The sequence below is a fragment of the Hyperoodon ampullatus genome, assembly GCF_949752795.1.
Source record: "Hyperoodon ampullatus genome assembly, chromosome: 11".
NCBI classification, from domain to species: Eukaryota; Metazoa; Chordata; class Mammalia; order Artiodactyla; family Ziphiidae; genus Hyperoodon; species Hyperoodon ampullatus.
Window position 1 is genome coordinate 60,422,440 of NC_136924.1, and position 114,741 is coordinate 60,537,180.

The 114,741-nt window shown below is 42.9% G+C and overlaps 3 protein-coding genes and 1 pseudogene across 7 annotated transcripts; 1 reads left to right on the plus strand and 3 right to left on the minus strand.

Moving 5' to 3' along the window:
- Positions 1 to 8,818: 8,818 nt before the first annotated feature.
- LOC307060223 (small ribosomal subunit protein eS27-like) lies at positions 8,819 to 8,977 on the minus strand (the record flags this gene model as incomplete). Its single annotated transcript, XM_079714658.1, has 1 exon — positions 8,819 to 8,977. One exon carries the CDS (start codon positions 8,975 to 8,977, stop codon positions 8,819 to 8,821), a length of 159 nt encoding a protein of 52 aa, XP_079570784.1.
- Positions 8,978 to 14,934: 5,957 nt separating this feature from the next.
- RBMS2 (RNA binding motif single stranded interacting protein 2) lies at positions 14,935 to 74,282 on the plus strand. Of its 2 annotated transcripts, XM_079714723.1 has the most exons (14): positions 14,935 to 15,053; positions 55,342 to 55,508; positions 59,865 to 59,923; positions 60,991 to 61,082; positions 62,135 to 62,292; positions 66,758 to 66,837; positions 66,971 to 67,080; positions 67,539 to 67,585; positions 68,131 to 68,224; positions 72,105 to 72,182; positions 72,524 to 72,634; positions 73,262 to 73,342; positions 73,772 to 73,857; positions 73,962 to 74,232. In XM_079714723.1, exons 1-13 carry the CDS (start codon positions 14,988 to 14,990, stop codon positions 73,850 to 73,852), a joined length of 1,224 nt encoding a protein of 407 aa, XP_079570849.1. In that variant the 5' UTR covers positions 14,935 to 14,987; the 3' UTR covers positions 73,853 to 73,857; positions 73,962 to 74,232. The 2 variants fall into 2 exon arrangements, with proteins under 2 accessions (XP_079570849.1, XP_079570848.1); XM_079714722.1 differs by lacking the exon at positions 73,772 to 73,857 and having other exon boundaries at positions 74,099 to 74,282.
- On the minus strand, positions 28,689 to 29,799 carry LOC307060016 (RNA-binding protein 7-like; annotated as a pseudogene). The gene is made up of 2 exons: positions 29,476 to 29,799; positions 28,689 to 28,936 (listed from the first exon to the last, which is right to left on the minus strand). The product of its transcript is annotated as an RNA-binding protein 7-like (transcript).
- Positions 74,283 to 81,484: 7,202 nt separating the features above from the next.
- Positions 81,485 to 98,673, minus strand: BAZ2A (bromodomain adjacent to zinc finger domain 2A; the record flags this gene model as incomplete). Of its 3 annotated transcripts, XM_079715066.1 has the most annotated exons (29): positions 81,485 to 82,340; positions 82,428 to 82,571; positions 82,684 to 82,910; positions 83,318 to 83,464; positions 83,579 to 83,711; positions 83,804 to 84,093; positions 84,281 to 84,432; positions 84,546 to 84,701; positions 84,820 to 85,042; positions 85,202 to 85,866; positions 86,389 to 86,533; positions 86,731 to 86,790; positions 86,895 to 87,075; positions 87,272 to 87,346; positions 87,636 to 87,850; positions 89,097 to 89,351; positions 89,489 to 89,722; positions 89,904 to 89,969; positions 90,245 to 90,345; positions 91,628 to 91,838; positions 92,008 to 92,109; positions 92,279 to 92,387; positions 93,436 to 93,496; positions 93,625 to 94,125; positions 94,580 to 94,798; positions 95,297 to 95,482; positions 96,354 to 96,468; positions 96,559 to 96,947; positions 98,538 to 98,673. In XM_079715066.1, the coding sequence occupies 29 exons, from the start codon at positions 98,671 to 98,673 to the stop codon at positions 82,175 to 82,177; spliced, it is 5,664 nt and encodes a 1,887-aa protein (XP_079571192.1). In that variant the 3' UTR covers positions 81,485 to 82,174. The 3 variants fall into 3 exon arrangements, with proteins under 3 accessions (XP_079571192.1, XP_079571191.1, XP_079571190.1); XM_079715065.1 differs by having other exon boundaries at positions 96,354 to 96,947; XM_079715064.1 differs by having other exon boundaries at positions 93,625 to 94,149; positions 96,354 to 96,947.
- Between the last annotated feature and the right edge of the window lie 16,068 nt (positions 98,674 to 114,741).

Below are 114,741 nucleotides of genomic sequence, written 5' to 3' on the forward strand. Positions count from 1 at the left end.
CACTAACTGCAGTTGGTCATGGTGTTTACACCTCTTTTATATGTTCCTGAATTCAGTTTGCTAATACTTTTAAATTTTTATTTATTTAATTTATTTATTTTTGGCTCTATTGGGTCTTTGTTGCTGCGCGTGGGCTTTCTCTTGTTGCGGCGAGTGGGCTTCTCATTGCTGTGGCTTCTCTAGTTGCGGAGCATGGGCTCTAGGCATGCGGGCTTCATTAGTTGTAGCGTGTGGGCTCGGTAGTTGTGGCTTGCGGGCTCTAGAGCACAGTCTCAGTAGTTGAGGCACAAGGGCTTAGTTGTTCTGCGGCATGTGGGATCTTCCTGGACTAGGGCTTGAACCCGTGTCCCCTGCATTGGCAGGCGGATTCTTAACCACTGCGCCACCAGGGAAGTCCCTCGGTTTGCTAATAATTTTGTTGAGGTTTTTTACATCGATGTTCATAACGGATATTTGTATATAGTTTTTTTTCCTTATGATACCCAATCAGTTTTTAACCTAATGATTTTTAATAACATTTGATAATCATTACCCAAATGAACGTTTCACTAGGGGTTACAAAGTGGTGCTATTCTATCATTCCTTAGTTATTATTTTAAATTCTTCTATAAATAAGGACTTTGCTTCATCAACTATTTGGTCATGCAGGGATACAGTTCATATAGAAAAAGTAGGCTGTATATTTGATTTGTTTCTCTTTACTTGCTAAGTTATAGAATAATAAGTTGGTTCTGTAATATCCTCCAAAGGTGATCAGAGTTTTAAAAATTATTATGATTTTGAACAGCTATGATATGTTTACATTCTTTGCAGTTGTTATTCTTTTTGATGCTCAAATGTCCCATCACTGGACAGTGGGAGTCCCCTCAAGTTGACTCTTGAATTCTTTCACACAACCCCAAGTAGTTTTGTTTTGTTTTTTTTTTGATGGTTGACAGATCTTTTATTAACAGTCAAAAGACTTCACACTTGTTACAATAGGAGAATAAGTGTTTCTTTAATGAATAATTAAATGAAAACTACCTAGGACCTTATAGGATTTTTAACGTGTACTAGATTTCATACATATCTTAGAAGATAGGACTAGCTTGCTGGAATCATGAGGGTATGACCGAAAATTAGAAACAGTAATTTATAAAACATTCACCTAGATCCACCAGAGGGCAGACAGCAGAAGCAAGAAGAACTACAGTCCTGCAGCCTGTGGATCAAAAACCACATTCACAGAAAGATAGACAAGATGAAAAGTCAGAGGGCTATGTACCAGATGAAGGAACAAGATAAAACCCCAGAAAAACAACTAAATGAAGTGGAGATAGGCAACCTTCCAGAAAAAGAATTCAGAATAATGATAGTGAAGATGATCCCGGACCTCGGGAAAAGGATGGAGGCAAAGATCGAGAAGATGCAATAAATGTTTAACAAAGACTTAGAAGAATTAAAGAACAAACAGGGATGAACAATACAATAACTGACATGAAAACTACACTAGAAGGGATCAATAGCAGAATAACTGAGGCAGAAGAACACTTAAGTGACCTGGAAGACAGAACGGTGGAATCCACCGCTGCAGAACAGAATAAAGAAAAAAGAATGAAAAGAAATGAAGACAGCCTAAGAGACCTCTGGGACAATATTAAACGCAACAACATTCGCATTATAGGGGTCCCAGAAGGGGGAGATAGAGAGAAAGGACCTGAGAAAATGTTTGAAGGGATTATAGTCGAAAACTTCCCTAACATGGGAAAGGAAATAGCCGCCCAAGTCCAGGAAGCACAGCGAATCCCATACAGGATAAACCCAAGGAGAAACACGCCGAGACACATAGTAATCAAACTGGCAGAAATTAAAGACAAAGAAAAATTATTGAAAGCAGCAAGGGAAAAACAACAAATAACATACAAGGGAACTCCCATAAGGTTAACAGCTGATTTCTCAGCAGAAACTCTACAAGCCAGAAGGGAGTGGCATGATAGACTTAAAGTGATGAAAGGGAAGAACCGACAGCCAAGATTACTCTACCTGGCAAGGATCTCATTCAGATTCGATGGAGAAATCAAAAGCTTTACAGACAAGCAAAAGCTAAGAGAATTCAGCACCACCAAACCAGCTCTACAACAAAGCTAAAGGAACTTCTGTAACCGGGAAACACAAGAGAAGAAAAGGACCTACAAAAACAAATCCAAAACAATTCAGAAAATGGTCATAGGAACATACATATCTATAATTACCTTAAACATGAATGGATTAAATGCTCCAACCAAAAGACACAGGCTTGCTGAATGGATACAAAAACAAGACCCATATTTATGCTGTCTACAGGATACCCACTTCAGACTTAGGGACACATACAGACTGAAAGTGAGAAGATGGAGAAAGATATTCCATGCAAATGGAAATCAAAAGAAAGCTGGAGTAGCAATACTCATTTCCAATATAATAGACTTTAAAATAAAGAATGTTACAAGAGGGCTTCCCTGGTGGCGCAGTGGTTGAGAGTCCGCCTGCCGATGCAGGGGACCCGGGTTCGTGCCCCAGTCCGGGAAGATCCCACATGCTGTGGAGCGGCTGGGCCCGTGAGCCATGGCCGCTGAGCCTGCGCATCCGGAGTCTGTGCCCCGCAACGGGAGAGGCCACAGCAGTGAGAGGCCCGCGTACCACCAAAAAAAAAAAAAAAAAAGAATGTTACAAGAGACAAGGAAGGACACTACATAATGATCAAGGGATCAATCCAAGAAGAAGATATAACAATTATAAATATACATGCACCCAACATAGGAGCACCTCGATACATAAAGCAACTACTAACAGCTATAAAAGAGGAAATCGACAGTAACACAGTAATAGTGGGGGACTTTAACACCTCACTTACACCAATGGACAGATCATCCAAAATGAAAATAAATAAGGAAACAGAAACTTTAAATGACACAATAGACCAGACAGATTTAATTGATATTTATAGGACATTCCATCCAAAAACAGCAGATTACACTTTCTTCTTAAGTGTGCATGGAACATTCTCCAGGATAGATCACATCTTGGTTCACAAATCAAGCCTCAATAAATTTAAGAAAATTGAAATCATATCAAGCGTCTTTTCTGACCACAATGCTATGAGATTAGAAATCAATTACAGGGAAAAAAAACTTAAAAAACACAAACATCTGGAGGCTAAACAATACGTTACTAAATAACCAAGAGATCACTGAAGAAATCAAAGGGGAAATCAAAAAATACCTAGAGACAAATGACAATGAAAACACGATGATCCAAAACCTATGGGATGCAGCAAAAACAGTTCTAAGAGGGAAGTTTATAGCTATACAAGCCTACCTCAAGAAACAAGAAGAATGTCAAATAAATAATCTAACCTTACACCTAAAGGAACTAGAGAAAGAAGAACAAACAAAACCCAAAGTTAGCAGAAAGAAAGAAAGAAATAAAGATCAGAGCAGAAATAAATGAAATAGAAACAAAGAAAACAGTAGCAAAGATCAGTAAAACTGAAAGCTGGTTCTTTGAGAAGATAAACAAGATTGATAAACCATTAGCCAGACTCATCAAGAAAAAGAGGGAGAGGACTCAAATCAATAAAATTAGAAATGAAAAAGGAGAAGTTACAACAGACACTGCAGAAATACAAAGCATCCTAAGAGACTACTACAAGCAGCTCTATGCCAATAAAATGGACAACCTGGAAGAAATGGACAAATTCTTAGAAAGGTATAACCTTCCAAGACTGAACCAGGAAGAAATAGAAAATATGAACAGACCAATCACAAGTAATGAAATTGAAACTGTGATTAAAAACCATCCAACAAACAAAAGTCCAGGACCAGATGGCTTCACAGGTGAATTCTATCAAACATTTAGAGAAGAGCTAACACCCATCCTTCTCAAACTCTTGCAAAAAATTGCAGAGGAAGGAACACTCCCAAACTCATTCTATGAGGCCACCATCACCCTGATACCAAAACCAGACAAAGATACTACAAAAAAGAAAATTACAGACCAATATCACTGATGAATATAGATGCAAAAATCCTCAGCAAAATACTAGCAAACAGAATCCAACAACACATTAAAAGGGTCATACACCATGATCAAGTGGGAGTTATCCCAGGGATGCAAGGATTCTTCAATATACGCAAATCATCGATGTGATACACCATATTAACAAATTGAAGAATAAAAACCATATGATCATCTCAATAGATGCAGAAAAAGCTTTTGACAAAATTCAACACCCATTTAATGATAAAAGCTCTCCAGAAAGTGGGCATAGAGGGAACCTACCTCAAGATAATAAAGGCCATATATGACAAACTCACAGTAAACATCATTCTCAATGGTGAAAAACTGAAAGCATTTCCTCTAAGATCAGGAACAAGACAAGGATGTCCACTCTCACCACTATTATTCAACTTAGTTTTGGAAGTTCTAGCCACAGCAATCAGAGAAGAAAAAGAAATAAAAAGAATACAAATTGGAAAAGAAGAAGTAAAATTGTCACTGTTTGCAGATGACGTGATACTATACATAGAGAATCCTAAAAATGCCACCAGAAAACTACTAGAGCTAATCAATGAATTTGGTAAAGTTGCAGGATACAAAGTTAATGCACAGAAATCTCTTGCATTCCTATACACTAATGATGAAAAATCTGAAAGAGAAATTAAGGAAACACTCCCATTTACCATTGCAACAAAAAGAATAAAATACCTAGGAATAAACCTACCTAGGGAGACAAAAGACCTGTATGCAGAAAACTAGAAGACACTGATGAAAGAAATTAAAGATGATACCAACAGATGGAGAGATATACCATGTTCTTGCATTGGAGGAATCAATATTGTGAAAATGACTATACTACCCATAACAATCTACAGATTCAATGCAATCCCTATTGAATTACCAATGGCATTTTTTATGGAACTGGAACAAAAAATCTTAAAATTTGTATGGAGACACAAAAGACCCCGAATAGCCAAAGCAGTCTTGAGGGGAAAAAATGGAGCTGGAGGAATCAGACTCCCTGACTTCAGACTATACTACAAAGCTACAGTAATCAAGACAATATGGTACTGGCACAAAAACAGAGACATAGATCAATGAAACAAGATAGAAAGCCCGGAGATAAACCCACGCACCTATGGTCAACTAATCTATGACAAAGGAGGCAAGGATATACAATGGAGAAAAGACAGTCTCTTCAATAAGTGGTGCTGGGGGGCTTCTCTGGTGGCGCAGTGGTTGAGAGTCCACCTGCTGATGCAGGGGACACGGGTTCGTGCCCCGGTCCGGGAAGATCCCACATGCCGCGGAGCGGCTGGGCCCGTGAGCCATGGCCACTGATCCTATGCGTCCAGAGCCTGTGCTCCGCAACGGGAGAGGCCACAACACTGGGAGGCCCGTGTACCGCAAAAGAAAAAAAAAAAAAGGAAAAAAAATGATGCTGGGAAAACTGGACAACTACATGTAAAAGAATGAAATTAGAACACTCCCTAACGCCATACACAAAAATAAACTCAAAATGGATTAGAGACCTAAATGTAAGAGCTGACACTATAAAACTCTTAGAGGAAAACATAGGAAGAACACTCTTTGACATAAATCACAGCAAGATCTTTTTTGATCCACCTCCTAGAATAATGGAAATAACAAAAATAAACAGATGGGACCTAATGAAACTTAAAAGCTTTTACACAGCAAATGAAACCATAAATGATGAAAAGACAACCCTCAGAATGGGAGAAAATATTTGCAAACGAATCAACGGACAAAGGATTAATCTCCAAAATATATAAACAACTCATGCAGCTCAATATTAAAGAAACAAACAACCCAATCCAAAAATGGGCAGAAGACCTAAATAGGCATTTCTCCAAAGAAGACATACAGATGGCCAAGAAGCATTTGAAAAGCTGCTCAACATCACTAATTATTAGAGAAATGCATGTCAAAACTACAATGAGGTATCACCTCACACCAGTTAGAATGGGCATCATCAGAAAATCTACAGACAACAAATGCTGGAGAGGGTGTGGAGAAAAGGGAACCCTCTTGCACTGTTGGTGGGAATGTAAATTGATACAGCCACTATGGAGAACAGTATGGAGGTTCCTTAAAAAACTAAAAATAGAATTACCATATGTTCCAGCAATCCCACTACTGGGCATATACCCAGAGAAAACCATAAATCAAAAAGACACATGCACCCCAATGTTCACTGCAGCACTATTTACAATAGCCAGGTCATGGAAGCAACCTAAATGCTCATCGACAGATGAATGGATAAAGAAAATGTGGTACATATATACAATGGAATATTACTCAGCCATAAAAAGGAACGAAATTGGGTCATTTGTTGAGACGTGGATGGATCAAATATCGTATATTAACGCATGTATGTGGAACCTAGAAAAATGGTACAGATGAACTGGTTTGCAGGGCAGAAGTTGAGACACAGATGTAGAGAACAAATGTATGGACACCAAGGGGTGAAAGCCGTGGGGGGGTGGGGATGGTGGTGTGATGAATTGGGCGATTGGAATTGACATGTATACACTGATGTGTATAAAATGGATGACTAATAAGAACCTGCTGTATAAAATAAATAAATAAATAAATAAACATTCACCTAATAGCTTTCCTAAACATTAGTTCCCCTGAAATTAAATCAGGAAATAAAATTTCTGTTATACCCAGTTTTAGATGTGATTCATAACAGATGTTAATTTTATAATTTTGATGCTATCCTTTTAAAGGTACTCAATAAAAATTCAAATCTCATTTTAAGATTACAAATTTAAAGTGTGCAGTAAAACAATGCCAGTATTCTTTTTTTTTTACGGTACGCCGACCTCTCACTGTTGTGGCCTCTCCCGTTGTGGAGCACAGGCTCCAGACGCACAGGCTCAGTGGCCATGGCTCACGGGCCTAGCCGCTCTGCGGCATGTGGGATCTTCCCGGACCGGGGCACAAACCCGTGTCCCCTGCATCAGCAGGTGGACTCTCAACCACTGCACCACCAGGGAAGCCCAACCCCAGTATTCTTTGATAGCTTCCTTGCTTCCTGGTCTGAATATGCCTTGTACATATTGTTTTTTCTTATTTTTGCCATTGTATCTTTGGAATATATTCCTAGAAGTAGAACTGTTAGGTTGAAGGGTAAAAAGATATGTAATTTTGCTAAATAGTGCAAAAGGAGTTGTGCTATTTTCTATTTCCACAAACAATATATGACAGGCTTTTTACCACAGTCTCTCCAACTTATTTGACAACTCAGTTTGTTGTCAAGCTTTTGGATTTTTGCCAGTCTGGTGGGTGAGAAATGGTATCTCCACGTAGTTTTAATTTTAACATATTTTTATGTTCAACAACACATTTCAATAAGTTAATGATAGTGAGTCCACATTAACATGTAAAGAAAGAAATTTGCCATTAGGCCTCTAAAATTTTATGAGTTGGCTCTGATTCTCAAGCTGAAGGTACTTAGATTTGCGGTAAGGAATAAGATGGATTTGTTTATACAACTATTATGTTAATAAAATATTCAATAAAAAAAGATGGATTTGTTATACTCAACATGGTATAGTAAATATCAACTGTGGTCTCACACTTGGAAAATGCTTTGTAATCAATAAAGTACTTTTACAGTCATTATCTAATTTGACTGTCATAATTATCCCTGAGAAATAGAACAGATACTATGCCCATTTTGTAGAAGGGGAAACTGATGTTTTAAAAGATTGAGATTTTCCAATTTAACACAGCAAATGATAGAGCTGGGTTTAAATTTCAAACTTCTGATCTACCTATACACAAATTCTGTGCTTTCTCTTCCTGGTATTTGCTAAAGGGTGCATGACCTATATTATCCAGGTGGTGGCAGTGTTCTCTTAATGTTCATTGAGATTCACTTTCCCATTGGAGATACTTAAAAGAAATTGGGGCTTCCCTGGTGGTGCAGTGGTTGAGAGTCCGCCTCCTGATTCAGGGGACACGGGTTCATGCCCCGGTCCGGGAAGATCACACATGCCGCGGAGCAGCTAGGCCCGTGATCCATGGCCGCTGAGCCTGCGCGTCCAGAGCCTGTGCTCCGCAACGGGAGAGGCCACAACAGTGAGAGGCCCGCGTACCGCAAAAAACAAAACAAAAAAAAAGAAATTGAAAAATGTATTCTTACAGCTAACATTCTTGAGCATAAATTATGTTTAGGTGTTAAAGATAAAAAGATGAATAAAGTTGGTGCCTGCTTCCTAGGAACTCACCATCTGGGTACAAGAGGGAGGGCAGTAAGTAGAGTTAAAAGCCTGCAAAAATTTTGTACAAGATGCTATGGGAATACAAATTTATAATGGGCCTTTTGAGGTGGTATCTTTTTATGTGATGATGGGGGTACAGTTTTATCTAGTACACAGATGAGAGACACAAGTAAATTCAAGCTTTCTGACTACCTAATGACAAAAAAATAAGCCATAGAAGGAAAATAGTATGTATTGTAAATATAAAGGAAAAAGCTCCTAGATGTCCTAATGTGCCATTCCATCACTGTCAACACTATTTTCAGTGTTTTTTTTTTTTAACATCTTTATTGGAGTATAATCGCTTTACAATGATGTGTTAGTTTCTGCTTTATATCAGTGTTTTTTAATGAGTAATATCTTTTCAGATGTAAATTTAGTGTTCAAGATTATTCCACTCATTCATTGACCAAATATTAAAAAAAAGATGTGTGTGTGTGTGTGTGTGTGTGTGTATCCAAAATGTGTTTGTTGGAATGGTTTCCCATTCATCCTGATTCAGGGTGCTTTTAGTGCTGCTTCTGTCTGAAGGAGCATCTTTCTGTAAGCTTTGCTTTTTCTCCTGTAGGCTGCCAGAGGACAGTAGAGCAGCCAACACATAAACCTAGTATTCGTGCATGACTAAAGAGAGTGATGATTTTATAGCATCCTGGGCATTTCACATCCATGAAGTAGGAATTGGGTCTCTGCACTAGGCAGTTTCCTCTCTCCTCTTCTCTTCTTCTAGATAGGGATGAAGGAGATCCTTTTCAAGAAGCAAGTTCTCATGGGAGGTTGTCACTGCTGACAAATATTTTTAAATTTTAAATTAGCCAGGTACTGTTAAATGCTAGGGATATAATGGGGTACACAAAATAGTCACAGCCCCCATCCTCATCAAGCTTATGCTTCTGGTAAACCCTGCCAGTGACTAGTGATCTTATAAATAATGTACATTGATGTTTTAGAAACCACTTCTTATATTCAAATCTTATGTTTCATCTGAGAGTTTCAGAGTATGGTACAAATTATCCCCGGAAGGAAAGCAGAATTCAAGCAAATTACCTTCTAAATACATAATGAATTAAACCTCAGGTAGAATCTTGAATACTTAATTAGCAGCACTTCCCAACAACTATAGGTTTCTACAAATCTTCTTGTTTGCATTATAAGTTTATCCCTAGAAATATCATCCATTGTGTAATTTAAGAATAGAATTTAAAGAATAGGCCAAAATATTAGGTATCACTGCTTTATCACTTGAGATAAAAAGCTGATTTGAGGAAAACAGTTGAACTTTCACCTCTGAAATCCTAGGATTATTCTTTATTATTTCTGACCCCAAAAGATATATATATCAGAATTCTAAATTTTACAGTCAAATCAGATTGGTATGGGAACAATGTTGAATTGAGACAAAGTCTGGATTCTGGTGTCAGATATTTGACCCCTATGACCTTATACAAGTGAGTTTACCTTCCTGGGGTTTTTGTTTTTTCAGTCTGAAAATGAGAGAGGACAAAGGAAAGGAACTATCCAATTGATCAGTATTCTGACTCATTATCATCTCCCCAGTCTCACCCTTCTTGCAGTGTTAGATTTAACCATATGAAATTACCAGTATTTGACTATTTGAAAAAATTTATATTTAACCTACATAAGCAGCCATTTCATTTGGTTCTAATTATTCAATTCAGTTGTGGACCCTTATGGGGATCATCTGAGCTACTTATTTTAGGGATAGCTGAAGCCAAACAAAATTAATGTCTCAAGTGTAAAGGAAACATATATTTGGAGACTATAATATTACCCATCAATGCAGTCCATTCTGGGTTTGCATAGAATCCAGTCTAGTCTTTTCTTTCTACATTATGCTAATTTTCTGGTCCAGTGATTCTAGAAGATTTGATTTCTGTATTTCTTTAGTGTCTGGCAAAGGAAAAGTCTACTTGAAAATTTTGTTAGGATATTCTCTGTAGTAAGTTTTGGCCAGAAATATCTGTTGTTATAGAAGAGGAGAATATACTATTAGCACTGATATCCAGGGTATGAGATAAATAATTCTTCAGAGTTGCCTGTCTTTTCCCCTGTTTTCCAATGAGTTAAGTCAAGGAGTTGAGAGGCCAAACTTTCCCAATATCTAGTTTTAGACCAATTTTGTCATTCCATCCTACATTCGAAGGGGACAGGGCTAAGCTTTTCTAGTTGTTTGATTCAGATCCTTAAATTTTCCTGCTTAAGGAATCTGATGTGTTAAACTTTTTTTTTTTTTCCACTTCTTCTTAAGGCATTACCTCATCTCTTTACCATTAAATAAATTGAACTTTTTGGTCTTTTTTCATGACCTAGACTTTTGGACACAAAAGTTAATCAGTGGGAGGAAAGATAATCCACAGAGAATACATACATATATATATATATATATAATACCATATATTTATATAAATATAAATTTATATTATATATTTATTTGAAATATATATATATATATATATATTTTTTTTTTTTTTTGGCTGCGATCTTAGTTCCCTGACCAGGGATCAAACCCGCACGCCCTGCAGTGGAAGCATGGAGTCTCAACCACTGGACTGCCAGGGAAGTCCCCACAGAGAATATGAATAGCTGGGGAAAAAAAAAACCTTGGCCCTAATATACTTATTCAGGCCTCTGAACCATATTCAGAGCTCCACTAACAAACTTGGCCCTGTCTCACTGCTGGCAGACACATGTGCTACATCAGCCTGGCTCTAGTCCTACAGCTAGGGTCTGGCATATCTGCAGGTAACACATTCCTTGAGTTCTCCATTCTGATGTGGAGGGCCCAATAGTTGCATGCAGTCATCTTTCAACATACAAGTCAGGGTTGATCTGACCCCAACTGCTCTCTACCTGAGACACATACTTAAAAGTGTTGTTTTGTTACCGAGTCCAAGCTTGTGCTGCTTGCCGAAGGACAGGCCAGTAAACTGAGAGACAAGTTGTTGGGGCAAGGAATAGTGACTTTATTCAGAAAGCCAGCAGACCGAGAAGTGGTGGACTAGTGTCCTAAAGATCCATCTTACCCAAGTTAGAATTTAGGCTTCTTTTTTACTAAAAGGGGAGGGGGTGTAGTTGGTTGCTGCAAACTTCTTCATGTCAGAATCCTTTGTTCTTGCATCTGTCCACGTAGGTCAGGTCATATTGTTCCTGTAAACCTCCAACATGACAAATGTTATTCTCTGTTCTGCAACTTTTTATCTCTGTAGGAATGGAAAAGTTTTATACCTTTAAATGTCAGAGCCTTGAGAATGGGCTATCCTGTATATTTCAGGCTATAGGCAACATTCTTGTAGCAAAAGCAATAGAATACAAAGGTTAAAGTAAAAGAAACAGGTCCAATATGGAGTCAGATTTGTTCTTCCCTGTTACAGTTTTTCTGGAGAAATCACAAACCAGTCTATATTGAATCTGAGGTATAAATGTCTCCATCCAAGAGATGTTCCAAATAACTTATTTTACTTTGTCCCCTCAAAACAACTTTTGGGTGCTGGGCTCAAGAGAACCAAGAATTTGAGAGGCATTGACTAAATCTGGAAAAATGTAAGCAATATAATGGGCAAAGCAGATGGGGGGTGGTGATCAAAGTAAACACACTGGAAGAAATAGGATTCTTCCTCTTCTCATATACTTCCTGAAATAACCACAGAACTCCATTACCTTCTCTGTCACTTCCACAAGATTCCATAGCCTCCTTTAAAAATATACTTACCAGAGTAAAGGATGTAGTTTCCAGTCCTGTTGGTGCTCTTTGACATAATTGACCTTTGGCATCAGTTCACCAATCTGGGTCATTTTACTTTTATGACCCTAAACTTATAATCAGAGTATAAACATACAGGTTTTTGTATTAGTAAATACATATGGAATTTATTTATGTAGAATTTATAAAATAGAATTTATTTAATTGGATCCTTCTTTATCTCCCTTCTGATACTTCCTACTTTTAGAATGGCAAAATGGTGTTAAATTTCAGGATACATGAAGATCCTCCTTTTTTCTAGATCTATTTCAGTTTCTTAGAGTAGTAGGACTCTAGAGAAATGGGAACTGGGATGTCTTGTCTAGTGTACTTTGATTCTGTACTATTTTGTTTCCTTTTATTCCTAGAGATAAGAGACGATCCACCAATTTCCAAGAGATTGGGAGTTATGAAAAGAATTTCCAAATAATCGGATTGTTTGCTTGTAGAAGGCAGAGAAGTGAAATTGGATTGGGTGATTCCTGAAATTTCTTATTCAGTATTTCCACTTACATAGTTTAGCCTGCCTAGTCCTAGTATGATCTTTTGAATGTAACTAAGATACTGGTTTTGGGAAATGTTCACTTCAGATCATAAAATCTGGGTTATACAATACCCAGAGGGATACACTGGGAGACAGTAGGGTAATTAATCAAAATGGAGCTAACATCTGTTGAGTGTGTACCAAGTGCCAGATACCTGCCTAAGGGCTTTATATATATTGCCTTATTTCAGTTCACTACAATTTAGGAAGCAGAGACTATTTATTTACTATATTTTACAGATGAGAGAAGTAAGGTTCAGACGTGAGGTAATTCTCCCAGTGTCACTCAGCTTGTGAGTGACAGGACTGAACCAGAACTTAGATTTGATTCCAAAGGCAAATGAAGTAGGTATTATCTCCATTTTGGAAATGAGTAAATTAGAGATGTTAAGTAACTTGGCCTAAAATTACATAAACAGTAACTAACAGTGGTGTCAGGATTTGAACTCATGTCTGCTTCTCTCTAAAACTTACAGTTTTAACTATCTTAAATTCTAAGATATCATTGAGCATTAAGGAATGCAGTAAGAGAACACAACACGTTGAGAATATTAGAAGTTTAAAAAAATTAAATTAGGTTGACTGCTATTATAAATCCCATTATAAATCAGGCCTTAAAAATGAAGGGTTTTTACCACATTGTTAGGCTAAGGGAGAAGACATCAACCAAGGACCTAAATGGCAATGATAACTTGGCATATCATGAATGAGCATCTCTGAGGGCAGAAAAGGGACTTTAAAAAATATGGTATCACTGAGAGATGCCTTTATTGATTTATTGACTGCATTTGGCTGCTGTGCTTCCAATCTCAGTTGCAGTTCCCACATTGAGGCTGTTCCCACCCTTCCTGTGTCCCTTGAGCTGAGCAGGAACTTCCTGTCCTATTGGAAATGAAAGTTAGAGATTGGGGGTATGGTATGTGTGTATTTACTTTGCAGACTGTTGGTACTGTCTGTCCCATTATTATAGCAAAAAGGTGACAGGAAAACTAGAATAGAGACTGGGACTTCATTTAAGGGATGGTTTGGGCTTAATGTTTTTTGTGGCAAAGCAGACAGGGTTAATTTATTACTTAGCATATCCACTATGGCTGTGAGGGGGCCTTAAGTGATTTGAAGGCTTTCATTCTATATCCCTGTTCTACTTGGACTAGATTGGTAAATTACTGGGTATCATTCTTAAATTTTTCAACAAGTTTCCAACTTGTTTCTTTTATTGTTAAGGTACCTTCTACAGGACATTCCGTTGAAAGTATTAGAGGTGAGTGTTGCAACTGTGTTCAATTCTTGACTCTAAATTAATGTTCTTCTTTCTTAAGAACTTTGTATTTTTCTTCTCTGTGAAGCATATGTTTTTAAAATAGTTATTTATTTATTTTTTTCTACAGTTCACAGACAGCTTGAAGCAGACATCCCAACTCTGTGAACTTCAGCTTGGGCATAAATTTCAGGTTGGGTGAGTAACTAATTGTTCAGCTTCATAGACCTTGAAGACTAGGAAATAGTGGGATAAAGATTCAAATAAGAGAGCTTACAATTGAAGAAATCACTAGGCAATTATATCTCAATAAAGCTGGGGGAAAGAAAAAAGAAAGCACTAGGCACCGAGTTTCATGACATAGTCCAGTTTGAAAATTCCTTCTCAAGTATTAAGTCATACCTGGGAGAATCTGAAAAGGATTAAGAGGCATTAGCCCATCAGCATAACCCAAGAGGAGTAAAACTATCCAAAGGTCTGAAACTAGTTATTTCCCATCCTCTGTTTTGCTTGTCTCTGCTCTTTGGTGAGCTCTTCTGTTTGTTCTTTCTTTGTGTGTTAAGGTCGCTATAAATATAAAGTGGGGGGTAAGTCCTGAGCTCACCTCACATATTCTTTTTCAGTACTGTGATTTTCTTCACATGTTCTCCAAAGCAGTGTCCCAGTGGCCCCTTTAAAATCAAGATTGGAATCTTCTTATACCTGAGATCTAAGGAGAAAATATCCTCATTTTTTCATGGGAATCTGAACTTGTTCATATAGGAAAGGTGATGGAGTTGAAAGGGGTAGACCTAAGAACTTTTCTTTTGCTTTAACTGCTAAGCCTGTGGGGGAAAACAAAAAAACAAAAAACCAAAAAAATATCTTGGGCATTAGGACCCAGTGGAAGAGCCTCACTCAGACTCGGGGTTAAGTTCTATCAGTGACGTAAACAAGCAGCCCTAGCTCATTCTTTACTCCCCCCCTCCTTCTCTCCCCCTTTCTCCTCCCCCTCCTTTCTCCCTCTCCCTTCTCTTCCTCCCTCCCTCCTTCCCTCCCTCACCCTCTCTCTCTTTCCTCTCCCTTTCCCTCTCCTTCTTCCCCTCTTCTGTCTCTTAGCTTCCTAACATTAAAGAGAAAATGCTGCTATCAGTGACTTCCAGGCCTGGGATTTCGACTTTTGGCTATAACAAGAACAACAAGAAGGTAGGGAAAAGTGCTTTTTTGGAATCCAGCTACTTCCTTTTCTGGGGATCGGGAGTGCCCTTGGCTTTAACATTCTCCTTAAGAGGGGAACGGTATTCCTCTCCTCTCAGCGCCTCTCTTTTTCCATCACTTTTTTTGGCATCTTTTCTCACCTGGTTCTGAAGTTTCAGGAATTTATAGTCCCTTATGTGAGGCCTGAAGGCAGTGGAATTAAAAACAAATTAAGCTTTGCAAGTTTGTATCTTTGTGAAAAGAAGTTAGTTTGACTTCCTGCTGATGTATCCAATTTTCACAGGGAAAATATGTCACCTCAAACCCTGGCCCCCAGCCTACCACCTCCAAGGTTATTTTGTCATTTTGATTAACTGTTTGCATTCTCCCCCCAGCCCACCTTCCTTCCTACCATTCCTCCAGCATTATCAGGTAGCTGAATACAGTCAGTGAAATCATAACAGCTTCATCTGAGGACTGAGTCTACTCTTCTAGCTTAGATAGAGACCCTACCCCACCCAGCCTGTAGGGAAGGAGTTTTAAGAGAAGACGTACCTTGGGAATTAAGGCAGAAAGTTCTGTGATTCTTTGGGGTCTGCTGCTGAGCTGGGCCTTCCTGCTCTGCAGATAGCCAGGCTCAGCAGAGATCTCTGGACTCTATGCTTGGGCACAGGGGCAGTCTGGGGAGAGGTGTACAGTCATCCCCACAATTGCCAGGGAATATCTTGGGCAGTTTCTTGGCATTTCAGTGCACACCGTGCTGATTAGGAGGAACTGTATGCTGTAGCAGAAAGACCATTTACCCCGTCTCTTGATTTTATAGCTGTTCTTTGAAGAAAAAAGGTGCCTTAGACATTTAAGGATCTTTTGCTCATTTGATGGATTGTTGGGCAGTGGGTAAGAATTCCTGATGCTTTCTTATACACCTAAGGAGACTGTTATAGGTGAACAAAGTATCTGATCAAGGCACTGGTAAATGTTTAGACCCCAAACACCTAGTGTTAGTTTATGGGTGTTAGTTTATGGGTGTTAGTTTATGTGGTATTCATTCTGTTACATCCTTAAGAAATATGGGTTCATATTTGTTATCAATTTTATATGTATATACACACACACACATAAATCAATATGATTTTGATATCTAATCTGCCTTTATTCTTTTCATATCTTGTATAGTACTGTGTGAAATCTCCTTCCTATTTTTTCCCTCCAAGTCTCTCAGGTTACCCATTAAAATACAGCAAAATGAATTCCAGAAATTGTTTTTTTCCCTATTAGCGGCTTCATGTATTTGATGCTATCTAAAATATTCTCTTTTCTTAGCTCTCCACTCCCTTTCCCGCTTGTTGTATAGGAAACATTTAACCAGCTTCTAAATCTAGGATAGTGTAGGGGACAAGAGGTATGATTGCGGACTGGGATTCAAATCTCATATCTCTTTCTGATAACTTGTAAGATTTGAGAAACACATTAGGAAACCTGGGGTAAGGGTAGATACATACTTACTAGTGTATTTGTCAAGTATTCTTTGGGTTCTTACAGGTCACTGTTATGATGACATCACTTTGTGACTATATCGATGACTCTTTGTGTGTATATATAGGTTTGTGGGTGTTGGGTATATTTAAACTAATTGATTACTACACTGCTCTTTGTCTTTTCGTTTATATGTATGGCCTAATGTGTTCATTTTTGGGGAAGAATGTTTTGAATGAATCTGCTCATGTAATTTGTCCATTTTTATACTGAAAGTTAAATTTTTAAAATAACTTATTAGTTTTTAGTAATAAATGTAAGACATGTCTATTTTTAAAATTTAAGCATAAAGAGGCATATAAAATAAAAAGTCAAGTCTTCCCTTCATGTCCTGAAGTTCCTTACCTAAATCCCACTCCTTAAAGGAAATAACTAGTAGCAGTTTGCTCTATCTATTCTACCAGACTTTTTTCTATGACAAAGTAAAGTTTTAATTTTGACATTGGCTTATTTGCTCAGTTTCTCAAGTAGGACAAGTCTATGTAAAAAAGTTCTTAGACCTGTCTGGAACATTTAAAAAACTGAAATAAAAAACAAAATTCTAAACTTCTGAAAAAGTACGCATAAATATGTGCTTTTATTGTCCATCATTTTGTTATACCAAAATCTGGAAATAATAGATTTGCAGAGATCTGCCTTCTTTAAGGAACATTTCTACATCATAATTTACTGTAGTCATCACTTCTGGTTGGTGGAATAAAAATAATTTCCAGTGAGCTCAGTTTGAAAAGACATTTGTACATTACTGTTGTGACTTCATTAGTTTTATTTACTTGTCTTTATTATTTATTTATTTGTTTATTTATTTATTTTTGTCTGCACTGGTTCTTCATTGCCCGTGGGCTTTCTCTAGTTGAGGCGAACGGGGGCTACTCTTCCTTGCAGTGCGTGGGCTTCTCATTGCGGTGGCTTCTCTTGTTGTGGAGCACGGGCTCTAGGCCCGCGGGCTTAAATAGTTGTGGCACGTGGGCTCAGTAGTTGTGGCACACGGGTTTAGTTGCTCCGCGGCATGTGGGATCTTCCAGGACCAAGGCTTGAACCCGTGTCCCCTGCATTGACAGGCAGATTCTTAACCATTGCGCCACCAGAGAAGTCCTACTTGTCTTTAAAAAGTAGGATTGTCTGGGGACTTCCCTGGCAGTCCAGTGGTTAGGACTTGGCGCTTTCACTGCCATGGCCAGGGATTCAATTCCTGGTCAGGGAACTAAGATCCTGCAGACCCTGCGATGTGGCAAGAAAGAAAAGTAGGATTGTTTTATTTTGAAACATATTTGTATACTTTATCAGGAAAGTTGTTAACTGAAGAGCCCAGGACAATTATAGTTTTCTTATTCTTTTTTGGCTGTTGTAAATATAGGCATACAATCAGCAAATATATAATGCCTGATAAAGGCACATTCTTTCTCAGGATGTAGTGTTGAATATCCTTTCCTTTCTTTGGAATTAAAATAGTCACAGAAGGGGGAAAATGTGGATTTCAAAGAGAGATTCTGCAAAATTATGGTACATGAAAAAAAACATCTATTTTAATGGCCTTCGATTATTCTTTGTTCTTAAAAAAAAACAGGATCAGAGTTCTAGGGTCTCAACACTTCCTTCAACTTTTGAAAGAGTTGCCTCAGTAGAGAGATTTGAGTATAGGTGAGATTGAAAGAGGAAGTGTTTGGGACTAAAGGAATTTCAGACTTGTAAAGAACCTAACCACGCCTTCCCTGACATCATCTTCCTGGCATGTGTTATTATAAGTTAACTCCTCAGAGCATCAGCAACCATTCCCTTTGGAAAAAAAGAAAAGGGACTATGTTTAACTTGGGATAATTTGCCTTCCCCAACTTATTTTGCATAAATTTCTATTTCTTCTTGATTTTAACATATTGAAGACCATATTGGGGCTGGGAGTTGTGGGGAGTGGAGGCAATGATGAGAGTAGAACTGACTGGTAGGCACTGCCAGACTTGGACTCTTTAAGAAGTTTGAGTTACCTGAAATTTTTGGAAGAGTTTACTCAGGAGAGAAGAAAGTAGGAAGCAATAGTAGAATTGTTTATACTTCTAACAGGGAGAGAATTTTTTGTGTTTACTACATTTTCATCTCGTTTCCATTAAATCAAATTTAGTAGAACTTTTAAAGTCTAACATCTCTTGACTGGGGGCAGCTAATAGTTCTGTTATCAGTAATAAAGTTAACTTAGTTGGTTAAAGTTTAGTAGTAATGTCTTTCCATTGATTCCTCCTTTTTTTTTTTTAGCTCTACTACACTAATTTATGCCCTCATTACCACAGCAATAAACATTCCGCATGATCTCCTTGTCTCCTATTTCTCCACTCCCTACCCCTTGACCCCAAGTAATTTTATACCTGCTACCAGAATAATCTTCCAACATTCCAGCAGTTTAGTGCTGAGCATTTCTTATATACAAACCTTTAATGGCTATGTATTACCTGCTAAACAAAGTCCAAATCCTTAGCCCAATACCCACTGTTTATCCAGCCTTTCCTTATCTTCCCCACCTCCCCTGCATGATTTCATCACATTGACTCTGCTGTAGCCAGTTGTGTTACCTGCAGTTCTCTGGACATAACCTTTGGTTGTTGGTTTACATTTCTCATCCCATAAGAAAACATGCTGTATAATAAAACAGAAAAATATAGAAAAGAACAGGAGAAAATAAAATATAGATTAGAATAGGAAGTCAGGGACTTCCCTGGTGGTCCAGCAGTTAAGACTCTGTGCTTCCAATGCAGGGGACGTGGGTTCTATCCCTGATCGGGGAACTAAGATCCCACGTTCCACGCGGTGCGGCCAAAAAGAAAAAAAAAGTCAGCTGGAATTAAAATGCAGATGTGCAAACCATAGAGTTAATCCTGGAAGATGAAGGCTGATGAATAGTCATTGATTTTGTCAGTGTAGAGGTGGTTGGTGACTTTGACATGCAATTTCAGAGCGGGGGAGCAAAAGCAGTGTTGGAGTGGGTTGTTGAGTGAAAGAAGGTAAGGAAGTATAGATGGTATATATAGACTAATCTTTTAAGAACTTTGATTAAGATGAAGAGCAGAACCCAATTTAAAAAATGGTCAAAAAGTCTGAATAGATATTTCTCCAGAGAAGATCTACAAATAGCCATGAAAAGATGTTCAGCATCATTAGCCATCAAGGAATCAAAACCACAGTGAGATACCACTTCACACCCACAAGGATGGCTGTAATCAAAAACACAGATAATAATGTGTGGTGTAATTGGACCCTTATACACTGCTGATGGGAATATAAAACGGTGCAGCTGCTTTGAAAAACAGTTTGACAGTTCCTTAAAAGGTTAAACACACCCCTAGGTATATACCCAAGAGAAATTAAAACACATCCACAGAAAAACCTGTACATCATTGTTCATAGCAGCATTATTCATAATAACCCAAAGGTGGAAACAACCCAAATATCCATCAACTGATGAAAGGATAAATAAAATATTATATATACCCATACAATGGAATTTTGGAATTTTATTCAGTGATAAAAAGTAATAGAGGGACTTCCCTGGTGGCACAGTGGCTAAGAATCCACCTGCCAATGCAGGGGACACGGGTTCGAGAAGATCCCACATGCTGCGGAGCAACTAAGCCTGTGCACTACAACTACTGAGCCTGCGCTCTAGAGCCCGCGAGCCACAACTACTGAGCCCGCGTGCCACAACTACTGAAGCCTGTGTGCCTAGAGCCTGTGCTCTGCAACAGGAGAAGCCACTGCAATGAGAAGCCTGTGCACAGCAACGAAGAGTAGCCCTTGCTTGCCGCAACTAGAGAAAGCTCGCTCAGCAACAAAGACACAACACAGCCAAAAAAAAAATAATAATAATAGAGTACTGATACATGCTACAAAATGGATGAACCTTGAAAACATTATGTTAGTGAAAGAAACCACTCACAAAAGAACACATACATTTGACCCTTGAACAGTGCAGGGCTTGGGAAAATCTATGTGTAAGCTATAGTCGATCATCCATATATACGTGACTCCTCTATATCCATGGTTCTGCATCCTAGGATTCAACCAACAGCAGGTCGTGCTGTACTGTAGTATTTACTATTGAAGAAAGTGCACATATAAGTGGACCTGTGCAGTTCAAACCTGTGTTGGTCAAGGGTCAACTGTATTTGATGCTTCCATTTATATGAAATATCCAGAATAGGCAAATCCAGAGAGACAGAAAGCAGATTAGTAGTTGCCTAGGGATGGAGTAGGAGATGGTTAGGGGGGAAAAGAGGAGTGACTGGTAATGGGTATTGGGTTTCTTTCTGGGGTCATGAAAATGTTCTAAAATTGACTATGGTGATAGTTGCACAACTTTGTGATCCAAATACCATTGAAATTATACTTTAAATGGGTTAATTACATGGTATATAAATTATATCTCATAAAGTTGTTATTTTAAAAAGATGGGGAGCAGAGAAATGAGATAAAGCCTGGAAGAGGATGGTGGTAGTGTTGAGAGAATTTTCTTAAAGATGGGAGATATGGGGACCAAAATGTAAAAAGAATCATGATGAGTAACTTGATACTTACTTTCCAAATATATATGTTCATATTCATATCCCTCCTACTCTCTGATTCTTTTGTCATTGTGCCTCATGTAGTATTCAGCCTCTGATCCTTTTGTTGTTGTTGTTGCTTCCATTTGGAATGGCCTTTCTGTTCATTTGTTCACTCTACCCACATTCGTTAAATAGCTCCAGAATGCTAGGACCTGGGACTAAGGCATGATGGTGGCCATTCAAGAGCTCACAGTCAAAACTGTCTTTCAAAACCCTAACTACGTTTTAGAAGTTCAGCTGAAATGTTACCTCTTCTATAAAGCTTCTCCTAATCCCTCTACCTCCTAACCCCAAAGGGGACTTTTTTTCTTAGCCTCCATAATATTTTGTACTTCATATGTGGTATTTATATAATTTTGCATTGTATTGGAATCATTTAGGTGATTGTCTTATCTTCATTGCTGTAGTGTAAACTCTGTAAAGGTAAAGACAGTGTTGTTCAGTTTATTATCCTCTGAAACACCTGATACAGCATCTTAAGCCTATCTAGTAGATACTTAAAATATATATCCTAATAAATGTAATTAAACTAATGTTAGGCATTAAATTAAGATTAAGAAAAGGAAAGCAGCATTTTGTTCTATACAAATTGTGAAATTTCGAAGGGGGTGGGAGGGAGGGATAAACTGGAAGATTGGGATTGACATATACACACCACTGTATCTAAAATAGATTACTAATAAGGACCTACTGAATAGCACAGGGAACTCTACTCGATGCTGTGTAATGACCTGTATGGGAAAACAATCTAAAAAAGAGTGGATATATGTATATGTATAACTGATTCACTTTGCTGTACACCTGAAACTAACACAACATTGTAAATCAACTAGACTCTAATAAAAATTTTAAAATAAAATAAAGTTGTGAAATTTGGAGTTAGATCTGAATTTAAATATGGCTTTTGTCACTTATTAGATGTGTGACCTAGTTCCAAGTTTCTTAGGCTCTCTGACCTTGAGTTCTTCATCTTAAAGTACTGATATAATTTATTGGGTTATTTTTGAGGATTGGTAATATTTGTTAATATTTATAATCATATATCAGTATGTAAATAGACTGTTATTTCTTTTATCAAAAAAACCCCTTTTTCTTGATGCCATTTCTTCCTCCACCTGCTGCCCCATTTCTCTTCTTCCCTTTATATAAACTATCTGAAAGTGTTTTTTTTTGTGTTTTTTTTTTTTAAACCCCACATTTGTTTATTTATTTATTTTTGGCTGTGTTGGGTCTTCATTTCTGTGCGAGGCTTTCTCTAGTTGTGGCAAGCGGGGGCCACTCTTCATCGCGGTGCACAGGCCTCTCACTGTCGTGGCCTCTCTTATTGTGGAGCACAGGCTCCAGACGCACAGGCTCAGTAGTTGTGGCTCATGGGCCTAGTTGCTCCACGGCATGTGGGATCTTCCCAGACCAGGGCTCGAACCCGTGTCCCCTGCATGAGCAGGCAGATTCTCAACCACTGCGCTACCAGGGAAGCCCCCTGAAAGTGTTTTTTATTCAAGAGTTATATACTTGCTGTCTCCAACTTATTTCCTTCCATTACTTTTTCTTTTATTATCTTTAATATATTATTTGATAATACAAAAGGTTACATGTAACTCTAAAGCATAAGAGAAACACCTGTAAACCCGTCTTCCAACTCAAGAACTAGAATCATTGCCTGTAAATTGCATATATTTAGGAGTTTCTCCCCATCCCATCCCCTCCCTCCCTCCCTTCTAGAGGTAACCACTCTTTTAAATTTTATATTTATTATTCTATTGTTTTTTAAAACATAGTTTAAAGTCATGTTTAATTTGCTTGTTTACATTGTTCTAAGTACTTTATGTATAATTATATATATTATATCATTTAATCCTTATGACAATTTCATTATTATTTTCCCTGTTTCACAGATGAGAAGAAAATGAACTACAGAGAGTTTAATAATCACGTTGCTAGTGAATGGCCCAGCTGGGATTTGAACCCAGATAGTTTGGCTCCTAGTCTATGCTCTCAGCCACTACTATATTGTCTTATTGCAATACAGTCTTCTGTTTGTTTCCATTCAGTATTACATCTTCATGATTAATTCATGTTGTATATAGCTGTTTTATTCATTTTTTTCATGTTGTATAATATTTCATTTTGTGAATATACCATAATTTATCCATTCTCCTGCCACCGAGCTTTTGGATTAATCCAGGCTTGTTTGTTTTTGCTATTCCTAACATTGATGCTCAGAATATTATCATTTATGTGGTACATTTGTATAAGAATTTCTTTTGGGTTTATACCTAGGAGTGGTATTGTGCAGTATAGGTATGTGAATATTCACCTTTAAGAGATAATGCTAGGGAATTCCCTGGCAGACCGGTGGTTAGGACTCTGCCCTTCCACTTTAGGGGGCACGGGTTGGATCCCTGGTTGGGAACTGAGATCCTACATGCTGCACAGCATGGCCAAAAAAATTAATTAATTTAAAAAGAGATAATACTAAATTGCTTTCTTTGTTTCCATCAACAGTGTAAAATTTACTGTAGACTCACATCCTCTCTACTTGTTGATAGTGTCATACCTCTCATTTTTTCCTAAACCTAATCCAGTTAGGCTTTTACTCCCACCACTCCACCAAAACTGCTCTTATGAAGGTCTGCAGTGACTTTCATGTTCTTCAGTGGTCAGTTCGTAGCCCTCATCTTACTTTTAATCTATTGTCAACAATTGACACGTTTGATCACACAATTCCTTGGAACACTTTCTTCATTTGGTTTGCAGACCACCATACCCTCCTGTTCCTCTAGTATCTGTGGCCTTTCCTCTTCAGGCTCCTTTGCTGGTTCCTCCCAATTTTCCTGATCTCTAAACCTTGGAGATCCCCAGGACTCAGTCCTTGTTTCTTTTCTATCTACACCTCTTCCTTCATAATTTTATCTAGTCTCGTAGCTTGAAATACCACCCGTATCTAATGGAAAATCGAAGCCCTGCTTGATCCCATGTCTCCTGCCAGTTACTGTCCCATTTTTCTGATCCCTTTTATAATCCACCTTCTTGAAAAAGTAGTTCCTACCTATAGAATCTCTACTTCATTACATCCTACTCTCCTTTTCTTAGTATTTGGGTTTTTTTAAAAAATAAATTTATTTATTTTATTTATTTATTTTTGGCTGCTTTGGGTCTTTGTTGCAGTGCATGGGCTTCTCATTGCGATGGCTTCTCTTGTTGCAGAGCACAGGCTCTAGGCACGCGGGCTTCAGTAGTTGCAGCATGCAGGCTCAGTAGTTGTGGCTCCTGGGCTCTAGAGCGCAGGCTCCGTAGTTGTGGCGCATGGGCTTAGTTGCTCCATGTCATGTGAGATCTTCCCAGACCGGGGAACGAACCCGTGTCCCCTGCATTGGCAGGCAGATTCTCAACCACTGCGCCACCAGGGAAGCTCATTAGTATTTGATTTTTAATTGTAAAATATACATAACATAAAATTTACCATCTTATCCACTTTTAAGTATACAGTATAATAGTGTTAAGTACGTTTACATTGTACAGCCAATCTCTAGTAGAACTCTTTTCATCTTGTGAAACTGAAAATCTACACCATTAAACAACTTCCCATTCTCCCCTCCCCGCAGCTTTTGGCAACCACTATTCTATGTTCTGTTTTTATGAATTCTCTAAGTACCTCATATAAGTGTAATCATACAGTATTTGTCTTTTTGTGATTGGCTTATATCACTTAGCATAATGTCCTCAAGGTTCATCCATGTTGTAACATATGTCAGAATTTCCTTGCTTTTTTTCCCTTTAATTATTATTTTATTTATTTATTTTTGGCTGCATTGGATCTTCGTTGCTGTGCATGGACTTTCTCTAGTTGCGGTGAGCGGAGGCTACTCTTTCTTGTGGTGCAGGGGCTTCTCATTGCAGTGGCTTCTCTTGTTGTGGAGCGCAGGCTCTAGGCTTGTGGACTTCAGTAGTTGTGGCACATGGGCTCACTAGTTGTGGCTTATGGGCTCTAGAGCACAGGCTCAGTTGTTGTGGCACACAGGCTTAGTTGCTCCGCAGCATGTGGGATCTTCCCAGACCAGGGCTCGAACCCGTGTCCCCTACATTGGCAGGCGGATTCTTTTTTTTTTAACATTTTTTTTTTTTTTTTAGCGTTACGCGGGCCTCTCACTGTTGTGGCCTCTTCCGTTGCGGAGCACAGGCTCCGGACACGCAGGCTCAGCGGCCATGGCTCACGGGCCCGGCCGCTCCGTGGCATGTGTGATCCTCCCAGACTGGGGCACGAACCCGCGTCCCCTGCATCGGCAGGCGGACTGTCAACCACTGCGCCACCAGGGAAGCCCTGGCAGGCGGATTCTTAACCACTGCACCACCAGGGAAGCCCCAGAATTTCCTTGCTTTTTAAGGCTGAATAATATTACATTGAATGTATTTACTTTTTTTTTTTTTTTTGGCCGCACCACATGTCTTATGGGATCTTAGTTCCCCAACGAGGGATTGAACCCGGGTCCACGGCAGTGAAAGCCCGAGTCTTAACCACTGGACTGCCAGGGAATTCCCACATTGAATGTATATACCACATTTTGTTTATCCATTCATTTGTGAGAGATACTTGAGTTGCTTCCATCTTTTGGCTGTTGTGAATAATGTTGCTATGAACATGGGTGTATAAATATCTCTTCAGACTCTGCTTTCAATTCTTTTGGGTATATTCCCAGAAGTGGAATTGCTGGATCATATGGTAATTCTATTTTTAATGTTTTGAGGAATTACCACATTGTTTTCCTTAGCGGCTGTACCATTTTACATTCCCACCAGCAGTGCACAAGTTCTGATTTCTCCAAATCCTTGCCAACACTTATTTTCTGTTTTTTTTTTGATGGTAGCCATCCTAATGGGTGTGACTGGGTATTTCATTATGGTTTTGATTTGCATTTGTCTAATGATTAGTGATGTTGGGCATCTTTTCATGTGCTTATTGGCCATTTGTATATTTTCTTTGGAAAAAATTTAAGTCCTTTGCCCATTTTTTAAAATGGGATTGTTTGTTTTTAGTTACTGAGTTGTAGAGTTCTTTATATATTTTGGCTATTAACTCCTTATCAGCTATACGATTTGCAAGTATTTTCTTTTTTTTTTCAAGGAATAAATTTTTTTTTTAATCTTTTTAAAAATTATTTATTTATTTATTTTTGGCTGCTTTGGGTCTTTGTTGCTGCGTGCGGGCATTCTCTAGTTGTGGCGAGCAGGGGCTACTCTTGGTTGCGGTGTGTGGGCTTCTCATTGAGGTGGCTTGTCTTATTGCAGAGCACAGGCTCTAGGCACACAGGCTTCAGTAGTTGTGGCACGTAAGCTCAGTAGTTGTGGCTCGTGGGCTCTAGAGTGCAGGCTCAGTTGTTGTGGTGCACGGGCTTAGTTGCTCTGCGGCATGTGGGATCTTCCTGGACCAGGGCTTGAACCCGTGTCCACTGCATTGGCAGGTGGATTCTTAACTACTGTGCCACCAGGGAAGTCCCTAGGAATTAATTTTTGTTTTCTTTTTTCTTTGGTTTTTTCTAGGAATGAATTTTTATAAACAAGTTCTACAATGAAAAGGAAACAGCATCTGTTTTTTAAAATTAACTAATTAATTAATTTTTATTTCTGTCCGCGTTGGGTCTTTGTTGTTGCACGCGGGCTTTCTCTAGTTGCGGTGCGCAGGCTTCTCATTGCAGTGGCTTCTCTTGTTGTGGAGCATGGGCTCTAGGCGTGTGGGCTTCAGTAGTTGTGGCACACGGGCTTAGTAGTTGCGGCTCGTGGGCTGTAGAGCACAGGCTCAGTAGTTGTGGCAGATGGGCTTAGTTGCTCTGGGGCATGTGGGATCTTCCTGCACCAGGGCTCAAACCCGTGTCCCCTGCATTGGCAGGTAGATTCTTAATCACTGTGCCACCAGGGAAGTCCTGGAAACAGTATCTTGATACATAAAAGTTTTGTTAAACAAGGTTTTAAAATTTTTAAATCAGAAAGTGTTTAAGACTAAATTCTCAAATGTTCAAATAAAAACAAAAAGCAACCTATACAATTTCAACAATAAAATGTGTCCTTGTGCACTTGTCTTGGGCACTTTGAAAATGTTAAAATTTTAGAAGTTTGAGTGATAGAGGCAGCACTTAAAGGTTTTGTGAACCTTTTTTTTTCCCAAAAAAGTATACTTTCAGTAAAACATTTTACCATTTTATCTGACGATGCATTTACATTTTTATTCTTCCAGAATAAGGGGATTTACATTAACACTGTATTTTTACTGTAAAAAAATACATTTAGAGGGCCTCCCTGGTGGCGCAGTGGTTGAGAGTCCGCCTGCCGATGCAGGGGATACGGGTTCGTGCCCCGGTCTGGGAGGATCCCATATGCCGCGGAGCGGCTGGGCCCGTGAGCCATGGCTGCTGAGCCTGTGCATCCGGAGCCTGTGCTCCGCAAACGGGAGAGGCCACAACAGTGAGAGGCCCGCGTACCACAAAAAAAAAAAAAAAAAAATACATTTAGAGATATTTAACTTCCTGAGTGGCTTCAGTCATACATCAAACATAATTTAATGAGCAAATTCTAAAATTTTATAATGAAATAGCACATGTAGCTGTATACTTGTATGCTCAGTTACAGTAAAATTCAAGATTATATCACAGAACTTACACTTAAGTTCTCTAAGAAGTTAAATAATATGATTTATCCCGAAACTTTACCAAAAAGCTTTCTGAAATGTTAGGAAAATGAATCACTGAAGTTACATTTTCTCATTTATTAACAAAATACTGAGTCATTTCAGACTATCAACTTGAATGTTTTCTATTATATACACCAAAAATCTGATTCACTAACAAGAAACTTCTTGCAGTACAAAAAGATAACAGATAATTAAAATATTTGCTCCATAATACAACTAATCCATATAATACATCCCTTCCTCAATTGTCTAAAGTGATTAGGAATTGTGGCACCTTCGTTTGCATAAAACCCTTTCCTCCTCTTAAAACCCTGAGGTGAAAGGTTATTAATGTAATAAAACTAGAACCACGTAAAACGGGAATAAAGACACAGACCTACTTGAGAATGGACTTGAGGATATGGGGAGGGGGAAGGGTAAGCTGTGACAAAGCGAAAGAGAGGCATGGACATATATACACTACCAAACGTAAGGTAGATAGATAGTGGGAAGCAGCCGCAGAGCACAGGGAGATCAGCTCGGTGCTTTGTGACCGCCTGGAGGGGTGGGATGGGGAGGGTGGGAGGGAGGGAGATGCATGAGGGAAGGGATGTGGGAACAGATGTATATGTATGACTGATTCACTTTGTTATAAAGCAGAAACTAATAAAAAAAAAAAAAAACTAGAACCACAATTCTTTTCGTTTCTGTATTGGACTGCTGTTAGGCTTTAAAATTTTTATAAAGAAATGTGGTGACTTGTAAAGCTGTTCTATACAGTTTTTTAAGAAAACAGTCCCAGACAAATTAACAAAAAGGGCCTAGAATGACCCTATGAAAACATCCTTTTATCACTTGTTAGTGTCGAGATGAGCACCATTTTCCTTCTCTACCACTGTCTCTTCTGTTATCATAGTCATGGCTCCAGCCATCGTGATTCCTATCTTCATAGAATAAATCATCTGTTTCCTCTGTAATGATGGTCAGACCCATGATCGTGGTGTAACACTGTTTACGGCTATAATGTCTATCCGCTATGTAGGAATGAGAATTCTGACTTTTCTCTGTGATAATGGTGTATCTTGGCGCCACTGGGAGCTTGAAGACTGGTTAGAAGTACGATTATGTGGGGGACTTCCCTGGTGGTGCAGTGGTTAAGAATACACCTGCCGGGCTTCCCTGGTGGCGCAGTGGTTGAGAGTCCACCTGCCAATGCAGGGGACACGGGTTTGTGCCCTGGTCTGGGAAGATCTCACATGCCGCGGAGCGGCTGGGCCCGTGAGCCATGGCCGCTGAGCCTGCGCGTCTGGAGCCTGTGCTCCGCAACGGGAGAGGCCACAACAGTGAGAGGCCCGCGTACCGCAAAAAAAAAAAAAAAAAAAAAAAAGAATACACCTGCCAATACAGGGGACACAGGTTCAATCCCTGGTCCGGGAAGATCCCACATGCCACAGAGCAACTAAGCCCGTCTGCCACAACTGCTGAGCCCTCGTGCCACAACTACTAAAAACCGTGCGCCTAGAGCCTGTGCTCTGCAACAAGAGAAGCCACTGCAATGAGAAGCACGTACACCACAAGGAAGAGTAGCCCCCAGTCGCCACAACTAGAGAAAGCCCGTGCATAGCAATGAAGACCCAATGCAGACAAAAATAAATTTAAAAAAATTTTTTAAAGTATGATTATATGACTGAACTGATGGGGAAAATCCTGATTGATCCAGATATGGAGAACCAAATTTCCCTCCATGTGACATCTGTCTCAAAACACTGTTCATCACTGCTTGTCTCTGAAAATTTTCTGAAGAAGAGAAAGATCTTTGAATTATCTGTGCTGATCGAGTCATTTTAGCTCTCTTCATACCTATTAGGAGATGTGGAAGTAGGGTTTGAATTTCCAACACGATGCTGGGGATATGACAAACTGACTTCCTGTGAGGCATGGTTGCTTCCTGATCTAATCTGAATTTTGATGGGCCTTCCAAAAAGCTTGATTCCATAAAGTAGATTCATGGCATAAGGAACAGATACTTTATGTTCGAAATTCACAAACGCAAACTGCTTTGCTTTACCATCCTTATCTTTTGGAATTTTCACTTTTATTACTGGCCCAGCCTGGTGAAAAAGCTCAAAAAGGAGCTCCTCTGTGACTTTTGTTTCAAGGTTGCCCACAAAGAGACTGTGATTTGCTTTGGCTCGCAAATATTTTCTTACATTCTGTAGGCTGCCTTTTTACTCTGTTGATTGTGTCCTTTGAAGTATGGAAGTTTTAAATATGGATATAGTCCAATTTATCCATTTTTTTCTTTTGTTACCTGTGCTCTTGGTGTCATATCCAAGAAATTGCCAAATCCAATCTCATGAAGCTTTTCCCCTATGTTTTCTTCCAAGATGTTTAGGTCTTTGATCCATTTTGAGTTAATTTTTGTATAAGGGTAATTTTTTACCCTTACAGTGTAAGGTAAGGGTTCAATTTCATTCTTTTGCAGGTAGATATCCAGTTTTTCCAATATCATTTGTTGGAAAGACTGTTCTTTTCTCATTGAGTGGTCTTGGCACCCTTGTCAAATCATTTGACCATATGTGCAAGGGTTTATTTCTGGCTCTCTACTGTGTCCCATTGGTTAGTATGTCTGTCTTTATGCCAGTACCACACTGTTTTGATTACTATAGCTTTGTAATAATTTTTGAAATGAGAAAGTTTGAGACTTCCAGCTTTGTTCTTCTTGTTCAAGTTTTGGCTATTCAGGGTACATTGAGATTCCAAATGAGTTTTAGGATGGAACTTTTTATTTCTGTAAAAAAACCCACAACATTGTTTTTCATTTACTTGTGTCTCCTTCCATTTCTTTCAGCGATGTTTTGTGGTTTTCAGTGTACAGATCTATCACCTCCTTGTTTACTTTATTCCTAAGTTTTTACTTTTGATGCTATTGTAAATAGATTTTCTTTATTTCTCTTTCAGATAGTTTGTGTGTAGAAATAAAACTGATTTCATTGTTGGTGTATAGAAACGGAACTGATTTTTGTATGTTCAATTTTTTTTTTTTTTTTTTTTTTTTTTTGTGGTATGCGGGCCTCTCACTGTTGTGGCCTCTCCCGTTGTGGAGCACAGGCTCCGGACACGCAGGCTCAGCGGCCATGGCTCACGGGCCTAGCCGCTCTGTGGCATGTGGGATCTTCCTGTACCGGGGCACAAACCCGTGTCCCCTGCACTGTCAGGGGGACTCACAACCACTGCGCCACCAGGGAAGCCCCGTATGTTCGATTTTGTATCCTGAAACCGTCTTTATTTATTTATTTATTTGTTTGTTTGTTTTTGGCTGCATTGGGTGTTTGTTGCTGCATGTGCGCTTTCTCTAGTGTGGCGAGCAGGGGCTCCTCTTCGTTGAGGTGCACAGGCTTCTCATTGCAGTGGCTTCTCTTGTTGCAGAGCACGGGTCCTAGGTGCACGGGCTTCAGTAGCTGTGACTCATGGGCTCTAGAGCACAGGCTCAGTAGTTGTGGCACACGGGCTTAGTTGCTCTGCAGCATGTGCGATCTTCCTGGACCAGGACTTGAACCCGTGTTCCCTGCATTGGCAGGCAGATTCTTAACCACTGTGCCACCAGGGAAGTCCCTGTATCCTGAAACTTTGTGGAACTTGTTTATTAGGCCTCACACTTTTTTGATGGAGTCTTTAGAATTTTCTGTATACAAAATCATGTCATCAGCAAACAGACAATTTTACTTCTTCCTTTCTGATTTGGATGCCTTTATTTCTTTTTCTTGCCTAATTGCTCTGGCTAGGACTTCTAGTATTATGTTGAATAAGAGTGGTCAGAATGTTCACCCTTTTCTTGTTCTTGATCTTAAAGGAAAAGCTTTCAGACTTTCACTGTTGAATATGATATAAGCTGTGGACGTGTCATATATGGCCTTTATTATGTTGAGGTATGTTCCTTCTGTACCCAATTTATTGAATGTTTTTATCATGAAACGATGTTGAATTTTGTCAATTGCTTTTTCTGAATCTATTGGGATTATCATGATTTTTGTTGTTTTGTTAATGTGCTATATCACATTTATTGATTTGTGTATATTGAACCATCCTTGCATCTCAGGGGTAAGTCTCACTTGATCATGGTGTATGATGCTTTTTTTTTTTTTTTTTTTTTCATTCTTTTTTATTGAGGTATATTTGATGAATAATATAAAAGTTACAGGTGTACAACATAATGATCCACAATTTTTAAAGATTATATTCCATTTATAGTTATTATAAATGATATAATATTTTGGCTATATTCCCTATGTTGTACAATATATCCTTGTAGCTTATTTATTTTATACAGCATAGTTTGTACCTCTAATCCCCTACCCCTATCTTGCTCCTCCACACTTCCCTCTCCCTACTGGTAACCACTAGGTTGTTCTTTTTTTCTTTTTTCTTTTATTTATTTTGCTTTATAACAAATTTAATCAGTTATACATATGTTCCCATATCCCCTCCCTTTTGCGTCTCCCTCCCACCCTCCCTATCCCACCCCTCCAGGCGGTCACAAAGCACCGAGCTGATCTCCCTGTGCTATGCGGCTGCTTCCCACTAGCTATCTACCTTATGTTTGGTAGTGTATATATGTCCATGCCGCTCTTTCACTTTGTCACAGCTTACCCTTCCCCCTCCCCATATCCTCAAGTCCATTCCCTAGTAGGTCTGTGTCTTTATTCCTGTCTTACCCCTATGTTCTTCATGACATTTTTTTTTCTTAAATTCCATATATATGTGTCAGCATACAGCATTTGTCTTTCTCTTTCTGACTTACTTCACTCTGTATGACAGACTCTAGGTCCATCCACCTCATTACAAATAGCTCAATTTCATTTCTTTTTATGGCTGAGTAATATTCCATTGTATATATGTGCCACATCTTCTTTACCCATTCATCCGATGATGGACACTTAGGTTGTTTCCATCTCTGGGCTATTGTAAATAGGGCTGCTATGAACATTTTGGTACATGTCTCTTTTTGAATTATGGTTTTCTCAGGGTATATGCCCAGTAGTGGGATTGCTGGGTCATATGGTAGTTCTATTTGTAGTTTTTAAGGAACCTCCATACCGTTCTCCATAGTGGCTGTACCAATTCACATTCCCACCAGCAGTGCAAGAGTGTTCCCTTTTTTCCACACCCTCTCCAGCATTTATTGTTTCTAGAATTTTTTGATGATGGCCATTCTGACTGGTGTGAGATGATATCTCATTGTAGTTTTGATTTGCATTTCTCTAATGAGTAAAGATGTTGAGCATCCTTTCATGTGTTTGTTGGCAGTCTGTATATCTTCTGTGGAGAAATGTCTATTTAGGTCTTCTGCCCATTTTTGGATTGGGCTGTTTGGTTTTTTGTTATTGAGCTGCATGAGCTGCTTATAAATTTTGGAGATTAATCCTTTGTCAGTTGCTTCATTTGCAAGTATTTTCTCCCATTCTGAGGGTTGTCTTTTTGTCTTGTTTATGGTTTCCTTTGCTGTGCAAAAGCTTTTAAGTTTCATTAGGTCCCATGTGTTTATTTTTGTCTTTATTTCCATTTCTCTAGGAGGTGGGTCAAAAAGGATCTTGCTGTGATTTATGTCATAGAGTGTTCTGCCTATGTTTTCCTCTAAGAGTTTGATAGTGTCGTGTATGATGCTTTTAATGTGCTGTTGAATTTGTTTTGCTAGTATTTTTTTGAGAATTTTTGCACTTATATTCGTCATGGATGTTGGTCTGTTATTTTATTTTAATGTCATCATCTGGCTTTGGTATCAGGGTAATGCTGGTCTCGTTAAATGAGTTTGGAAGTGTTCCCTCCTCTTCATTTTTTTGGAAGAGTTTGAGAAGAACTGGTGTTCTTCTTTAAATGTTTGATAGAATTCACTTGTGAAGCCATCTAGTCCTGGAGATTATCAATCTCCTTACTTATTAGTCTGTTCAGATTTTCTGTATTTTTATTATTAAGACTTGGTAGATTGTATGTTTCTAGGAATTTATTCATTTCTTCTAGGTTGTCCAATTTGATGGCATATGACTGTCCATAGCAGTGTCGTATGATCCTTTGTGTTTCTGTGCTATCAGTTGTAATGTCTCCTCTTTCATTTTTAGTTTTATTTCTTTGAGTTCTCTTTCTTTTTTTCTTGGTAAATCTAGCTAAAGCTTTGTCAATTTAATCTTTTTAAAAAAACTAACAGTTTTCCATTGTTTTTCTATTCCTGATTTCATTTATTTCTGCTCTGATCTTTGTTATCTCCTTCTTTCTGCTAACTTTGGGCTTAATTTGTCCTTTTTCCAGTTCCTTCAGGTTATTTGAGATCTTTTTTTTTTCTTCTTCTTAATGTAGGCAGTTATCACTCTAAACTTCCCTCTGTGCTCTATTTTTGCTGCATGCCATAAGTTTTGGTATGTTGTGTGTCCATTTTTGTTTGTTTCAAGATATTTTTTGATTTTATCTTTGACCCATTGGTTGTTCAGGAATGTGTTGTTTAATTTCCACATATTCGTGAATTTTCCAGTTTTCCTTCTGTTATTGATTTCTAGTTTATATCATTTTGGTCAGAAAAGATACTTGGTATGATTACAGTATTTTAAAATTTACTGAGACTTGTTTTGTGACCTAATGTGCTCTATCCTGGAGAATGTTCCAGGTGCACTTGAGAAGAAGGTGTGTTATGTTGTTTTTAGATGGAAGGTTCTGTATATGTCTCTTAGGTCCATTTGATGTAAAATATAGTTCAATTCCATTGTTTCTGTATTGATTTTCTGTCTGGGTGATCCATTCATCATTGAAAGTGGGGTATCGAAATCCTCTGCTATTACTGTATTGTCTGTTTCTGCCATCAGATCTGTTAGTATTTGCTCAATATTTTAGGTGCTCTGATGTTGGGTATATACACATTTACAACTGTTACATCCCCTTGATGAATTGACCCTTTCTTATCATTATATAATGACTTTCTTTGTCTCTTGTTACAGTTTTTGACTTAAAGTTCTTTTTTCTGATATAAGTATAGTTATCCTTGCTTTCTTTTGGTTTCCATTTGTGTGGGATATCTTTTTCCAACCCTTCACTTTGTTCTTATATGTGTCTTTGTAGTAAATGAGTCTTCTGCAAACAGCATAAACGTTAGACCTTGTTTTTTATCCATTCAGGCACTCTGTGCCTTTTGATTGGAGAATTTAATCCATTTACATTTAAAGTAATTATAACTAGGTAAGGACTTATTATTGCCATCTTGTTAATTGTTTTCTGGCTGTCTTGTAGTTCCTTTCTTCCTTTCTTCCTCTCTTACTGTCTTGCTTTATGAATTGATGATTTCTGATAGTGGTATACTTTGATTCCCTTCTCTTTATCTTCTGTGTATCTGTTATAGGTTTTTGTTTTGTGGTTACCCTCAGGCTTACTTGAAACATCTTATAGATGTAACAGTCTATTTTAAGCTGATAACAACTTAGCTTTGATTGCATACAAAATCTACCCTTTTACCCCCACCCCCATTTTATGTTTTTCATGTCACAATTTACATCTTTTTATATTGTGTATCCATTAACAAATTATTGTAGCTATAGCTATTTTAATACTTTTGTCCTTTAACCTTTATACTAGAGTTAAGTGGTTAACATCACCACATTACAGTACTAGAGTATTCTGAATCTGACTATATGTTTACCTTTACCAGTATGTTGTATATTTTCATATATTTTTGTGTTACTAGTTAACATCCTTTCTTGTCAGATTGAAGAACTCTTCAGCATTTCTTGTTAAGGCAGGTCAAGTGGTGGTGAACTCTCTCAGCTTTTGTTAGGGAAAATCTTTATCTTACCTTCACTTCTGAAGGACAGCTTTGCTGGGTAAAGTATTCTTGTTTTGCATTCTTTTTCTTTCAGCATTTTGAATATATCATCCTATTCTCTCCTGGCCTGCAGGATTTCTGCTGAGAAATCTGCTCATAGCCTTATGGAGGCTCTGTTGTATGAGAGACATTTTTTTTTTCTAACTGACTTTTAAATTCTCTCTTTGTATTTGATTTTAGATGATTTTACTATAATGCATCTTGGAGAAGGTCATTTTGTTATTTTTATTTTTTATTTTTTTGCTTTATAACAAATTTAATCAGTTATACATATACATATGTTCCCATATCCCCTCCCTTTTGCGTCTCCCTCCCGCCCTCCCTATCCCACCCCTCCAGGTGGTCACAAAGCACCGAGCTGATCTCCCTGTGCTATGCGGCTGCTTCCCACTAGCTATCTACCTTACGTTTGGTAGTGTGTATATGTCCATGCCGCTCTTTCACTTTGTCACAGCTTACCCTTCCCCCTCCCCATATCCTCAAGTCCATTCTCTAGTAGGTCTGTGTCTTTATTCCTGTCTTACCCCTATGTTCTTCATGACATTTTTTTTTCTTAAATTCCATATATATGTGTCAGCATACAGTATTTGTCTTTCTCTTTCTGACTTACTTCACTCTGTATGACAGACTCTAGGTCCATCCACCTCATTACAAATAGCTCAATTTCATTTCTTTTTATGGCTGAGTAATATTCCATTGTATATATGTGCCACATCTTCTTTACCCATTCATCCGATGATGGACACTTAGGTTGTTTCCATCTCCGGGCTATTGTAAATAGGGCTGCTATGAACATTTTGGTACATGTCTCTTTTTGAATTATGGTTTTGGAGAAGGTCATTTTGGATTGAAACTTTGGAGTGAGCTTTTAGCTTAATGAACTTGGATGTCCACATCTCTCCCCACATTTGGGAAGTTTTCAGCTGTTATTTCTTTGAATAAACTTTCTACCCCTTTCTCTCTCTCTTCTTCTGCAGCTCCAGTAGTACATAGATTGTTTCTGTTATTATGCCCTGTAAGTCCCATAGGCTTTCTTCATTCCCTTTCATTCTGGTTTTTGTTTGTTTGCTTGTTTTTTTGTTTTCCTTCTGGCTGGATAAATTCAAATGATCTCTCTTCAGGCTCACTGATTCTTTCTTCTGCTTGCTCTAGTCCAAAGTACTTTTAAGTTGCCCAATCCAACTAGTGTTTTGTTTGTTTTTTAGTTTTTATCTTACATAACCTCTTAGTGGCATTGCTGGAGTTGACTATTCCCCATTTCTTGAAACTCTGTCTTTTGTTGCCTCCGGTAACACAACCTTCTTGGGTCTTGCCCTTTTGCCCTCCTCTTTTGACTTCCTTGTCAGTTACTCTACTCAATTTCTGAGCGTTTATATTTCTTCAGGTTTTCTTGCCTTCTTTCTAAATATACTTTATTCCTAGGTTTCACTTATTACTATGCTAACAGATTTACAGATAATTGCTAGACCAGACTTCTCCTCTGTGTATCCAACTGCTTAATTGATATTTTTTCCTAGAAATCTCACAGGTTATTAAAATTAACATGTTCAAAATGTAATGATTGCTTTGCAGTCCTCAAATTGGCTCTCCCCTCCATCTCTACAGCATTAGTGAATGATACCATCATCCATCCAGTTACTCAAGCTAGACACTATACTTTCCTGCATCTAATTTATAAGCAAGTCCTTTGGTCCTACCTATAAACTACACCTCAGATCGTTCCATTTCTCTCCATCTTTACAGCCATCTCTCCAATTATAGACTGTATTGTCTCTTGTTTGGACTATTACAGTGGCCTCCTAATTGAGCTTGCCATTTCACCCCCTGCCTCGCTTTTATTTATTCTTTCTATAGTAGCCAGAGTAATATTTTCAAAACATAGATCAGATCTTATAACTTCTCTCTTGCATAAAATTATTCACTGACTGTCTATTGTGTTGAATGAAAGCCAAGTACTTTAACACAGCCTGGAAGGTTCTGCCTACCCCTCCGTCCTTCATTACACTCCAGCTTCACTGGCCTTCTGTTTCTTTCAGATTCAGTTGAAAATCTCACTTTGTGTCTTTTGCCCATTTCTCTTTCTGGAATGATCTTTTATTTCATTCTCTGAATGGCTAGTTTCTGCTCCTCCATGAAGTATCACTTAAATGTCACCTTTCTGACTATACTAACTAAAGTAGGTCACAGCCTTCTGTTCTTTTTTTTTCCCTAGCCCATTTATCACACTGGGTAATTATACAATTACTTTGTGATTATTTGATTAATGGCTATATCTCTACTAAATGCTGAATTCTGTTAGGACCAAGACCATCTCTAGTCTTTGTCTTAGACCATCTTTAGCTTGGCATTTTGTCCTTGCTATCAGACATAGTGCCTGGTACTCTAAATCGGGCATTAAGTATTTACTGAATGAATGGATGTGAGCTCCTTTTATATTTCAGGCACTGTAAGAGCTTTATATGTATTTATTTTAATCCCCACACTAATCCTATTACATAGGTGCTGTTACTGTCTGCATTCTGCGGGTAAGGTTAAGCAACTTACCCAAAGTCACAGACTAGTACATGGCAACACTAGAATTAAACTATAGTCTTTGATTTTTGAGCCCTTGTGTTTTAACCCCTTTCTGCTAGTTAATGGGCTCTGTAGTCAAGAAATATACTTTTGAAAAAACATTTAGTAAACATTGATTCATTGCCTACTCAATTGCTAAATGAATAGTGAATAACTGAGTGCTTGTATCAAAACTGAATCTGATTTTTCCTCATTTGTGAAATAAAGGTCTTACATTATAAATGAAAATGATTTTCTTTGTTGTCCCAAATTGAATTATTACTAAATCATTATTTTACAATTATAGGATTTGTAAACTGGTAGGGCCAGGCACACTAACATTTTACCCTGGGCTCCATTTCAACTACCAAAGGAAATACTTGCCTAGCCCTTAAAGACTGCTGGGGTTTGCGGGTTTCAGTTTGAAGCATCCTTCTTCCTCCACTCCAGTTGAGAAATAAGAAGAAAGTTTGACAAATGGAAATAAAAACAACAACTTTATTACTGATAACACTCATATTCAAGAAGGTAGCTTGTATCTGTGGGCCAGTGGATTTTCTAATACTGCCAGAATTAGACAGATTTCTCCATCTAGGTGCAAGCAGTGATCAAAACCAAACCAAACAGAAGCTACAGACTTCCCCTGTGGGGCAACCCCTGTGAAACCTCACCAGTATGTAAGGTAGCAAAGCTGAGTGTGTGCTCCCTTCAGGCAGCTGAACCCCCAGAGTGAAAGAGGACAGAGCTGTGCTGCTGCTTCTAGAGCTTCCTGCACAGCAGGAGCGATATGCTGATGTCTGTCCCTCTACACTGAAGGGAGCAGTGGAGTGGGCAGTAAGTGTTTTCTCCAGGGAAGATGATGATCAGATTCCTCAGTTTAGTTCCATTTTCACATATCAGACCAGTACTTAAATCTAGTAGATTCTTTGATTATTGAGGAAAAATGATAAGCTAAGTTTCTTTACCTGTTTTTTTGTTTTTTTTCTTTTTGACCACACTGAGTGTCCTGTGGGATCTTAGTTCCCTGACCAGGGATGGAACTCACGCCCCCTGCCATGGAAGGGCAGAGTCTTAACCACTGGACCACCACGGAAGTCCCTCTTTTTTAGACTGTTGATTTGAACACATTTTAGAAGTTGATCTCTTAAAAAAATAATTGGAACTAATTGTTGACCTTGCCTATAATTCGTGAAAGCCATTGCTGTTCCTGTGTTAGAGAAACAGCAATGGAAAGGGTGCGGACTTGGGAACCAGATGATCCTCAGTCAAAAATAAGATTCTACTACTTATTAATTATGTAAACTTGGGAAAGAAAGAACTCCTCTGAACCTTAGTTTCCATATCAATAAAAATGAAAATGGAAGGAATTCCCTGGCGGTCAGTCCAGTGGTTAGGACTCAGTGGCACTTTCACTGCCATTGGCCTGAGTTTGATCCCTGGTCGGGGAACTAAGATCCCACAGGCTGTGCAGCGTGGACAAAAAAAAAAAAGAGAAAAGAAAAGAAAATAGAAATTATACCTATCTCATCTCATTATCATTTTTTTTAAACAAACCTCCACCTTCCTACTTTCTAAATTTCTCTTCTACTGTCTCTTTTATTTATTTATTTTAATTTTAAAATTTTTGGCTGCATTGGGTCTTCGTTGCTGCGTGCAGGCTTTCTCTAGTTGCGGCAAGTGGGGGCTACTCTTCGTTGTGGTGCGTGGGATTCTCATTGCAGTGGCTGCTCTTGTTGTGGAGCACGGGCTCTAGGCGCGTGAGCTCAGTAGTTGTGACTTGCCGGCTCTAGAGTGCAGGCTCAGTAGTTGTGGCACACGGGCTCAGTTGCTCTGCGGCATGTGGGATCTTCCTGGACCAGGGCTTGAACCCGTGTCCCCTGCATTGGCAGGTGGATTCTTAACCACTGTGCCACCAGGGAAGCCCTCATTATCTTCTTTCTAAAGATTATATTAGATAACAAAATCCTATGGGACCTGGAATATGGTAAATAGCCAACATTTGTTATTTTCCCTTCCCTTTGCCTGAGAAAAAGATAATAAAATAAAAGGTCAGTTGACTATTGAGATTAACATCAGTAGTCACTAGAGAAGCTATGTTGTTACTAGGAAGTTTTGTTTTGATTTTATGTTTTTATGTCATTGTTCTGTTTTTGCATTCCATCTTGTGCCTTTTGAAGGCCAACCTTTTCTCTCATTTTGCATTTCTTCATAGCATCTCCACATGCTACATATTAGATACAATAAATAATTGTTCAGTTATAGATTCTTTTTTCTATTCTCCAAATAGTACCTACTTAATACATTTTTTTCAAAACAAACAACTTTTTATTGACATGTAGTTGACTTGTAATGTGTTAGTTTCAGGTGTACAGCACAGTGATTCAGTTATACATATATATGTATTCTTTTTCAGATTCTTTTCCATTATAGGTCATTACATGATACTGAATATAGTTCCCTGTGCTATACAGTAGGTCCTTGTTGTTTTATTTTATATATAGTAGTGTGATTTATTTTATATATAGTAGCATGTATCTGTTAATCACAGACTCCTAATTTATCCCTCCCCCACCCTCTTTCCCCTTTGATAACCGTAAGTTTGTTTTCTATGTCTCTGAGTCCATTTCTGTTTTGTAAATAAGTTCATTTGTATCATTTTTTTAGATTCCACATATCAGTGATATCATATGATATTTGTCTTTCTCTGTCTGGCTTACGTCACTTAGTATGATAATCTCCAGGTCCATCCAGATGGTTGCAAATGGCATTGTTTCATTCTGTTTTATGGCTGAATAATATTCCATTGTGCATATATATACTGAATCTTCTTTATCCATTCATGTGTTGATGGACATTTAGGTTGCTTCCATGTCTTGGCTATTGTAAATAGTGCTGCTGTGAACATTGGGGTGCTTTTTTTTTTTTTTGGCCATGCTGCGTGGCATGCAGAATCTTAGTTCCCCAACAAGTGATCGAACATGTGCCTCCTGCATTGGGAGCGTGGAGTCTTAACCACTGGACTGCCAGTGAAGTCCCCTATATCTTTTTTTTTTAAATAAAATTTGCCATCTAAACCATTGTTTAAAATTTTTATTTATTTATTTTTGGCTGTGTTGGGTCTTCGTTGCTGTGCGCGGGCTTTCTCTAGTTGCAGTGAGTGGGGGCTACTCTTCATTGCGGTGCGTGGGCTTCTCATTGTGGTGGCTTCTTTTGTTGCGGAGCACAGGCTCTAGGAGTGCGGGCTTCAGTAGTTGTGTCACGTGGGCTCAGTAGTTGTGGTTTGCAGGCTCTAGAGTGCAGGCTCAGTAGTTGTGGTGCACGGGCTTAGTTGCTCTGCAGCATGTGGGATCTTCCTGGACCAGGGTTCGAACCCGTGTCCCCTGCATTGGCAGGCAGATTCTTAACCAGTGTGTCACCAGGGAAGCCCCCCCATATCGTTTTGAATTAGTTTTCTCTGGATATATGCCCAGGAGTGGGATTGCTGGATCATATGGTAACTCTAATTAAATGGTTTTTGAATGGGTTAATTTTTATGCTGGTACAAACATAAGAATTTCCTTGACAAATAAATTACAAGAAATAGGGGACTTCCCTTGTGGTTCAGTGGTTAAGACTCCACGCTCCCAATGCAGGGGGTCTGGGTTCAATCCCTGGTCGGGGAACTGAGATCCCACATACCACAACTAAGCCCGCGCGCTGCAGCTACTGAGCCCATGAACTCTAGAGCCCGCGCGCCGTAACTAGAGAGCCTGTGCACCGCAAGGAAGATCCAGCACAGCCTAAATAAATAAATAAATAAATAAATTTTAAAAATTTTTAAAGAAAACTGCAAGAAATAGGAATGGATAGGGAACTTGTCGATTAAAAGATGTGTCAGACATAACAACCAGTGACAGTATATGGACCTTACTTGGATCCTATTTCAAACAAATAAACTGGTGAATTCCCTGGAGGTCCAGTGGTCAGCACTCCATGCTTTCACTGCCAAGGGCCTGGATTCAATCCCTGGTCAGGGAACTAAGATCCCACAAGCTGCACAGTGTGGCCAAAAAAAAATAAAAAATAAAAAATCAAACTGTAAAACAAAACAAAACAATTCTGACATATATAAGACAATTGGAAATGTTAACTCTATTTTATAAAATTAAGGAATTATTAATTTTTAGATGATATAGAGTTGTTTGGGTTTATATATATATATATATATATTTTTTTTTTTTTTTTTTGCGGTACGCGGGCCTCTCACTGTTGTGGCCTCTCCCGTTGAGGAGCACAGGCTCCGGACACGCAGGCTCAGCGGCCATGGCTCACGGGCCCAGCCGCTCCGTGGCATGTGGGATCCTCCCAGACCGGGGCACGAACCAGTGTCCCCTGCATCGGCAGGCGGACTCTCAAACACTGCGCCACCAGGGAAGCCTCTGGGTTTATATTTTTTTTAAAGAGATTTTTCAGAGCTACATGCTGAAATATTTCGTAATGAAATTATATATTTGGTATTTGCTTTGAAATAATGTGGGAGGTAAGGAAATAGGTGGAGTTACAAATGAAGCAAGTTTGTCCGTGAATAATTGTTAAAGCTAAGTGATAAATGTGTAGGGATTCATTATACTCTTCTTTTGCCTTTGTATGTTTTCCATAATTAAAAGTAGAAAAAGTTATTCTTATGAAACTTTGCTTCCCATCCTCTGAACCAGGACTGTCTTTTTTTTTTTTTTAATAGGTTAAGATATGAGCAGCTTTAATACCACAGCCAGGCTAATTATTACTTAAGGATATCACTGAATGCAACTGTCAGGAGTAAGCCTAAGCAAAGATAGAGAAGAAGGAAAAAAATGGAGGAAGAATGGAAAAGAGTAAGAGAGAGGATGGAGACTAGAGAAAGGGAAAGAAGTAAAGGGGTAGTAGAGGGTTGCCTCTAAGCTATAAGTCTCTTATTCTCATTCTAAATTTTCTTCCAATTTCACCTCCAAAGGATACTAGAGGTAAGTAGGAACCTGAGGTTCTGCTCTGTAAGTTCTGTCAAAGCTGTTTTGTAATAAGGAGAAAGAAAACTCGCTGTTTTGTTTTAATATATCAGCCTAAAAGAACAGGGATTTCCCTCTTTTCTATATTCTTTATGGATTAAGTATACTGTAGCTATTATGTAAATAGTATATCTTTATATGGCTATGGGTACTGGACCTTGCAAAAATTCTTACATAACCTTCCACATTACTATCCAGGAATTAGATAGAACTTATAGAACTTTCTCTTCCTCTTTTGGAGACCTTATCACTTCGTTTATAGTTGGCTTTTGATATTCAGTTCTTACTTTGGCAATCAGTCCTCACCTCCACCCCTTACCTCCAACTTCTGCCCCATTCCCAATTGTAGTTTAAGACCATGAGCTTGATAAACTAGGTTAACACTTTGCCAAGGACTAGTTCTGTTCAGATCACTGTCTTTTTTGAGATTCAGAGTACGTTAGGAACTATGAGAGCGTGGGTCCAGGAGTCAGGCTGTATGGACTCAAGTGTTTTAACCTTCTATCCTAGTTTTAAAAAATTAGTATGTCAGACCTTGAAACTTTTTCTTTAGTTTTTAAATAGATAATAGATATATGGACTTGGTATAAAATATAAAAGGTTCAAAAAGTCTGTTTTCACCCCGTCTTTCATATACCTAGTTCGTCTTTTTAGCAGCCAACATTATTAACCGTTTCTTGTGAATCTTTCTGGACGTATTTCTATGTATATTATATCAGACCTTGAAAAATTATATCCGCAGTTCTTTGTGAGTTGTAAAAAGCAGACTAGAGGGACTTCCCTGGCGGTCCAGTGGTTAAGACTCCACGCTTCCAATGGAGGGGATGCGGGTTTGATCCCTGGTTGGGGAACTAAGATCCCACGTGCCCTGTGGCGTGGCCAAAAAAAGGCAGGCTAGAATAAGGATTAAACTTTATATACCTAACGTAATGCTAGGTGGTTGCATGTATACATTTTATTTTGATCTGAAAATAGACTAGGCATGTATACCTTCCATATTCTTTGGTTAGGTTACTTTCTTCAGGTGTGTAGTATTGCCAGCGTTTATTGTTTGGTGAATCAAAAATATTTCTATAATGATCACAGGAGCAGAATCTTTTCATGACTTTGAGATTTTAGGCCTTGATAAAACCAGATCCCTAATCTACCAATCTGGGAATTCTTTGTATAGGTGGTATAGGGGTGAAGAAGAGGAGTGCTGGTGTTTTCTGACTTCCTATGGGTTTGTGATATCTGTATTTCTGACCACAATAAAATTGTGTCAGATGATGAAAATAGGGTAAGTGACAAGGTAGGGCAAAATAAACTATAGGCAGGCATTATCTTTTCCTATATATTTTCTCTATCTGTGGCAACTTTATTGTGGAAGAGAGGCACATATACTTCTCTGCAAGCTCTGAAGCTCCAATGATGCCGTTATTCTTTTTCACTTTGCAACTCCTCCTCAGGCCATACGATGATCCACCAGCTAGGCTGAATAGTGGAGGAGTTGTGTAATGCAGAGTAGCACTCCATGGGGGCTCAGTTGTATCCTACCCATGTTCTCCCCAAGCAGTTGGTGGTCATGTTCAGACTTAAGCTACTTAACCTTCAAAGATCCTTTTTCTGTCCTGAGAATTAATTAAACTTTTTGCTTTATGGTTCCTGGTACATATGAGATATTGCCACACTGACATGTACCCACAAACTGGCGGCATAGTCGGTTATTCCTTGGGATAGGGGCATGGGTTTGTGCTGCCTAAAAACACTGTGCCTAAAAGGGCTATGCCCCCCAGTAGAATTGCCCATATATTTCGATTGAGGGCTCTTGCTCTAGCAAGTCTATGTAAGCACCAGTCTTATGTATATTTTCCTCTAATTTATTTGGTTCACAATTCAAATGCCTTTGTTCCTTAAATGTTCTACTTTGACTAGACATTACCTATTGCCAGGGAACTTAGAACTGTTTTCTTTCCAGAAGGGAGAGAAAGGATGTAGGGTCATGTAAAGGACTGCTTTACATGTTTACTCAGCTGTTTGCCTTGGTTTGGATACTGTCAGTATTAAGGTTTCCATTACTAGGTTCTGCTTAACAAAAAGTGAAGCGACATAACAGAGGGAATGTTGAAATAAAACTGAACCTCAGTTTCTAAGTTTTAGAAGGGAAATAACACATCATCTGCCCTACTTCACAAAGTTGTCTGGAAGATGAGATGAAATCATAAAGTTAAATCAACAGTTTAACTTAAGATACTGTTAAATTGTTAGATGAAAAGAATTCTGCATCAAACTGTGCCTTGAGGATTTTTGCCCAGTGAGGAGGTTCTTTATCCTATCTTAAAGAAAGCACAGTTTCTCAAGAGTTTCTGGTACATATCCTCTTGCACCTGAATCTTTAAGGTAGAATGGTTTGTTCATCGTTTAGGGTCCTAAAAGGAAACAGATACATACCCAAATGGAGTAATTTGAGAAAGATGTAATAAAGGGACTATTTACAAAGGGACTTAGGGAAACCGGTGAGAGGGAGTAGGGTACCCTATGGCCAGCAGTTACAGAGCCTACGTACTCTATATCTAAAAGGGCAAAGAAGTGAGAGAGATTACCAGGATCGAAGAGTGTATGGAGAGAACTATGGGCTTCAGTAGAGGTATGCAGCCAAATCACGGTATTCTGGCAGGGAAAGGAGCTAGGAAAAGAAATACTCTGGTCTCATTCTCCTCCTGCCCTTTGATATCCTACTGGTATATATCTGGTTAGCCAAACCCAACTGGAAGCCAGAGGGCAAGGGAGCCTGTTCATACACTCTATATGGTCAGCTTCCAAGGCATAAAGCAAGGTGGACAAGCGTGGCAAGTGGATCTGGAAGGGTGAATGGATTCCTGAGCAATGTGTTTGGCTGTATGCTTAACTGAGGATTCTTTAGTTATTTTGACTTAGGGTTTAAAAACGTCAATTTTATACTTGAGAACTAGTTTGAGTATCACCTGGTATGAATGTAAAAACTCCCTCTGGTATTAAAGGGATGTAGAAAACAGATTGCTACTGTAGTGGTAAGAGCCATGAAAGAGTAGGGGGGAGGAGAGGAGGAGCTGGAGATGGTGTCAGGTTTACTTGAGCTAAGAGGAAGTAGTAGAAGTGCTGAGAGTCAGCCTTTAAAACCAGGTATGGGGGCTTCCCTGGTGGTCCAGGGGTTAAGACTCCGAGCTCCCACTGCAGGGGGCCCCGGTTCGATCCTGGAACTAAGATCCCACATGCCACACCGCGTGGCCTAAATAAATAAATAAATAAAATAAAGCCAGGTATGGTGGGCAGATCCATGGTGTGGGTTCTCTGGCTCAGGTGCTGTGTGTTCCAGAGATACCTTTCTGTTTTTGTTTTTGTTTTTGTTTTTTTTTTTGCGGTATGCGGGCCTCTCACTGTTGTGGCCTCTCCCGTTACGGAGCACAGGCTCTGGACGCGCAGGCTCAGCGGCCATGGCTCACGGGCCCAGCCGCTCCGCGGCATGTGGGATCTTCCCGGACCGGGGCACGAACCTGTGTCCCCTGCATCGGCAGGCGGACTCTTAACCACTGCGCCACCAGGGAAGCCCTTTGTTTTGTTTTTAATGTTAATTTTTTTTTCAGGGAGGGGGATTACAGAAAATATTCCTTTCTTGCTATGATATGATTTAATGTCTAATTCATATTTCCACTTGAATTTCAATAAAATGTATTAATCTTATGAATTTTCTATCTGGAAATGAAGTAGGGTGATGCCAACCTAGGCTGAATCCTGTGCTAGGTCATACTAGCCTGTGATAGCCTAACATCTCAAGAAGTTTTCAATGGTTGGAATGTCCTTTTCTCGCTACCCATCTCTATCAAATTTTTATAACAGCTTTATTGAGATATAATTCACATACTGTACAATTCACCCATTTAAAGGATACAGTGGCTTTTGTATATTCACAGAGTCCTGCATCCGTTACCATACTTTTAGGACATTTTCATTACCCACCCCCCAAAGAAACTCCACCCACTTAGCTGTCACTTCCCAGTTCTTTCATTATCCTCCTCTCCCAGCTATAGGTAATCACTAATCTACTTCCTGTTTCTAAAGACTTTCCTGTTAATACACATTTCATATAAATGGAATCATGTAATCATTGGTCCTTTGTGACTGCCTTCTTTCACTTAGCATATTTTCAAGGTTCATATTATAGCATGTATCTGTAGTTCTTTCCTTCTTATGACTGAATAATAGGCTCATGTATGGATATACCACATTTTATGTATCCATTTATCAGTCGATAGACATTTGTGTTGTTTCCACTTTGGGCTGTTATAATGCTGCTGCGAAATTCATGTACAGGTTTTGTGCAGACATATGTTTTCAGTTCTCTTGGGTACATACCTAGGAGTGGAATTGCTGAGTCATGTGATAACTCTGTGTTGAACCACTTTAGGAGCTGCCAAACTGTCTTCCAAAGCAGCTGCGTCATTTTACATTCCCACCAGTAGTGTACAAGGGTTCCAGTTGGTTCACAGCCTCACCAACACTTGTTCTTTTTTATTATAGCCATCAAAGTTACTTTTGAGTAAAGTCATAGTCTTTTTATTACAGCCATCCTAGTGGATATGAAGTGGTATCTCATTATGATTTTTTAAAATAAATTTATTTATTTTATTTATTTATTTTTGGCTACATTGGGTCTTCCTTGCTGTGCACGGGCTTTCTCTAGTTGCAATGAGCGGGGGCTGCTCTTCCTTGAGGTACGCGTGCTTCTCATTGCGGTGGCTTCTCTTTGTTGAGGAGCTTGGGGTCTGGTCGTGTGGGCTTCCGTAGTTGTGGCACGCGGACTCAGTAGTTGTGGCTCACCGGCTCTAGAGTGCAGGCTCAGTAGTTATGGCGCATGGGCTTAGTTGCTCTGCAGCATGTGGGATCTTCCCGGACCAGAGATCGAATCCGTGTCCCCTGCATTGGCAGACGGATTCTTAACCACTGCACCACTAGGGAAGCCCCTCTCCTTATGATTTTAATTTGCATTTCCCTATGGCTCCCTATTAAAGGTTTAATATCCTACTCATCCTTCAAGGTACAACCCAAACATCTTATTTGAGAAACTTTTCCCTCAGCAATTGTTTCTTCTTTCATGTTCTTACACCATTTTGCTTGGATCCCCATTAGCACACGTATTTTGTTCTGCTAGTTATCTAGATTGTACGCTCTGGTTTGTGAATTACTTAATGGCTTCTTGTGAGCGTGTGTTTAAATTTATTATGAAATATTTCACTTATACTCTTACTCATCTGTGAGTCCCCACTGCATCAAGCAGGGCTTGGACATATTTGCATTCAGATATTTATTGAATGATTCAATACAAAGGGTCTCATGAGTGAATATTAGGAGGTCTGTTACTTTGCAGGGAAAGTGGACTTTCTCTTATTAGGAGACATTATGACAGAACTCAGAAAATAATGTATTTTTAGGCAGAAATGTTCAGATGTGTTATATGTCCCAGAGACCACTGGCTTTAGGAACTTGTTTTGTGGATCATCAATATCCAGGTTGTAATAGGAATTTTGATGTCAGGCCACTGGATTGTGTATCTGTGAGACTTTCTTAGGCATTTATTAAGATGATACACAATTAGCAAATCCCCTAAGTTTAATTTACTCCTTTTAGCAAATATCCATGCTTATACTCTATGCCAGGAACTTCACTGGGCACTAGACATGGGATGGAGTTTTCTCCTGCTCTGGTGACAATAAGAGTTAAGGGCTCAGGATGGGGATAACTTTGATAGCAAATGAATGGATACAGGGTTTGTGAATTTTATTAAACCAGGCAAAATGAACACTTGATCAGAGAACCTTATTTTCAGAATAAAGACAGTGTTTCAGTTATATTAGTTTTTAATTAGCAAGTAGCTCATCTGACTGGATCATTCTTTTAAAGATCTGATGAAAACTTAGTGATTGGGAAGTAGGCCTTGTATCGCTTCTACCATTATGATCTCTTGCAAGAGAGCAAAAGGAAGAACGCTCTCTTGTCTCCTAGATTCCTGTAACTCAGCAAGACAGGAAACATAAAGTTCCTTGCTACAGGAAGAGGGGAGTTTGATTTTTCTTTTTCTGGATGAAGATGAAGGAGTTATATATTTCTCTATCCCCATACTATAAGCCCTTCCCCAGATTATTATCCCAGAGATTCTTATGGGATATTTTATAGCACAGTTCTCTAACCATCCTTCAAATACCACCCCACCAATCTTTAGGAAATTAAAGTCTCTTCAATATTTTATCTAAAAGGCCTCAGCCCTAAACAGTAAAAGAAGAACAAAACATAAGGAATTTTTTTATAATCTAGACATAAGTAACTTTCTGAGGAGGTCGGAGAGAGGTAGTTCTGAAGATGGTCAGGGCCTGCTTACTGAGTAGTTATCTTGCTGCCTGCCTCATAGGCTCAAATCTCTTCATGTGCTTTCCATAAAAACATCTCTCCAAAGTTTTCCTGTATCCTTAAGAACTTCTGGGGGATGGGGGGACTTCCCTGTCAGCACAGTGGTTAAGAATCCGCCTGCCAGTGTAGGGAACACGGGTTTGAGCCCTGGTCCGGGAAGATCCCACATGCTGTGGAGCAGCTAAGCCCGTGTGCCGCAACTACTGAGCCTGCGCTCTAGAACCCGCGAGCCACAACTACTGAGCCCGTGTGCTACAACTACTGGGCCTGCGCTCTAGAGCCTGCGAGCCGCAACTACTGAGCCCACATGCCACAGCTACTGAAGCCCACACACCTAGAGCCCATGCTCTGCAGCAAGAGAAGCCACAGCAATGAGAAGCCTGCACCGCGATGAAGAGTAGCCCCCGCTTGCTGCAACTAGAGAAAGCCCACGCACAGCAACGAAGACCCAATGCAGCCAGTAAATAAATAAATAAAAATTAAAAAAAAAAAAAGAACTGCTGGGGAAGCATCAAGTCTCTGCAGACAAATAACAGCTCAACTTGGGTGAGTTATCCATATTCTGCAAAGGAAGGAGAATTTTGTCCTTTAATTATAGGAGAACTCCATTTTTTAAAAGACTCCAAATTTTAAAATAACAACGGTTACTGACAGTTTATACTTGCTGTATGCCAAACACCATGTTAAGTACTTTATATCCATTAACTCATTTGTCCTACCTTTCTTTGCCTTCTTTCAGCTTTTATGTATGGCTGTTTACTATGCAAGGGGAGTGGCCCTTCTAGGAAACAGCCAAGTCCTCCCCATGCTGGTGTTCTCACACACCTTTTATTGATAGATTCTAGTCTCCAACCAACCTCAAATTTGGTGTTCCCTAGCATTTGCTTTCAATCAGTTTGTCTTTGCAATCCAGTGTTCCCTGTTCTGCCTTGGTAACGCATTGCCCATAGGCATCTGGGTTTCACTGGAAGATCCAAAGCCAAAAAGTCCTTGCCCTGAGACTGCTTCCCACCTTTAGGGATCATAACTGAATTTACTCCATTTCCCAAAGAAGTAGTGCAATACTAGAACTTTCTAAAAGCATTAATACCTCCTTTATAAGCCTATATTTCTAAGGTGGCGCGTTAACTTTTAGCTAAGGAATCGAACTTCCAGGCTCTTCCACACTAACTACCAGGCTTTTCACGCCTTCCCTGCATAGTATTTTAAAGGTATTTAAATGTTTACTAACTGAATAAATTAACCAGTATTTATTCTAAAAGCATTCAGCATATACCATCAAGCAGATGACTTCAAATTCTGCAAGTCTGAATTTAACTTCTATACTTTTTCCTGACCTCCCTTCATGTCTAATATCTCCTAACTAGTCTTACCACCTCTGGTCTTCTACCCCTCTGAACCAGCTGGGATAATGCACCTAGTGTTAGCTTTCTCAAATATATGTTATCATGTCATTTCTCAGCTTATAAACCTGTTAATGTTTCCCAGTCACTTCCAGAATTAAATCTCCTTCATGAGAAGACTCATACCTAGGGACTTCCCTAGTGGTCCAGTGGTTAAGAATCCACCTTCCAATGCAGGGGACGCGGGTTTGATCCCAGTCAGGGAGCTAAGATCCCACATGCCGCGGGGCAGCTAAGCCCCCATGCTGCAACTACTGAGCCCTCGAGCTCTGGAACCCGCCCACCACAACTAGAGAGAAGCCCACGAGCCACTGTTAGAGAAGCCGGAGCGCCGCAAGGAAGAGCCCGTGTGCTGCAGCTAAGACCCGACGCAGCCAAATAAATAAGTAAATATTAAAAAAAAAAAAAGACTCATACCTACCTTTTCTACTGGATAACTTTACATATTTCTTTGCTACATGATAATATGCTACCATCCTTTATTTCTAAAGGCAAATTTAATACCATCCCAGGTGTCTAAGATTCTAGGCCAAATATGAGGGCCTTGTTTTAAAGAGTTCAAATCTTGCTCTTCATTTTTTAACTTAGGCTCTAACAGAGAACCAGTGGCCTCAGAGAACCATTACAGACCAACAGGAGTCAAGAGAGACAATACTGCCCCATCCTTCTCTCGCCCAGTAAGAATATCTCAGTCCTCTAGACTCTCATATATACTGCCCTGTTCTCTTTTACGTACATAGGTAAACAAGGATCATTAGTTTACATTAGTTATTATTGTCTCTCCAAATAGTTTCTTTCGGGAAGCCAGATAAGCTTTACCTAGAGGCTTTCTTGACCTTTTTTCTTGAATTCTCTTGAAAAGAGAATATTTTTCTATTTTTTCTCTTTGGAGACTATATAGTAGTTTCAGAAGCTGTTTGGGAATAGCAAAAGAGAAAAGTTTTGGGGTTTTTTTTTTTCCTGAACTACATCATTTTTTCTAGGAATTTTTCTGGCCTTGCAGCAAGTTTATCGTTGACTAAGTCATATTTTTAGATTATAGCTAAGACATTGTTAAAACCAAGGTTATAACCATGGTAGTAACCCAAAAGCTTCTTTTCAATTTATTTCTTTCCTCAATAACCCTTGTGTTCTTATTTGGACAGTCATAGAATCATTGATACTTCCTCTTAGGAATATTCTCTCACATTGGGAAAGGGGATAGATGAACTCTAGCTGAGGCAGGTGATCTCATCTGCCAGTGCTTGGCACATGATATGATGCTGCTAGAGTTGCTTCTGCTATCATTGTTACTGTTGGCATCATCATCACCCCCAGGCCTAGAATCTCTTATTTATTTATTTATTTATTTAGGGGCGGGGTGGGGGTGTGGCACACCATGCGGCTCGCAGTATCTTAGTTCCCAAAACCAGGGATTGAACCCAGGCCCCAGCAGCGGAAGCGCCGAGTCCTAACCACTGGACCACCAGGGAATTCCCTAGACTCTCATATTAGAAGAAGCTTGGTTTTCTCAGCTAAGGATCAATAATGGCAATTCCTTAGAGATGAGGAAAGGCATGTCTTAGTGAATGATCTCCAGCAGTGATCTTCTTATTCTGAACTCAGAAACAGCCATGATTAGAATATAGTTGATAATCTTCTTGGCCTCTACTTTATTATTATTTTTAAAAATATTTATTTATTTATTTGGCTGCGCCCAGTCTTAGTTGTGGCATGTGGGATCTTTGTTGCTGCATGCGGGATCTTCGTTGCGGCGTGTGGGATCTTTTTGGTTGCAGCATGCGGGATCTTTATTTATTTATTTTTTTTTGGTGGTACGTGGGCCTCTCACTGTTGTGGCTTCTCCCATTGCGGAGCACAGGCTCCGGACGCGCAGGCTCAGCGGCCATGGCTCACGGGCCCAGCTGCTCCGCGGCACGCGGGATCTTCCCGGACTGGGGCACGAACCCGCGTTCTCTGCATCGGCAGGCGGACTCTCAACCACTGCGCCACCAGGGAAGCCCATGCGGGATCTTTAGTTGTGACGTGTGAACTCTTAGTTGCGGGATGTGGGATCTAGTTCCCTGACTGGGGATTGAACCTGGGCCCCCTGCATTGGGAGCGTAGAGTCTTAGCCACTGGACCACAAGGGAAGTATGTCCCTTGTTGCCTCTACTTTAAATCAGATGGTGCACTTACAACAGTAGTGATAATGGGGGGGGCCTAGACCACTAGTATTTGATTATTATTACATGTCTACTAATTCAGTGGAGATTTCAACATCATTCTTAAAGTATGTACTGCCATTTTCTAGCACTGGATGTATGACTTTTAGGTTTATTTGCCCTGTTTTTGTCTTGTTGTCTGAAAGTTGCTGAAAAACATGCATGTGCCCTGCCCTGCACTTGTCGATTATCACTACCACCACAGAGGAATAATTCATATTCTTCTGGCACGTGGATTATTCTGTATGGAAAATCCTAGTGTAAGTGCTGGCAAAGAGAAAGAGAGGGGGACAAGGATAGGAAATATAAAGGGTGTATCAAGAGCTACAATAGGACATGAGGCTTTGGGCCATTCCAGAATGTGGTATTGGGTTTCTTCTTTGCTGCAGTATAGAGCTGAGGAATGAACTGTGTATTTGCAAGTGGGTACACATTTGTGATTGTGTATAGTGACAAAAATAGGTAAATACTTGCTTCAACATATTTAGCTTGAGCAAAGGTTTTTATTTTAAAGTTTGCTAAAGGTCAGAGGCATGAAATGTAAGAGGCACATTTCACATTAAGATTCTTTGGGGGGAAGTTTTCCCCTCTTTGATATTCATGTTTCCCTTTTTCTTCTGTTACCACTCTAATCCCTTACCACTACTACCAAAGAAGAGAGAGAGGGGGAAAACCTGGAGATGCAGCTAGTATTTTATAGGGAAGTAATTCCAAATAGATTTATACTATACAGTGCTTTAAGCCAAGGGAGAACTGGAATATGAGTGTGATATAGTAAAATGCACTATATTATAGGTAATTATGCAAATTTAGAGGATTATGAACCATATATATGTATATACACTAGAAGCCTAATTAGAGCATAAGGGTATAAAATATGCCATGAAAGAAATGGATCCATGTTCCAGTCAACCTGGTAATTTTTCTCTAACAGAAGTACCCCCCTACAGAAGGGGCCCCAAAATGTAGCGGAGTCTGGTTGCCTGTCCTGGTATCAGTAGTGAAAGATTACAGATGTTTCACCCCAAATGCTGGATTTCCTTAACCATACTTTATCTATTATTCATTCATATTTAAACTTTTAAAAACTTGTAAATAACTTATGACTAAACCCCTATCAGCATGGTAACAGATTTCATTTTTTACTACCTGGCATGGTAATTAGTATTTCATTTTGTTTGTCTAATCTTATAATTTTCAAGCTCCTGCAGGTATTTTGCAGTCTCATATTCTACAGTTTTATGAATAATCTATGCTCACCTTATCTATCACCTTCATCATTTAATAAATTTTTATTAGCTCCTCTGTGATTTTTGAATGGAACCTAGATTTTATTAGTCTTGTCTCATTACACAGTTTACTTAAGAGGCGTACATTAATTGTGTCTCCAGCATCTGTATGATAAAAACATTCCTCTATAACAAAGTACCTTTTTTCAAAACCTTTAACAAGCTTATTTTGGCCTCTCATTTTCCCTGAAAGTTAGGTAGGACAGTTAAATATTTTCTTATTTTATGGCAGAGAGGAATTCCTTTAGGTTTCTTTTTTAACTCTCTTTTTTAAAAATTAATTAATTAATTAATTAATTAAGGGCTGCATTGGGTCTTTGTTGCTGCGTGCGGGCTTTTCTCTAGTTGCGGTGAGCGGGGGCTACTCTTTGTTGCAGTGTGCAGGCTTCTCATTGCTATGGCTTCGCTCGTTGCAGAGCACGGGCTCTAGGCACATGGGCTTCATTAGTTGTGACATGCGGGCTCAGTAGTTGTGGCTCACGGGCTCTAGAGCGCAGGCTCAGTAGTTGTGGCGCACAGGCTTAGTTGCTCCGCAGCATGTGGGATCTTCCCGGACCAGGGCTCGAACCTGTGTCTCCTGCATTGGCAGGCGGATTCTTAACCACTGTGCCACCAGGGAAGCCCTTTTAACTCTTTTGATGACTTCATTGCTGTTAAAGTTTGGAATCATTTTTTCCAAGGGGCCAAGATCTTCCTCACTCTTCAGCATCTAAATGTATAATTCTTCTGACCTTCTGTTCTTCATGTCTCCCTGCAGCCATATGTGTCATTGTCTCAGCCAATGGCACCACCTAGTCCAAGCAACAGTACCCCTAACAGCAGCAGTGGGAGCACTGTAAATGACCAGCTGAGTAAAACCAACCTCTACATCCGGGGATTGCAGCCAAGCACTACCGACCAGGACCTAGTCAAGTTGTGTCAGTCGTAAGTTGGGGTACATAGGGGTAGGTCTCCAGGGACATTACAGATTTGGTGATACTGGCTTCTTACCAGATACTCTTATCCTGAAATGCAATATTATCAATATTTTGCTTCTAGCCCTATAGTTGCAAGGTTTCTTAGCAGCCCCTCTTAGAGAAATTCTACCTACTACTAATATGTAAAACTTTTATGTGTTTCTCTGAGGAAAGCTGGATAGGGCTGACCTTTGAAGCCTAGTTAGTATATGACTTTGTTTCCAGCATGTACCCAGAACTGATGGTCTTAGTGGAAAGATTCCTGTCCTTACACCTTGAATAGAAATGCTCAGTATCTCTAAAGATATTGATTAGTAGATAGTGAGAACCAGCAGTAGGGATAGAAGAAAGTGGGACTAGCCAATTGAATTATATACTTAGGAGAGTTTCTGCTGCTAGAGTTATTCTCAGTGACCCAGAGGAGCCCTCAAATTAGTGGATAAAGAAGAAAATGGAGAAAGAGTTGTCACTTGGCATCTACCCCCTAAAGATCTTTGGGGTTTCTTCAGCATAGATTTGAGTCATGAGGTGGAGACAACTACCATGGAATTAGCCCAATTAGGAGAGCTGGAAAAATTGCAAGAATGCAGAGAGGCCAGCTCAATTCCATTTGGCAGAAATATATGTGTTTCACATCATTTATATGGAGGACTGATTAGAGGCAGAAGTCTGGTGGGATGGTAATATTAATGGGGAAGGGGAAATCGAGTTTAGAAAGAAATAAAAGTAGGAACCTTAGTCTGTGTAAATTTACCATCTTTTAAAACTCTATTGAAGTATAACAAGCATACAGAAAAGTGCACAAATCAGAAGTGTTTATAGAACAGTGAATTTTCACAAGGTGAACACATCCTTGTAACAGTCCCTGGTAACCAGATCAAGAAATAGAACATTACCAGCTCTTCAGAAGCCCACCTCCCAGTGACAGTCTCTCCCCCACCCCCAAAGGTATCTACTGTTTGGCTTCTAAACGATTGATGTGGCTTGTTTGAACCTCATATAAATATAATGATATAGCACATACCATTTTATGTCTGGTTTCTTTTGTTCAATGTTGTTTGTGAGATTCATCCACATTGTTGCATATAGCAAAAATTTGTTCATTCTTATTGCTTTATAGAATTCCATCATAGGAATATACCACAGTTTATTTACTTGTTCTACTGTTGCTGGACATTTGAGTTGTTTCCAGTATGTGACTATTATGGATACGGATAGTGCTGCTATGAACTTGTACATGTCTTTTGGTGCATGTGTATAAGTATATACATTTATGTTGGGTATATACCTAGGAGTAAAATTGCTAAATCATAGGATATACATTTGTTCAGCTTTTGTAGATACTAGTAAACAATTTTCTAAAGTGGTCAATGTAACTCAAACTCCCATAACAGTATGAGTATGTGGCAGCTGTTCCAAATCCTGAAGAGGCAGAACGTTCTCCCCTCAAAATGTAGTTGTATGAGGCATCAGAGGTACTCTACAAATCCCTTACTCTACTGAGGTAGTGGTTTTTGGAAGTTTGCTAGCACCAGGCTGCACAAAATCAGTCTCTAAAGGCTAGATGTGTGTATAAAATCTGAATCTGTTACCTCGGCTTACCTTGCTAGGAGGGTATTTAAATGGAACTTAGGGAACTTAGTCTAGGACTAGTAATTTTTTTGAGGGAATGGGAATTGGCAAAAATATTGGTTTATGAGGGAAAAGAGTATCATATCAATCTAGTTCCTTGATTTCTGCACTCTGTATTTCTTGTACTAAATATAATGTGCTGCAAAAATCAATCCTCTCACTCCACAAGACAGAGAAAAAACCCAATTCTACTTCACTATACTTTTAGACTTTCATTTTGCCCTTCCCAGTAGTTGCCTTACCTTCTGTGTCTGAAGGGATGAGAATAGTCAGTGTCAGCATGTACAATAAAATGGAAGTAAGGAGCCCAGTGGGGGACCATAGAGAAGTAGGAATGAGGAAGGGAAAGAATAGGTGATAGATGAGTTATGATGAAAGGGAAGCTGTGAAGAGCTGGTAGGTGGAATCCTCATGGGTGTGTGAGCTGGGAGGGACGCCTTTCTGTGAAGGGTGTTTCCCATGCATGGGACTTCCTGCCTTTGTCCCAGTTATCTCTCTAGGTTGTACAGGAAGTAAATGTTGCTGGATCCTAAGCCCTGGTGGGCAGGAAGGAGAGGCGTGGAATCTGGAACTGGAACTCCTGGTTCTCTTGGAAGGGCTCCTTTGGAGGAGGAAGCTGCACGATCCAGCTGTTGCCAGCTGAAGTGGAAATTCTGACTCAAAGTCTCAGGCTGCTCAGACCACAGCAAGCTCCACCCTGGGGCCTCGATAGGGATAGCAGCGTGTGTGTCCTCTGGCTTACAGTCTCTTGCATCCCTTCCTCTCCTAAATTTGGGAAAGAATCCAAGTATGTAGCCCTGAAGGGTTAGGTTCGCCACATCCATTCTAGCCTCCAGGGCATCGCTTGGCTTATTCTGTCTAATCCAGTGGGTCACAGAGCTCCACTAAAACAGTCAGTGAGAGGCTGCCAAGGAGCGAAACAAATACATCAATCATCATATGTTCTTTAGGGATGGGATGAGAGGAAAAGTAGAAAAAAATGCTTGTTTCAGGTATTCATCTCAAATTCAGTCCCTGCCAACTGTTTTTAGTTAAATTTTATACTTCTGACTTTGTTAGTAATTTCTGTTCTGTCTCTCTAATATTTTCACCCTCCTGGAGTGGAATGTAGAGACGTATTTATAGTAGAACACTTCTAATATAATCCCTGACCTGTGATAGATACTCCACTGCTCAGGTTTGGGGAACTCCACATGACTCTGCTGCCAAAGTATAATTTTCAGAAAGTTGAAAAACATAACTCTCCTACAGATATAGGTGAACGCATGCCAAATATTTATTTTACTCATTAGTGAGGGAACTAGCAGGATGGTAAAATGGGTTCAAAGAGCATTTGAGGGACTGAGTATTGATAGGGACTGAAGAAAGAATGTTGGAATAAGATTACTAGGTTACAGAGAAAACTGGTTCATACCCTGTAGGACTATAAAACAGTAACCTTTGGGATCATCTTTTCTAATGGACAGAAATTATTTGTGTCTCTACTAGTAAAAATCTACAAATTAATATATATCTTCACAAAATCTGGGCCCTCATCAGTAATAAATAGTAACTGAAACAAAGAAACATCCCCCTAGATAACAGAATATACCTTGAATGGGCCTTGTAGACAGTGTTTCAGAATGACATTGAAAGAATGTGCAATCCTCATTTTGCTTTATCGTCAAGTTTTGGATAATTTTCTTAACACAGCTGTTGCATTTGCTTTTATGCCCACTCCCCTCCCTAATATACTGAAATCTTGACAATAAGAAATAGAAATCAGGGAATTCCTTGGCAGTCCAGTGGTCAGGACTCGGTGCTTTCACTGCTGGGGCCCTGGGTTTGATCCCTAGTTGGGGAACTAAAATCTCATAAGCTGTGAGGTGCAGCCAAAAAAAAAAAAAGAAAAGAAATAGAAGTCTTAGAGATTAAAGCAGGAAAGAGCCATTTGGTTAAATGTTGAGGTCCCATGAATATAATAATAATATAATATAACATATAATAATAATAATAGCAGTTAAGAGTGTTCAGGTGTTTACCATTTGATAGACATTAGTACTTCGTATTCGTGAACTCATTTCATATTTCCAACGATCCTATCTCCATTTTACAGATGGTGAGACTGAGGCACAGAAAGGTTAAATGACTTGTCCAAGATCACACATAGCTATAAAGTGGCAGAACCAGGATTTGAACAAAAGCAGTTTGGCTCAAGTTGACCTTCAGTCAGGGGGCCAGTAGAAGGGTGAAGAGTGGGGTGTCAGAGAAGAGAAACAGTTTTTCATGGGAGGAATGGTGTTTGTTCAAAGAAGATAAATAACATCAAGGATTATTTTTAGTCCTCAAGGAATTCTAGCCAGAGCTCTGGCCTTACACACTGCTATGTGGACACCACCAAGCTTCTTTCCCAAAAAAAGACAGTAGTCTTTTTCTAACTAGTATCTGAGTCTTATTTGGGGAAGAAGAGAGAAATGTGTTGATAGTGTAGGGACTGCAGTTACCTTATTTCTTGTAGGTACCTTTGGGGAATAGGTTTATATGATAAGTGTGACGTTTTTAAATTCATTTCTTCTTTGTTCTAAGGTTTGAGTAGGGACAGTTTTCCTAGTGGGAGGGAAGACAGGGCATGGATTCATCTAGATGTCTCAATCTCTGTCCTAGTCTAAATCCCTGTCCCCAGATTATAACTTTGTATTTTCTTCTCCCTTAGATATGGCAAGATTGTCTCCACTAAGGCCATACTGGACAAGACCACAAACAAATGCAAAGGTAAGAGAACAGCTGTTCTTGGTGGTGGAGAACAGCTGTAAGTGAGGCCATCCCTTGCCTTTGCCCTTTATTGCTGCAAGTCCCTGGTTTCCAGTGCCAGGGAGGAGTCTTCAGGGTTTTCAGACTTAAAGGACTAGTAGGTATTTAGATTCTTTGTGACCAGATAGCTAGAGCTGAAAATGCTGTTTTGGGGACCCAAGGCTAGAAGCCTGCACAGAGTGCCTTTGAGTCCCCTGGGCCTACTTTGGGTGTCATGTTTCCCTGGATTGGATGGTAGATGTTCATTCGTAGGTGAGTTTATTTCTACTTAGCAAAGCATTGTAAATGCCTTTTGTTTGTGGAGGTGGGTTGGGTTTGTTGGGGTTTTGAGCAATTCTAGGTGGGGATGGAAGAGTGGAAGGAGGGGAAAGGGCTGTACATTGGGGTGAGGAGGGGCTTCTATCAGCAGGTGCCTGATTATCTGCTGTGGAGAGGCTGTATTTCCTACATGCCTAGCATTTCTGGGGGTGTGCCTAGAAAAGAGAAGGGGGTTCTTTTGGAAATAGAGGGGGGCTGTGAATTATTAGAGGAGCCTAATTCTTGAAACCTAGGATTTCTTTTTTTTGTTTGTGTGGTACGCGGGCCTCTCACTGTTGTGGCCTCTCCCGTTGCGGAGCGCAGGCTCCGGACACGCAGGCTCAGCGGCCATGGCTCACGGGCCCAGCTGCTCTGCAGCATGTGGGATCTTCCCGGACCGGGGCATGAACCCATGTCCCCTGCATCGGCAGATGGACTCTCAACCACTGCGCCACCAGGGAAGCCCGAAACCTAGGATTTCTTAGGGGAGAGGGAGGAAGGCAAGGATACCATAAAGACCTCATTGCCCTTGGCATTCTTAGCTATAAAGTAGACCAAATCTCACAGGGTTTGAGGAGCACGTGGATAACTACCTGAAACCTCTTCATTTCTCTCCCTCCCTACCACTTCTATTGCGTGGATCATAACTCCTCCTCTGTTTCCTGAAAAGCCTGGGCCTCCTACCTCCCTCACACCCCCCACCTCCCAGTGATGCTGTTTCCCTGTTCCAGGCTATGGCTTTGTGGACTTTGACAGTCCTTCAGCAGCACAGAAAGCTGTAACAGCACTGAAAGCCAGTGGTGTGCAAGCACAGATGGCAAAGGTAAGGGTACTACCCCGTGTCTGTTCCTCTGAGGGGTTGTAGTTAACACCAAAGGCTTCCAGAGGTTTAAGAGCTATGCGGTTGATGGGCAAGGGCTGTCTGCAGTGCTTATTTATTTATTTATGGCTGCATTGGGTCTTCGTTGCTGCGTGGGCTTTCTCAAGTTGTGTTGAGCAGGGGCTGCTGTTTGTTGCGGTGCATGAGCTACTCATTTCAGTGGCTTCTCTTGTTGCGGAGCATGGGCTGTAGGCACGCGGGCTTCAGTAGTTGTGGCTTGCGGGCCCTAGAGCACAGGTTCAGTAGTTGTGGCGCACGGGCTCCATTGCTCTGCGGCATGTGGGATCTTCCCCGACCAGGGCTCGAACCCGTGTCCCCTGCATTGGCAGGCGGATTCTTAACCACTGTGCCACCAGGGAGGCCCTCTCCCACCTCTTCTTTCTGGAGAAAAGCCCTCTGACATTAGAGTGACTTAAGACTTCCTGTGAGACTAGAACTTTCAGGGCTCCATGGTGACCCAGTGAGCTGTACATCTGGCTCTTAGTGCAGCCCCCTGCACATTGGCTTCCCTTTTCCCTTCTCTCCTCCTCCTGCTTTCCCTCCATCAGGGAGTGTACAGGCATTCCTACTAAGAGGAGTCTGCTGTGGCTGGAAGAGCGGCCTGGGGGGATTACCCAGAACAATGCAGCCCGGGAAGCAAAGGCAGTCCAAGAGAATCCAGCCTCTGGGACAGGCCGTTGGGCTGTTGGATAGGAGAGAAGAGAGCTGCTCTGCCTAGCTCTTAAAGAAACAGTCAAAAACTTCATTGATGGCTTGTATTGTGGGCTTGTACAGTACTAGAAATATTAAATCTGTGGGGATTTTTGGCCCAGACTCAATATATAACCCATGACCCATGATAGTGGGACTAGGCGTTACAAATCGTTAAGATTCTCTTTGTTTATGTGCATGCCTTCCTGCTCTCTCTTTTCTGAGATGTCATTTTGTGGCTGCCCACTGAGGGTAGGAGAGGGTTAAGAGATGTGAAATTCATTTTTTCACTTTTATTTCTATAGCAACAGGAGCAGGACCCCACAAATTTATACATCTCAAACCTCCCACTGTCAATGGATGAGCAAGAACTGGAGGGAATGCTGAAGCCCTTTGGCCAGGTTATTTCCACTAGAATCCTTCGAGACACCAGTGGGACCAGCAGAGGGGTTGGCTTTGCAAGGTGAGGGATGCCAAGAATGGGAAATGATGAGGTTAATAAGGAATGTCACTTAGAAGGTCACCAAAAAGTCTGTGCCCTGCTGCCCCCAGGACCAAACTATTAGTCGAAAGTACTTGACAGTAAATCAAAAGTTCATTTAATTTTTTTTTTTTTTTTTTTTTTTGTGGTACGTGGGCCTCTCACTGTTGTGGCCTCTCCCGTTGCAGAGCACAGGCTCCGCGACGACACGCAGGCTCAGCGGCCATGGCTCATGGGCCCAGCCGCTCCGCGGCACGTGGGATCTTCCCGGACCGGGGCACGAACCCGCGTCCCCTGCATCGGCAGGCGGACTCTCAACCACTGCGCCACCAGGGAAGCCCCAAAAGTTCATTTAATTTTAGGTCACAATACTCACAAACCTATTTTCTCCCAAATCTTTATCCTTTCCCCATTACTTCGTGCTATTCTAGCCTTTGTTTCTTTGATTCAGACCTAACCAGAATAAAATAATTCCATATCTTCTTATAGTTTACTGAGTATTTCTCATCCTATTATCTCATTTAATCTGTGAAATAAATATTAATTCTCCATTTTATAGAAAAGGAAACCAAAATTCCCAATATGAAGTGATTTGCCCAAGGTCTCACAGGAGCAGAACCCTTATCCTTCTGGCTTCAGGATCAGCAGGATGAAATGAAAGATTTGGTCTACCTTTTCAGATCTGTTGAGAATCTCAGATTCTAGAACCAGCTCTGCAACTAACTGCCCGTGTGATATCAGATCTTTATGAGCCTTGGTTTACTCTGTGAAGTAGAGATTTAGATGAGTGATTTTCTTAAGGTGTTCCCTAGAGCTGCAGTTTTTCAGGGTACCTTCTTCTGAGCTTAGGGTCACTATTGGAGGGCTTCAGCCTCTTCTAGCCCACTTAGGAAATGGTTCTGCTTTTATTTAAGATTTTTCTTGAAAGGAGATTCTGTTGCCTTTCTAAAAAGTTTGAAAAGTATTGGAGTAAGTGATCTAAAAGTCCCTTTTTCTTTTATGATATCTTCTCTGGTCCAAGAACATTCCTTTACTCTAGAGTGTTTTAGACCTTGAGAACAAGGAATAGGACCTTTTCCCTAGCCAACTCAATCTTGGTGGCACCACCTGGTGGCAATCCCAAGTATAACTAATGGGGAGTTTCTAAGGTTTGTGATCATCAAACTTTTTTGCTCCATACTCTCTTAAAGCAAAAGCTCCAGTTCATGGCACCTTAGTTGTCTCGATAATTTTTTAGCCCTAGACAAAAGAAATACTTAACAATCCAATTTATTAAGTAATTAAATAGTCTAGACAATTCAAAAAGTGTTTAATAAATATCTTAACAACTTTGTAGTTATTTGAAAAAACATTGAAAGAAAATATTTTTATTTCATTCTTAAATAACTATACTTTCTAGTGAATGTGTGCCTGTTGGACACTACACAACTTCTCGAACGTCGGAATCAGATTGGACACTTACACCCTCATTTCCTGTTACACGTTAGTTTTCTCATGGTACTTGCTTTTGTCATAGCAACCACTGAAAAACCAGCTTTGCAAAAATATGTTATCTAAAGGATTGTAGGGTGACCTAATGTTGAAATGAACTGTTTAGAGTTAGTCGTCTTTACAGTAGATATCCAGTAGGTATTGCTGTATTTTCTTCAGAAAGTTAAAATATTCCTTGTTGTGCCTCCGTGAGCTCATCACAATGGCCCAGGGTGCCTCAGAGCCCAGTTTGGGAAATATGGCTTTGAAAACTTAAAAAACTATGAAATCTCTTGCATGTTTCTACATTAATACCTACAGATATTCTTCATACATTTAGATTCTTGCAAAGTATAATTTCCAGCAATTTATAAATATTGACATTTTAAATAAAACTGTCATATCATTTAAAAATGTATCCAAATGATATCTAAATGTCATAGCAATTTTTTTTTGTGGTATGCGTGCCTCTCACTGCTGTGGCCTCTTCCGTTGCAGAGCAGAGGCTCCGGACGCGCAGGCTCAGCGGCCATGGCTCACGGGCCCAGCCGCTCCGCGGCATGTGGGATCTTCCCGGACCGGGGCACGAACCCGCTTCCCCTGCATTGGCAGGCGGACTCCCAGCCACTGCGCCTCTAGGGAAGCCCTAAATGTCATAGCAATTTGATACACAAAATCATTTTAAAAATACCTAGGGCATTTTTTAAAAAGTCTTCTTATAGTGTTCTGTTTTTCTTCTTGATCTTGTATTTCCCTACAGAATTGTATTCTAGTGTAAAATACTTTTTTATAGTTGAAAGTCTTTGTATGGATCATTGTTACACTTCTCTGCAATGAAAATATGTATATAATTTTTTTTTCCTGTGGCCCTGAGTCTATATGCATTAATCCATAAGAAAATTATCTTTATAATTAGTTCACAGTTGCCCCAAACAATATAAATATATTAAGATGTTGATACAAAATTGTTTCGTATAAAGTAAATTTTATTGGAAATGCTCCTTTTAGATTTATATAATTAGATCATGTAGCCATCAGTGAATATTGTTTATTGCTGTAACAAGACAGAGTTTAGTACCAGTTCTGTTCCTGTGTTTTGTTTTCATGGTGAGGAACCTTGTTCACATAAATAAGTAAATGGGAATGGAAAGTTTTGCTAAAATAGGAATTCTTTGAATTCCTTCTGAATTATATGCCAAGACCAGGGTGATCTATCATCCAAAATGACTTTTTTATGTGTCAGTTGACAACTTGTTGAGTCCTCTAGCTTGTGGGAAGGAAGAATTGGAAACATATGACTTAACAAAAAGATTTGTAACTCAGTCCTCCATGCCTTGTGTTGAGCTTTGGGATGAGTACGAAGTATATTGAGAAGAGTGGTTGTAAGAGGGGACTTTAGCCTTGATCATTAGTGATCACAAGCTCTCCCTCAGGCACATCAGTTTTAGGAAAGAGTTTATGAGGAAGTTGAGGTCCTGAAAGTGATTCTCTTAAAACCCTCCATGCCTGCTCACCCTTTTGAAAGACTAAGGAGCAGGAGTAACCCAACTCAACACTTTTTGCTCTAGGGCACCTAAGTTTCTTTTCTCTAAAAGTTTCCATTTGAGGCCTTTTTTTAGTAACTGCCTTCATAGGAATGGTTCATATCTTTAGTGGTTATTGGCATAGAAAATATACTGAGACTTACTTTAAATATGGAAAGAGGGGAAGATACTGTACCCTGTATTATATAGATCTTTATCATTTTAGAACACATTTATATGCATTATCTTATTTGATCTATACAGCCCTGTGTAATAAGGTAGATGAAGATTTGAAGCAGAAATGAGGAATGAGTCCGAAGGGTTTTTGTGCATTTTCTAACTCACAGAGCCTTTGAGCGGTGAACAGGTGCTGGAATCTAGATTTTCTGATTTCTTACTCAGTCCTCTTTCCCCAACAAGACACTTTAACTCAGTAGTTCCTAACATTGCTTTTTCTATCACTCTGGACCATAAACCCTGTCTTAATACTCTTTCCTCCCACAGACTCATGAAATCTTTTTTTTCTCCCATTTAAAAAAAAAATTGAAGTATAGTTGAATTACAATATTGTGTTAGTTTCTGGTATACAGCAAAGTGATTTATATATGTATCCTTTTTCATATATATGTATACATATGTGTTTATAGGTATATATAGATAATATATGTATACATATACATATATATTCTTTTTCATATTCTTTTCCACTATGATTTATTACAGGATATTGAATATAGTTACCTGTGCTATACAGTAGGACATTGTTGTTTATCTGTATTATATATATTAGTTTGTATCTGCTTACCCCAAACTCCTAATTTATCCCTCCCCACCCCGACTCATGAAATCTTAATGATGTTATCAGTAGCTATTTAGACCTTGACAATTATAACCAGAAGCAAAAAATAAATATTGGCAAATTCTTAGCTTGTACAGTTTTATCAAAGTGAGGGAAGAGGGGAACCCCTGGTGGTCCAGTGGTTAGGACTCGGCACTTTCACTGTTGTGGTCTGGGTTCAGTCCCTTGTTGGGGAAGTAAGATTCCACAAGCTGCACAGCGTGGCAAAAAAAAAAAAAAAAAAGTAAGGGAACAATTTCCATTAGGAATTTTGTAATAAAAAATAATGGTAACAGCATTGTATTCTTATTTAGGGACCCAGACACAATACTAGGCCCATCTATCAGTGTCTTCTTTGGAATATTCATGGTTTGAATGAAACCATGAATCCATTATTCCTTTCAGGACCCCAACAGGAGCCAGTTGAGAAAACCTTCATTAGAAGCTGGGGTTGCCTCTTTAAGATACCTTGACTTTGTGTGGAGGAAACTCTGTATTTTTGTAGTGACAACTTTTGGAGCATTTGTGGGGCTGGGAACTTAGAGCTTTCTCTTCGAATATAAGGAGAGTACAGATGCTGGAGAAGGTAGACCCTAACTCCTCTTGTGCTCCTTAGGATGGAGTCCACAGAGAAGTGTGAAGCCATCATCACCCACTTTAATGGAAAATATATTAAGACACCCCCTGGAGTACCAGGTGAGGCATCTGGGAATCAGGCTGAGAGGGCCGCAGTTTATGACTTCCTGTGAAGATTCTGGAGGATTTTTGCATGAGTGAGTGGACTAAGTGAGGTGGGACTCAGCTGCCTGTCTCCTTTCTCTCTTGGCAGCCCCATCTGATCCCTTGCTTTGCAAATTTGCTGATGGGGGTCCAAAGAAACGACAGAACCAAGGAAAATTTGTGCAAAATGGACGGGCCTGGCCAAGGAATGGAGACATGGTAAGAGGCCCTCTAGGAGACAGGAATACTAAGGACATTAAAATATAATGGATGGGGCCTTCCCTGGCGGTCCAGTGGTTGGGACTCTGTGCTTCCACTGCAGGGGGCATGGGTTCTATCCCTGGTTGGGGAACTAAGATCCTGCCTGCCGAGAAAAGCAGCCAAAAAAAAAAAAAAGAAGTGGAATGGAAATTTCCATGGCCTGATTTCTGTGGTAAACTTGAGAGCTACAGTATGTAACAGAGATGCTGGCTGCTTAACATGCTCTTCAGTGTGGACCTTGAATGGAATTTTGCATCCTGCACAACCAGAAAAACCCTGGAACAGTTGTAGTGGGATTAGTTCAGACTTCACTTTTAATCAGTTGAACCAAAAACATCCTCAGCCTTGAAATTCTGGGCTTGTTCCTGTTCTCACCTAAGGGCTCACAATGTGCATGCTGTGTTCTTTCTTTATAGGGTGGTATGGCCTTGACCTATGACCCCACCACAGCTCTTCAGAATGGGTAAGGGTGTTTTCTATAAACAGGCCACCTGAAAATGACAACGGCCTGTGTCCAGGCACTGGGATGTTTCACCTTGATATTTAAAGAGTAGTCAGTGGTGGGACTTCCCTGGTGGCGCAGTGGTTAAGTATCCGCCTGCCAATGCAGGGGACACAGGTTCGATCCCTGGTCCGGGAAGATCCCATATGCCGTGGAGCAACTAAGCCCATGCGCCACAACTACTGAGCCTGCGCTCTACAGCCCGCAAGCCACAACTGCTGAGTCTGTGTGCCACAACAACTGAAGCCCGCACGACCAGACCCATGCTCCACAACAAAGAGAAGCCACCACAATGAGAAGCCCATGCACCGCAACAAAGAGTAGCCCCTGCTCGCAGCAACTAGAGCCCGCACACAGCAACGAAGACCCAACGCAGCCAAAAATTAAATAAATAAATTTATTTTTTTAAAAAAAGAGTAGTTAGTGGGAAGTGGCTGTGTCTATCAGTGGGGGCCCTTGCCTTGTAGTTTCCTGTGACTCCTTACTGATGAGGTCCCTTCCTACAGGTTTTACCCAGCTCCTTATAACATCACCCCCAACAGGATGCTTGCTCAGTCTGCACTGTCCCCGTATCTTCCATCTCCTGTGTCTTCATATCAGGTATGTTGTCTTCATATCAGGTATGTTCATGCCCAGAAAAGGGTGTGGTGGTTTTCTCTACCATTGTGTTTTAGGCTGGGAACTACTTGTTCTTTTGTTTTTTCCTTTATACATACTATACACAAATAGTTTTACATAAAAGCATAACACGTGATCACACTACATGTATATAGACTGTTGTAGAAGCACCCTTTTACTCTCTGTCCACCACTCCCACAAGCAAACCCACGTTAATTTCCTACTAGTTTCCATATTTTTTGTTATCTGCATATACACATAAGTATAGGGTTTTGGAAGTCATTGTTTATGTTACAAAATTTTTCCATATTAAATATATTTTTTACACTTTACTCTTCTCATTTAAACCAGTGATTCTCAAAGTGTGGTCCCTGGACCAGCAGTATCAGCACTACCTGGGGATTTTTAGAAACACAAGTTCTTGGACTCCACCCCAGATTCACAGGAACTCTGGGGACGGGTCCTACCAATCTGAGTTTTAACAAGCCCTCCAGGTAGTTCTTATGCAGCCCTGTTCTAATTATTTCCTTTTTAATAGTAACATTATATTTTATGCTGCACATATACCAGAATTCTTCCACTATACCCCAGTGAAAGGCATTCTTTGGATTTCAGTTTTTATCTGGTGCAAATAATGCTCTAGTAAACATCCTTTTGCCTGTATCCTCATATATGAGTGCTTTTGTTTCTGGGGGCTAGAGTCCGAGGGGTGAGGTGGTTAGGTTGAATAATACACGGACTTTCAGTTTTATAGATGTTACCAGATTGCTTTCCACAAACACTGTGCCAATTCACATTCCACTGGGAACATATGAGAGTACCCATTTCCCTCCAGCCAGAGGTGACATTGCTCTTTTAAAATTTTTTCTATCCTGATAGATGTAAAGTACATTGTTACTTTAATTTGCACTTCCCTGACTGCAGCTGAGTTTAAGCATTTTTTTGGTCATATTTTTATTTGCTCTTCATATGCTTGGTCCATTTTCCTGTTTGACTATTTGTTCTTTTCCCATCAACTTATAAAAACTATCAGTATTATTGGGACTTCCCTGGTGGTCCAGTGGTTAAGATTCTGCACTCCCAAAGCAGGGGGCATGGGTTTGATCCCTGGTCGGGGAACTAAGATCCCACAAGCCGCACGGGGCAGCCAAAAAAAAAAACCTGTCAATATTATAAGTACTAATCTTTTGAATGTTATCTTCGTTACAAGTTTTTTTTTCCAAATTTAATTGTTTTCTGTTGACTTTATGGTCCTCAAACTTCAGCTGTGCATCAGAATCACTTATTAAACCTAGGTTACTGGGCACCACAGCAAGAATTTCTGATTCAGCAAGTCTAGGGTGAGAGGCAAGAATTTGTCTTTCTAACAAGTTCCCAGATGCTGCTCCTGCTTCTGCTGCTGATCCAGGGACCATACTTTGGGAACCACTAGTTTTTGCCATACAAAAGTTTAAAATTTGTGTGTAGCTAAATATGTCTGCTTTTTTACTTACAGCTTTTGAATTTCTTGTCTTAATTTAAAAGGTCTTCCCAGTCCCTATATTGTACATATAGTCCCCAAGATGTATTTCATTGTTTTACATTTAAATGTATAATAACCAGGAATTTATTTTTGTATATGACGTAAGATAGGGGTTCTACTGTATTTCCTTCAAAATGTTCACCAGTTATCCTAGCACCAAATTATTAAATAATCCATCCTTTTCCCACTGAATTGAAATGCCACCTTTGTCATAGAGTAAACACTGGAATCTTTTTCTGTATCCTTTATTCTCTTCCAGTGATCATTGTGTCTGTTCCTATTTCAATAATGTATTGATTTGATTACAGTGGCTTTCATAGTATGTTCTAATATTTGATAAGACAAAAGCTTCTCCACTCTTTCATACTTTTCCTTGCTATGTTTTGGCATTTATTCTTCTGTATAAGTTTATGATCATTTTATCTAATTTTTAAAAATCTGTGAGGGAGGATTTTAATTGGAATTACATTAGATCTATATATTAAAGAGAATTGACTTCTTAAAAAGTACTAAGTTTTTCACCTAAAATATGGTATTTCTTTTCATGTTCTCAAAGTTTTATGTCCTTCAATAAGATCTTAGTTTTATTTATGTAGGTCTTATGTTTTTCTTATTAAATATACTTCTAAGTGTTCTGTAATTTTTATAAACATTTCTAGATGCTTATTGATACACTGAGAAGTCACTGATTTATGTTCGTCTATCTTGTATACTGCTCACCAAATCCTCTTATTACTACTAGTTTTTTTTTTTTTTACTTAAATCTCTTAGGTTTTCTAGGTATACAGTTATATCATTGATGCAAAATAATAGTTCTCTCCTCCTTTTCAATTTTATGCCAACTGTGTTCTTATCTAATTGTATTTATCTGACCCCACTACCTAATAGGTTACTATAATTGCAGTGGTTTTAATATTTCTCTGTTTGGGTTAAGGTTTGCAGATAGTTTTTGGTAATAGCCTTTAATACATGTAAGTAGTTTCTTTCTAGTCTCTGTTTTACTTTGTGGTATTTTTAAAAATTTATTTTCTGGTCGCACCTCGGGGCTTGTGTGATCTTAGCTCCCTGATCAGGGATTGAACCCGGGCCACGGCAGTGAAAGCGCTGAGTCATAACCACTGACCGCCAGGGAATTCCCTACTTTGTGATTTTTTTTTTTTAAGTAAATGGCTGCTGAATTTTCTAAAATGTCTTTTCATCATCTAATATTACACTATGGCTTTTTTACTTCAATTTTGACTTATGTTTGTAGAGCTTCTGATCTTGAACAATCCTTATATTTGTGGAATAAACCTACCTGTCTATCAAGATGCACTTCTAGCTTCTCGTTGCTTTTTTTAATTTTAAAATACAGATATAATTTACAGACGATAAAATTCATCCTCTTAAAGTGTACAAGTCAGTATTTTTTAGTATATTTATAGAATTATGCAACTGTCCCCATTATCTAATTCCAGAACACTTTCATCACCTCAGAAAGAAACTGTGTACCCATTAGTAGTTATTCCCCATTTGCCCTTACCCCTAGCCCGTGGCAATGACCAATATACTTTCTACGTCTATGGATTTGTCTATTCTGAACATTGCATATAAATGGAAGCATACAGTATATGTCTTTTGCATCTGGCTTCTTTCACTTAGCATGTTTTCAAAGTTTATTCATGTGTAGCATGTATCAGTACTTCATTCTTTTTTATGACTGAATCACATTCCATTTTATGGATATGCCACATTTTGTTATCCAGTTATCAGTTGATGGCCATTTGAGTTGTTTCCACCTTTTGGCTATTATGAATAAAGCTGCTCTGAACTATTGTGCACAGTTTTGTGTGGACATGTGTTTTCATTTCTCCAGGGTATATACCTAGGAGTGAAATTGCTGGGTTACATAGTAACTCTGTGTTTAACTTTTTGAGGAACTGCTAAACTGTTTTCCAAAGCCCCTGTCCCATTTTACATCCCCACCTGCAGTGTTTAGCATTTGTTATTGTGTCCTTTTTTAATTATAGCCATCCTGGTGGGTATGAAGTGGTATCTCATTGTGGCTTTGATTTGCATTTCCCTAGTGACTAATGTTGTTGAACCTGTTTCATGTGCATGTTGGCCATTTGTGTATCTTCTTAGAGAAGTATCTATTCAAATTTGTAGCCCAGTTTAAAATTGGATTACTTGAAATGTAAGAGTTGTTAATATTTTTTGAACAGTTTATTCTTAATATTTACTGTTTTTGGGGGGCACTCCAGCCTTATGTGGGATTTGCTGAACATTATAAGATAATTGGGCAAAATAATAGTCTCTAGGCAATTAACATTGTTGTTTGTTTATTTTCGCTTGCATTAGAGAGTAACTCAGACATCTCCTCTACAAGTACCTAACCTGTCTTGGATGCACCACCAGTCATACCTCATGCAGCCTTCAGTGAGTGTTCAGAAGTGGGCAAAAGCCAAAGAGGCAATTTGATGTAAAGAAAAACAGTGGGATTTGATGAAAGGAGATAAGGGTGTGAGGTCTGGCTCAGTCTCTTGTGCAAGCCAGGTGTTTGACCTTAAATTCTGTGAGTTTGCTATTCTTAGACAAGGATCCTTCCAGACTGATGGGCAGAGTGCCTGTTCCTGCTGCATAGCTGGGTCGTAGCTCACCTATCATTTCCCAGGATTTTTAAATGTCTGTCTTCAGTGGTTCTGGTAGCCATGAATCACCGTTTCAGGCAGCCTCATAGGATGCTGCCAACTAACCCTGTCCTTTGTTGCTGCTTCTAGGGTTCAGTTCTGACACCAGGAATGGATCATCCTATTTCTCTCCAGCCTGCCTCCATGATGGGACCTCTTACCCAGCAACTGGGCCACCTCTCGCTCAGCAGCACGGGCACAGTAAAGCAGGATATTTTTTTATTATAAACTCCTACCAAGCAAAGAATACCTATGTAATACTCATAGGTTTAAATACTCTTGAATAAGGATGGGAATCACTTCAGTGTCATCGAGGGCACACTCAGAAAGGGCGATAAACTAAAAAGAAAATAATCCGTGAGCTAGGAATACAGCCATTCTGCTCTTTAGCTCATTCATTTTAACTGATTCCTACTCATGCAACTAAATAAATGGTGTTTCTACCTACATATTAGTTTATCTAGTTCATGCACTTTCCTAGAAGTCTTTATCAAAGTAGTAACAGGAAGAATGGGTGAAGCTCATTAGTTTTCTTGTGGGTTGGATGCATTCTGATTTGTTCAGGAGGGCTTAAAGCAGAGAAGGCAGAGTGTTGAGAAAAAGCAGAAGACAGGAAAGAGGAGGAAAAGGTAGTCATGTACTTAGAAGCCTCTCTAAGCCAGTGTACTTTAGAGTCACCTGAAGTGCTTTTAAAAAGCACAATTAGGACAATTAAATTAGAATCTCTGGGGACGAAACAATAGGCACTCGTATTTTTTACAGCTCCCCAGGTGCTTTAAATGTAGCCAAGAATCACTGCTCTAAGCCTATTGATGTATCTCATTCCAGTATATGCCAACAGCTGCAGCTATGCAAGGAGCGTACATCTCCCAGTACACCCCTGTGCCTTCTTCCAGTGTTTCAGTTGAGGTAAGAGCTTTATAATCTCTTTGGATTGAAGATTGGAAAATGAACAGAGGCAGATTTTCCCCTGATCAAAATCTTCCTCTCACAGTGATGCTGATTCTGTGTTCACAAATAGCTGGTAGGGATGTGAAGAATGTAGGAAGGAAAGACTTAGTTTGTATCTTTGAATGAGGCCCTTCCTCTCATTTGGCAGACGGTAGTTAATCCCAGGATGCTGGCTTGTATTGACTAGTGTGTCCTGGGAAGAGGATGGGTTGCTCTAAATGTTGGGGAAGTGATGCTCTGAGTGTGCATGTGTGTTTGTGTGTGTATGTGCACTCAGGTGTGTGGGAATGGGTTGGTTGGGGAGGACATGCAACTAAGCTAGGCTGCTTCAGTGGGAGGTGAGGAAAGAATGCACAAGGTGACTCTCCTGCCTTGGCTGTGGTACAGGAGAGCAGCAGCCAGCAAAATCAAGTGACGGTGGATGCTCCCTCAGACCATGGGGTCTATTCTTTCCAGTTCAACAAGTAACAGTGGTAAGAATCACATACTGAGGGGCGGGGTGGGCAGAGCAGCCTGAAATCAGACTCTTATGTTTGTCATTCCCCCTCCCTACCCTCTCTGGCTATGCCTCCTTTAGGATTTCCCTCCCCATCTTTGCTGAGTATAAATGAATTCTTGGAGATGCTGATGCTCCAGACTCCAGAGGGCTGACCAGGAATACAGCCCCTCTGTGGGCCCAGCTGAGGACTAACACTTGGTCATCGGTTTTCGCAGGCCTGGGCCTGGAAAAAGAAGTCTCTGCACTCCTGCCCTCTGCTCTTCCTCCACTCCTGGTGGAGCCTGGAGGAACTGTCACTTTTTGTGTGTGCTACAGTCGAGGAGACCAAAAAGACTTCTTTTATTTTGTGAAGAAAGTTTTATGTTTTATTTTAAACTGCAATATACTCTTTCCCTACCCCAAAGAGACACGGTGCCTGGAGCTTGTTCTCATCTTTATGAAAAACAGTTTTTGATGTGTTGGACTTATTGGGGAAGGCTTTTTAAACAAATTATTTTCTTAAAAGAAAAGAAAAAGGTGTGGTGCTAGAACGCTGATGGAGTCCTACTGTGGGCCCTACTTACTGAGTTTAGTTATGGACCTTTTGGCGGGGGTGCAAGAAAATATGCAGACTTTTAAAGTCTTGTTTTATAAAGCTCTTAGATCACACAACCCATCTCTTCTTCACATACATTTTATGCCTTCTTTCTCTCATCCAGAGTGTTCTTTTTCTCTTTTCCATACAGCAGAACCGGCCTACTTTGCCTCTTTACAGTTTTTAATTTTGTGAATTTCTTTTTTGAATGAAATTTCATATGGAATTTTGTGGGGCTGGGCAAGGAACAAGGTAGAACACTAAGCAGGCAGTGGAAGTGGCTTTTCCTCCCTCTGCCCTGCCACATCCTAGGAGGAAAGACTAGACTTTGCCCTCCGGAAGCAGAGATGTGACCTAGGCTCACTAAGGAGACAATCCCACAGCCTTAGGAAGCCATCCTTGATCCAAATTTGGATGCAGACTAGGTTTTCCCTGGCGATTCCAGAGGAGTGGACCTACTGACTTCTGACTGACTCTTCTCACTGCCGAGGCCAACACCACACCCTCTGAGAAAATGTCTTCCCTTGCTACAGCTTTTCAGGAATACCTGCTTTTCTGCTTCCTAGAGGATCTTTTCTGCCCTGGGTCTCCAGGGCCCCTCTCTTCCCTATTTCACATTGTTGCTGTGCTCAGGGCCTTTGCATTTGTGACCTTGCTGAATCCGTTTAGGTTCCTTCCCCACCACGGACAATCAGCTGCTTTACCTCTAGACCAGCGATTCTCAAAGAGGTGGTTTTGTCACCTAGAGGCCACTTGGCAATCTCTGGAGACATTTTTGGTTGTCGCGCCTGGGGGTGGGGCTGTGTGCTACTGGCAGCTAGTGGCTGGAGACCAGGGATTCTGCTAAACACCGTGCAGGGCACAGCAGAGCCCCAACTCCCCCAGCAGAGAATTGTCTGGCTCAAAATGTCAGTAGTACCAAGGTTAGGAAACCTGGATGTAGACAGTGTCATCCCTGCCTCCTGTACCAGGGGACTTGGTAAATTCCCATCCCCACCCTGGACACACGGTGCCTTTTGACACTCAGGCAGCTAGTTGAGAGGGACAGAACTGAGGTTCTTGAATTCTCCCCAGGCTTTGACCTTTGGCACATCTGTGTACAGCCAGAGCTGTCCTTGAAAGGCTTGTGGCATGTGCACACACACATTCAGAGGGATAGAGGTGGGGACTGGTGTGTGTGTGTGTGTGCTGCGAAGGGGCAAGAAAGGGCAAAGCTCTTTTGTAACTGTCCAGAGCAACCTGCCCTAGTGTGTTTGGGCCCCTTTTCCAGGGAACCAGGATATCAAAAATAATCTTCCTGCTTGTGGAAGGACAGCAGGGAGCTGGGATAGAAAAGGGCCATAAACCCCATCTCACTATTTACAAGGTCAGGAGTCCTTCAGAAAAAGGCTATAATTTGCTCTTCAACTCCATCACCTTCTGCAAGACCTGACTATGCACATGGAGACAGATAGGAGGAAGCCTTTGTCCATCTTCTAGGAAATAAGATCCTGCACCTGTCTCTTCCCAGTCACTCCCTTCTGCACTGAAAGGAGAGTTCTGCTCCCCTTCACTTCAAGGTCAGGTGCCTTTCCACCAGACAATCAGACAGAAAGGCAGATGATGGAGAATGGAGAAACAGGTGTTCAGTAGGCTGGCTGTAGGGAGAGGAAGGAGGTGCTACTGGGCGGGAAGAAGCTGTATTATCAGTTGTACCTAGAGCTTGGGCCTAGCTTTCCCTCCCCTCCACCATCCCAGAGTTGAGAGTCCTAATGCTCCCTACCCACAAAGTGTCTTTTTGTACATCCTGGGGTTAAGGGAGTAGGGGTAGGGGACAATAGGTAGGATGTAAAGTATAAAGGATAAAATTGCCACTGTTAATTTTCTCATGGGTACTTCCAACCCCAGGAAGGGTTTATCTGATGTAAAACAGCTCCAAACCCAGTAACTTTATAGAAGGTTTTGGCTGGGCAGGTATCTCTTGTTTCTGAGTCTCTACTCCTTAGTCAAGGAAAATACACCATATATTTCTTGTCAGTGGCCTTGAAGAAAAGGAGAAAAATCCAGAATCCTGTTCATTTAATTAATAGTAGTTTTGGGGGAGCCTTGCTTTGCTAGGAGGCTTAGTGAAATGAGGGCCTTTCATGTGTAGAAACTGTTGATGTCACTCCTGCCCTCCTCTGCCTCCCAGAATTCCTGGTTCTACTTTCTCTGTATTTAAACGTTTAAATGGCTGTAATTTTGCTTTGTTTTGTTTTAAAATTCTGAAGTTACCTTCTGTGTGTTCTCATGTGAATCTGCTTAATGGATTTTATTAATGGGTGTTTCTGGTTTGGGCAGGTTTGGGCATGGGAAGTGACGGAGAGCCTGAAGTTGTTTTTGTAATGGTTAATGGCATCGTGGAATTTTGTTTGGGCCTTTTTGGGTTACACTCATGATACTTTTTGCCTAATTGTTAGTTCATTTCTAACAGTTCATAACATGGGTGAGTGACTGGAAAAAGGAGACAAGGAATGAGGGATACTTTTTCTCCCATGAAATAGCCCCATTGGTGGCAGTGGTGGCAGAGGAATTGTAGGGGGAGACTTCAAGCTCACAGCCTAGGGCTGGGCTCTTTAAACACTATGCTAGTGTTTTCTGAATCCTGTATTCATGGAGCCAGGTCATAACTATCTCTGTACTTCATATCTCACCCCCGCTCCTTACAGATGCTCGTAACATTCTTAAAATATTTTAGTACTTTGTATTTTTCTCTTTTCAGTCAAATAGAACATACTAGATCCCTTTCTCAGATGATACAATCCTTTACTAGCCTCAGGGCCTGCCCATCCCATCTCATGCGTTGTTATTACTACTCCTCTCTGGCTCTGAGATGATAGCCCAGAGTATCAGAGGCTGATTAGACTTTTTGGAGGAGGGTGTGGGTCGAGGTTAGGGAAGATGTGGGAATGATGATGGGGAGAGACGTTATTTTTAAAGTGTGTTTTTAACCAAAGGATTTGAAGAGTTGCCTAGACTAGGAAGCCTGGTGACTCTGAAGAGGTAGTAAATAGCCCTTGTCAGTAATAGATGGGGGTAGTAGGGGGACATAACTTGCACTGAGTGTGAGGACTTTGCTGCTCTACTGACCATCCCTGGATTGCACCACCTCAGCCCAGTTCCATTCTTTCCTAACTTACTGATCAGTGAGCTTATTCAGCCCCTTGGTGCCTGCCTGCACTGCTTATTCCCTGCTGCTTCAGTGTCTACCGTTTGGGGACCTACTTGTGGGTTGTTACTTTGCTCCACAAAGGTGAGGTGAGAGGCCTTGCTGGAATGGAATGTTGTAGGGATCCCCACAGAATCATCTTCTAGGGAAAAAAAAAAATCATTGCTGTTCTCTTATGCACGTTCTCTTAGGGCAATAAACTTGGGTCAGTGATCAGATCTAAACTTGTCCTCAGGCTCTGCTAGACCAGCTTCAGAGAAGAGGGTGGGTATTATGAAAGCCAGTTTGTAAGGGCTAGGTCTTAAACCTTGTGCCTTGTCACACTGATCCTTCCTGATTCCCTCTTAAACCAACTACTCCATTTCTATGCTACCTGCATTTTAGGTCCTTCCAAGCATTAGCAGATCCCTCGTTTACTCAGCTTTTGCTCCTTCCTTTCGTAGGAGGGTCTTCCTTCAACAGCTGAGATGGGACTGAGAGCTCTATCACCCTTCTCGTCTTTGCTGAATTCTGCTGCACCTCCCTAGGGGTGGTCCCCACATGACTGTGGTAATGAGAAAGCTAGGTGCCCTCTCACCCCCGTTACCACTGCTCCTTCTCCCTGGCATGTCCACGTCTGTTTTGAATGAACCTTCATTCTCCAGGTGTATCCCAGAACTTTCTTGTCTTTGTTAAAGACCTACCTCACAGTTTCACAATTCAACACGGGCACCTGGTTTACTTCTTTCCTTCCTTTACTCTGTCCTTCCCTTCATGAGGGTTAGGAAGATGGGGGCTACAAAGGGCTCATGATCAGATGCAAAATCTCTTTTGGTTATTTCTGTTTCTGGAATGTCTTCTTTGAGATTTTTTACCTCATTTATCACCCTAGAATAGTGTGAACTCTTCAGTTAGGTCTTGCTGTGGTATGCCAGGAGGATAGGCTGAGTAATGACTGCTTAGAATATTAATTAATGCTTGGGAGCCACCCCCAGGAACACCAACATGGGAGCAGAGCTCAGAACTTGAGAGGATAAGTTTGCCAGTGGCTGCCGTTAGCTGAGAAGGTAAACATGCACCAAAGAGGGCATCTGGGATTTTTATAGGGCTGAAAGCAGAGGTGTTCCTTCTCCACCTATTCCAGTTAGTTTAGAGGGTCACCAAAACAAAACTTGCAGCCTGGAGTGTGATAAGCTTTCCTGGCCTGAGTAAAGAAAAGTTCTTGCCCCATTACTGGTGTCCACATCCCCCAACACACACATTTTTTTTTTTGGGTGGCAAGTGCTCTCTAGCATGCACTTATCACCTTGGACAGGAAATAAGTTTAATTTATACTCAAAACACGTTTTGTACATTTTTTCTTTATCCAGAGGTTTCCAGTTTTATACTCTTGCCACATCTGTGCCAATGCTACCCATTCTTCTTTTTCTGACTCTTGGTATTCACTTGTTCCTTCCCTACAATTGGGTAGAACTTTGTCTTATTTCAACTTTTGAAATAAAACACAAAAGTCTACCTCGTGGTGTCTTATCCATGACTGGAAGCTGGGAAGGTGGTGATGAGCACATATATTTGCTATAATGGGAACACAGGTGGCAGCTTAGGAAGCCAAGGCCATGTCTCACAAGGCAGGAACTAGGGACACTTGAATCCTTTGTTGTAGCACCTCAGCCAGGAGCACCTGTTCCACCCACATAAGCACAAATTCTGCCTTGGATGCCTCTTGCACAGGAAGGGCCAAGCTTGGAGGTTCAGAGGTAAACTTTGAAGTTTAGGGGCATATTTCTCCCCAGCCTGTGGTCTCCTGCATCAAACCAGTCGTACTCACCCTAACACCCAGCCTTCACCTTTAGGCAAGTACGAAAACCTGTGTTGAAGGAAGATAAATACAGACTCTTTTGAATCTCTATCAAATGTGGTTTTTATTCAACTGACAAGCACTTTTCTACAGCTGCACTTGTGGAACATCACATGGCAAAAACAGGAGTTTTTTTCCTCTAGACTTTTTTTTCCTTTTTTTACCTTATTAAAAATGAGATTGGTCCTAAAAATATAGAAAGAAATAAATTTAAATTCACAAAAAACTGTACATTATCAAAAAGTCACTAAAACACCACATTTGGTTATATAAAAAGTCAAGTCCCTTTTGTTGTAAAAGGAACATGGAAATTTGTTGGTGTTGATGGTGTGGTTTCTTCCTGTTACCAGACTGATAGGGGAGGGGAAACAAAGGGGTAGGGGTGGGTTTTATTTACTTCTTTAACTTGCCTTCCCTATCAAATACTCTTATTTGTCAAAAAGAGAAAATCCACCTAGCTCAAGGGGCAGTGAAGATGAGGAAAGAAAAGTGAGAAACGGCCCCTTTGGTCATGCCCTCCCCCCGCCCCCCATCAACCCTCACTTCAAATTGAGGCTAGGACTCCACCCACCCCACCTTAAGAGTGCCTGGTCCCTAGGGAAAGAGATGGAGCTGGGAGAGGAACACAGAACAGGAACAATCAATATTTCACTCCCCTGTCCACCTAACCTCCAACAGTAGAATTAATCTGAAACATTTTGTAGCAGGGTAAGACTGCCGTGGGGAAAAGAAGAGCCCCCAACTACAACAGTTCCAAATGTCTGACTAACACAAAGTTTGTTACAGCGCAGTTATTTAGATAAAATATAAATATTTATGCATAATATAAAGTCAATTCAAATATTCTTCAATCCACCTCTTATTTAAAAGCAAAAAAAAAAAATCTCAAATAAAATTAAAAGTTCTGAGGTTTATCTGACAGAAAAGGCGACTTTAGAAATAGGCTATGGGGGAGAAGGGGCATAAAGGACTAAGAAAGGGGCTGCCCCGGGACCTGTACTGCCCCCTCACCCCCTTCAGTGGCTATTCAGTGCTCCCCTCACCTGGCACCCCTCTCCCACCAATGGAACACTTCTTGGATGCCTCAGCTCTCTGCTTGGGCCAGCCAGCAGCCACCTCCCCAGTGCAAGTACCCGTAATCTCTGATGGGAGGGGCTCTGCTGAGCAGGAAAGCAGGGGCCAGGGGCCCATGGCTATAGCTGGGAGTTAGCAGCTTTCCTCTCACAGGTTGGGGCTTTACTTGGGCACAGTCACATGTAGGGCAGTGGTGGACCCAGAACCTCTCCTCCCTACTCTCCTGTGTTCTGGGGTCTCTGCTACTGGGGAAGGGGTCCCAGGATATGAAGTAGATAAGGGAAGGAAAGCACTACTAAACTCACAGAAGCTCATGGGATTAGGAAGAGATCCAGTTCTACCCCTCTCCCTGCAAAAGCTTAAGACTCAGAGCTACTGAAAGGAGAGGGAGTTCCTGCTGAAAGATTGCACAGTTTGAAGAGGCTGGAACAGAAATGACTGGGAGAGAGGGGAGAGACACAGCCTTGTACCCAGAAAAACTGTTCCTGTGGTTTCCCAAAGACAAAGTGATGGTGTGAAACAATGGGAAAGGTGTTTCAATGGTTGGAAACAATGGGAAACAGATACTTGGGGGAAAAACTGAATGGATGCCACCAAACAAAACAGGGGCACAATCACAGCATCCTCTCACTCACTCACTCTCACACACACACCTCTCTCTCTCTCAGGCCAGTCGATTGCTACCTGGCCTCCATCTTGGGGGTGTGCCCAAACTCAGCAGTAGTTGTCCCTGAGGAGTTCCCAAGAAGGAGGTTTGGGTAAGAGGTGGGGAAGGAGGCTGGAAGGCCCAGGGTTCAGGGTGCCTCCCTGCCCTCTCCCCAGTTTGCTAAGTTTCAGAAAAGGCTAGAAACTCAGCATTTGAGGAGTATCCAACATTATAGAGGGACTAGCTATTGGCAGGAAGACGAGGACAGAGAGAAAGACAGGGACCTCTGAACTTCTTTTTCCTTTGAAGGGAAAAAAGATTTGGAGGAAAAGGATGGAGGAACCCGTACACAACAGTTTTACATTATTGGATGAGAGAAAATCTGAAAAGGGGGCGGGGGGAGGGATTGAGAGAGAGAAAGTGAAAAGCGGGGGAGGGACTGAACATGGAAGCAGCATGTTCAGGGCCCGGTGTCCGGCTCGACACACTTGGGAGTTAAGTCCACTTTACTGGCCGTCACTGCGGGTCCACACACAGTACAGAGTGTTTCTTGGTTTCACACATTCACTAGAACTATTGCTATTGTTAAATAGCCCCAGAATGCTGGGGCACGAACAGGGAAGGTGAGAAAGCTGGGAGGAGGAAGGTAGGGGCTTCTTTCATCCTCCTCCTCTTTTTTAATTAGGAAATAAAACAGAAAGGAAAAATTATTTTTTCTTTTTTTTTTTTTTGGCTTTCAGTCCAGAAGGACCTCATCTCTGCCCCTCTTATGTGAGGAACAAGAGGAGGAAAGGAAGAAAGGGGTGTAGGGATAAGAAGATGTAGGGCGCTGCCAAAGGTAGGGTCAAAAATCAGGGTTCTACCTCTGACTCGAGTCTGGACCCAGGGCAGCATCAGCAGGTGAGAATGGCAGGGTCTGTTTGTTTGGAGGGCAGGGAGCAATGCCACAAGGTGACTCCCCACCTCCCTTGCCTCACAGATTGGCCTGTTTTCCCTGATAAAACTCCTCCCAGCGGCTCTCGAAGAAGCGACGCATGATGTGCCCAGCCTTGCCCACTTCAGAGTCATCCTCATTGAATGTCTGGCAGTTGTCAAAGACCAGAAGTGCATCAGCCGCAAACTCCTCTGAGCTGGTGTACCTGGGCAGGGGTGGAGACAGACCTGTGAGCTGGGTGCAAGTTACGGCAGTAACGGAAGAGCCAGGACAGTTACTGATGTCTACTTACCCTCCCCGAAGCAGCCGCTCCCGCATGGTGGAAAAATCCATAGGGTTTTTGATGATGCGCCGGTACCCACTCACCAATCGTGGGTTCACAGGCTCCAGGAAAGGCCAGGCTGCATCATGGGACTCCATCTCCATCAAGATAATCCTATTACAAAAGAGTGATGACTGCACTCTCAGGAAGCAAACACACTGACCCCTCCCAGCCCTTTACTCCGGCAAAGGTAGAGCCAGTTGTCCCCAGAATTCACTCAACTCACTCGCAAAATGTGAGATCACTGTGGTGGTTCCGCATGGAGAGCCGCCGCCGCTTGGAGGGGGACTGTCCTCCTTCTGAGCACCGAGGCACTGCCGGGCTTTCTCGGCCCCTCGACAGCAGCCGGCGCCGGCAGCTGTCACCCTCTGGGAAGTTCAGCACATAACTACTTTTCCGCTTCTGGCCTCGTTTTGGGAAACCTGGCCTCTGAGTCAATTCTCCCTCTACCTGCTGAAGATAAGAAAAAGGTGAGATCAGCAACAGCTGGAGACGTACTCTGCTTGCCCTTCACTTTATTACAATCCCGACTTGTCTAAGTGTGACTGAGGCTTCAAAAAACTTTCATGCATAAGCCAGCATGTGAATTTACTCACATAACCCAATAAGGTAGGTGAAAGGGAAAGTATAATCATTCCCATTTTATAAGGAAAGTAAAAGCAAGTAAGGTTATAGAATTTAAGTGACTTGTCCAAAGAAGGATCAGAACTCAGGTCTCCTAGCACTTAGTCTGGAGCCCTTTCCCAGGAGAGACTGAGGCATGGTAAGAATGATATTTGTAGGACTGGTGGTAAATGGGATGAGAAAGAAAATCTCTGACTTTTGCTTGGGAGTGGAGTGAGAGAGAGCAGAAGACTTACCTGGGCCAAACAGACAGCACAGAACCAGTCTCCTTCTGGGACAGCCTCCATCTTGGGCCGAAGGCAGTAAATATGGCAGCCACGGTCACACCCATCACAAAGTAGAAGAAACTCATCGTTGTCACCCTTCCGGCAGACTAGACAGGTCTGGACCAAGGTTTTGAGGAGGCAGGGTGAGCCCTCAAGCCTCTGCCTGCCACTGACCCCACCCACGCCAGCTGGCCATCTTGTCAGCTCCCCCAGGCTCTCCAGGCCTCTTACCACTTTGTTGACAGACTTCTCCCAGGCAATGGACCTCTCCAGCTGGCCCAGGCACAAGCAGACCTGGGCCGCGCTCCAGCACCGCTCTAGCGTTTGGCGCCAGGCTCGAATGCGAGGGGTGATCTCATATGATCTGGTGGGAGAAAGTGGTGATTTGGGGATGAGGAGCAGGATCCATTAAATTTATTCCTCCTCCGCAAGACCAAGAAGTGGGGAGCCACTCACATCTCTGTAGTGGTGCACTGTGGGGCACTACTGGGCGTGCTGAGCAGGGCCTTCTCCAGCACAACCTCATGAGCGGGCCACAGGGGCTCCCGCAGGTACCGCCGCTCCACATTCTGCTCCAGGGCAGCGAGTCGCATCACTGCCAGGTCCAGGGGGTTGGTAGTTTTACGCTGGGGTGCCAGTCCTTCCTTGCCTCGACCCCGCCAGGTGATATCCTCCTGGGAGTCAGGTAGATGCTCACAGTAGGCCAAGTCTTCACGGGTGGAGTCTGGGCTGGGACGTGTCCAGCCCTGCAGGTGGGAGAGAGGAATAAAACTCATTATAAAGAAAGAACATTAAGCATAGAAAATGATGTGACCCGTTTAGGGTCATGGGAGGTCACTTGTGAAGTGGGAACCCCACGTTTTCCCTAACAGGGTACAGGAGATTAACACCATCTCGTCAACAACCCCCGACCCAGTGCCAGCCCAAGTGTACCCGAATCTGCAGATCAGACAGGATAACCCGCTGTTCCAGCTCCTCTACCCACTGAAGCACAGCCAAGTCTGTCTCATATGTCTTCTCTTTGGGGGACCAGCTCATGATCCCTTCTTGAAAGGCAAGTAGCTGACTAGGCTCAAAGATAGGGTCTGAGAAGACAGAAGGCAGAGGGGAAAGCCCATCAGGCTATTTCGTTGTCCACAGCAGCAGCTCAACGTTTACCTGGGCTCTGCAGCTCAGGCTGGTTACGCATCTACCTTACCAGTTGAGGGCCGTAGGCAGACTTCCTGTAAGAAGTCCCTGTGCTTGTTTAGGTGTTTGTGAAGTGCCTTCTCTCGGATGCCTCGGGGGTGCAGGGCCTTGAGCATGGCATCCAATGTCTCAGGATCTCGGATCCACCACCAGCCCGAGCGCATCTCTGTGAAGACGGTTTATGTGTGTGGGGTGGGGAGTGGGAACCAGCTATGAATCACATGGTCCACATCTGATGCCACTCCTACCTATATCTCACCCCATTCCACCCCAAAGTCACTCACCAGGGGGGACGGGCTGGGCTGTCAGCTGGGTTAGGTAACGCTGCTCCATCTGTTTGAAGAACTTACTGGGAGGTCTCCCTCTCCGTTTTGGCTGTCCCATCCCTGTGGGGCTCTGTGATGTTTCTCTAGGGTCTCCTGCTCGCCTTTTAGGAGCCACGCCCAGCAAGGGGGTGGAAGAGAGCTGCACTGGAGAATAGGGGTTGGCAGCACTGGGTCTATTCACCTGTGAATGATGAAACATAACGTGATGAGGGTGTTTTCATGTTGACAGGACCCCAGTGGCCCCATCCCTTCCCCCCAACTTCAGCAACAGCCCACAGCCAGGCAACAGAGCCTGTAGCAAGATGAAGATAAGTGCATACCACTAATTCTGGCTACTTACTGGCTTGGAGGAGGCAGGTAGCTGAGGGGAAGGAGTGGGCTGGTCCTCAGAAACTGCAGGGGGTGGTGTAGGGGCGGCACTGCAGGGCATCTGGGCTGAGAAGTTAAACCAGGGAGCTTGAGAATCGGGGCTGGCTTCTGTCTCGTCAGGTTCTGGCTCCTCCAGGGGCCGTGATGGCATCGGGTCCAGTTTTCCGGGGCTGCTATCGGGTGTGAGGACTGAGCTACTGAGCAGAGAGCCATGGCTCTGAGTCTGGCTCAGCCAAGACAGGAAGGCTGACTGGCTGAGGTCGTGCTGGCTCTGACCCAGAGACAAAGGGGAGCCCTCTGGCTCTAGGAACCCATTATGGGAGTGAGGATGGGACTGAAGCTGGGGCTGGGGCTGGGGCTGGGCATGAGCCTGAAGCTGAGGATGGGGCTGAGTCTCGGGCTGAAGCTGGACCTGCAGCTGTTCTGAACCTTGACTCTTGACAGGAGATTTCAAGTGCCTAGGTTGCACAGACCCAGGCTTAGTTTTCCGAGGTCGGCCTCGGGCCCGGGCAGGAGAACTGGCAGAGGTGCTGGAGCCAGCTAACTCCCTCTTCAGAGAGAAGGAGGCTGGGCTGGGTGTTGAATGGGTTGCTACTTTTAAGGAGTCAGTTTCCTGCTTTATCACATCCTCAGGAACTGTAAAGAAAAGTGAAGAGCATAACACATACACAGATATAAGGGGAAAGAAAGAGGGTGTACAAACACAGGACATATACTTTCTTTTTCTCTTGGACTTCATACCCCCCTTTTGGAGACTGCACTGGGAAAAGCTTATATGCCAATGAGCACAGTATCTGGAAAAGAAACACTATGCTCCCAAGTAATCATCATCAGCATAATCATAAGCTAACATTTATTGAGAACCAGCTATAAGTTAAGCATTATTCTAAGAGCATTAACTCATTTTAATCCTCTCAATAGCCCTATGACGTATACATTCTATTATTAACTCCATTTTACAAATGAAAAAACTGAAGCATACAGCTGGTAAATGGCAGAGCAGGTAGGTAGGCAGTCCTACTCCAGAGCCTGTGCTCTTAACCACACTGTGCTATACTGATTCTCATACAATGAAAGAAGCCCAAGACAACTAGGTAGAGGAAAAGGAATCGTTTAACTTTGGTTAGGACTCAATTCAGGGTCCTACGACACACCTACCTAAGCTCCCCTCTGTTCCTTCCACAAAGATACCAGTCAAATAGGGCAACACCCAGTAGTTGCGTCTGTAGCGGTCCTGACCCAAGGAGACTGCCCGAAGCATCTGGGATGAGTGAAGCAGCTTTTTGCGAAAGAAGAGCTGACGCTGTGTAGGCAGTGGAAAAGGAAGATGAATGAAAAACACACTTCCAGGGTGACAGTGGTGACTTCATCCAGTATATGGGAGAAGGGTAATGGCTCTCAGCTTCCCTATAAAATTGATACCATCTGGGCCTAACTCATAAGGAATCAATCCTCACCCAGCCCCTATCTCCAGCTCCTGGGAGGTTAGAAGCACAATACCTTGCTGAGTTTTTCTATCTGGCGCTCTAGCTCTGGGATGCTAGATGCTATGACATCAACCTGGAGAAGAAACAAGTGGACACCAAGAGAAAGGGAATCATCAGATTCAAGAAAAAGAAATAATCTGTTTTCCAACTCCCACTTTCCTTGGTCTGGGCTAGTACCTCTCCATCTCTTCGACCCCTACGGCCATGGACAGCAGCTGTAGTCTCCTCCTCTTCCTCCTCTTCCATGCCACTGGTCTCCTCCATGATCCGAGAACTGCGCCTCCGCCCCAGGCCTTCCTCCGGCCCCTGCAGCTCTACCTCAGGTCGCCCAGTTCGCTTGGCCAAAGCAGTTTTCAATCTTGATGTAGACAGATTAAGGGAAACCGTGGTGAGGAACATGATGCCACCACAAAAGAAACACCGTGAATCTAAGCAATCCCAGGCCCTGGGGTAAGGTCCCAACCCCAGGGGAGGGGCTAAGGACACTGAGTTCCAACCAAAAGTCCTGGCTATGCTTCACTCTTTCCCCCTTCTCTCCTCTGTCCTGTCCCTACCTCCGGAGCCGGCCTTCAACAATCCACTTGTTTTTCCTGTAGCTGGACATACTCTCCAGAGTCTTGTCAATCTCACTGCAGGGGAACAGGGAATGGGATTTTGAGGGAGAAGTGGCAGCACATACACAAAAGAAGGGAGGCTCAAGGGTAAAGGGAGTTTCATCCTAGAGCCTAGATTGGATGAACGGCAGAGGAAGGCTTGGATTCTCCCAGGGAAGAAAATTAGATTCAGTCGTAAGTCACACCAGCATGTCCAGAGCACGGCAGTGGACACACATCGCCGAGGATTTCTAAATGGCTAACCCCCTCCCCCATCCCATTCTGACCAAGGCACACAATAACCATCCCCACCCCTGCCCCTCACTTGATGATGAGGGTGGAGCCATTGAGCTCATGCACAAGGAAGGCCAGGACAGCAGCCTTCTGCTGGGGCGGCTGGGCTTGAAAAGGCTGGGTGCGCAGGCTGTCGCAGAGGGCTGGCTCCACTCCATACGCCATGAGGAAGCAGCGCAGGATCTCAGACACATTGTCTCTTGTTAGTGGGATCTCGGACACCTTCTCCCCCAAGATCTTTAAGGACTGTTTGGAGGAGAGCATGATAGGAGTTAAGAGAGAAAGAGGAACAACTCAAGTTGGTGAATCTGGAGCAGGAAAATACAATAGAACTACGGGGTTAAGATAGGAAAAGAAGAAAAGAATGAAAGTTGATAGGACAGATGAGAGAAGGAAAAGGACAGGTGTAAAAGAAAAGGAGTAAATTAAAGGAAAATGAACAAAGTAAGCAGAGGGAGGTCAGAAAGAAAAAGAAATAGAAGAGAAAAAATATATGGAAAACAGAAACAGGAAGAAACTACAGATCTTCCTCCACTTGTCCCTGGAGAGAATGACGAGTCAGGACCTAAAACCTTAAAGCAGTGAGTAGAAGTAACCCAGGAGAAGATGCAATAAATTACCAGAAGGGCTAGCATGTAGTATACAGATCTTCCTCAACTTATGATGAGGTCATGTCCCAATAAATCTATCATAAATTGAAAATGTTGTAAGTTGAAAATGCATTTAGGGCTTCCCTGGTGGCGCAGTGGTTGAGAGTCCGCCTGCTGATGCAGGGGACACGGGTTCGTGCCCTGGTCCGGGAAGATCCCACGGAACGGCTGGGCCCGTGAGCCATGGCTGCTGGGCCTGCGCGTCCGGAGCCTGTGCTCCGCAACGGGAGAGGCCACAGCAGTGAGAGGCCCGCGTACCGCAAATAAAAAAATTTAAAAAAAAAAAAAGAAAATGCATTTAATACACCTAATCTACAGAACATGACAGCTTAGCCAACCCTACCTTAAACACGCTCAGAACATTTAAATTAGCCTAGAGTTGGGCAAAATCATCTAATGCAAAGCCATTTTATAATAAAATGTCGACTATCTCATGTAATCTACTGAATACTGTACTGAAAGTGAGAAACAGAATGGCTGCATGGGTACAAAATGGTTGTAAGTGTATCAGTGAACACATGGCTGACTGGGAGGTGTGCCTTGCTGCTGCTGCCCAGCATCATGAGAGAGTATCGTACTGTGTTTCTCTAGCCCAGGAAAAGATCAAAATCAAAATGTGAAGTACAGTTTCCACTGAATGAGTATCACTTTTGAACCACTGTAAAGTCGAAAAATCATAAGTCAAACCACTGTAAATTGGAGACCATTTGTATATCTCCCTTCCCTTCACTTGTCCTGATCATTTTGGGAAGGGGCTTTCATGTGTTTAACTTAAAGAGAAAGCAAAACCGAGAAAAGCACGGATTCCAGGCCCTCTGAACCCGCCCAGGAAAGAACCTCACCTGACAGTAGGAAGGCAAGCCAGGATCATAGAGCGCAGCTTTCAGGAGCCGCACCAGCAGATCTTGCACCTCGCCCAAGCTGTCGCCTTGACACAGGAGTCCCTCCTGCAGGACCCCCAGGCTAGGTACATCTTTGGCAGGGTCAAAGCCCAGCACCTTGCCGAAGCTGTGCAGGAACTCCACAATGGTCAAGCAGTCTGAGAAGGCCCCACTAGGCAGGATCAGACCAGGGATGCGTGAGAAGTCAGGCAGGGGCTGTAGAGATAAAAAGAGGTAGGGTGTTCTGTCAAACATATGGGAAGGCAACAGTCTGGATATCTAGGAGGCTCTTCCTTTCACAGAAGTGTCTTCACGGATGGCCCCTCCAGGACCTGTTACTCTCCCCTCACTACCTGGTGGTCAGTCAGACACATGTCCTCTGTGGGCTTCTTCATCTCCTCCAAGATCATCTGCTGCCTCTGCCGCTCCTCCAAGCGCCTCTGTGTGGCCAGCGCTTTATCTGCTTTACAGGCTGGCTTGGCTTTGGCCACCTCCTCCTTTTCCTTCATTTTTACCTTCTCCTTCTTCTCCCTCTTGACTTTTTCCTTCAGTTTTTCCTGCTTTGTTTTTACTTTCTCCTTCTCAGCCTAGCCACCCAAGGGAGAGAGGAATCAAGAGTGCCATAAAGATTCAAGTCACCACCCTTTCCAGGTCCCCGTCCTCCCCACCTTACACCCAGAAACATGATTATAAAATGAGACCAACTCACACGTCTTGCAAAATCAGTTTGGTGATTTCAAAGTTATGCTTGTGGGTACATGCACCTACCTTCGATTTCTTCTTGGCCTCCTTCTGCTTTAAGCTCTTGGTCTCTTGTTTCCTCTTGCTCTTGGCCTGTAAACCATAAGGGAAGTCATTTCTCCTCAAACTCTGAAGGCATCACTGCTTTGACTAGCATTCAAAAACAGACAAGGGTACTGGGGAGGAGAGGTGAGACATGGGATGAAAAGTTGGCAATGGATCAATTCTCTCACCCTGGAGATGCTCACATTATTCCTGAATAAGCCCAATTCTCTAAATGGCGAGTGGCAGACGTGGGAGAAGGAAGAGAAGACAGAGCAGCTGTAGGAAAAGTTAACCTACTGTGTAATCTCTCTGATGTCCCTCACCTGCCCTTGGTTAGTAGTCTGACACTCTCCCCGTTGTACCTTCTGCTTCATCTTCTTCCTGATTTTACTCATCTTTGCTTTATCTTCCTCATTCAGTGTTTCTGTGAGGGCAGAAAGAAAAATGAAGAGTGAGGCAGGCAGGCCAATCTCCAGCATCCAGGGCAGCACATGCCTGTCACAAAGCTGGCCTCCGGAGCAGCTCCCTGAAGAATCCAAAAGTTTGTGGGGTTTTTTTGTTTTTGTTTTTTGTTTTAAGTATACATAAAATGTTGGAGAAAAAATGTAGGAGAGGCACCTGCTATAGAGGTAGCACAAAGAACTCAAATGGTATCTCCTGCCCAGAAGCACCAGCCCCTGGAACACTAGACTGCTTTAGAAGGGGTCCTAGAGGCCAAAACAGCAAAGTAGCCTTATAGCCTGTCTCTCCCCCAGGCTATCTGACAGATTGATTTTAGAACAAAGAAAGGAAACAGAAAAACTGCCAGGGAAAGCAGGTGGTCTTGAGTGGGAAGCACCAATTAAGCAAGAATGTGCCAGAAAGAAAGGGCCCAGATAATAGACACTTTAGCAGAATCATATCAAATTGACATAGCTATTGCGTATGCTCAGCTCCTATGTCTTGCTCTACTAAAAGGTCTGAATTTCTTCCTTTTTGGAAGACAATATTGAAGTGTGATTCTGCAAACAATAGTGTTTCAGAATTGGTGTTTTTGATATGACAGTACCTATCCTATTCTGGCATAGAAACAGTACCACCACATCTGTACAGCAACCCTCTAAGTTAGACAGGTATTACCTGCAGATGAACCACTATAGGCTTTTATTAAAATATAAGTGACTTGCTCCAGGTCATACAGTCAGAATCTGGCAGAGCTGGAACTCTGAATAGGAGACCGATGACTCCAAATTTTTTCAAATTTATACTGTATCAGGGCAAGTGCAATATTTACTGAAAAATTAGACATTTCCAATCTGTCCATCCCACTAAAACAGTGCCAATTATCTTTTGGATTCAGATGTGAATTCTGAACCTCCATGATGGTGGCAATGAGTAAGGTAAGAGTATATGTACAAGACAGCCGAAACCAGTAAGATAAGTTAAGAAGCTGAAAGATGGAAAGAAAGGACATGAAAGCCCTCTCCTCTCATAACTATTTTTGGGAACCGCTCAGGCTCCGCTAGTAAGAAAGTAACTCAGGAGAGAAGCTGGTTGTAAAAGAAGTACCACCAAAGTGCTGGGACCCTGATGCTGCTTTCCAGAGAGGGGAAGGTGATTCAGATTCATTTCTTCCAGATGTCAGTCACACTCCTGGGAAACCCAGGCATTAGCAATTCATCAACATTTCAGATACCTCAGAGAGTGAGCAGAATCCCCAGTCGTACCTTGGGCCTCCAGTTTCTTTAGGAGGCGGTTGTCTGTCTTATTCAACAGCTCAGTGATTTTGACCTTGGGTGGCCGACCTCGGCCCCGTTTCACCTTGGGGACGTCCTTGGTCTTGGCCTTCTCATTGTTTCGAGGTCGGCCCCGTTTCCCAGTAATTGCCTGAATCCTGGATGGGATCTCCTCTGCTGAGAGCTGTACCCACTGCAAGCCCTGAGGTAATAAGGAAGACTCTGTTATAATGGGAGGGAGTCTGTGCAAGCCACCAGGCCCTCTGAACCATTCAATGCCCAAGAATCTCCAAACCCCATGAGAGGAAGCTGCAGCTTGTCCATCAACCCTTTCTCAGACACAAAAGCATATTTAACCCTTGGGTGTGCACCTCTGGTGTGTCTCTCTCTTCAAAGAAATCACCAACAGGCATACGGGGACTGAAGCTGAAGTGCTCACGGCGGACGTTGTGTACCACATTGCGGCTCAGGTACTGTGAGGAGGAGGTAGAGTGGCATCAGTGAAGTTACAGCCCTACCACACCTTTGGCCAGCAATAGCACAAGCAGAACAAGCCCCAGAGCAGACAACGCCAGCCTGTTGCCACTGGGCCCAAAAAAGGAGTCTGTGCTCTCCTAAAAAAGTCCACAAAAGCTACATTACCTTGATCACTTCCGGGAACTGTTTCATCCTCTTCCCACAGGGGCCATAATACCAGGTCTCCCCCTGCCATCGGTGGCTGCCCTTCTTGATGCGCACCTCTCTCCGCCACCTGCCAGAGAAGCACACGGGCCCTGCCGCCAGGTCACACCCCTACCCACTCTCAAGCCACCCAGAAGCCAAGCCCAGTGAGCAGATGGCCCGCCCCACACCTGTCTCACTAGAACTGCATGTAGATGCAGAGGTTCCTGAGATACAAGCTTGGCCAGAAGGCAGGCCTGGGCCACAAGCCCCTCAGCACCACAGAGGAAAGCAACACACCAAACTGCACAAGCCCAGAAAGACCTCCACCCCTCCCTTCACAAAGTCAGTGAGATGAGCAGCCAGAAACCCCCTCCCTAATGCCATTCAGGGCAAATTACTGGGTTTCCACTAAAGAGGATGAAAGACCTAAGAGAATAAAGGCAGAAGAGACAGAGGGTGGGGAGGCAAGCAGAAGAGTAAACTCACTGCTGACTCCATGAAATGACTCCGTAGAGGCCAGGGTTTAGTAAGGAACTCTGTGTTCTGAGCAACAGATTATTCTAAGACTAAGCCTTATCTTTCAAAACTTAAAGCAGAACTCAGACTTGGTGATCACAAGTAGCCTACAGGGGCGGAGGTGGGGAAGATCAGGAAGGCAGTTATTCCTATAAAGCCCTTGGTGTGCTGGCTTGTTCATTCTGGTCTCATACTGTTCCTGCCCTTAAAGTGCATTAAAAAAAAACAAAAAAACCAATTCATGGGGACTAAGCCACTCCCCATTCACTGCTATTCCTTCTTTAAGCATATAGGACAAGGTAACTCATTTGGACATCTGAACCCTAGACCCACCAGCTGAATTTGGAAAAGATAACAGCAGTAGCCCCTTGAGGAAAAAACTGAGTGGTCACAAAATGAGGAAAGAATGGGTGAGGGGAGGAAGACCGTGCGAGGGGAAGAAAGGAAGCCTAGGAATCTCATGCCCAGAAACATTATCACTGCAGGTAACTATCCTTTAACCCATTCTTGTCTAGCCCATTCCTCCCCATCTCAGATGAGAGGAGCTCCCTTCCCTTTTTCCTAGAGTCATTCATTAAATGTGTCAAAGGTCGATGCATGTAGCAAACTAAAGCATTTACCCATGTTGGAGGGGAAGACGGACTTCTTCTGGGGTAGCAATACGTCTCCTCAGGACATCACCTTGGGGAGGAAGATAGGGGATACCCAAGTTAAGAGTTCAAGCAAAATACTGAGATGACAGGCCAGTGAGGAAGGGCTAAATGCCACGAGACAGAAACTTTTCCTGGAACCAGAATCTAGACACTCACCACTACCAGAGGGAGTGACTCCTTCTCCAGTGATCTCTTCCAGGTCAGCAGTTGTCTCAAGGAAGCTGCTGACATTCTTATCTGCTGGGGAGGCTGCTGGGAAGACAGCTGCTGGGGAAGGTACGGGGGAGGCTTTTGGGGAGGTCATTGGGGAGGCCACTGGGGAGGCCGTCAAGGAGACTTCTGAGGAGACGGGTGGGAGGGCTGCTGAGGAAGTTGGAGAGACTGTTGGGAAGGCTGCCGGGGAGATGGCTGGGGAAATTTCTGGGGAGGCTGTTGGAGAGACTTCTGGAGAGATTTCTGGGGAGGCTGCTGGAGAAACCGCCAGGGAGACTGCTGGCGAGGCTGTTGGTGAGACCGCTGGCGAGGCTGCTGTACGGAGCTGAAGAGTGGATGACTGGTCAGGGGCTGGCTGGGTCAGAGATGGTGGGAAGTCTGAAGCCTGAGTCTCCATCTCTTCCTGTTCTGCATCACTGCCATTATTCAGGTCAAAGCTAGTATCTAGAATCCAAAGGGACAGGATGGCTAAAGGAAGAATGATCATATAAAACAAGAGAATCTACTCAGACAAACCTAGACGAAGCTAAACAAGGTTACTTCAAGGGCTTTCCCCTAGTGTTGGAAAAAGAGAAATAGCCTCCGGCTCTCTTCCCCTACCATTCATGAAGGTTAAAGGGCAAAACTGCTGCTGCTGTCACTGTGTGAAGAAATACCTTTCACCTGGAGCCAGTAAAGGCCTCTGGCCTCCTGTTCCCTGCAAACTCCAAGTCTCACCCCACAAGTTCTTTTGGGCACAGGGCAGAAGTCAGAGTGCCTTTTGAAGTCCCACCATACACTGTTCCATGGCCTCTTCAGCTCCCAGGAAGGTGCTCTCACAGATTTCCCACCCCTAAGGCCTGTTCTCTCACCTTTGCCCAGGTCAAGGACTTTCTCTGTCCTAGCTCTCCTCACTTACCTTGCAGAACAGACTCCCCAAGGACAGGTGGAGAGGTGGGGCTGGCAAAGATAGAGGCTGACGTTTGACTGTCATCTGCCAGGAGACTGAAGGCAGTGGCATTATTGAGGGAAGGACAATCGAGGGCAGAGATCACAGGGCTGTCCTCAAGAGGCAGCTTGTCCTCTGCACCCATCAGCTCCGTGTCATCTATACCATAGAGTCCTCCAGTCACTGGCTCTTCAGGGGTGGAAAAATCAGAAAGCAAGAGTTAAGAAATACTAGTCTGAATATATCCAGTTTTAGTTCCTATGGTGTGAAGCTTCCTTCTAATATTAGGGAAAGGCAAGGCAATGGTTTCTACCCACAGATCAACACAAAATTCTAGCATCTACCATAAAATAGGCCTTTCTTATATTTCAGTGGGGTAAAAGGTAATTGTTCAATGGCAAGTTAGTGAGAACCCAAATAGCCCATCTGTGTGGTAATAAGTCCCTATCCAAGGCTCTTGGCCAAAAGGAACACTGGGAGAGAACCTGGGAAATGAACCAATTCAGCTCAGAGTGCAGTTGGCCCAGTCAGGCCTGTGGCATGAAACTGTGGTCTGCACAGGATCATCTAGAGACCCCAGTGCCCCAGATTCCCAAATACTTTCCCTGGCTTACTAACTCTTCCAGGTGGTATAAGCTGGCTACCCTCTGCATGGATATGTTGAAGGGAGCCAATCTCCAAGCCTACCCGGTGCCAAAGTGTTGAAGGGCTCCAGAGAGACTTCACTGAGGATTGGAGTGTCTTCCAGTTGATCAGGAAGATGTGAAGGATCATCTAAGCAGCTCACTGTGGGATCAGGGACCAAGACTGAGACCTCTTGGTGTAATGATTCCACAGAAGGGACAGAGCCGTTGTAACCACACATCTTTAGTTCTAGGAAATCCCAGGAGAGGGCAAAAGTCAAAATCAGTGCCGTCAACGGGTTCAGTTAGCTATTAGTGGCAATCTTTGCTAGAGGGATGGATGTTCATTCTTTCAACATTTATGGGTCCCAGTTCTATGTTGGGTACCGATCATACCGAGAACTTTTGAGTATGCAAAGATGTGCGAGGAAGATCCTGCAGCAGGTAAAGAGGGGAAAGAAGAGTGGGGTCTGAGACAAGAACCCCATCATGTTCTCAGCTGTTTCCCCCATCCAGTTAAACAGAGAAAACATCCTGTGATTTTACAGGGCGGTCACCCTTATATTTGGAATCAATAGCAAGCTAAGCATTATCTATTCTGAGGGAAAGATGAGAGGGACTGCACATGTACCTATGCTAACAACAACAAAAAAGAAAGGAAACTGTGAGTAGACAAGCAATGGTGTGCTCTGCCTGTTCCTTCCCTCCTGCACGTGCCAATCACTACTTAGGGCTCAGCCCACTTTAGCAGCCAGTCTGGCCCTGCCATAGTCAAATCAAATTGGCCTCTTTGCCTCCTGCTGATGCCCCAACCCCTTCCTATAACTTAGAAGAAGGCTTTCTTGATGCAGGGTGTCTGTTGGGGCTGTTTCGGGCTCGCCCACCTGCCCTCTCCAGGCCAGCAGCTCTGCATGAGCTTGAAATAATTTGCACTCCCACTCTCGAGCTGGTGCTGCTGCCACAAAAACACCAGCCACTTGGCTCTGCTAATCACCAACATGCAAATCAGCCTCCACTGCAGAGAGCTGGAAAGACAAGTTTTCCTCACCTCAAAAAGCCACTGCGCCCCCCAGAGCCCCATTTTCCCTCTCCCAACCCAGCTCACAGACCCACAGTTATACCTGGCTGCTCCTCTTCCAGCTCCAGGCTGCCTACCAAGCCAGTGCCGTTCTCCGCCACAACTGAAGTCAGCTCCTTTTCTGCTGCCTCATCAGGATGGATACCACTGCCTACCTCCTGGGAGGGTGCAAAGGTCTGGATGCTGGATCCCAACATAGGAGAAGTCTGTGGGGAGGTGAAAAAACTAGGGGGTCCATTGGGCATCACCTCAAAATTCTGGTCAGGAAAGGAATCATATAGTTCCTGTGAATCGAAGTTAAGCCCCATGGGACTCTGGGTACCGTTGGCCCAGAACTCTTGGCTCCCAGCCCGAAGGTTAGTGTTGTGACTTGGGGATGAAGGTTGCCGGCTGCCCCCAAGGATGCCGTTGAGCGGGTATTGTCCCCCCGAGAACTGGGAGAGAAGGGGTGGGTCCTTGAGGTTGCTGCCAGGATTGGCAGGTGGGTACTGTGAGTAGTTCCAGAGACAGTCATAGGCCACGTTGGGGTGATGGAGGTGTGAGGTGCTGGAGGAGTGGGGAGCAGAGTTCAAAATCCCTGAAGTAGTAGTGTGAGATACAGTAGATAAGCCATTAACATTCACATCCCCATTCAAACCTGGCAGAGAAGGAGGGAAAAGGGTCAGTTACAGCTATGTATGCAAGCAACACTATAAATTCTACTAAAGGAACAGCACTGACTAGAAAAAGGGAAGGTGAAGGGGTGGGGGATTCCCCCTCTACTGTATTTATAGTTTTTTGGTCTCCAGGGAACACCAAACCCAGATGCTCCTGGGTGGAAGCTTAGCAATTGCTGCTGAGGCTGCTGAGTAGGGGGCTGGGGAACTCTCCCAGCCTACCACAAGAGCAACCAGCAGAGAGCTGGCTGCTCTTGATGCTCAGGGCTTTTCAAAATTTTTTTTTTAATGAAACTGTTCGCAGACGCCCTACAGTGACTTGCATTCTTCCCCACCCTCATTCCCTGGAGGAATTCTTCCCTTGGAGTGGCATGACTGAACTCTCTGCCCCCCCACCCCCCGCCGCCTTCCCCAGTGCCTGTTTGCCCCACAGTGGCACCAGAAGGGACAGCCTCCACCTCACTGGCACATGCAGATCCAGCACTTTGTGCTGGGCTAAGAATAGAATTTGCAGTCACCACAGCAGAAAGATCCCAGCTCGGAAGGCTGGGCTTGGCCCCTCCCCATAGGCACTGGAGGGGAATACGCCGGGGGCGGGGACGGGGGTGGGGGAGACTCTGCATGAGCAGTATGCAGACTTCAGTTCTCAACACCAATGGCAGCCTCTGGATTGGAGAGCAATCAAATAAAAGGAACCAAAATACTAAGGAAGCTTCAGGGGACGTGGTGGGGAGCAGTCCTCCAGCGAAATAAGGGAGTTTCTATCTATCTGCAACCCCCTTGTGAAAGACAGGAGGGAGTGGTGGTTAAGTATAAGCCTGTGGCAGTATTTTTCTGCTACAAAAGGAAGGAGGCAAACATTGGTGCCTCACTCTGCTTCCAAGCATAAAGTACCTGAAACCAAGGCAAGATTAGAGAGGTACTTGGCAGGGCCATGGTACAGAGCAACTGATAAGCCAAATCCAGAAAAAGCCCTGATCCTGGCAGCAACACTTCCGTCTGGAATTATAGATGTTTCTCTCTGGGGAACTAGGTAAGAATTAAAACTCTCCCTGTCCCTATCTTCTATCCACAAGGACAGGAGGTGGCACAAGCACTTCAAGCATCTGCTCTCTTCTCTGCTGCACAAACTAAAAGGCAAACACATCCCAACCTTCACCCAACTCCTCCACCCCCAGTCCTAAGGGAGGGCTACTCCAGCCTCTAAAAACAGCTTCTCAGAGGGCTGGCCCTTTATCTCTTTCTCATGGGTCCAACCTGGTTATCAGAAGCAGCAGCCAGGGAACAGGGCTGACAGAAGAGCAAGCTAAGATGAAAAGGCCAGTATGTTTTTCTAATCCCTTCCAGCCTTAAAATGAAAAGTGTTGTTTCCATAAACCCCTAGAACTTGTTCTTAGAAGTTTGACTTCTCTCCAGCAGCTGGAGTTCTGAGGATTCACTTCTTCCCTTCCCACCTGGCATAAAAGAGAGCTGTTGTGAAGTAGCTAGTCCAGAGCCAAACCTTATCCCATCAACCTGCTCTAAAGGAGCGATGCCCACTCCCTCCCAGGCCATGTGGCCCTCACACTCACTTTTCCCTTGCTGGGGGAAGTTCATGGGAGACCCGTTAGTGTAGAGCCCCTCCCCTGAGGAGGGAGAGGGTTTCAGTCCTGAGGCAGCAGGTGCAGGGGGAAGGCCAGTAAAGTTAAAATGGTCGTTTGCCTCCATTTCTGTAGGAGGGGAGAGAGAGGGGAAAAAAAATACAGGCGGTTAAACAAGGTTATGTCACCTGGAATCTTCTAGAGGGAATGCCCCCTCCCCTCCCTCTACTTTACTTACCCTTCTCCTACCCAGGTACTGGATTGGGAGGGAGGGGAGTTGTTGGGGGAGTGGGGAAGGAGAGAAGAGAAGAGGAAGTGGAAATATACTCCTAACCTGGGCAATGACCTTATAGAAACAGTGTTTTAAAAAGTCAGAATTGTAGAGATAAAAAGAGTTAGGAAGAAAACCAAGATACACACCTAGAGGAGTCTGTATAAGCCCCTGTATAAGCCCCACCCTCTTAACTCCCAGCCCAGGTTACCCCTCTATGTTAGATATTAGCCCTCAACTGCAACATTTAACATTCTCCATCCTTCCCACCCGCCCCCCGCCGCCCCACCAAGGTAAGGCCAGAGTCCCACTCTCAGGGTATACAGAAGGTTCTCAAAGCCATCTTTTTGGCAGAAAAGCATGGACCTGTTGGCAGAAAAAGCATGTTTAATACATATACTGTTTTATTATTATAGTTGAGTTAAGCAAATTACCACGTTATCCTATCCATAGCCCTAGACATCTGGAGAAGATAGTATAGTTAACTGAGTAAAGGAATTTGAAAAGAATACATTTCAGGAAAGGTGACCATAATAGCAAAAGTCAAATCATCCAGTAACACGTCTACTCCTTTTTCATGGGAAATACCATGCTCTCTAAGAACATAGCTCACAAAAGTGTCAGAGCTGGAAAACTGATTCAATAAGAGAGTGTCCCAAGGAACAGTACTCTGTTATGTCTACTGTGATTACTTCCCCATGTTTTGGTTTTGTGGCTTAAATGTAAATGGTCACTGAGAGAATAGCTAGGTACTTAAAGTTGTAAAGTGCAGTGGCTCATTGGGGAGTAGTATGGTCAAAAAGCTCTTTACCCTCTCCTGAATATGATGAGGTGATATACTACTAGGAATGATGATGAGAATCAATTTACCTTCGATAGAGCAAAGAGAAGAAGGAAGAAGACAGAAAGCAGAAGCTAGAATTACTGGCAAAGTCTGATACATCAATCAGATACTTATGATGTACTAGAGCACACTAATTTGTTATGTGAGAGACATGATCTGTCTTGATACAGAAAAAGCAACTCCTTTGGTTACCACAGAAGAGTAAAGGACAGAAGAGTTCAGGTATTAAGATTTCTTTATCAAGCTCCCAAGATGAGATAATAAGCAGACCTAGGTGATGTTTTAAATAACCTCTTTAAAAAACAAACAAACTATAAGTAAAGCTTTTAAAAGAATGAATAAATCAGTTAAGAACACATAAGACCACTGCCCAAGGTTTGCAAGAATCATATTCTTGAACATGCTAGATAATGCAAATTAGCCACCATTAGGTGAATCTAACATAATTCTGAGCATGAAATATAAACCCTGTACAGTATATGGCATGATACCTATAAGATTTTCCATGCTTGGGACTTCCCTGGTGGCAGTGGTTAAGAATCCACCTGCCAGTGCACGGGACACAGGTTTGATACCTGGTCCGGGAAGATCCCACCATGCCGCGGAGCAACTAAGCCCATGCGCTCTAGAGCCCGTGCTCCACAACAAGAGAAGCCACCGCAATGAGAAGTCCGCGCACTGCAACGAACAGTACACCACCCCCCCGCCCCGCTCGCAACTACAGAAAGCCCATGTGCAGCAACAAAGACCCAACGCAGCCAAAGATAAATAAATATAAAAAATTAAAAAATAAAAAAAGATTTTCCATGCTTAATACCATAATTGTCTCTACCTTTATCAATTTTAACTGGAATTTAAAAAATAAAAGCAGGGGCTTCCCTGGTGGCCCAGTGGTTAAAGAATCTGCCTGCCAGTGTAAGGGACATGGGTTTGAGCCCTGATCCAGGAAGATCCCACATGCTGTGGAGCAACTAAGCCCGTGCACCACAACTACTGAGCCTGCGTGCCACAGCTACCGAAGCCCACGCAGCTAGAGCCCGTGCTCCACAAGAGAAGCCACTGCAATGAGAAGGACATGTGTCGCAAGAAAGGGTAGCCCCTGCTCGCCACAAGAGAAAGCCCGAGTGCAGCAAAGAAGACCCAACGCAGCCAAAAATAAATAAATAAAGTAAATAAATTAAAATAAATAAATAAATAAATAATAAAAGCGATTTGCATTTTGTCAATTTAAGGGGGGAAAAGTTTTTAGGATAAACTCATTTCCCATACAGGATTTCCCATCTTCACTCTAAAATAAGCAGCAGACCCAGACTTGCTATGCATCAATGAAGAAACTCGGTCTCTACAGAAGACCTCAGGGGCCCCCAGGATTTCCTTATAGTTGAAGACCATCCTCAGCACTAAGGGATCTGAAAAATAAGCATCATGAGATTAGTGACCCTTCCAAAATGAAAGACACCAAGGTGGAAAGTTCATTCGCTATACTCTAGGTTAGGTTCCTTCCAAAGCTTACATCACAGGGAGGACTTCCCTGGAGGTCCAGTGGTTAAGATCTCACCTTCCAATGCATGAGGTGCGAGTTCGATCTCTGTTGGGGGAGCTAAGATCCCACTTGCTTCTTGGCCAAAAAACCAAAATATAAAACAGGAGCAGTACTGTAACAAACTCAATAAAGACTTTAAAAATGGTCCACATCAAAAAAAAATCTTTAAAAAACAAAACAAAACAAAGTTTACATCACAGGGAATTCCCTGGCAGGCCAGTGGTTAGGACTTGGTGCTTTCGCTGCCAGGGCCCAGGTTCGATCCCCGGTGGGGAAACTACATGCCGCCAAAAAAAAAAAAAAAAAGAGGACATTCAGGGATTCATTTCGCAAGTCTAGAAATGCTACGCCTGGAGAGCCAATCTCATCTGATCCCCACATCTCCTCTCCCCCAGTTTTATGCACAGCCACACCTCTGCTGTGTGCTGGACTATATTCTCCCACTCAATGATAGGCCACAGTTCGTTTTTCCTTTTTCTGTTTGAATCCATGAGGAAACTAGTGACCTTCTCATCTCTGCTACTCTGGGACAGCATAGCATCTCCTGTCTCATAAATTACATACTAATAAGCATAAATGGATGGCTTACAGAAATTAGATAAGTAAAAGGAATGGGAAGTTATCTAGTGCCTGAGGTCTGTTTCCCCAGGAGCCTCTACTGAGGGGTCATCAGGACCACAATCATTTCATTTATTAGAAGCTCCCTAGAGGGACTTCCCTGGTGGCGCAGTGGTTAAGAATCCGCCTGCGAATGCAGGGGACACAAGTTCAATCCCTGGACCGGGAAGATCCCACATGCCGCGGAGCAACTAAGCCCGTGCACCACAACTACTGAGCCTGTGCTCTAGAGCCCGCGAGCCACAACTACTGAAGCCCACGTGCCACAACTACTGAAGCCTGCATGCCTAGAGCCCGTGCTCCACAAGAGAAGCCACCGCAGTGAGAAGCCCACGCACTGCAATGAAGAGTAGCCCCCGCTCACCACAACTAGAGAAAGCCCGCGCAGCAACGAAGACCCAACACAGCCAAAAATAAAATAAATAAATAAATTTAAAATTAAAAAAAAAAAAAAAAAAAAAGAAGATTCCTAGAACCATAAAATACTCTGTGCTGTGCAGTGAGATCAGTGCAACAACAGTGAGCTCTAGGTGCAAATCCCAGCTCTACTACCACTAGCTGTGTGACCCTGAACAAGTTACTTAATGTTGCTGAGCCTCTACTGCATCATTAGTAAAAATTTTAGTACTCACCCCCAGGGCTTGTGAGGATTAAATGAGAAAATCTATATAAAGGACCTGGCACAGCATCTGTCACCCAGCAAGCACTCAATAAATTTTAGCTATTATTATTAGACAAAAAAGAGTAAAAACTATTTTTTGTTTTTAGTTTTTAAAAAGATAATCATGTCCAAAGGATCAAAATATAATTTAAAACCATTACTATTTTTACTAGCATGGGAGATACTACAAAACCAGGGATGATCCTCCCAGCCAGACTTCCTTGTATGCAACTAGACTCTTGATTTCAAGAGAAGTTTTGCATGTGGAATCTTAGTTCCCGGATCAGGGATCGAACCCAAGTCCCCTGCATTGGCAGCAAGGAGTCTTAACCATTGGATGCCTAGGGAAGTTCTTACACTCTTGATTTCAGATGTCACTTAAATATGGGATCACATTATAGGAACGCAAAGAAAATGTGGGCAGCTCCTCTCAGCAATAAAACCAGGGTTATTTATTTTAACCTTCCTACCCAAGATGCTTTTCACAATAAAGCCTGAAGGTAAATTATGTCTTCCCATCTAGAGCTAGTAAGAACAGTAAAGCAAAGGAGAGTGTCTCCCTTTGAACTAATGGGATTCTGGCCAAATGAAAAGAGAAATCAGTCAGTGCCCAACCCCCAGAATAGTAGACAGCTCTCCTGACCAGGAAGTACAATCAGGCCAGCACCCAGCCCAGTCCCAGTAGTATGTAAATGGATCTCTTAAGGACCTCTAAGCTTCATTTATAAGAGTTAAGGGACATTGCCCCTTAAGTTTGAGGCAGTAAAGCTCTTGCCACATGGCCAAATAGGCTGCTCTTTCTCTCAGTTGCTATTGAAGAGTTACTATTCTGTGGACATGTGACATCGTTTTGACAGAAAAGGGCTGACAATGCAGTGTTGAAATAAATGTTACAAATTTCAACACTGTTGCAGGTGCCCTGACCAACCCTAACACTCAGACCTCTGAGGCTACCCCCAGAAAGACAAGACACATTAACACCATCTAGCTGGACACTTGAGCAGTCCCTGCAGCTCCTTGGTTCATTCTTCCCATATAGAATACTAAAATTCCACAAATAGAGAGGTTTCTAATTTTGTGGGGTGGGGAGAGATTTCAAATGTCTATCTTTACTAAACAGTGAATGTAAATCTTGCAGTAGAGTAAATAAATCATACTACTACATTTTAGATTTGTAATTGTGAATGTTATGAAGGATACTTCTGAACTCTACACATCTCTGGAATCATCCACCATACTCTAATACAGTGGTTCCCACCCAGGGTGATTCTGCCCCCAGGGGACATTTAGTTATTTAGAAAGGTAGATGCTACTGGCATTTAGGAAATCAAAGCTGGGGATGCTCCTAATCTTGTAATACACAAGACAGCCCACTACAACAAAGGATTATTTGGTTCTTGCTCAGTCAAGAGCAAGGTTGAAAACCCTGCTCTACCACAAAAGCTGCCTCATTTCCCATTTCTACGCCATACCCTGGGGAAGATCCCAAAGTTTTCACTACTCCCAATTCCTGATGCTGCAAACAAGCATGCCTTCACTTTCAAATCTAAAAACTCCTTCCTGGCTAAGCTGTCTTCCTCCACCAAAAGAGTTCCAAGTGCCAAGCCACAAAATCAACATGCCTTCTTCCCCAGTAAGGACAGCCCATTCAGACAGCCCTGGTAACAATCTTCCCTTGGAACCCAGACTCAGACTACAGCCATACTGACTGAGGCTCATTCTCTCAAAATGTCCTTTCCTTAACCCCCTTTTCCTAGTCAGGACAGTGAGGCAGAAGGAAGATGATGTAAGAAGGAAGGTTATTATCCTAAGGGAGGCTACTCAAAGACAACTGCCATGTCCAGGCTGCACAGAAGAACACAAAGATGATTGTTCTTTGTCCTTATTTCTTCTATACTATGTAGGTTCTACAGCATCAACCAGAAATTAAGTTCTACCATTATATCTCCAGCACTTAATTTAGTGCTAAGTACATTAAAAAAATGAAAGGAAATACTTGTTGAACTCATAGATTGAGCAAATGAATGAGTAAATCTGTCTTTTCTGTCACTACCAACTTATTCATCCAATAAAGTTTGTGATTTTTGTTCCCACCATTCTCAAGAGAACCAAAAAATTCAGCTTCATTCTTCACAGAGATAATTTCTAGAGGGAAGAAAGGCCCCAAATCTTGACATATTTTAATTTTAATTTTTTTTTTTTTTTTAATTTATTTTTTTTTTTGCGGTGCGCGGGCCTCTCACTGTTGTGGCCTCTCCCGTTGCGGAGCACAGGCTCCGGACGCGCAGGCTCAGCGGCCATGGCTCACGGGCCCAACCGCTCTACGGCATGTGGGATCTTCCCGGACCAGGACACGAACCCATGTCCCCTGCATCGGCAGGTGGACTCTCAACCACTGCGCCACCAGGGAAGCCCTTGACATATTTTAGACAGATGTCTCATGCAGAAAATAAGGCCTGGAAACAGGGAAGCATGATTTAACTGAACACTCAAGGTATATAGCAGGTTTTAAAGTACTTGGTGACTTTATAAAGGAACCATACACTAACAATCTAGGCTAGGTTTTCTGCCACAGCTCTGGTCACTTCACTGTCAGAGGACTGGAAATGCCTTTAAATTGCAGGACACTAAAAACCACACTCCAGAGGTTGTAACAAGGTTATTTCCCTTTCAAGCTCTGACTGTTTCTCAGAATTTCAGCTCTAACAGTTAATGACTTCACCCCTTCCTTTAAAAATCTATCCCCCTCCCACCTAAAAAAAAAACTGAGCTGAGAAGGCAGGTTATACAGTGCCCAAGCCCAAGAGACCAAAAGTAGCAGTACCACTTGTCTCTTAAGAACCCTCACGGTTTTTGTTTTTTTCTGGCCACACCTCGCAGCTTGTGGGATTTTAGTTCCCTGACCAGGGATCAAACCCAGGGCCTTGGCAGTGAGAACGTGGAGTCCTAACCACTGGGCCGCCTGGGAATTCCCAAGAACCCTCATGCTTTAGTTTTTAATGAAACTAAACTTTGCTAAACTGTTTGGTAATATTTTCATTATGTAAAATTCCCCTTTAATTATTCTCTTTAACTAGGAGAAGGACAGAACACCACGTAACAATAACACAATGCTACTTCTACTGCCAGTGACCCAATCCAAGAACAATCTCCAGAACTCTTCAAAGACAGGTTTTTTGTTTTGCACAATTTTATAAATCTCAAAATTATGAAGACCAAAAAGTTGGTGAAAAATGGTCCCTCTGACCAATGTGCAGCAATGCTGAGAAAGTATTAATCTTAGGCTATGAGGTATATGAGGACATCCATATCCTAAGAAACAAATCAGGAAGATTATCTGCCCCAGGAAATCCTCAAGAGTTTTATACTTCACTCTATGTCCTAGGAAATAAAAACTTTGGCATTACTGCCTCACTGTACACATCTCACACAAGGTCAAACATCATACCGGTTATTGGACTAACTTCCACACTATTTTAACTGTATTTTATTCTTTTAGTAAAAGAATATAGCAGACCTCTTCAGAGGTGATAAGAAAGGTCAACATCAGCAAGACACAGTAACCCTAACAAGCTTTGCTTCTCTCTTGGCAACACCTGATTCCAGAACCACAAGACTGCAAGATGAGCCTCTCAGGGCGTTCTAGATTTCTGACTGGCTCTGAGGTCGGCGCACATAGTTCTCCCTACACCTCAAATTTTTACCTTTACGGAGAGGCTTAAAAAAAAAAAAAACAAGTCAATATTAAGAAATCCACTTCTCTGAGAGAAATATGCATCCACTTTACAAAAAGGCCATGAAAGGTTTACTTCATTCAGCTTTCTGATCAGTCGTGTATCAAATGAAGCCATAGCTATCTACTTTCTCAAAATCAACTTTTATTTCTCTTAAAGAGTCCAAAGAAATAAGAGTAGTCTTTCTCCTTCCTTCATTCTTTTAACTTCCACCAGGGAAAATCAATTTACTATTCTGTCAGGCCCCAGTCTAGGTAAACAAAGGTTGAAGAATGGGGAACTTAAAATCACTGTCAAGAAAGCAACTCAAAGGAACCAATCAGTCAAGCAGAAGGGCAAGAAAAAGGACAGTGACACTGAACTCGTTTTTACTGTTTCCAGACTATCAACCCCAACAGCCCCAGTAAAAGGAGCAATGATGCTATCTTAACAGTGCCACATAATCATATATGTCTATCTGGTCCTATCCTGGACCTTTAATCTAAGAATCGACAATTCAGGTAGAAAATACTGAAAAGATTATTTAAATGTTAGGCTTAAGCAGTTTTCAGGGTAGTCCAAATGATCTCACCTCTCAAAACAGAAAATTCTGTGGCCAACTCACCTCAAACCAAACCCAGGGTCTAACCAAGTGCCTGGGGCACAGTACACACAGTCATCACTATATGCTATAGTAGAAATCTCCTGGAGTTATCAGGTGGGAAAAAGAGAAAATCTGGACACATGACTTTGCACAGAACAAGGGAAAAGCTTAGCCCTCTCCACGAATGGTAATAAGAGAGAAGATGTCTTTTATGGACTGAAGCATAAGTCATATGATAACTAATTCTCCTAATTACTTGGTAGAGCAGAAGGTAAACCCTCCCCTATGTCAACTAACAGGCTTCCCACAGGGACTTATCCTTAGGCTAGAATCAACAGTGAGGAACAAGCCCACCACACTCACTCTGAAAATCAGTCCCTATCGCCCCCCACAAACCCCACTCAGTTTAATCTTCCCCATTCCCCCCTCTTCTTCCACCTCTCAGAATCAACTTCATCACGTCACACGCTCACTTACTCAAGTGCTCTGCAATACAGAAACTGTCATACTTAAGAATATATTTAATATTCGTATGTATATAAGAATATATATTAAGCAGGATCCCAAAAAGCCACTCTCAGGACACAAAAGATCCCGTCTTCCTGACAGCTCTCTACACCGAGGGAATTTGCATCACTTGTGTAGCCCTGCTGGTGGATGAGTGAGTTTGATTTTTCTATGACCTCTAGCTCAGGGGGAAAAAATCCAGACAGGGAGACAGAGATGCTTTGGAGGGGGGATTGGGATCAGGGAGTCAACTGCAGTGACTACTTCCAGTTGACAAATTAAGTTTACAAAAAAAAAAAAAAAAAAAAAGTCGAACGAAGGACTCTCAGACCACATGGTTGGCAGGATCCAAGCTTGCCCGAAGGCCTCAGAAAATGAAACCAAATCTGATTAAAATGGACATTTCAAAACAACGAGAGACGCAGCAGCAAACGCACAGCTGCCATTTCCCGGCCACTTCCTGCGGGAGGCTTGGGGGAGGGGCTGTTTGTGTACAGATGGAGGTGGAAGCTATCCCCCAGCATCGCCCCCCGAAGGATGCAAATCTCCCACTCCAATAAATCCTACAAAGGATGACTGCTGTTGGCATTGCCTTCCCCTGAAAATTGGGAACACCAGGAAAGAAAGGGATGATGCGGGATCATCTTTTCTGCCACGGAAACGGGGATCCCCTTAGTGAGGGATCCCCCTTGGAAAGGGCTCCCTCTTCATTCTTCTCTCCGGCCCCTAAGGCCGGCTCAAATCCGTACGCCTCAGCACCGGCCCTATCAACCCCCATCCCTGGAGTGGCGGATTCTCCCGGGACTCGGGGGCCCCAGGCCAAGCACAGCTCCACTCCAGCAAGGCCCTCTCCTGCTCGCCAAGCTCAAGAGAACGTGCACCCCACCTCCCCACCCCTCCGAGCGGACACCCCGGGACCCCTGGAAACCCCTCTGACCTCCACTCACCGTTGCCAAAACGCCCCAATCCCCATAAACGGAGTGTTTAACCCGTCCAGGGAACCCCCTCACCTACCCTTCGCACTCGGGCAATCCCCACCCAATCTGAAGAGGTGGAGCCCCTCCCGGGGATTCCACCCCGAGTCCCCCACAGGAGTCATCTCCACCAGCCAGGCGGCTTCTCCGCCTCCTCCTCGCAGCCGCCGCCGTCGCCGGGAACCTCCACAGCTCCTCCCGCTCCCGCCCCCGCCGCCCCATCCCGATCTTCTGCAGACCGACCAGCCCCCTTCTCCTCCCACCTCCCCCCCGCCCAGTGCAGGAAGACCCCCGCCCGGGGCTGGATTCTAAATGGAAATAAGCTCGAGTCGGCGTCTCCTCCCCCCACCCCCCGGCAAGGCTCTAGGCGGCTCCAGAGCTTCGGTTCCCTGAGGGAAGCCTCGGATGAAAGCGGGGCTCCCTCCCCTCAGGCCCCCAGCCACAGACCCAACAGACCTGAGGCGGCGGCGTCCAGCCAGGCTCGGGGCTTGTCTCTCCCCGGGGGACGGGCGGTTCACATGGCCTCGCTCCGGGCGCCAGGAGGGGAGGGGAACGCGGGGGAGGGGGTCTGGGGTCCGGGAGGGGGGAGGGGGACGCGGCTCAACCGCGGGGCCCGAGCGGAGCCAACATGGCCGGCGGGGGAGGAGTGAGCCGGAGCCGGAGGGGGCGGGGAAGCTGCGGCCGAGAGAGAGCCGCCCTCCGCGGCCTCCGCCGCCGGGTCCTAGCGCCGACCATCCCGGCTCCCCGACCCGGATCTGGGTCCTAGCGCCGCGGTGTCTCCCTAGCCTACCGGGAAGCTCCCTCTGCACTGTGCCTCATTGTGGGCGGTAGTCCTGCATCACACTGAGCAAACTGAAAGGCGTGCCCTGATCCCAAGGTTAACCTAAAAGACTAAACCAAATTTCTAGGACCGAGGCATGTGCCACTCCCCTAAGATCATTTCGGGGGCAGTTATTTCCCAGGCTGGGTAGCGGAAAAATGGAAGTGTAGAAGCAGAAAGGTTAGTCAGGAAAATTCAGTCCTGGTGAAGGGGTGGAAAAAGGCAAGCTCCTGCTCCATCTGCTGCCCACTCACCTCTGTCCCGTGGGTGGCAGCCTGGTCCTGCCTGGATCACCACTTTCCCGGCGACATCTGCAAGGCTCTGAGGGTCGGGAAGATTCCTGTGGGTAGGAAAAGGAAGCTTGGCTCAGAGACCGGACAGGGAAGGCCTGAGTCTAGCCTAAACCTGGTCAGAGGGACAGGGAAGAAGCAGGAAAACTGACCAGCAAATAAGGTGCCCCAAATGTCCACCTATTCTATAGTTCCAGTATACTTTTTCTGATAGGGCTATATAACTAAGTGAAACCTTCTGAGAAGAGGCAAGAAAAATCTAGCAGAGGACTAGAGTTTAGCTATCACCTAAAACGTCTATTGCAGGGACCCAGAATGAAGAAAAGTGTCATACATGATGTTAGAATTTAGAGAATTTCTAGTTCAACATTCTCTTGTTTGGTAGATGAAGAAATTATGGTCTGAAGAGGTTAACCGACTTGTTCAAGGTCAAACTGTGGATAAAATGTGACTAGAAACCAGGTTTCTTTTCCTTGCAACTCAACAGACTTTGCAGGCTTCAAGATAATTCCCATTCAATTCATTGCAATGCAGTTGTACAAACAGTTGCCTAACTGTGCAAAACTCAAGCTGAATATTCTGGAAGAGGAACAGACAGAGTGGGGATGATGAAACTCTGGCAGGTTGGGGGGTCAACAAATACTTTTTCCTTTGGGAGTCTGGAGGAAGGATATCTGAAAACTGGGTGGCGCCAGAGTAAGACAGGATCAAATACATTAGTCTAGATTGGATTTCCTTACTCCACAGGGGAGTGAGTTTTTCCTAAATTTGGGGGACAGACTTCACTCCCCACTACAAATGGCTCAGAGAAGCTAAGAAGGAAGTGAGCTTCAGCACAGCCTCAAAGTGTGTGGGCCAGAGAGAGAGGGGCTAAGAGGGTTGGGAGGGTTTCTGTCCCTCTCCTGAAAAAAGTAGATTGTCAGTGGGAAGGAGTAGACAGAAATCAAAATCCTTTTCTCCCCCATGACTCAGTAACAGATTTATAGGGTCACCTTGCATAAAAAATAAGGACCCCCAACAGCCTACTGACCTCAAGCCCCTGGGTAAATAGAGGCCACACTCAGGGTAGAGGGGGTCCTTCTTTCTGGAGAAAGCAGGGATCCAGCAAACTTCTGCTAAGGAAGGCTTCCCCCATTCCCAAAATAAAGACAGGTGAAGAAGAGAGCTCAGGGCATGGAACTGGCTTCCTAAAGGGCCGAGGAAGAGAGCTAGGTATCTTTTTTTTAATTTTCCTTTTCCTCTTTCTTTTTCCAGGGCAGATGAGGGAGAATCTTCCTACCTCCCGCCCCCAATCATAGGGCTGGCCAGTCGGAGGCGGGCGGCAGGGGAGGAGCCTGCGCCAGTCAGACGGGTGTAGCCACGCCCCTTCCCCCACCACCACACACCCACACACACCCACCCGCTGGCTCCACTCCGCTCCGGAAGAGCCGGTTACTCCTGTGCCCCACTGACTGCTCCCACCCCTTCCGAGCCCCAGGCCTAGTCTCCAGGGCAACCCCTAGGACTATCCCGGCCAGGAGCGATTGGGAAGAGGGGTGTTGGATAAGAGAGGGCCACCTGGGATTAGAAAAGAAAGTGGGGCAGGATCCATTCCTTCCCATCTGGTGCAGAAAGACTACAATCACCTTCCTCCTTGAATGAGACCCCCCCTCATCCCATCTAATCAGAGGTCTTCCTTGCTCTTTGAAGAAGGATGAGGGTGGGGTGTCAACATGCCAACAGCTGGGTGTTTACTTCTTGCCAGAAGCCACCCCAAGCAGCAGCTGTGCTTCTGCCCCCCATCCAGATGACAGAGGGCAGACTGACCCTTTCTGTCCCCAAACATTCCTCAATCCCATCAGATGTGGCCAATCACCCACCCACCCCATCTCCCTTTAGGAAGCTACTAGAAAGAGGAAGGGGCAAATGGTCTTTTTTTCAGCAACTTGTGAGAAGGGTACCTAGGGAATACTCTGAACCTCTCACAAGCCAGGCCAGTGGGCGGGTAATAAAGAGAATGGGGAGGGAGAAATTAGCACCTGCTCCCCCTTTCTCACCCTCCCTGTGCTCCTGCTGCACCACCCTGACTGGGGTCAGCTGCCACAGTGCGTGGCTCCACGCAGGAGCCAGATGGCTGGGGCTGGGAGGGGGAAGAGACAGAAAGGGAGAGAGAGGGCATTCATTTGCATCCCTCTGCCTCTCTCCCTCTCCCAGTCCAGGTACTACTGGAATTCAACCCCAAACACCACTGCTGACCACCCTCTCCTCCCGCCAGCTCCCTCCCAGCCTGTGAAACATGACTCAGAAGAGTCTGAAGCAAATCCAGACACCCTGTCCCCTCATTCTGGAGTGTGTTGTGTTGGGTGTAGCAGGGAATGCGAGCGCAAGAAGGGAAGGGGCAGGGCTAGGGTCGCAGCTGGATTTGCAGGGAGGGGGAATTCCCCAGTGGAGGTGGGGTAATTATTAAAGACCTCCCTTGTGCTCACTGGCTGAAGGGTTCACAGTGTTAATAGGGTCTAGTAGGGAGATGGCCCTCAACCTTGTAACCATTCCAACTTGTCCCCCTTCCCTGTCCAGGTTAATGGAAGACAGTCTCCTCCCCCTCCGTATTCTGGGGAGGCCAGATTCTCCTATAACACATCAAAAGGACCACAACTCATCCCTCTTCTCTCCAAATTGGTATGTGTCCCCTCAGATTCAGCACAGTCTTTTTTTAAACTCCCCAACGAGCTTCTCCATGCTGGTCTCAGAAGAGGATGGAGAAAGACCTAATTTCCTTAGGACTCCCTTTGCATCTGAATAGAGAAGGCTGGGCTTCCCAGGCTTTCCCCACCACCCCACTGCCCTTAGAGACTTAGTCCCAGAACCTCATCCACTGTCCCCCACAGCCCCTTAAGCCCAGAATCACAAGATTCTGGATGCGCCCTCCCCCATTCCCTGACTCTGGGGTAGGAGCGTTCTTAGGCTGGACCGGCCCACCCCAAGTCCAAGAGGGTCGTTCCCACCTGGGCTGGTGCTGAGGTCGCACCCCCAAAGTCCGGGAGAGATGGAGGGGGGTGAGGGCTACAGAAAAGCTTTAGATGGGAGTTAGTTGAACTTGAACTAAACGGAGCAGGGCCTGAAAGTGACTCTAGTCTATGATAGCCCCCAACCCCCCTTACTACGGGGAAGGAGAGTAGTTGGGGTGGCGGTTATTCCCCCTCCCACTGGAGGTTAGGATGGCGTGGGAAAGCGATGGTTCCAGAGGGGAGGAGGCGAAACCCGGACCGCGGGAGATTTTTCTGGCGAGGAAGGAGCGGGGGAGGGGGAGATCCTGGGTCCGGAATAGGAGGGGTACCCGGGAGAGGTTGGCCGAGAGGCGTGAGAAGCCTCCGGATTCCGGTCGCAGAGGACAGGGGAGAAATGGACGAGTAGATAGTGCGGGGGAGAGAGGAAGGGCAGCTCCCGCAGGGGGAGGTCAGATCCCGAGTCCAGGGCAACGGGGATCCCGGGGCAGGGGACCGCAGGGGCGGCCCGCCCGGGGGCTCTGGGACCAGACGTGGGTGCCGGGCCTCACCTGGAGCAGGGCCGGGCGGCGGCGGCGGCGCAGGTGGCCGAGCCGGGCGGCGGCGGCGCCTCCTCCCCCAGCCCTGGGCCGGCGGCGGCGGTGGCGGGGGGGGTGTCGGGGGGAGGTAGCACTTAAAGGGACAGGAGCTACTGGGGTAGGGACGAGCGCTCGGGTAGGGCTGTCGCGAAGAATCCGCTGAGGGAGGGGGAAGCGGGTGGCGTCTCCTAGAGGCCTGAACCAGGAAGGATCCCAGATGGAGGAAGAGAACAGATCCCAGGAAGAAGAGACAGAAACTTCTGCGGTGAAGCGGGGGATGGTGGTGGGTCCGAACTGGAGGACCTGGGAGAGCTCCACCCGCTCTCCGGAGGCACCGGCAAAGATCTCTTCACAAAGGAGGGCCAGGAAGGCAGTGAGAGTCGCAAGGACTCCGGAGGAATGGAGGTGTCGGAGAGGGAACTCAAGGCCGAGCGTGCTGGGGGTAACACACAGCAGCCCTACTAGATGAACAGGTTCCCTGTGTTTCAGCTCCTCAGGGGCTCAAGCCCTACAGCCGTGGAGAGACGCAGCCTCCTTCCCCCAGCACGACCCAAGTTTAAAAACTTCTGCAATCAGGAAGCCAGGAGGGCAAAGACCTCCCAGGCCTTTCAACCTCAGTCCTGCCTCTCTCTGTCTTCTCAGTGACTGAAGCGTGGGGGTCGCCAGTAGCAGCCCTAGTGAGGCTGGTGTGGGGCCGTGAGAATCGGCTTTCTTCTAGTTCAGTTCTCCCCCAGCCGCCACCACCCTTGCGGCAACCTCTGGGGCAACAGGAAGCAGCTGCTCGGTGCAGCCCCCCACCTGGTGGTGGGTCAGGGTCAGGGAGGGAAGAGGGCAGGGACTTGAAAGGCAGGGGAGAAAACAGGGGGAGAAGCACTTAAAAATCATCCAGTGCGACCAAAAGTGGGCTTTACTTTTGTGGGGGTAAGGCCAGCAGTGAGTGCTGTGAAATATTTCTTGAATCTCAGCAGCTTAAGTGGGAGGCGCAAGGGGCTGAGGCGGGGGTGGTGAGGGGGGGAAGCCCCAACCTAAGGTGCACTCTTAGGCTCTTCCCCAGAGCTGGAGCTTGCCAGTGCTCATGACCCCTTGGTCGGCAGCCTCACCAGCTGAGCCCCTGTGCCCCTATAGTCTGGTTTCCCCTCCTTCACCCCCCAAAAGAGCAAAGGTTAGGCCCCACCCCTGCTGAGTCAGCCAGGGAGGGAGGTAGGCATCCCTCAGGCCTTCCCGGGGGCTGGTCCTCATACTTACCCATGTCGGGCTGGCAGGGCTCCAGGGCTGGGACCACCCAGCTCCTCACTGTCCTTGGTTCCCCCTTCACGTGCAGGCTGGTGTTAGATCCTCCCAAACTGTGAGCTGGGAACTAGCACGAATCAAAAAGCCAATGTGTGCTTCCTGCGAACCACAGCCTGAACTGCTGTAGGGTGATGTCCCTGTGTGACAGACTAGGGTGGGGAGGGAGGAGGGAAGGGCGTGGCTTTCTCTGGGTGGAGAGGGAGGAGGCGGTGAGGACAGGGCAGAACCAGGAGAAATATGGAGGAAGGTTAGATCTGTGTTGACACCCCAGTGGCGTGGTACAAGAAGAGAGCGGTGAAGGGGGAAGGAAATAAATAGTTGCAGCTAGTGAGAGGGAGAAGGTTCTCGATGAATGCTAAGAGACATAAATGTGGGGGGGGGAAGGGTGGAGGTATGATAGAAACCACCTTCAGGTTCACAGTTCCTAGGTCTGCATCTGGATAACATGGGAAAACAGAGCAGAAAGGGCGGACCCATACCCTGGGGGCTTCTGCACCA

Coding starts and splice junctions, on each gene's coding strand:
- RBMS2 (XM_079714722.1), top strand. CDS start 14,988: ATGCTGCTATCAGTGACTTCCAGGCCTGGGATTTCGACTTTTGGCTAT. Junction 66,838..66,970: donor GACACCCCCTGGAGTACCAG/GTGAGGCATCTG, acceptor CTCTCTTGGCAG/CCCCATCTGATCCCTTGCTT. Junction 68,225..72,104: donor CTCCTGTGTCTTCATATCAG/GTATGTTGTCTT, acceptor CGCTTGCATTAG/AGAGTAACTCAGACATCTCC.